General features: G+C 43.2%; 5 protein-coding genes across 15 annotated transcripts; 2 read left to right on the top strand and 3 right to left on the bottom strand.

Moving 5' to 3' along the window:
* Window positions 1-36,122: 36,122 nt before the first annotated feature.
* On the bottom strand, window positions 36,123-63,604 carry FBXW2 (F-box and WD repeat domain containing 2). Of its 4 annotated transcripts, XM_004423375.3 has the most exons (8): window positions 63,515-63,604; window positions 63,302-63,410; window positions 57,969-58,478; window positions 46,715-46,909; window positions 44,493-44,626; window positions 41,844-41,930; window positions 41,039-41,208; window positions 36,123-36,788 (listed from the first exon to the last, which is right to left on the bottom strand). In XM_004423375.3, the coding sequence occupies exons 3-8, from the start codon at window positions 58,456-58,458 to the stop codon at window positions 36,500-36,502; spliced, it is 1,365 nt and encodes a 454-aa protein (XP_004423432.1). In that variant the 5' UTR covers window positions 58,459-58,478; window positions 63,302-63,410; window positions 63,515-63,604; the 3' UTR covers window positions 36,123-36,499. The 4 variants fall into 4 exon arrangements, with proteins under 4 accessions (XP_004423432.1, XP_087275320.1, XP_087275318.1 ...); XM_087419194.1 differs by lacking the exon at window positions 63,515-63,604 and having other exon boundaries at window positions 63,302-63,491; XM_087419192.1 differs by lacking the exons at window positions 63,302-63,410; window positions 63,515-63,604 and adding an exon at window positions 63,026-63,290.
* A 2,765-nt stretch (window positions 63,605-66,369) lies between these two features.
* On the top strand, window positions 66,370-68,940 carry B3GALT9 (beta-1,3-galactosyltransferase 9). The gene is made up of 2 exons (XM_004423740.2): window positions 66,370-66,375; window positions 67,837-68,940. Exons 1-2 carry the CDS (start codon window positions 66,370-66,372, stop codon window positions 68,938-68,940), a joined length of 1,110 nt encoding a protein of 369 aa, XP_004423797.2.
* A 3,640-nt stretch (window positions 68,941-72,580) lies between these two features.
* Window positions 72,581-91,952, bottom strand: PSMD5 (proteasome 26S subunit, non-ATPase 5). Of its 3 annotated transcripts, none has more exons than XM_004423377.3 (10): window positions 91,752-91,945; window positions 85,840-85,984; window positions 84,681-84,794; window positions 84,135-84,263; window positions 82,209-82,318; window positions 80,497-80,639; window positions 79,302-79,493; window positions 77,282-77,391; window positions 76,506-76,646; window positions 72,581-73,390 (listed from the first exon to the last, which is right to left on the bottom strand). In XM_004423377.3, exons 1-10 carry the CDS (start codon window positions 91,925-91,927, stop codon window positions 73,133-73,135), a joined length of 1,518 nt encoding a protein of 505 aa, XP_004423434.1. In that variant the 5' UTR covers window positions 91,928-91,945; the 3' UTR covers window positions 72,581-73,132. The 3 variants fall into 3 exon arrangements, with proteins under 3 accessions (XP_004423434.1, XP_087275308.1, XP_087275306.1); XM_087419182.1 differs by having other exon boundaries at window positions 91,707-91,853; XM_087419180.1 differs by lacking the exon at window positions 72,581-73,390 and adding an exon at window positions 75,047-75,243 and having other exon boundaries at window positions 91,752-91,952.
* Window positions 91,953-92,087: 135 nt separating this feature from the next.
* LOC101403474 (protein CutA homolog) lies at window positions 92,088-126,955 on the top strand. 3 transcript variants are annotated; one of them, XM_087419190.1, is made up of 7 exons: window positions 92,088-94,722; window positions 96,203-96,423; window positions 100,130-100,278; window positions 103,055-103,114; window positions 104,753-104,798; window positions 105,054-105,103; window positions 126,483-126,955. In XM_087419190.1, the coding sequence occupies exons 2-7, from the start codon at window positions 96,355-96,357 to the stop codon at window positions 126,547-126,549; spliced, it is 441 nt and encodes a 146-aa protein (XP_087275316.1). In that variant the 5' UTR covers window positions 92,088-94,722; window positions 96,203-96,354; the 3' UTR covers window positions 126,550-126,955. The 3 variants fall into 3 exon arrangements, with proteins under 3 accessions (XP_087275316.1, XP_087275317.1, XP_004423436.1); XM_087419191.1 differs by lacking the exon at window positions 126,483-126,955 and adding an exon at window positions 115,174-118,312; XM_004423379.3 differs by lacking the exon at window positions 126,483-126,955 and adding an exon at window positions 108,026-109,794 and having other exon boundaries at window positions 92,089-94,722.
* Window positions 112,760-133,770, bottom strand: PHF19 (PHD finger protein 19). Of its 4 annotated transcripts, none has more exons than XM_004423380.3 (15): window positions 133,594-133,770; window positions 130,995-131,195; window positions 130,407-130,488; window positions 127,523-127,618; window positions 126,949-127,049; window positions 126,004-126,152; window positions 124,081-124,176; window positions 123,279-123,347; window positions 122,956-123,076; window positions 121,344-121,411; window positions 119,875-120,036; window positions 119,185-119,272; window positions 118,297-118,382; window positions 116,715-116,810; window positions 112,760-115,422 (listed from the first exon to the last, which is right to left on the bottom strand). In XM_004423380.3, the coding sequence occupies exons 2-15, from the start codon at window positions 131,178-131,180 to the stop codon at window positions 115,080-115,082; spliced, it is 1,743 nt and encodes a 580-aa protein (XP_004423437.1). In that variant the 5' UTR covers window positions 131,181-131,195; window positions 133,594-133,770; the 3' UTR covers window positions 112,760-115,079. The 4 variants fall into 4 exon arrangements, with proteins under 4 accessions (XP_004423437.1, XP_087275305.1, XP_087275303.1 ...); XM_087419179.1 differs by lacking the exon at window positions 133,594-133,770 and adding an exon at window positions 132,488-132,810 and having other exon boundaries at window positions 130,995-131,200; XM_087419177.1 differs by lacking the exon at window positions 133,594-133,770 and adding an exon at window positions 131,694-132,138.
* Between the last annotated feature and the right edge of the window lie 9,352 nt (window positions 133,771-143,122).

Raw genomic sequence — 143,122 nt, 5'->3', positions numbered from 1 at the left:
ATTCACACCAGCAGAGCCACGAAGCCGGCTTTCCCAGCAGCTCCCATGAACTGGCAAGAAGCAAAAATGCTCTCATGGCCTCAGGAAACATCTGGAAGTCCTCAAGGAGGCAAGACCTGCCCCTTTATCTCCTTTCCAGGAGAGATAGCGGGCCTGTCCCCCGTGCAGGGAGAAGACAAACATACCTCTTTTACTTTCCAGGCTGGGTCCCTGCAAATGGAATAATTCACTCCTGTTACACTTTTAGAATTGGGCATTTCGGGGCAGACCCTGTACTGGGCAGTGGGGTCGCAGTCCTGAAATCAGAGCCACCACTCGCCTTGCAGGGCTCACAGGCAATGCGGAAGACAGTGACAAGCAGCATTTGCAATTCACGGTGATTGGTGCAGGAGAAGGGATGTGGTGTAAGAGGAAAAGTATGAACTTTGGAGTCAGAAAGACCAGTTTCTTCACATCCTGGTTGTGTGACTTTGGACAAATTTCCTAACCTTGCTAGGTTGTTTCTTCATCTGAAAGAAATGTAAATAATTATACTTTTATTGCATAATTCCCATGAGAATTAAAAAGAACGAGTACGTCAATATTTAAAATTGCCTAGCACATAGTGGGGGCTCACTAAATGAAAACTACTAGTATTATTATAAAGAGGCTAGTAGGGGCATCTATAAATGGTGTTGTTAAGGAGAAAACAACATATAAGGGACAAATAAGCTGGGTTTTGACACGTAAGTAGGAGTTTGTTGAGTGGTTGGTGGGCAGGAAGAGTTTTCTAATTAGAAACAACAGCAAAGGCAGCTTTGTGAAGGAGCATGGAATGTTCAGGCAGCATGCGTAGACCAATTAGGAAATATTGCAAGATTCTCATCAAGTGGTAAGGGACTAGCCTGGGGCAAAGTGACTCTCTGAAAGCCCCTTTCTACTGTCCTCAAATAAAGGACCATAAAGGACCTCTCTGTAAATTCATAAACCAGCATTCTTGTAAGCTATATTCCCTGAAGCGAAGCAGCCTCCATGCCCCTGGCCGGCCTGTCCACAAGGAACAAATGAACTGAGGACTAGCCTCCAAGCACCCAAGTCTCTGATTCACCTTCTCTGGGTTGCACAGGCTTGGTGTGATTCGTGGTGGAGCCACTTTCCTTGCTGTATAATGTTGGCGAGCCATTTCTCTCTCTGATCTCTCAGTTTTGTTATCTGAAACAATGGGAATAATTACACACTACGTAGAAGTCATTATACACTTTGTCAGTGCCCAACACAGCAGGTGCCTCTGCTATGCAGAGAAAGGGGCTGCTCTCAGGCCTGAACTTATTGCAGAGTGAGGCCAGGACCAACATATGTCTGGGGAAGCCTCACAACCTCAACCACTAAAGGTAGAAAAAAAGACTTTCACCAAAATGATATATTTTAGATATTGCTCTGTACTTGGCTTTTTTCAATGAATAATAGATCATGTCAATACAGATCTTTCTCATTCTTTTTTTTTTAAATTATTTTATTGCGGTCATATTGGCTTATAACATCGTGTAAATTTCAGGTGTACATCACTATATTTCAGTTTCTGTGTAGACTGCATTGTGTTCGCTGCCAATTGTCTAGTTTTTATCCATCACCATACATTATGTGCCCCTTTATTCCCTTTTTTATTGAGATATAATTCACATACCATAAAGGTCAGTCTTTTAAAGCATACCGTTCAGCGTCTTTTAGTATATTCATGGGGTTGTGCAACCATCACTACTATCTAATTCCAAAACAATTTCATCATCCCAAAAAGAAACCTCATACCCATTAGCAATCATTCCCCATTCTCTCCTCCCACCAACCCCTGGTAACTACTTATTTTCTGTCTCTACAGATTTGCTTCTTCTAGACATTTCATATTATATGAGGCCTTCTGTGCCTGACTTCTTTCACTTAGCGTAATGTTTTCAAGGTTCATCCATGTTGTAGCATGTATCAGAACTTCATTCCTTTTTATAGGTGAATGATGTTCCATTGAATGGATATTGTACCACATTTTGCTTATCCATTCATTAGTTGATGGACATTTGGGATTGTCTACTTTTTGACTATTATGAACAATCCTCATTGTTTTTAATGGCAGCAGAATGTTCCATTTGTTGGATGGAGCAGTGCAGTTTATTTAAGCACTTCCTACTGAAGGATGATTCTGGTCTTTCTCATTTTTTGCTAATGCAAAGTGCTAATGCAAAAAAATGTTGCCACAGCATCCTTCTAGTCTTCCACAAGAGGTAGTCAAAACTTACCTAGTTTCCTGAGGAAATTAGCTAACCAAAGCAAAAAATTATATTGACCAAGATATTAATTGCAGCAACTTTTACAGTAACACAAAATTGGAACAGCTTAAAGAGTCCACAATAAGGACCTATTTCGATAAATTCTATTATTCGACGAGATAGTGTACAGTCAGTAAAAATGATAATTATGAAGGCAATGTAGGAACAAGTGAATTGCTAATATGATCTTAAATGAAAAAATACAACAGAAGCAAAACAGCATCACTTGCGTGTGCTGGTTCTCACAATGGTAAGAAGTGGGGCTGGGAAGCCCACCAGGCCCTCTGGCCTTGAGTGTCCCATCACTGTCACATCACCCTGATGGACAGAAGCTGGGCTTCCTCCCTAAGGAGCATGCTGGGGATGACTGCCGCCTTGCACTGCTGAGGGTGCCATGGGAGGACCCACTCAGAGGAGGAGGGAGGGCTCTCCTCCCAAGTGACAAGGGGGAGCAGCTGTCACATTGCAACTCCTTGGGTCATCAGAGGGTGGGTCATAGCTGGGCTGTGTAACCGTGATGAGAATCACGGACCAAGGTCATCTTGGGGCTGTGGAACCAGTCATTCATGAAGGTTTGGGTGACTTGTTGTGATGGGTCCCCTACAAACATCCTGTGTGCTGTGCTGCAGTCTCTCGCCAACATTCAGCATCTGGGACAAAGGCTGACTTCTTAGAGTGCTGCCTGATACTGTGCTTTCCAGAGGAGTGATTGCAAATACACCCAACTGCAGCAATTGTGAATGCATTCAATTGAACGCGTCATGTGAACCTCTTTTCTTGTTTGTTTGTTTATTGCGCTAACATTGGTTTATAACATTGTATAAATTTCAGGTGTACTACATTATACTTCTATTTCTGCATGGATTACATCATGTTCTTATGTTCACCACCCAGATACTAACTACAATCCATCACCACACACGTGTGCCTAACTATCCCTTTTGCCCTCCTCCCCCCAACCTTCCCCTCTGGTAACCGCCAATCCAATCTCTGTCTCTATGTGTTTGTTTATTGTTGTTATTATCTACTACTTAATGAGTGAGATCATACAGTATTTGGCCTTCTCCCTCTGACTTATTTCACTTTGCATAATACCCTCAATGTCCATCTATGTTGTCACAAATGGCTGGATTTCATCGTTTCTTATGGCTGAGTAGTATTCCATTGTGTATATATACCACATCTTCTTTATCCATTCTTCCCTTGATGGGCACTTAGGTTGCTTCCAAGTCTTGGCTATTGTGAATAACGCTGCAATGAACACAGGGGTGCATGTATCTTTATGCATTGGTGTTTTCAGGTTCTTGGGATAAATACCCAGCAGTGGAATAGCTGGATCGTATGGTAGTTCTATCCTTGATTTTTTGAGGAATTTCCATACTGTTGTCCATAGTGGCTGCACCAGTTTGCACTCCCACCAGCAGTGTATGAGAGTTCCCTTCTCTCCACAACTTCTCCAACACTTGTTGTTTCCTGTCTTGTTAATTATAGCCATTCTGACGGGCGTGAGGTGATATCTCATTGTAGTTTTGATTTGCGTTTCCCTGATAGTTAATGATGTTGAACATCTTTTCATGTGTCCATTGGCCATCTGCATATCTTCTTTGGAGAAATGTCTGTTCAGGTCTTTTGCCCATTTTTTTAATTGGGTTGTTAGTTTTTTTGTTGTTAAGATGCATGATAGTTTTTTTGTTGTTAAGATGCATGATTCTTTATATATTTTGGAGATTAAGCCCTTATCAGATGTATGGTTTGCAAATATCTTCTCCCAATTGTTAGGTTGTCTTTTCGTTTTGTTGATGGTTTCCTTTGCTGTGCAGAAGCTTTTTAGTTTGATGTAGTCCCATCTGTTTATTTTTTCTATTGTTTCTCTTGCCCGGTCAGACATGGTACTTGAAAATATGTTGCTAAGACCAATGTCAAAGAGCATACTGCCTATGTTTTCTTCTAGAAGTTTAATGGTTTCAGGTCCTACATTCAAGTTTTTAATCTATTTGCAGTTAATTTTTGTGTATGGTGTAAGGTAAGGGTCTACTTTCATTCTTTTGCGTGTGGCTGTCCAGTTTTCCCAACACCATTTGTTCAAAAGACTTTACTTTCTCCATTGTATGTTCTTTTCTCCTTTGTCGAAGTTTAGCTGTCCATAGATGTGTGGGTTTATTTCTGGGCTTTCGATTCTATTCCATTGATCTGTGTGTCTGTTTTTGTGCCAGTACCATGCTGTTTTGGTTACTATAGCTTTGTAGTATATTTTGAAATCAGGGAATGTGATACCTCCAGCTTTGTTCTTTTTTCTCAGGATTCCTTTAGCTATTTGGGGTCTTTTGTTGTTCCATATAAATTTTAGGATTCTTTGTTCTATTTCTGTGAAAAATGTTGTTGGAACTTTGATAGGGATTGCATTGAATCTATAGATTGCTTTAGGAAGTATGGACATCTTAACTATGTTTATTCTTCCAATCCAAGAGCATGGAATATCTTTCCATTCCTTTGTGTCTTCTTCAATTTCTTTCAGCAATGTTTTATAGTTTTTGGTGTACAGATCTTTCACCTCTTTGGTTAAGTTTATTCCTAGGTATTTTATTCTTCTTGTTGCAATCATTAATGGGATTGTATTCTTAATTTCTCTTTCTGCTACTTCGTTGTTAGTGTATAGAAATGCAACTGATTTTTGTATGTTGATTTCGTATCCTGCAACTTTACCATATTCATTTATTACTTCTAAAAGTTTTTTGGTGGATTCTTTAGGGTTTTCTATATATAAAATCATGTCATCTGCAAGTAGTGACAGTTTCACTTCTTCCTTTCCAATTTGGATCCCTTTTATTTCTTTTTCTTGCCTGATTGCTCTGGCTAGGACTTCCAATACTATGTTAAATAGGAGTGGTGAATGTGGGCATCCTTGTCTGTTCCTGTTCTTAGAGGGATAGCTTTCAGTTTTTCGCCATTGAGGATGATATTAGCTGTGGGTTTGTCATATATGGCCTTTATTATGTTGAGGTACTTTCCTTCTATACCCATTTTATTCAGAGTTTTTATCAGAAATGGATGCTGTATCTTGTCAAATGCTTTCTCTGCATCTATTGAGATGATCATGTGATTCTTATTCTTCATTTTAATAATGTGGTGTATCACATTGATTGGTTTGCAAATGTTGAACCATCCCTGCACCCCTGGAATAAATCCCACCTGATCATGGTGTATAATCTTTTTAATGTATTGTTGTATGCGATTTGCTAGTATTTTGTTGAGGATTTTTGCATCGATGTTCATCAGTGATATTGGCCTATAATTTTCTTTTTTTGTGTTGTCCTTGTCTGGTTTCGGTATCAGGGTAATGTCGGCTTCGTAGAATGAGTTAGGGAGCTTCCTCCCCTCCTCAATTTTCTGGAACAGTTTGAGAAGGATAGGTATTAAGTATTCTTTGAATGTTTGGTAGAATTCACCAGGGAAGCCGTCTAGTCCTGGACTTTTATTTTTGGGGAGGTTTTTGATTACTGTTTCCATCTCCTTACTGGTGATTGGTCTATTCAAATTCTCTATTTCTTCTTGATCCAGTTTTGGAAGGTTGTATGATTCTAAGAATTTATCCATTTCTTTCAGATTGTCCAATTTGTTGGCATATCGCTTTTTCTCTGATTATTTTCTCTGATTATCAGAGATTATTCTCTGATAATCTTTTGTATTTCTGAGGTGTCTGTTGTAATTTCTCCTCTTTCATTTCTGATTTTACTTATTTGAGCCTTCTCTCTTCTTTTCTTGGTGAGTCTAGCTAAAGGTTTGTCAATTTTGTTGATCTTTTCAAAGAACCAGCTCTTGATTTGATTAATTTTTTCTATTGTTTTTCAGTCTCTATTTCATTTATTTCTGCTCTGATTTTTATTATTTCCATTCTTCTACTGATTTGGGGGTTTGTTTGTTCTTCTTTTTCCAGTTCTTTTAGGTGCATCATTAGATTGTTTATTTGAGATTTTTCTTGTTTGTTGAGATAGGCCTGTATTGCTATAAACTTCCCTCTTAGAACCACTTTTGCTGATCCCATAAATTCTGGCATGTCATATTTTCATTTTCATTTGTCTCCAGGTATTTTTTGATTTCTCCTTTGATTTCTTCACTGACCCAGTCGTTGTTCCGTAGCATTTTGTTTAATCTCCACATATTTGTGGCTTTTCTGATTTTCTTTTTTTGTTGTTGTGAGGAAGATTGGCCCTGAGCTAACATCTGCCAAGCCTCCTCTTTTTTTTTTTTCGATGAGGAAGACTGGCCCTGGGCTAATATCCATGCCCATTTTCCTCTACTTTATATGGGAGGCCATCACAGCATGGCTTGACAAGCCGTGCATCAATGTGCACCCAGGATCCGAACCGGTGAACCCCGGGCTGCCACAGCGGAACGTGCGTACTTAACCACTTGTGCCACCTGGCCGGCCCCTTATTTTCTTCCTATAGTTGATTCTAGTTTCACTGTTGTGGTCAGAAAAGATGCTTGGTATTATTTCAACCTTCTTAAATTTATGGAGACTTGTGTGGCCTAATATGTGATCAGTCCTGGAGAATGTTCCATGTGCATTTGAAAAGAATGTGTATTCTTCAGTTTTTGGATGGAATGTTCTGTATATATCTACTACGTCCATCTGTTTTAGTGTGTCATTTAAGGCCAATGTTTCCTTATTGATCTTCTGTTTAGATGATCTATCCGTTGGTGTAAGTGGAGTGTTCAAGTCCCCTACTATTATTGTGTTACTGTGTATTTCTGTTTTTATGTCTGCTAATAATTGCTTTATATATTTAGGTGCACCTACATTGGGTGCAGAGATATTTACAAGTGTTATATCCTCTTGTTGGATTGTTCCCTTGATCATTATGTAATGCCCTTCTTTGTCTCTTTTTACAGTTTTCGTTTTAAAGTCTATTTTGTCTGATATGAGTACTGCTACCCCAGCTTTCTTTTCCTTGCCATTTGCATGGAGTATCTCTTTCCATCCCTTCACTTTCAGTTTGTGAGTGTCTTTAGGTCTGAAATGTGTCTTTTCTATGCAGCATATATATGAGTCTTGTTTTTTAATCCAATCAGCCACCCTATGCCTTTTAATTGGAGTATTTAGTCCATTGACGTTTAAACTAGCTATTGATAAGTATGTATTTACTGCCATTTTTTAAGTTTTTTTCTCGGTGTTTTAGTAGTTCTTCTCTGTTCCTTTCTTTTTCTCTTGCTCTCTTCCCTTGTGGTTTGTTGGCTTTCTTTAGTATTATGTTTGGGTTCCTTTCTCTTAGTTTTTTGTGTATTTATTATAGTTTTCTGGTTTGTGATTACCATGGGGTTCATATACAGTAACCTACATATATAGCAATCTATACTAAATTGATGGTCTTTTTGTTTGACCTCTATCTGAAAGCTCTACTCTTTAACTGCCCTCCTCCCACATTTTATGTTTTTGATATCATAATTACCCTCTTATCATGGAAATAGATAATTTCTCCTATTTGTGATCTTCTCTTTCCCCTTAAATAATTCACTTTAGCATTTCTTGTAGTACTGGTTTCTTGGTGACAAACTCCTTTAATTTTTGCTTGTCTGGGAAACTTTTTATCTCTCCTTCCATTTTGAACGATAACCTTGCTGGGTAGAGTATTCTTGGCTGTAGGTTTTTTCCTTTTAGCACTTTAAATATATCATGCCACTCTCTTCTAGCCTGTAAGGTTTCTGCTGAGAAATCAGCTGATAGCCTTATGGGTGCATCTCTTTTTTTTTAATGTATGCTTTCTATTGTCATAATCATGTATACTGCAATCATTGCCATTAAGAATCCACAATGTAGCAAAACCAGTGATGAACATACTGCCTTCAAAATATTAGTGGAGGGGCTGGCCCCATGGCCTAGTGTTTAAGTTTGGCGTGCTCCACTTCAGCAGCCTGGGTTCGCTTCCCCGGCATAGACCTACACTACTCATCGGCGTGCCATGCTGTGGCAGCCACTCACATACAAAACAGAGGAAGATTGGCACAGATGTTAACTCAGGGCAAATCTTCTTCAACAAAAATTAAAAATTAATGGAAATAATTCAGCCCCAGGTGAGGATGTTTATTGGCAGATTATTTTTTTGTATGCTCATAGTTCTGATTTTTGTATTGGGTTCTATATACAGTTAGATTATATTGATTATTTATTATAACTTAAACTATAAGTTATAATAATCACTTAGATTATATGTATTGTTTCTAAACTTTAAATATACTAAATATATAATTTTTGTTAAATCATACTTCAAATGAAGGAATATAAAAGACCAATATTTTATGGTATTCTGTAAAATCCTCTGCTACCAGCCTCTTATCAGCTCCATGAACTGTGAAATGGTCTCCAAAATGTCCTCAGTCTTAGGGGAAAGTTTGAAGTTGTATTTGTTAGGGTCACAGCTAAGCTGCTGTAGCAAGAGACTCTCAAATATAGTGGCCCAACCTCATCATCAATTAATTTCTCTCTTAAAAAACAGAACAGGGGGCTGGCCCGGTGGCGTAGTGGTTAAATTCACATGCTCCACTTCAGCAGCCTGGGGTTTGCAGGTTCAGATCCTGGGCATGGACCTACGCACCACTCATCAAGCCATGCTGTGGCAGCATCCCACATACAAAATAGAGAAGGTGGGCACAGATGTTAGCTTGGGGCTAATCTTCCTCAGCAAAAAGAGGAAGATTGGCAATGGATGTTAGCTCAGGGCCGATATTCCTCACCAAAAAACAAAAAAACAGAACAGCCAGGCTAGGTGGGTGAGATGACTCTGCAGTATGGGGTTCCTTGTTGCTCTGTCATCCCCTAGGGTATAATCATTTGCTTAATTAAAGCTGGGTTGCTACTCCTGGGAAAGAAGAAAGAGCCAGCATCTAAGATAAAGAGCTTAAGTTAGAGGTGACACAGAAAGTGTGCGTATCACTTCCCTTTATATCCTATTAGTCCAGACTTAACCACATGGCCACATCAGGCTGCAAGGGAGACTAGGAAATGTAGTTTCCACTCTGCCCAGGAAGAGGAAGAGGAGGGGTTTGGGGGAACAAGTAGCCATTTCCTACAGAGATTTTTTTTAATTAAAAAACATTTAAGGGCCAGCCCAGTGGCACAGTGGTTAAGTTCACGTGCTCTACTTTGGCAGCCCGGGTTCACAGGTTCGTATCCCAGGCACAGACCTACACACTGCTCACCAAGCCATGTGTGGTGTGTCCCACTTATAAAATAGAGGAAAATGGGTACAGATGTTAGCTCAGGGCTAATCTTCCTCGGCAAAAAAAAGAGGAGGATTGGCAACAGATGTTAGATCAGAGCCAATCTTCCTCACATACACACACAAAAATTATAATAATAGAATTATATCACAATCCCATCATACAACTACTGACATTTCTCTGTGGTTCCTCCCTCGCTTGGTACATACATGTATTTTTACAAAGTGGTAAAAATATTGTCCATGCAATTTTACATTCTACTAGAATAAAATGATATGACAAAAATAACATTAGATGAAAACAATGATATACTATTTTTCATCTGTGACATTGGCAAAGATTGTTTTAAACCACAGTAGCCAATGACCCAGAGATAATGGGGAAATGGCCACTTTCAAATGTTGCTAATGAGGGTGTAAATTTGTGCAACTTTTCTGGAGGGCAATTTGGTGATACATCTCAAAAGCTTTACAAGTTTAACTTCAGGGGGAAAATTCAGAGATGCGGGTACAGATTTATATAAAAGCCTAGCCATAAAAGCCTTATTTGTAATGTTAAAAAATGGAACCAACCTGTTTATCCAACAACAGGGAGTTGTTTAAATGAATTATAACCCATTCATCCACACGATAGACTACTACATTAACAATATGAAAATTCTGATATTACATTTAGTGAGAAAAGCATACTGCAAAACAGTATATGCATCCCCATTCCAATATTTTTGCTTAAAATTATTCAGAGATATAAAAAGGACTAGAATATTCACCAAAATGTTAACAGTGGTTTTCTGGGTGATTGGTCTTAGCAGTGATTTTACATTTGTGCCAACCTTCCTCCACTTTTTATATGTGGGTTGCTGCCACAGCATGGCTGATGAGTAGTATAGGTCCGTGCCCGGGATCTGAACCTGTGAACCAGGCTATCGAAGGGGGACACACCAAACTTGACCACTATGCCTTGGGGTGGGCCCCCTTAGCAGTGATTTTTACTTTCTTATTTATTCTTTTTAGTATTTTTCAATTTTTTTGCAATGGATGTTTATTACTTATATAATAAAGGGCATATTTAAAACATTGGATTAGATGGACAGAATCCTAACACCTTACAGCAGGATGGATCCTCGGCAACAACTCCCTCATGCTCCAAGTGGGGAAAGTGAGGCTCAGCAAGAGCGATTGACTTGCCTAAAGCAACACTACTAGTCAAAACCGTGATTTGAACCAAGGTCTTCTGTCTTCAAGGCTGGTATCCTTTTCACTATGCCACACTAGAAAGAACGTTTCTAAAAACAACTTGACCCCTGGCAGATTAGTCAGTGTTGAGGTGTACACAAAACAAAATGTGTCTGGAAGTCCTTGGAAGACTTAAAATAAAAGACACACACACACACACACCCTAAACTTCTGCTATGATCAGTGCTGATAAGGGAATATATACTTGGAAAGCAAACATTCACATTGATAGAGATAGGATACGAGAACTTCATTCATTCATTAAAAAATTATTTGTCAAGCACCAACTATATGCCATTTTCAACACACTAGAGCCTGGTAATCAATAATGAACAGATATGATTCTTGCTCTTCTGGTGCTTATAGTATGTAAATTCTGCTAATGGTTGCTGAACATCTGTTAGACACTATACACTTTCACAGAACTTTGTCTGTTGTATCACACCAATAGTACTAACCCCCACTTACTGACTTAGGGCCTAATTGTTATGTGCCATAACTAGCCCCTCTTTCTAATCTCACAACAACCCTATGAGATAGCTATTATTAACCCCATTTTACAGATGAGAGAACTGAGACTCAAAGAGATAATGGGAATTTCCCAAAGTTGCATAGATAGAGGCAGAGCTGTTTTCCAATGCATGTCTCTGCCCTGAAACCTAGGGTCCTGTTCCCCACACGCAGCTTCACCCTCCAACACCCACGCATCACAAAACCTAAATAAAAGCCCAGGACTCAGTGAATTGGGACCTATTCAGGCTGACTGAGCTTACTGGGATGGGGCCCAGGATTCTTTTGTTCTTTTTTTTTTTAATCAGTTGTCAGATTTATTCTTAAAATGGTTGTCAGAATCTTCTGTTCTTGATAAGATCCCTATATACTTCGCCCTATGCTAAAGTTTAGGAACCACTGCCCTGATCTGTAACCTGGAATCCTACGGCTCAATCTTTCAAGAAAGGACCTATCCCCAAGCCCAGGCGAGAAGTATCATTTCTCAAATTCCACTAGGGGGCAGTATAGGCCAATGTGCCTAGAGAAGCAGTACCATGTGGAAGGGTGTGGAATCAGTGATGACATTCATTCATTCACTGGTGCCTGGCGCTGGGCTGGGCGATGGTGGATGATTCCTATAACTCTCTTGCTGTTTGCAAACTAGGAACTTTGGAGCAATGTGGTAGACGGAAAAGCAGGGTCATAATATTTTGCAGCTTCTCCCATCAAGAGATGGAGTCTATTTCCCCACCCTTTGATCCTGGGCTGGCCTCATGTCTTGCTTAGACCAAGAGAACATGGTGGAAGTGATTGAGGAGTTCCGGAACCTAGACCTCAAGACCTTGCAGCATCTACCTTTGCCCTCTTGGAAGGCTTCTGCATCCAGAACTGAAGCCCAGGTTGAAAGACCATGCGGAGAGGTCCAGCTGCCTCAGCTGAGGCCCCGGACATGTGGGCAAGGCCATCTTAGACCACGCCTCGCCAGACCAGCCGCCAGCTGGCTGCAGCTGCCTGGGTGATCCCAGGTGAGCCCGGCAGACCCAATCAATGCACTGAAGTGTGAGAAATAATAGATCGTCATTGTTGTAAGCCACCAAGTTTCATGGTAGAATATTACACAGCAATCGATAACTGATAGAAGCAGCAATGCACAGGGGATTATTCATCTATTTAACAATTATTTACGGAAGCCTACCCTGTACCAAGTATTATATTATCCCGGGTGTTGGGGATCTGTACCTTGTTAACAAGATGGGAGAAGCTCCCAGCTTTGTATGGGAAAAGACAGAAAATAAATAAGTAAGCTGATAGACAAACAATTTCATATGGAGATTAGTGTTGTGAAGAAAAACAAGGCACATGAGTTCAAAAGTGATTGGGGTTGGACATGGGGTTTTTGGGAATAGGGTGGTCATGGAGCTCCCTAGAAAGGTGAAATTTGAGGATAGTCCTAAGTACTGAGAAGGAGCAAGACCTGTGGCAATCTGGAAGAAGTGTGTTCCAGGCAAATGGAACAGTCAGTTCAAAGACCCCAAGGCAGGAAAAATCTTAGTACACTCAGAATACAGCCTGGAGGCCAGTGGGATTTGTTAAATGCAACCCGCACTAGATTAAGATACCGTTTTAACTTATGTAGAATTCTTTATAGTTCAGTTTTCCCGTCACTCAGAACACCGTAAGGTCAGTCACTCACATTCACGAGATGCTAACTCAGATGGATATAGTTCTAAAGTATTTATCAAAATGAATCTAAAAGTTCTTTATTTTTCTGGCAAAAATCAGCAGAACTTTTGAATCTGCAAATTATTTTTCACTTTTCTGTAGTTCTTATTGTCTTTAGTATTTTCTTACAATGTTCAGAACCTGATTTTCAGATCTAGACTACCTTTCAAAGAATATTAAATGGTTTTAAATCAGATCAAATAAATTATGGGGTGCCTATTAAGATGGTAAACCAACACTGGGTTTTCTCTCTCCCTCAAAATCCATTCTGGAGAAATTATTAAAGTGAAATGGAAGGATGGAGTTGAGGAACTTGGAAAACAAAATATAAGGAGAGGCCTCTGGGGAAACAGAAATCTGTCTGGAGCTGGTGTGTGCACCTGGGAGCAAGGAGGGGGGTGCCCGCAGCCTGGAGGGAAGCTGATGGAGGGAGCAGAGAGAGAAGAGGCTGGAGGAAAGGCCTTTAAGGTCGGCAATTGCATCACCCGGTGTTGTCTTGGGATTGTCTTGGGATAACCACAGCCTGCCCCTTCCCATCAGAAACCAGCAGCACAGGCAGGCCACATGGGTCAGCCTATCAGGAAAGCAAAAAGCCCTAATGAGAAGAAAATACAATGGAGCTAGAGATTATACCCTAGAGACTGCTGCCTCCCAGGGCTGCTGCTTACTATAAATTTAAGGACAAATCCCTGAGCAGAGGATTAATCCCACCTGGAAAGGTGGTATTAAACCAGAGGGATCAAGAGTGATTCTGTGGGTCCTGGGGTTCTCTGACCTGGGCCTTACTCCCTCCTCTCTCCTTACACCCAGCAGGAGAGACATAGACTAGCACCTGGTCCTCAAATCTTCCCCCAAAATACTACCATACAGAGGAGCTGATATCCCAGGGGAGACATGAGCTCATAGACCAAACTAATGAGACCCCTGAGGAGCGCAACCACAGTAAAAGGAGGACAAACATCTACCATCTGAAGCGAAATGACTGGACGAGACTGGCCAAGAATATGCATGGTAAACACACTTAGGAAAATAAGGCATTTGAAAATATAAAGCAAGAACAGGAAATCACTTTTTACAACTTTAACGATGTATAATTAACATACTACAAGCTGCACGTATTGAAAGTGTTTTGACGTAAGTACACATCTGTGAAACGATCCCTATAATCAAATAATGAAGATCTCCATCACCCGCAAAGGTTCTCCCTGTCCCTTGTAATCCACCCTTAACTCCTCCTCCATCCCCAGACCACCGTTGACCTGCTCTCTGTCTCTAGAGGTTAGTTTTATATATAGAATTTTGTATAAATAGAATCATATAGTTTGCATTCTTTTGTGTATGGCTTATTTCACTCAGCATAATAATTTTGAAGTTCATCCATGTTTTTATATGTGTTGATAGTTTTTCCTTTTTTATTGCTGAGTAGTATTTCATTGTATGGGCATACCTCAATTTATTTATCCATTTACCAGCAGGAAAATATATTGGTTAAGATACTCCTAAAACTTTTGCACATTCAGAGTCCAGTTATTCTAAATCACTTTTCATCAAGATTGTCACTGTCTGTGATTTTCCACATAAAATCTTCTTCTATGCTATCAAGAGCACTGGTTATACAGCATTTCTTTAAAAAAATTTTATAAAAGAATTAAGGGCCTTTATTGCCAGCTTTGCAATTATATGTGATGCCAACTTCTTTTTTTTTGTACTATTTTTTCTGTGGTAAAGTATGTATAAGATAAAATTTGCCATTTTAAAGTGTAAATTCAGTAGCATTAATCACATTCACAATGTTATGTAACCATCACCATACTCTATTTCCAAAATTTTCATCACTCCAAACAGAAACTCTATATCCATTAAGCAATAACTCCCCATTCTCCCCTCCTCCCAAGCCCCTAGTAACCTCTAATCTACTTCCTGTCTCCATGGATTTTCCTATTCTGGATATTTCATATAAGAGGAATCATACAACATGTGCCCTTTTGTGTCTGGGTTATCTCATCTAGCATGTTTTTAAGGTTCATACATGTTGTAGCATGTGTCAGAACTTCATTCGTTTTTATGGCTGAATAACATTCCATTGTATGTATATACAACATTTTGTTACACATTCATCTGTTGATGGACCCTTGGGTTGTTTCCACCTTTTGGCTATTGTGAATAATACTGCTATGACCACTGGCATAAAAGTATCTGTGTGAGTTTCTGTTTTCACTTCTTTTGGGTATTTACCTAGGAGTGGAATTGCTGGCTTATCTGGTAATTCTATGTTTAACTTTCTGAGGAATCACCAAAGTGTTTTCCACAGAGGCTGTACCGTTTCACAGACCCACCAGCAATGTCTGAGGATTCCAATTTCTCCACAGGCTCGCCAACACTTGTTATTTCTTGTCTTTTTGTTTGTAGCCATCCTGTGAGTATGAGGTAGTATCTCATTGTGGTTTTGATTGGCATTTCCCTAATGATTAGTGATGCGGAGCATCTTTTCATGTGCTTATTGGCCATTTGTGTATCTTCTCTGGGGAAATGTCTATTCAGGTCCTTTGTCCATTTTTTAATTGGGTTGTTTGTCTTTTTGTTGTTGAGTTGTAGGAGTACTTTATATTCTGGATATTAAATTCTTATTAGATGTATGATTGCAAATACCTTCTCCATTCTGTGGGTCATCTTTTCACTCTTTTGATAGTGTCATTTGATACACAAAAGTTTTTAATTTTAATGAAGTCCAATTTGTCTATTTTTTCTTTTGTTGCCTTGTGCTTTTGGTGTCATATTTTTTAAGCAACAATTGCCAAATTTATCTTTCAATTATAGATAAATTTCCATTTATCTATATGTCTATCTTTATGCAGTGCTACACTGTTTTGTTTACTGTGGATGTGCAGTAAGTTTTGAAATCAGGAAGTGTGAGTCCAACTTTGTTCTTTTTTGGGTTTATTTTGACTATTCTGGGTCTCTTGAAATTACATATGAGTTTTAGGATGAGTTTTTCTATTTCTGCAGAAAATACCATTGGGATTTTAATAGAGATTGCATTGAATCTATAGATCACTTTGGGCAGTATTGTCAAGTTAACAATATTAAGTCTTCCAATCCATGAATGAAAATCTTTCCATTTATTTAGGTCTTTAATTTCTTTCAGTAATGTTTTGTAGTTATCAGTGTACAAGTCTTGTGCCTCTTTGGTTACGTTTATTCCTAAGTATTTTATTCTTTTTGATGCTATTGTAAATGGAGTTGTTTTCCTAATTTCCTTTGCAGATTGCCCATTGCTAGTGGTATAGAAATATAACTGATTTTTGTGTGTTGAATTTGTATCTTGCAACTTTGCTAAATTCATTTATTAGCTTTAACAGGTTTTTTTGGTGAATTCCTTAGGGTTTTCTAGATATAATTTCTAGATATCCTCTTCAATTCCAATTTTGATGGCTTTTCTTTCTTTTTCTTGCCAAATTTCTCTGGCTAGATCTTCCAGCTCTATGTTGAACAGAAGTGTCATGGCATCTTTGTCTTTTTCCTGATCTTAGGGGAAAAGCTTTCAGTCTTTCACCACTGAGTATGATGTTAGCTGTGGGTTTTTCATAAATGTCCTTTATCATGTTGCATAAATTTCCTTCTGTACCTAGTTTATTGAGCGGTTTTTTAAAAATTTTTAAATTTTTTTTGTAAGGAAGATTAGACCTGAGTGAATGTCTGTTGCCAATCCTCCTCTTTTTGCTGAGGAAGATTGGCCCTGGGCTAACATCTGTGCCCATCTTCCTCTACTTTATATGTGGGACGCCTGCCACAGCGTAGCTTGATAAGTGGTGCATAGGTCCGTGCCCGGGATCTGAACCTGCAAACCCTTGGCTGCCGAAGAGGAGCATGAGAACTTAACCACTATGCCACCAGGCTGGCCCAGAGTGTTTTTTTTTTTTAATCATGAAAGGGTGTTTAATTTTGTCAAATGCTTTTTCTGTATCAATTGAGATGGTCATGTGACTTTTTTCCTTCGTTGTATTAACACGATATATTGCATTTATTGATTTTTGTATGTTGAACCACACAAAAAGATAGGTTAAAGCTTGTATTGTTGGAAACTAATAAATTACTAGGTAACACTTGGGTTACAAAGGAAATTAAGAAATACTGAGAACTGAATGATAATGAAAACATAACAGGTTAAAATTGGACACAGCCAAAGCAATACTTAGACCAACAGAACGAACTCAAAGAAACAAGAAGGAATAAAAGACTAAGATGAAATAGAGAGCAACGACTTACAAAAGAGAATGTGAACAAAATCCAAAGCTGGTTTGTTGAAAAGATTACTATTAAGGTAGATAGACCATTACCAAAACAGACAGAAAAAAAGAGAGAAGCTACCAAAAAACTAAAACTAAAAAAGTACAAAAAAGGAGAAATCATTGTAGACACAATAGAGATTTAAAAGATTATAAAAGAATTAGAAGAGGTATATGCTGTTAAATTTGAAAATGCAGATGAAAATGACATAAAAATACAAAAAGTCAAAATTGACGTGGAACAAACATCTGATAAAGTACTGCACATACTGATGATGATATAAGCTCTTGGCAAACTAGGAATAGAAGGGAAATTCCTCAACTTACTAAGTCCAGTGGACACAGAAGGTCTTGGGAAGGCAGCTCCACTTCTTAAAGAACGGAGTATCAAATAGTTTATTGACATATTTTAAAACCATCACAGATAATTGTCTGAAAACAGGCAATTTACAGAAGAGGAAACCTCAAAGCCCAATGGAAGGTAATATATAAAGTATGTTCAATGTCATTGATCATTAGGAAAACAAAACAATGATATCACTTCATACCTGTTAAACAGGCAAAAAATAAATAAAAATAAACTGAATAATAAGTGTTGAGAGGATCGTGGGACTATGGAAACCTCATTCATTGCTGGTGGGAGAGTAGCCTGGTGCAGCCATTCTGATGTCATCTGGCAGTGTTTCATCATATTAGGCATCTTCCACCCTCCTCCTCCCGCCCCGGCCACTGCCGAGCAAACAGCTGGTAAAACCGTCTGGAGAAGCTGGAAGGATCCTGGGGAGGTACCCAAGAGACCCAGCCCCTGTGGAAAAGAGAGACTTAGGCCAGTGTTGTCCCCACCTTCTGCGACGGTGCTCCACGCAGGTGCGTCCTGTTCCCAAGGGCGCCTACACCTTTCACCTGAATCACACCACCTCCTGATCTCATCCAGGTGCTGGAGGAAAACGTCGTGGTGCACAAATGCCCGGGAAGGCTTGAGTGAATCTCTGCGATGGGGAGGCCTTATGATGGGTGGGAAAACCTCTGGCTCTAGGGTCAACAGACCTGTGTTTTCTACCAGCCACTTGGCCTCAGGCAAGTTTAACTCTCTAAGGCTCAGCTCTCCAAATGTTGATGGGGCAACACGTTAGATGACGTTTAGAGAGAGTGCCTGGCATACACTAGGTGCTCAAGATTAACTCTGCTCCTCCACGTTTTTGACAAGCCAATGCTGAATGTCTCTGGGGATACAGGGACTCCTTTCCTTGCCACCCTGTGGGGGAGCTCTAAGCAGTCTTCCCCAAAATCTACCTTCCTGTAACTGAAAAAAAAAAGTATTTAAATATTGCAAAATAAAATGATACAGAGCTTGAAAAGAAACATAGTTCTACACTCAGAATAAATACACTCAGAATGAAATAATACACTCAGAACAAACCCCAGTAGTTTCTGCCCTATCTTTCTCATCCCTGAGTCCTGCTCTACAGAGAGCCTCTTTCCACTGGCTTGGCTGACGCCCCCCCACATATTTAACTCCCTGTTTCTAAATGATATGCTTATGCTGTTAGTTCTTTCCTAGGGATTTATCTCGTACTGTGGCACAGGAGGATGTAACACCGTTGAGTGAACTGTCTTTTGAATGGGTCATCTGCTGAATTAGTGATCACTCCTCTGTACACATCTGCTTTTAACTTCAAGAATGTTCTTGTAGCCTCTTGTTCACTGATGTCTCCTCTTTGGGTCCCTTGGTCCTTGTGCATTTATATATTGTGGGTTTTTTTGTTTTTTTGCTGAGGAAGATTGGCCCTGGGCTAACATCCGTGCCCATCTTCCTCTACATTATATGTGGGACGCCTGCCACAGCATGGCTTGATAAGCGGTGTGTAGGTCCACACCTGGGATCTGAACCTGCGAACCCTGGGCTGCTGAAGCAGAACATGTGAACTTAACCACTACGCCACCAGGCCAGCCCCTTTATATTGTTTTTTATTCCTTTACTATCCTTTTAGTGGAGTCTAGAGAAGAGGAGACGATGAAGACAAGATTTACTTGCCATCTTTTTAACCAGAAGCCCTATCAGAGAGCTTCTCGGAATAAAACTTTTTTGGAAAAAAAGTCATTTACATCGTTTTTGGTTAGTAATTAATTCTCGGGCTCCAAGCCTGGAAATGGGCAAATGCCTTTTGTTCTTGCTGAATGTACACATGTGAGTTGAGATTCTCCAATCCAGTTAACATCAAAACTGAAAATTGGAATTGGGTTATTGAGGAAGAATTTATCTTCATCTTTTTAAAAAAAGCTAATATTGAAATGAATATTTCTTTTTTTTTTAAATTATTTATTTATTTATTTATTTTTTTCCTCCAAAGCCCCAGTAGATAGTTGTATGTCATAGTTGCACAGCCTTCTAGTTGCTGTATGTGGGACGCGGCCTCAGCATGGCCGAAGAAGCAGTGCGTCGGTGCACGCCCGGGATCCGAACCCGGGCCGCCAGCAGTGGAGCGCGTGCACTTAACCGCTAAGCCACGGGGCCGGCCCTGAATATTTCTTTAATATTGACTAATCATAAAACAGTTCCGGTCTGCTCTTAAGGCACTGATTTTCAGGTATGCATTTTTGTTAATTAATTTATCACTTGTATTTCATTGGAATTTAAAGTTTGTAGTTTAAGAAATTAGTACCCTATTTGGTTCTTACTATATTTCTTTTTAATGGTTTCTAACTTTGGCACTTGCCAAAGTCAGAGATAATTTTACTTTCTCTAGGCTAGACCTGCATTTTAACTCTTTTAAAATAAGCAATGAGGTGGAAATATCAGGACCCCAATAGATCTAGAGACCAGTTAAAGGGGTTTCTATTGCCCTTTAGTCTCCATCCAAAACAGTGTTTTACAAAAGTCAAGTATTACCTCATTGGTTTCAGCTCTTTCCTTGGAAGAGGGTTTGTTTTTGTTCTTTTGCCACACTGAACAGATCTAGACCTTTCACCGACTTGGAGGGGAAAGATAGTTTTGTCTGCAATCTGCTTCAAAATGCGGCGGAGGGGTCCTGGTTCTTTTTATAACATCTGAGGCATTAACAAACTTCCGGGCATTATTCCTTTATTTCATTTCAGACAGGTTAAATGGGCAGGTCTTTCTCTGCTATTTAGTAGCCACCTTAAACAGTAAGAAAGCACAGTTTTTGAGCTAAAATTTCTGACAGAAACTTTGCGAACACTACGTGGTTCATTTGTTGCAATGATGTAACATTTATCATTCTGAGAAAGGTACATATATATTTTAGTTTGACTTGAGAACCATCACAATTTATGCCCATCTTTTTCCTGAGAGACAGGAAAACATTATTAAATGTGTGCTGGGTGTTGGGAAGCTTTAGGTGTATAAAGGGACATTTGACTGAGGGATTCTTAGAAATCTTACTTTATTTATGGCAGGTGATAGATTTCTTTGAAAACAAATTCATATAAGAAAAAATAGTTGTTTCAAAGAAAAATATTAAGTCTGCAGAAGTGATAAAAATTGGTGGTGTTTGAAAAACAGAAGGTTTTGAAAACATTGTTCTAGTTCATTCATTTATTCCACAAATATTTATTGAGCAGCTTCTATCTTTCAGGCAATCTGCTAGGTGCAGAATTTTTCAGTGAGCAAAAGATTGTTAGAAAGCTCCCAATTATAGAGCTCATAGAATGTTATATCTGAACAGGCCCTTAGTAACCACCTAGTCCAGTGCCCCCTCTTCTTATGGATGGGTAACCAAGGCTGAGAAAGCAGATGAAGGAAAGCAAAATTTTGTGAAAGCAAAATGAAGGAAGCCTGCTGGTTCCCCATCCAGGGCATTGCTGTGTCTTTATCCCTCAGAATTCTGGTTCTCTGGAGTCTGTTCCTGGGACTGGCATCTCCAAGACTTGTGTCATGAAGGTTCTGCTCTGGCATCACCATCTTCGAGGCAGCACAGGATACACCTAGGGAAAATCACCATCAGGAGAACTGCTTTCTGTTCTTATCTCAGATTTCTACTCCCGTGATAAACATTAATTAGTGTCGACTGCCAGAAATGGCTGTCATACTTCATTTTGAAGAGGCTGCATCAGTGTTTGTTGGCAGGAGGAATGAATTTTTAACTACATTTATGGTGACCTCTTCTCTTCTCTTCTTTCTGTCTTGGATATGATATGTGTCCATGAAGTCAAGATGCCCCTAATTTTTTTGCTACAGATTTGGCTTGGGGTTACCTATTTTATTTTGATCTTGTGTATCATGTAGTTCTATACGATCAAACCAAAAAAGAATCACAGAAAATCAAAACTTGGGGCTGCAAAGGGGAGATTTCCAGAGACACAAGTACACCCTTTAGAGATCAAAGGACTTTTATGGTAGCCTCTGTTTTGATCATCGATCTCTACCAAACCTCATCCATGTTATTGCAGCTCACCATGGAGAAGTTCAAGAGCTGTATTGCTAGTTGTGCTGCCTGCCTGCTGGTAAGATCCATCGTAAGAGCAGAAATAGTGCTTCACAGTGATGGGAATGGGTTCCTTTCCTACACAGCTGATGTGCCATGGAAGATTCCTCAGAACTGTTGGCTCAGGGATGTGTCAATTTACTGGGCCAAGATGAGAGCCACATACCAAGGCTTGAAATCAGAAACCAGGTTCCCATGGATCCTTCTTCAGAGTTCACTGTGTGCATTTCACCTCTTTTTCTAGGAATTACGAGAGTATTCTACAACTCATAAGAGGCATAGAGATGTGTAAACTTCTGGGTGTTCAGACTTGAAGATTTACAAAACCAGCTGCGGCAAATTTCTGGGAAGAGTCTTGCAGAAGACATCACTGAAGGGGCAGTAGAGGTAATTCATAGCCCATTGCTACCTACTTGGTCACGACTCCTTCCTGGCACTTCTTCTTGAAGAAAGGTGACATTGCTTACTACGGCCAGGGGACAGCCCTCAATGAGCTATAGAAACATGCACAGGAGTTGGTTTGTGTTGCTAACCAACATCGATGAGATGGCGCTGAGGGTCAGGCACTGGGACTGGAAGGCCATGGCGGGGGAGCTCAGGCATTTACATCCCATGGTGGGCTTCTCCTCTTTAAAAACTTTGTCTTCCTCCATACTATTCACACCTAAGTCCCATGTTTTTCAGGTCTTCGTGGAAGCATCTCCCTGGGGTCAATGTGCTGCAGCCTACTTACAAGGAGCAAGGCCAGTTTAAGTCATTGAAATCAGAATACGTTGGTTGAGCCAAAGAAATTTGTTCAACTATCAGCTCCCACTGTTCTGGAGTGATCTGGTCCCTCCTTTGATGTGCCTCCAGGTCCAAATGTTGCTTTCCTTTACCACTGCAGAGAGTCCCTCCTGAAGGATGAAACAATAGGGCAGCAGTGTAAACCCTTAATTTAAAACGTGGACCTTGTCCTGAGTAAATTATATGCAACAAAAGGCTTCCCAGATTTCCTCTTAAAAGGAGAGAAAACTCAGAATTAAGTTTTGACGAGAGGCCCAAAGTCAGGTCCAGATGCTTCAAAGGCCAACTGGCTCAAAGTCATCTAATACAACCAAACCAACTCTAGTGGACCTTTTCAAATACAGTTACTATCGAGGGGAAAAAGCCCTAGAAGAGCAGAGAGAGTCAGCAATTTGAGCAGTCATCTGACAGAAACATCCACTGGCTTTAGAATATATGAGAAAGAGATGATCCTGGGCTTAATAGGTCCTCAGGACATACATATTTGTCCATAAATATTTTAAGGACATTCTTTTCCAAGGACATTTAATTAAAAGTATTTCATATTTTTCTTCTTTTTTCCTTCTTTTTTGCCTTTAGTATAATTTTATTGAAAACAGAAAAGAAAAACCTTATATTTGAGACTAAGATCATTAAATACTTCTCTAGAAAAGATTTGCTATGATCAAAGGTCTTCTCAAAACTACTTCTATCAAAATTCTTTGGTGCTTAAGACAGTAGACGTGTGTAAGCAAATGAGTGATACCTATTTGAACACTTGTTGGATTTTTGAAAGGATATTTTTTCTTTCATAAAGGTTTCCTGGTATTTCTTGAGAAAGGCACCATTGGCGTTCTGGGTTGGGAGTTTCTTTGTTGGGCTGGAATACCTTATGCATTTCAGGAAGTTGAGCATCACTACCCTTGAGGCACAGAATAGTCTAATAGGCTGGGTCCAAGGATAACCACCCCCAGATCCTGCCACTGGACAAAGTCAACAGTATTGAGTGCCTCTGATCCAAGCACTGTACCAGGCACTTGGGACACAGAAATGAAAGAAAGGAAGAGTCCCTTCCCTCAAGGAATTTACAGTCTAATGAGGAAAGCAGACATTACACAATCTCCATAAGGCGCTCCAGCACAGTGTGGCTGAACGGCTTCATCTAATCTAGAAGTTGGGAAGGCCATTTTGTGAAGCACTGTACAGCTGACACTGAAGGCTGGGTAGGCAGCGGCTACACAAGGCATGGGGAGAAAAGAACATTCCATATGAAAGGAAAGGTCCTGCTTTCTCACAAGGAAATAAAAGGAAAAAAAAAGTGGGATGTACTTTTTATTTCTAAAAAAATTATTTTTAAAAATCTAAAATGCTTTATCTTAAAAGTTCCATGATATATCATTTTGAAATATTATTTCGACCTGATGTTTCTGCAGGAGACTGGATGCTGGACAGATGTTGGCACAGAGGGCAGGGCTTTGGCTGGAGTGCATGATCCAGTCTGGGCTCAGCTTTGCAGGTTTAGAAACTTTATCAGTTAGTTCAGAGTTGATTCAATTCTAAGATAGATGATGATAAATCTAGATTTTCCCCTAAATCCAAATTCCCTACCAGAGGATTGGCTGGTGAGCAGAGAATTTGAGCGAAAGAAATTCCCAGCAATTTTATCCGGGCAGAACACTAGAGTCTCTGGTCATCCAGACAGTGCCTCTAATCCTTAGTGCTGGAGCAATGGGCAAATGTTTCCTGCCTGGATCCCTTTTGGGGGGGCTCCATTCAGACCCCTGGGGTAGCACGTCCCGTTTTTAGACGGATCCTCTGGTAGACCAGGTAAACTTTGGACAATCTAGATGGGCTCAAGATTTCCAAGTCTCCTTGGGCTGATGAATGGATCCTTCCAGAGATTTCTTGTTCCCATCTCTTCAGTTAAACAATTGGCACTCTTACACTACATAATTCAAAAGATAATTATCACTTCCATTTTATAAATAAGGAAACTGAAGCTGCAGTGACTTATCCTGCATTACACAATAAGTAACAAGCCAGGACTTGTACCCAGGTCCTCTGCACCAGCGCTTCTCACACTTGAATGTGCATGTGAATTACCTGGGGATATCGTTAAAATTTAAATTCTGACTCAGTAGGTTTGGGGTGGACCCAAGATCTGCATTTCTAACAGGTTTCCAAATGATGCTAAAGTTGCTGGTCTATAGGAACCACATGTTGAATAACAAGAATCTACACACCATGCTGCCTCTTTTAGGTTGATTTTTTAAAAACCTTTTTATGGTAAATGAAAACACAGATACAGAAAACCATGCAAATCAAGTATACGCTTAGTGAATTATTATAAGGTAAATACCACCCAGGCCAAGAAATAGAACTTTGCCAGCCACCCCAAAAGCCCCTTCCACGTGCACCAATCCCAGTCACAAGCCCCCCTCTCGTATCATAAATAACCACTATCCTGACTTACAGTAATCACATCTTCCCTTTTTTTCTTTTCATAATTTCATCACCCAACTATCCATCATTTAGCCTTGTCTATTTTTTAAAATCTTTAAATCTCTTTTAATCTATAGACTCCTCTTCTATCCCTTTCATTTCCTTACAATGCATCTGTTGAAGAACCCGTGCCATTTAACCTGGAGCTTCCCACAGTCTGGATTTTGCTGATTGCACACTCGCACTGCAGTTCAGCATACTCCTCTGTCCTTGGAATTTTCTGCAAATTGGCAGCAGTATTCAGACAGTGGTTCAGACTCAGGTTTGGTCCCTTTGGCAAGTCTATAGGAGACACATCTCCAGTTGTCTCTCTGTTAGTGATCTTGGTAGCTGTTGATGCTTAATGCCAGTCTATTGTTCAGTGGGGCTGCAAACTGGTGATATTCTAATTCTATCATTTTTTTTCCGCTTATACTTGGAATACTTTTATTAAGAGACACTTTTCCTCATCTATTATTTGGATGCCCAAATAATTTTTTCTTTGAAGTCCAATTAAGTTTACTAGAATGTTTTGGTGTTGATCCCTCTGGGTCTATAATCTCAGGCACACAGTATACTTCCAATACGTAGTTTCAATCTTTTTTTTTAATTTCAGAAATGTCCTTCTGGAATTACAATTTTTAGCATTTGTTCTGTTCCCTTGCTTTGGTTTTCTTCTTCAGGGACTCCCATTATCTGTATGTTTGATCTCCTTTGCCTGCCTTGAATATTTGTCACTTTCTCTCGAATTTTGTTTCTCCATTTTGTTTTTACTTAAACATTTCTTCTGTTCCTCTTAAGGTATTATGTTGTGTTTAGTTCTTATGTTGCTCCTAGTTGAGTCTTCATTTCTAAAATGATTTCGAATTCTCTTCTGAATTCTTCATTTCATTTTTGAGCTTTTCTAATTCTGATTGATGCAATTCTTTCATGTCTTATATCATTTGCTTAAGGTATTCTTGTTTCTTCATAAGTTACAGTTGTGATCCGTTTTTGACCACGTCTCCCTGGTGTGCTCTCATTGTCTATAGGGATGTTATCCTGCTCCCTCTTAGCTCTCTTTTTCTTGTAATAACTTTGTATGGAATTTGGCCTTGATACTTGTCTATTATTTATTTTTATGTAAAATTATTTTTTCCTGACTTTTTGGAATGGGACTATGTTCAGGAAAGATTTTCAGCCTTCACAGAGCCCCCTCTTCTGTTGTTTTTGTGTGAAGTTTAAAAATAAGGCAGCTTGCTTTCTAGGATTTCCTGCCTCTGCCCTTATCCTTTCTTGGGTCTGGGCCATCTCTTTCTTTTCTTGTCTTCAAATTCTGGTAGCACCTTAGGCGTTCCTATATTGACTATAAAGACCCCAATGAGTAATACAGTCTCTCTCTCTCTCTTATCTCTGTCCTGCTCAATTTTGATTTTAGTTCCTGGGAGTTTTCCCTAGTGTGGCACCCTGTCCTAGAAGACAGCAGGTCAGTCTCACGAGCTTATAAGGGCTGCCCTGCTCCAGCCCTTTCAGCTGTTCTTCCCTTGGGCCCTTGCACTCACCCACTGTTGGAGAGGACAAAAACCTCTCCCGGTTTCAGCTGACATTTTCAGATTGGCTGCCCAACTCTTCAGTGATCACGTGTTACCTCTTTCGGGTTCTCCTCTTCTCGGGTCTATCATATACCACCCCTGTTCCTTCATTCCTTTTCCTCTTACGCAAATGCTGTTCTTGGGGCAGTTTTTGGTTTGCCCCCGCCCACTTGTATTTTGGGGCTCACGAGGTTACCTTGTCACCTACTTTTGTTATAAATATTGCCTGGGTTTTCAGTTTTGCTATTTAGTTGCTGTTTTTATGTGGGGATTCAGAGAGATTGAAAAACTATGCTGCCACCACCACCAACTTGCTCCTTTTATGTTGAATTTTGGCTGTTTAATGATTTTGTCTCCAAATTCTGGTAGTGTCTTACATGTTCCTATATTGACTATAAAGACCCCCATGAGTAACAGTACAGCCAACCATGCGTATCCTAGAGCCAGCTAAAAAGGTTGGCAATTTACAGGATGTCTGCACCTAGGATCCTCCTCTTAGCTTGGGAAATTTATGGAGCGTTACTTCCTCTGAGAAACCTTGGCTATCACCCCTAAATAGAAATTCTCCCTTTTTTGTGCTTCCTTCATTACATCTCTTGGGTTCTGTGTGGGTAACTGCCCCAGAGAACTGTGAGCTCCCAGAAGCAGGGGCCACACACATGCATCTGTCTCCCCAGGCCCTAGGACAATGCCTGGTACAGAACAGAGACCTAATAATATTTCCTGAAAGAAGGAATTTGAGCTAAATGATGCCTGCTGCTGTACCACTTAACCAAAAAAAATTTTTAATTATTCTTAAAAATAATTCATGCTTATTGTTGAAAACTTAGAACAAGAAAGCATATAGAAAATATTTACCTATAATCTCATCCCCAAGAGAGAACTATTACCCTTTTGATGTATTTCATTTTGTTCCTATGCATATTAAACCATTTAATTTGAATCATGCTGTATGCCATTTTTAATCCTGTTTTTCCACTTAGGTTTTTGTATTTCATCATGTATTATTCTTTTTTTTTAAATTTTATTTATTTTTCCCCCAAAGCCCCAGTAGATAGTTGTAAGTCATAGTTGCACATCCTTCCAGTTGCTGTATGTGGGACGCAGCCTCAGCATGGCCGGAGAAGTGGTGTGTCGGTGTGCACCTGGGATCTGAACCCGGGCCGCCAGCAGCGGAACGCGCGCACCCAACCGCTAAGCCACGGGGCCGGCCCTTCATGTATTATTCTTCATAGCATTACTTCACAGCTGTGTATTATTCCAGTGTATGATAAAAACAATTTCAGTACAAAATTAAAGGCATTTCTAAAACAATAGGAACAAGTTTACACAGACTGCCTGCTGATGTCTTGACATGACATGCCCTATAATAACTGGAAATAAAATAGAAAGCAACTCCAGTTTTAGAACACCTTCAGAGTGGCCGTAACACTAAGTGCAAAACCATCCTTAGTATAATGAATGTGCTCTACTCACTGCCAGATGCTACTCCCAAAGATTCCACTAGGTGGCAGAACAGATAAGAGAACAGCAGCGGGTCTCACCCTTAGCGGGCATTGCCTGTCCCAGAGTTTCAGATTCGGTTGGTCTGGGGTGGGGCCCAATAATTTGCATTTCTAACAAGTTCCCAGGTGATGCAGATGTGCTGGAAGGAAACTACACTTTAAGACTGGATTACAGAAGTCCAATCTATAAAGCCCTATAAGACCAACCCAAGGCCCATTCACCCACACGCATCCACCCGCTCCTTCCAAGTTTACTTTGTACCAGTTCTAGGCGATTTGGGCACAGAGAAGAAAAACACACAGTGCCTGTTCTCAAGATACAGTCTCGTGAGGGAAATCAGGAGAAATGAAGAAAATAACTTTTAGTTGACTACTTCTACCTCTCCGTTTCTTCTTCCCGACACACAGGTTTCACAAGTGTTTTTTGTTTGTTTCTCTGAGTCCCTCTCAAATGGAGTTCAAGCTTCGTGCCCTTAAAGCTTGAAAGATCAATTCACTCAAGAGTCACCTTACATGGCTGACTCTGCTGAACTAACAAACTCAGGAACGTGTGCTCTCCTGTGTAACTCTCACGATGGAAAATCTCCTCTGAACTCAGAGGCCTGAGATATAAAAGCACGCCTGACAACCCCTCCTTGACTCTGTATTAATGAGTAAAAAGAATACACTAGGATGACTATGTTCTTGGAATCTGCACTTGGTTGCCTTCTGGATTCATTCCTCATTTTAAATTTCATCACATATTTTGGAAAAAATCCTTTTGATTCATGATTGCCCACATTTTCCTTTAAATATTATCGATCATCTGTGATACATCTTCATTAGGAAAAGTTTAAATTAAAAATACAGTTCTACTATGTATCCAGTACCGTTGACTAGCTCTCTTCTACTTTCTAATTTGTGACCTGTCCCATCAATTACTGGGATGTAAATAGCGATTGTTGAGAGGTTTGCTTGAAACCAATCCTTTTTATGTAATGAAAGAAAATTTCAATGCATGCCTTGGGTTATTATTTCTAAATTAGTGATGTCTAGATTAGAGAAATTTTATTTTTGACCACAATTCAATTCAAACAATGTTTCCCAAGTATTTGAAAATGTAATAAAAATGGGTAAAAAAAATGAAGACAGAATTCAAAAGAAATACAAATAAGCACACATAAAAATATCCGGCTTCACAGGTTCAAGAAATGGCAATTAACGCAACCTTGAGATAACTTCTTTATAGCTAGTAAATTGGCAAACATGTAAAATAACCACTCAAAAGTGATGTTGTGCCGAAACATGTACCCACAATCCAGCAAGGTGACAATATAAATCCACTTCGCCCATTTGGAAATCCACAAGATAAATGTGAAGCCAGAGCCGTGAAGTGTTCCTTCCTGGACACAGAGGTTTCTGGAGCCAGAAATGTTCTTTCTTGACTTGGACAGTGGTTAGGTGTTCGCTTTCTAACTATTCAGTCAACTGTGTGTTTTATGCACTCTTCTGTGTCTATAACAAAAAATGTTATGAAAAACATTTCCTTGGCTTTTACCAATAAGTATCTCTTGGGAACTCGTTTTAAGGAAATATGCACAACTAAGTTCTCTGTAGCATTATCTAAAAAGCAAAACGGGAAACTACCTAATTGTCCACCAAAACAGGAATGGTTGAGCAAATTATAGTAATAAAGGAATATTACAAAGTATTATGGTAATTGCAAACACTTAGAGCATACTTTTTTTTGGCAAGGAAGATTAGCCCTGAGCTAACATCTGTTGCCAATCCTCCTCTTTTTGCTGAGGAAGAGTGGCCCTGGCCTAACATCCGTGCCCATCTTCCTCTACTTTATATGTGGGACTCCTGGCACAGCATGGCTTGATAAGTGGTGCATAGGTCCGCACCCGGGATCTGAACCTGCAAACCTCAGGCCAGCAAAGCAGAGCACGCGAACTTAACCACTACTGCACCGGGCCAGTCTCCACTTAGAGCATATTTTTGAGAGCACAACACAAAACAATGATTTGCAATCATAAATCTATACATATGTGCATAAGGACTAGCAGAGAATATTAAAAATTGTTATGATAAAGGAGCTCTGGGTGATTTTCTCCATAAATTTGTATTATTGTTAGATTATCTTCACCACAAAGAGAACAGAACACATGGTTAAAACGCAAACAAGGGACACGAACACCCCACTGGCAAGGGCTACCCATGTCTAACCACAGAGTGATCACCAAATTCTGCCCAAATGTACTCGGAACACTGTAGATGTTTACAGGATATGGCAGGATGGGGAAGCCTAAGAGAGGAAGAGCTGTATGTAATTGGTCTTTCATGTGGCTTCAATGCTCTGATATTCTGAAGTTATTTTTCTTCCAGTTAACGTAGCCCCTAAGATAATCCATGGAATTTATTGCAATATCTTATCAAGAACTTATTGGGCCAGCTCTGATGGCCTAGAGGTTCAAGTTTACCACGTTCCACGTCAGCAGCCTGGGTTTGGTTCCTGGGTGTGGAACCACACCACTCGTCTGTCAGTGACCATGTTGTGGCGGTGGCTCACACACACACACACACACACACACACACACAAAAGAGGAAAACTGGCAAATCTTCCCCAGCAAAAAAATATAAGTAAAAATAAATAAAAGAACTTATTGAGCATCATGGAGTTCCTATCTCAATCTTACAATGTTGCTGGGGAGACAAGGTATTCACATGAATTTTAAAAAATTTATGGATCAAGGGTGAAAGTTAATGGTTTGCCAGTTGCAAAAGGTCACACATAATGAATTGCACAACCAACTACCCTAGATAAAAACGCTGAGTCAGGCTGGGGATGGGGATGATGGTCAGCAGAGGCTCTCAAGATAGTAGTGGGAGGTCAACGGGCTCCTAAAGGCTGGCCCTAGGACAGGTGGAAAAGAACACGAAGGGCTTTTCCACGAGGATGGGAGGTGAACCACAGTGCAAAGGCAGGAAAAGAGCAAGAATTTTTTGAAGAGATGAGTTGGGACGCATTATATGTTAATAAATCTAGACATTCCCTGCTGGTAACAGGGAGTCATTAAGGGCTTTTGAACAGAGGAGGCTCGTGCTCAAAGGAGTGGTTGGGAGATGTCCTGGAAGCAGAACGTAAGACGGCTTGACGGGTGCCCAAGAGCAGTGAAGAGGAAGGGCGTCAGTCCAAGTCTGGATTGAAGAGACTTGAAATAGGAAGAGAATGGGAAGGGTAAGAAGGAATGGTAGGAATAACCCAGGACTGGAGGCTAACAATTAGGTCCCAGCCTCATCCTCATCACTTACTATTCCTCTAAGCGGTCAGTCACTTTTCCAAGCCTCAACTTCCTCAACTGTACAACAGGAATGACAATCTGCCCTATACTAGGGATCAAAAGTACAGGACCTTGTGTGGTGAAATGACAAGGCGCCCTACAAATTTAAATTAAGAAAGGACTAACCACTCCGAGATGTGCTGAATAGAGGAAGGCAAAAGAGAGGAAGTCAATTCCAAGGTCCAGACCCTGCATAATGGTACCTTTCCCTCCATTTGCATCTACTCATGAAGGTCCCCAAAATTCCTTCCTTGCATTTTACTTTTAAATTTGTTTTGCTTCTTGGATCTCATTCAGAAATTGTTATATTGCTGGGCTTACATTCTAGAATATGCAGAAACAGTAAAAGAGCAGAGCCACTTTAGATCACCCGAGGGGCAGTTCCATTTCTACAAACACATTCTAAAACATTCTCACTTTTGAAAAGTCCCCTCTGAATTAGATGGGGAAAAAAAACCAAGAAAATAGTCTTAACTACAGAATGTATTTTTAAGGAAATGCAGCTTTATTACTTTCAAGTTCAAACGATAACGGGCTTGGCTAGCCAAATGTTGCCTAACTGAAGGAACCTGCTTTAATGTATAGATATATATGATTTATAGTTAGCATAATCACGCATGGGTGAAAGAATGCTTCTATGACGCACAAAAATAATTTCTCATCTTGTAGAGACATCTTGTTCCACAATCACTCCACTATTTGCTTAAGCAATCCCTTCTCCCCCCACCCCACAGAGAGTTCAAATATACACTTCACCTCATTCCTCCTGGATCACAACATACATCAAGTTAGTGAAACATGAGTTGATGGATTTTACCACGTTGCCACAGATGTTGGATTGGTGAGACCAGCCTTTTTCGACCTGAGCATTCTCATCAAGAGTACTAAGTCTAAATTAGTGAAATATGTCTGTTCACAATGTGACTATAAGGACACCAAAAAACTGTGAGCTTGTATCATCCGAATTAATAATTTGCCAGGTTTAAATATGCAAAAATTTTTATTTCAGTACATTCATGAAGAGTAGAAGTAGCTGAATTCTTTAAGCTGCAATAATTAAGTGGGTTTACACTGGTCAGGATAGTAATACTAACTTTAAGCAACTAAACCATTCTAGGGAAGACTGGAAACACGCTGAAGCAACTTGGCAGCAAAACACCTTTTTGCACTGAGCATGGTCACTCAGCCGGATTAGGCTGATGGGGGTGGTACAAAGACTATCCAGGAATCCACTTGAGGATTTAGTCTGAAAAAAATTCACTTCCCTAGAGTAGGCACAGGGAACTTCTGATTGGAGACACTGCCAAAGATGGCTAGCGAGCATTTCTGTCAAGAATGCTAACCTGTTCTTTTCATCAGACACTCTATCTGCTGACTGCGTGATTCTCAAGTGTCCTGGTTGTCTTAAATATCTTGGCAAGTGCCAGCATAACCAGGTAGGAAGGCTGAGTCAAGGCGATAGAGCTCAAGATAGTCCCCTACCCTGACACGTCTGTCCCTAAAGGCTAAGGTGACAGTGAGCCCTGCCCCAGACTGCATCCTAGAGCAGTGGTCTGACTCTGCACACTTCCTAGAGAGAAAGGCAAGTGGTTCAGACACCTACCGAGGCCCACCAGAGGCCCAGAGGAGGAGGCCCAGAAAGCTAGAATGATGGTGGGATGGTTCACCTCTAGGCTCCCAGAAAACAGGGCACACAATCTCAGCTTCAAGGAGCTGCTGGGTTTGGCCAAAGCAACGTGTAAAGGCAGACACCACCACCCTCAGCTACTTCTGTTAGGTCAAAACGCCTAAGCCACCAGAATCAATTTTCTTCATGTCTGAAATAACACTGCTTCAAAACTTTATTCCTGAAGGTGTTTTACAGATGTAGAGCAGTTATCATTCTCCTGAGAGAAAACACTAGAATGATGACATCATAATCCTCATTCACACCTTACTATGCATTTTCAGTGGCCAGAACAATTTTCAAAAAATAAAAAATGAAGCACAAACTTAAAAATTTAACAGCAATATTCCCCACCTTCCAGTTATGAAAAGCTATCCAACCACATGTGGCTCCTGTGGGACTTCTCAAAGTCGAGCCCCTCCCCTGGAGGAAGACTTTCTTCCTATTTCTCTGATAGGTCTAAAGGTCAGTGCTGGGCCAGTTTTCACAACACATCACCTCAAAAAACGGGGCTGGAGGAAACTGGCTTCCTTTGGAATGGGAACGACCTCCTAAAGACCTCACACCCACTCGGCTCTCTCGGATCCCCGGCCCTGGAGCCTGACGTTGTCATGGTGCCTTTATGAACCTGAGAGGAGGGAAACCCTTCGCTTCCACCACACCACACTGTCCTCAAGAAACCCAATGCTCATAAAGAAGGATGTAGTCCATTTGCTCATGACTTAAGAATTTTTCAGAAATGAGAATATTCACACAAAGAAGAGGCAAAGGCAATTCCCTCGCCTCTGAGCTAAGGGAGCAGAAGTCAGTGCCTGAGGAAGACAGCCCCTAATCAATGAACCAAGACTAAGGACGACAGCTTTAGCTAGGCCTACCCACTTCTCTCTCTCACGCCCCACTTTGCTTTATTTGTTTAGAAGGATGAGTTAGGTTTCCATTTTCATAAAAGCTGGCAATAGTAGGAATAATCCAGCACCTAAAAAGCGATGAAATAAAATGCTCAGGTGAAATGAAGGCTCTGGGAGCAGGAATCCAAGTTAGGACTCCAACCGCTGCCTAGAGTCCTGCTGTCAAAATCCGCTGTACCAAGTACCACCTCACTGACCTAACTTCGATATTCAGCACTGAAAACTGAAATAAGACATCCTATACACGTTTCAGGTTTGTCATCTAAAAAAAACTTTTTCCCACAAATAACTCTAACTTCTTGCCCTGTGAAGCTACTGCATAGACCTGAAAGTGAGGTGGGAGTAGGGACGGTCGTGAGGTCAGTAACCTCAGTTATTTGTTCAGGCTGGATGAAAAGGAGAGAGTCCTTCGCCCTCATCACCGCCCAAATCTCCTGAGGCTCCTACAAAACAGATTCCAGTTACAATTCTCGTTCCATTTCTTGGAGGATCAAGCAGAGCTCACGCACAGAACTCACTGTGAGATGGATTAAACCCAGATTTGAGGGAAGAAGGAAAATTTTGTCTATTTAATTCCCTTAGAGTCTCGACATGTGTCCTTGAAACCAACCATTACTGTTCAAAATATTAACTTTGCAGCATTCAGAGGTCCACTGTCCGACTCTATGCTAACGCGGACTCGGGGAGAGCTGTGTCCCCACTGTAGGGTCTGCATCGTTCTCAGCTCTGCCAGCAACCTTTTCCCACCTGTAAGATGGATACGCTTCACATTAGGGTCGGCAAGAAGAACGAATAACTCATACTCCCAGGCAGAGGCTCTCACTGAGGTTCAGTTCTTATGTTCACCTTCAAACTACTTTCCTATTGGTCTACGAATGGAATATGCCCTCCTCACTCCCCTGCAACACAGTGGTAAACAGCTGGAGTACGTGATCTTTTCCTACTGCCTGCTCCCACTACTTTCTCTCTGATGTTTGCGACAATTATGTTAAAACATCTCCACTGCTGAATCACAGAATTACCTAACTTGACAGGAATGAGAGGGTGGAGATTACAAACTGGCAGCCTGTAGACATGCTTTGTTTAGCCTACTGTATTTTAAATTATCTTCAATTAGTTGTCAACATTTTGAAAATCAAGGAATTTCAAATAAAAATCTGGATTTCTGCTTCCTCCTGAAAAATCAGAAGGCCTGCCAACATTGGGATCATTTCTGCCTAACACTTAGAGATGATTAACTGCCCCATGAGATAAGCTTTCCATGGCTCAGCACAATCTTACCCTGCATGCTTCGCTCATGTGAGTTATCTGCACGGCTCCCTGGGCATTCGAGCTTGTGAACCCTCATCTAGGGCAATTCCTTCATTTTAAAGACGAAGAAAATGACAGCCCAGGGACAGAAAGTTAACTTGCCTGAGGCCACACATCAAGTTAGAGGCAAAAGAGGAAGAAAAGTCAGGTTCAGGTCACTGCTTCTCTAGAGAACCAAGCCTCCTACCAGCATTTCTTCCACCAATTATTTATATTTGCTAAGCGGAATCCGTTATATTGTCTACATTCCCCTTTTCATATATTTGATTTCCTTAAAGATAACAACTTTGTATCAGTGATTTCATTTAAATATTACCTCCAACCCCAAAGAAACAATGAATCAGGAATCAGACAAAACTAAAATATCAACTTTTGCAGACCTCAGCAGAACAGGACCAGAAAGAACCTTAGAAATCACTTAGCTTAACACCTGGCTATACAGACAGAGAAAATGGGGCCCAGAGAAGTGTCACGCCTGAGGTCACAGGGTTCCTAGGTAACAGAGCCGGTCTTCCATCTCCCAGCTCAGTGCTCTTTCTACTCTACCACGGCACTTCAGCGCAGGCACTCAGGCTGTGGGGGACCGAGGACCAGCTTGCTCCACATGGAAACAAAAACTACAGAACTCCCTCACATCTCAGACATGGTCAACTTTGACTCTGCCAAGAACTAGGTAGGGTTTAGAATGAGTTCCAAACCATCAATTTACAGAACTGGATCTGCACTGAAAGGCAGTGCAACTGTCTTTAGAACTGATATTTGGTGAAGAGTGCATGAACGTCACGGGACTTAGTGGTCTGTGTGACACTGGTCATTGTAAAAGCTAAGCCCCATGTGAGAGAAGTTGCTGTAACAACATCATAGCACCTTTGCTTCAACTTTAAGAGAAAAAAAGGCAATGGTGAAAAAGCTTTAATAGTAGATTGAATGTGTTTTTATAGGCAACCAATTAGCAGATTAATGAACCATTTGTTTACTTAAAACCAATATTCAAGAAAGATGAACCCAAAATGCATCCTCATACTGATCAACATAACTAAGTACAAATGAAGTCAATGGTGTACCCCATTAGCATGCTGCGTTGTATGTCAATAAAACAAGCCCTCCCCCGCCCCGAGCCCTGGCCCCCTGGCAAACATAGATAAATGATTGTGCACTGCGCGATGATACCATTAGGTGAGAACTTTGGTTCATGCAGTCGGCTGCCACAGAGGTTGCACTCAAAACCCGCAGCCCCGGGACCCAAAGTCAGTCAGCGGTGGCAGCTCGTGGTGTCAGCCGTGCTCCTTCCACAACACCAGGTGAATACTGTGGTCAGGCATGCTGGTGGCAAAGACCAAGCCCGTATCATTGTGCCCATCTAGTCCATTCAGCCAGGACGCTTCGCCTGCCAGGAAGCTTGAGCCTCTCTTCGATTTCCTGTACTCTGGCAGAGGCCAGCGGCTAATCAGGCTCTCTGTCCGCAAGTCCATGATATACAGGTAGCGGTTGTCAAACAGCAGGGCAAAGATATCTCCAAAGCCAAGCAAGGCCAAGTTTGCTATCTCAGGAGTCTTGATGACCCTACAAGGACGAGAGTTAGGAAACATGAACAGAAAGCAACTTTGCTTCTGTTTAGGCTATTGCAGTCTTTCCCAGAGACATTTAAAACCAATACAAAATTCAAGCAAATTAGAGAGTTAAATAAAGGTTTTTGATAAGAAGGAAAATATGAAGACAAAAAGCTCAGCCTACCTAAAAAGGGGGGAGGGGAAGGAGTCCTTCATAACGATATGATAACACAGGCACATAAGGAGAAAGGTGGTGTCTGACAAACATTTATAAAAGCACACGTGCCCACCCAGGCTGGAAAGGATATTGCAGATTATCTCATTTAACATTCTCATTTCTAAGACATGAAAATTGAAGTCCAGCCAGGGTAAATACTTTGGCTAAGGATTCACAACTAGTCAGTCAGAACTACAATACAAGACTCAACTCTCACCACTACATCAAATCCTAGAATACTGGCCTCGGGGAACACCCTGGAGCCGGCAACAAAGACTGAAAACCAAGTGACTCAGGTGTTACTGTATTCAGCAGGGAGCAAACACACAGGCTCCACTCTAAAAACAGTAGAGGCTGAAAATATTAAAAGTTTCCTAAATAATTCAGAAACATTAATAGATCCATAAGAAGGTGTTAGGGAAAACTGGGGGAGTTGGGAGAACAGCCTTAACCTTCTCAGGTTGGCAGTTCCCAAACATCGATGACAAAGGCACAAAATGGAAGAGATCTAGCTACACAGCAGCACAAATGGAAAAAAAAAAAAACCCACCATAGTCTCTGTTGTCTGCACACTTTGTGAGGCAAAAGGTTGACAAGAAAAGGTGATGTCTTCTTTGGAGGCACTAGGAAAAGAACTACGAGACTCTGCTCTGTGACAATACGGTCGGCCCTGTGAGAGGCGAGTTTCGCCTGTTTTAACAAGGACACTACCAACTAGTGTCTGTCCAGGAGGTCAACCAGAATGAGCAGGGCCTGGTAAGAGGACAAGTAAGCAACAGCTAAGGGAGATCAGCTCAGAGGGGAGGAAAAGACTTGGTAGGGACAGGGAAACTAGACATGACCATCACCTTGAAATAGTGAAGGATGCGTGAGAGATTATGCCAGACACTACGAGCTCCAGCAGAGAGAACAAGGGTCTAGGAAAAAGAGAGCTACACAGAAGCAGATTTCAGTTTGATATCAGGAAGGGAGGCGATTTAGTAGTGAAGACCTGTTTCTCACACTCAACCTGTCCAAAACTGAACTTACTGGCCAAACCTGTTTCTCTATTTCCTAGCTTGCTCATTCACCCAGTTGCTCAAGCTAGGAAACATGGCATCCATCCAACTCTCCTCCTTACTCAAACCATAAATTCAATCACCACGATCTACTGATTTTACCTCCAAAATTTTCCTCTAATTTATTCACTACTGTCTGAATTGCCACAACTGTAATCTGAGACATCATCTTTTGCCTGTACTACTGCCAACAGTTTTCAACTGGTCTCCCATACCTACTCTTAGACTCTTTCAACCAGTTAACCTCACACTAAAATCTAATCCTATTGCCACCTCATTTGAACTTTTAAACCCTTCGAGGGCTCTCTACTGCACTCACATCTCCGGCCTTCTTTCAGTTCCTCGTATGTACCAGGCTCCTTTGTCTCAGGGTCTTTGAACCAACTGGTCTCTCAGTCTACAATGCTCCTCACCGTACACCCACTCCTGGCGTTTAGTTAATGCATATACTCATCTTTTAGAGCTCAGCCCGAATCTCTTCCTCAAAGAAGCTTTCCCTTACTCCTCAAACTAGGAGGGGTCTCAAAGTCCCCCATACTATTTTGCTCTTAGCCCAACCATTGAAACACGTGTATGTAATTAGTTGTTTAATGACAGTCCTCCCTCCTGCCAGTTAGTAACTTCCACGAGTTTGGTAAGTATTTCTGCTGGTTGCCAGTGTACATCACAATGCCTAACACACAGGTAGGTGGCTCAATAAATGTCTGCTAATGAATACAGCAGTGGTGCAACGAACACAGGCAAATAAAATTTCCTACAAGAGAGATCCAAAGGAAACTGGGAAAAACAGCAAGAAAGTCTCTAAGTCCCACATCATCAATGCAAAGCAGGAAATAACCAGAAACTTAGAAAACTGGGTGGCTAGGGGATAGGACTTAAGCCTGGTGAAGATGAGCTGACTCCAAAGCCTGAAGGGCAAAAATGTTGCAGAACAGAATACAGGTCTGGACAGGCTCACAGCCCCTTTTACTTGGACTACTTTAGAATTGTAAACAGACACTCCCGCTGTGCAGCCTGGGCCCTTAAACCTGAGTAACTCTGCCTGCCGTTCTGAGATAACTAGCTCAAAAGATAGCATCATATCTTAGTTTTATTGAGCAAAATGCTGCCATTTGTGCTTTGCTTCTTTTCAATTAGCTTCCAAGCGTAAGCAACCCTACCTGGTCCCAGCAACCGACGCCACAGGATTTGTACTAAGATTTCAAAAGAGGTTAGTTTATTTGTATTTGGAGGGGAGAAAAGCAAGAGATAAAACAGTCCCTTTTCAAAGAAAAAATGTGAACCTAGCACTTCCTAGCGGCAAACAATCTTACAGGTTTATTGCTTAAAGCTAGTGTATGCAAAGAGCAAAAACGAATAGAATTTTCATCTGGGACTCGGGACTCTCCATATGCCATTCTGAGTAAGAAGCATATATGAGAAAGGTAAACGCAGGGTCCAATTAAAACCTTTAGAGACTCCTAAGCATTACAAAGATTATGATACCTCTAGTACACCTTGCCTTTGCACGCCTCCCTCCCAAATTTTAATTAAAAACAAAAGCAATACTAAACTGTAAAGGAGCTGATTTTCCCATGGTGACTACTTTGATTTTTTCTTTGCAAAGTATCAAGTTCTTTCAAAAGTTCTTTCTCTCTGGCTTGCTGGTATCTTAAGCATATGCCTGTTGGACGATCTAGCCATGGATGGACGGATGGATGGACGGATGGACGGACGGACGGATGGACGCTGGACTAGGGTGATCTGTGGGATGTTGATCCCTACTCTCTCTCGGCTTCAGTTTCCTCATCTATAAAATGAAGAGCTTGGAATGATGTTTTCTAGGATCCGTTCTGGTCTTTTCTTCTCAAAGTATAATTATCAATCAGTTCTAGAAATGATCCTGACTGCTTGGAAATCTAATTGGTTAGAAATGAAGGTCTGAATCCTGGGAGACATAAGTGGGGTTGTAACTTTATGACCAGAGAGACAGGGCCTGCCAAAGTCCTGTTGGCTAGTATGATCAATCCCACACAAGCTGACCTCAAACAGTCATGCATAAAAACAGCAAAAAGAACATTCAATTTTCTGTACTCTCCAAAGTCAGCATGTCCTGAAACCATGCTGTGGAACACTAATTCTGTGAGCTACTAATAGGTGTTCTTCAAAAAAAGGGTTTCGTGCACAATAAGTGGGAGGTACAGTAGGTTAAACAAATTAAAACAAGTTTCTTTATGCAGGGCTTCTCAGAGCTATTAGTAATAAAGATCTGTCAGGTCCTGTGCTAGGCCCTCATTACAGGCATTTCATTTAATCGTCACTTCATAGGTGAGGAAATTGAGACACAGAGAGGTTAAGAAACTTACATAAAATCACACAGCTCATAAGAGATGGCACCAAGTCTTACACCAAGTTTTGCTTATCACCAAATTAAGTTCTCTTAATCACCATATGGCACTGGCTTCCATCAGCCTCCACTGTGCTAAGGGACACGCCTATCTCTAAGAGGGGTCTACGGCATGCAGTGAATCCCCAAGTTATTTGTCCATGGACCTCTTATTTATTTCTTTGGAGAGAAACTCCGCAAGTTGTGTTTTTCCCTAAATACCTCTGTCTTTCTGCTAGTCAACAGAAGGCCAGTCGATTCCTCAATGCAAAATTTCAACTGACCAGGAAACAGAACTTAAAATGTTAGAACTAGAAATCTGAAAGATCCTTTCATCCAAGCCCCTCATTTTCCAGAAAAGCATGTTAAATTCCAAAAGGGGGAATGACTCAGAGTTAGGCGAGGGATTAGAACCTAGATCTTCTAGGTTCTAGCACATAACCCTTTCTAATTACTGCTATGTGTGAGATTTTCAGCATATAACCCTGTTTACAACTGAGTAGTAAACATTTCCCAAAAGCAAGTTATTGACTAGTTTATCCAAATATTTAGTCTTGTCTTTACTACTGAACTGCAACAAAATAAAGAAATAGACTGCAACAGACTGTCAAAGGAAACATTACCTGAGAATATCATAACTGGCAAAGTCCCACTGGTAGAGACCCAGTGCCGAACTACAGACGATGTATTTGCCATCAAAGTGAAGTCTTGGCTGCAGGCAGATACTTCTATCCTCAGAGACAGACAACGTTTTCAAGCACTTGCAGTTGATTTCTCTCCCAATTGGCCAAATCTACAGATAAAAGTCAATTAGGAAAGATGACAGATCACATCACCAAAGAAAAGCTTGTCCTTCAACAACATGGCTTGTGTTGCTGACGTCAGATACAAAGTGAAGTAAACTGGAAAGACTGCAGGTTTTACAGTCAAGAGGCATAGGTTCAAGCTCTGACTCTGCATGTATGTGCTGTGTAATCTGGGTAAAACACTTAACCTCACTGAACCTCAGTTCCCACAATGAACATAATGCCTACCACATGGAGCAGTTTAAAAGATGCAGTAAGAATGTATGTAAAGTGCTAAATTTTTGTAAATTGTTTTTATTATTATACAAGTAAATGTCTATGTTTTCATAGTTTAGATCTAAGAATTGAGGAGAGTAGGAGATATGTGTCTTAAGAAAACAGAATGCACTGAAGATAAATTTCTGCGGATTTTTTTTCTTCATTTACAAATCAGGGTTAGAAACTGCCTAGAACATAGAAATAATGAATAATTCTCTTTCCAATGGTTTAAGATGGCTTGGACTAAGACATTTCTGCCTCCCTTGAAACATTCCCCCTTTGCCACATCATTTAAATTTTTAAATTTTTAAATTTTGCCAGTTTTTCTTTGATGAGACAAATTAATGGAGAAAAAAACCCTCACCTTGATCTCATATTTGTCTGCACTTAAGAGGATGTAGTCTCCAGGGCTGTGCAAGAGAGACTTGACTTTGCACTTCTGCAAAACCACCTAGAAATATAAACATCCATGTTACAGAAACATTCTTTTAATGCTATTCCTGTATCGCTTTTTTAAAAAATTAAAATATGAGATGATATGGTATGCTAGAATAGCTAAGCTAAAACTCTATGACCAAGTTAACCTTTACTAGGAGTTTTAGTATAACCAGATTCTCTGAATTATCAGCAGGATCTAAACATGTCTAATGTTGGCAGCATTTAATTTTAGCTTTAGTCTGGAAGCAAACATTAGGAATGATTTTAAAAATTATAAAACATGACTTTAAAGAAATTGTGAGGAAGAGGTAAGAAAAAAGTCCACAGACATAGTAGACACACATGATGTGTTTTCACAGGCATGTACGTTATAAAGGAAAAAGCACTGGGCTTGGGACCAAAATCTGCCATCTTTTGACTTTGGAACCTGAGGCAGGACCATCTAACCTCTTTTTTTCTCAGTTTCCTCATCTTTCAAGTAGGGGTTGAGGCACTTATTATCTCACATAACTGCAGGGAAAATGAAATACAGTAATATGAATAATAGTAATAATAATGTAGTAAAACCTAACATTCATTCCATTAGCACTTGGAATAATCTATAAACACTAGGTTCTACTTATTTTTGTAATAAATCAGCACACAGTGACAGGGGAGGCCAGGCTCACTCATTCAGAAGCCCAGGCTGCAGATTTAACTGAAACTGACAGACATGCTACTGGGTGCCAGGCACCTTGCTGGGTACTGTCCCACCACCTCATTTAATATTCACAGGAACATTTAGCAGATGATGAAACTCAGGCCCTGGGGCGAGGAGTAACTTGTCTAAGACATCAGTGTCCTGGCCCCAAGTCCACTGTTTTTAACACAACACCAAATTGTCTTATATAACTTTTCTATTTAAATATTCAATGTGCCCAATAAAGAATTATTTTTTTCCCCCATTTGTTTATTGTGGTAAAAGACACATAACATAAAATGTACCATCTTAACCATTTTTAAGTGTACAGTTCAGTGGTGTTATTGATCTTCTCACAAACTGCTCTGCTTATAGCTCCCCCTATTTCAGACAGACACAATTACCCATCCAATCTAAAACCCACTAGTCATCTCTGATTCTTTCTTTTTCTTTGTTCCCCATGAGTCAGTAAGCTCAGTTGGCTTTATGTTGAAGACACATCCTTCATGGGTGCCCTTCTCTCTGCTGACACTCAAGTCCAAGCCATGGGTATCTTTCGCTTAGACTACTACAAAAGCCTAACTGGCCACCCTGTATCCTCTTGTACCCCACTCTAATGGACTTTTCACTCAGCAATTATCTTTTTTTTTTTTTTTTAAAGATTTTATTTATTTATTTTTCCCCCCAAAGCCCCAGTAGATAGTTGTATGTCATAGCTGCACATCCTTCTAGTTGCTGTATGTGGGACTCGGCCTCAGGATGGACGGAGAAGTGGTGCCTCGGTGCGCGCCCGGGATCTGAACCCAGGCCACCAGCATCGGAGCGCGCGCACTCAACCACCAAGCCACGGGGCCGGCCCAGCAATTATCTTCTTAAAACATATATCACACCAGACCCTTGCTGAGAACTCGTTAATTGCTTCCTACTACACTTAGGATATCTAAAATCCTTAATAAGGCCAAGTAAGGCATACATGATGGCCACCTCTCCCCTAGGAGAGGCGGCCGTCCAGGTCATCAAGTGTTCTTTTCTTTCCCACCCCAGGGGAAAGACTCCACTAGTCTTTACACAGCTACCTCCAATTTATTATTCATGTTTTGTCCCTTCTCAAAAAGCTTTCCCTGAATGAATTAAATTAGATACCTTCCTAGACTTTCTCACAGAACACTGCATTTCTCCTTCATAGCACTGAACACAATTTGTAACTACACATTCATTTGTGAAATCACTGTTTAATAACTATTTCTCCTACTAAACTAACATTCCTGTCAGACTTGGGTCTGTTTCGCTCACTCCTGTATCCTCTGCCCCTCACAGAATGGCACGGTAAGCTGAAGAAGTGTTTCTGCGTGGCATTTCCATTATTAATACTGCATTTAATCCTCACAGCAATCTTTTTTTGAAAACTAGAAAACATCACAACATTCTTTTAAAGATCGTGTACATTTTTCTTTGTCCCATTTCTTGCAATTATATATTTTTTTCAAAACAAAAACTGCTTTTCTGATTAAAAAAGAAAAATGCTTACCCTAAAGGGAAAAAAGCAACCACAATTCCAAAGAAATAATCATCTTCAACATTTTGGTGCATAAACACACTCAGAAACTGGTATCATATACAGTTTTTTGTATGTAACCTGTTTTATTTGCTCTGTCTACCCACCTAATATATTGCGGGCATCTTTCCACGCCCAAAGTCATTCATTTGTTAAACTATTTACCGAGCGTTTTTTACACGTTGGTCACGTTATACATAATCATGCCTTGTGGTTGCATCTATTCCATCTTATGGCTCACCTACCACTTATAAGGCAGCGTCTACCATCCTCCACTCCACCCAAGTTCCCCACCCCCAGGAAACCTGACATCAAGGAGATCTCTTCTGTAATCTTCCTACCTTGGTGACCCATTCCGTGTGCCCGGTGAGTGTGTTCAGGCATGTCCCAGCAGATAAAGCCCATACTTTCACAGTGAAGTCTGCAGAGCCACTCACCAAGATATCCAGTTCATCATTGTAATCGACGCTAAACACTAGTACATATAACATACACAAAGTTAAAACGTGCCTGTCTGAGGGTCTTTATATAATAGAGTTCAATAACATTTCTTCTCCCTAGCTGTCCAACTGTATAATTTCTCAACCAGAGCTACTATAAGGATGGTGCTACTCAACTACCAATTTTATAATAAGAAATATAGCCATTTCAAAATTCTTATTATTATAGTTTATTATTCTAAGGATGGAAAGTGTCTAGAATAATACAATCTCTTATACATGTGCTAGCTGCAAAGTGAGAGGCAAAACCAGTGTTGGAGATAATGGCCTTTCTTCTCAGGACTGCCAGCCTGATACTACACAAAACTTATCTAGCTTATGCAAGGAAAACAGAATACCGGTGGCCCTACTCAGATTTGCACCATTTACTGCAGTGAGACAAAATGTCAAGAATATAAGCTGCAAAATAACACCCATATTCAAGAAAAGCCAGTGTAATGAGAAAAACAAAACACAAACAAGGATCTCAAAGGTCAGACTAAGCCATTCTCTCAAAACGGTCTGAATTTCTTCACAGCTGTACCCCCAGCACCTAAAACAGTGCCTGAGTATAGCAAATACTCAAGTATTTGTTTTCAAATGTCTGCCAAGCTCTAAAGGAACACTGGGAACCCAGAGATGAAGACATTGGTCTTTTCTTTAAGGAAGTCAGTCTAAGTGAGGGGTGGAGGAGGAAGTCCAAAAAAAATAAATGTTTACCTCTTGCTAGGGAAACACCAAGGAGAATGACTAACTCTGCCCAGGGATATCAGGGAGGACTTCAGGGAAGAGGCGATATTGGAGATGGGCCCTGAAGGATGAGTAGAGTTTATCAAGAAAAGAAAGAGAATACTGAAGGTAGAGGGAACAGCAAAGGCATGGAGTTAGGAAAAGCCACAGCAATGTCCAGGGAACAGCAAGGAGGAAGTTTTTTAGAGCAGGGCTCTCAAAGTTGATCAGGTATAAAATCACCTGGAAGTCAATGTACTTCTTGACACTGTGGAATAGTACACTCAGTTTAATATACAAGTTCCATGCTAATGTAGTTAGCTAATACATGCTAATGTATCTTCAAATATTGATTTCTACAACAAACCAGTGGCAACATAGCAGACTGAGGAAAAATGTAGAAGATGACAAACAAAATGGGAAAAAAAAATTATTTTTAGTAATCAAACAGCTAGGTTTACTTCAAAGAATTACTGAGTAACAGGTACGGTGCAAGGAACTCAGGTCCTGAGGGTGAACAAGACAGGCAGGCTCCCTGTCCTTTGGAGCTCAGAAATGCAGGTTATTGGGAAACCTACAGCAGAGGGACTCAACCTGCTTAGGGAGCCCAGGAAGGCCGCTCATAAAACATGATGCTTCAGAGTACAGACTAGGACTCTCTGGGGCTAATGCAGTGGGTAATGGGGGAAAGGAAGAAGGGAGCTGCTGCGCAACAGGCTGGGAAACAGCTCAACATGATTTCTGCACAAAGTCCCAAAGTACAATGCAGCAGAGGGAGAGCTCAGGGCTCAAGGCCATGTTAAAATGACCAGTTTTTGTAAACCAAGGCTGCTGTAAAATTATTAGGAAATACTCAGGATCTGTTTCTTCCATTTTACCTCTAGGCAGTAGCTTGTTTTAATCAACTGTCAACCAAGCTCCAATTTGATATATGTGTAGATCACACAATCTGGAAACCAATGTCACTCCAAAGGATTTTCAGCCTTAATGCTACAAATAAAGTAGACTGAATTTACAAGTGTAGGACTTACTCAATTTGGAAGTATGGAATCTGATAAAAGCAAAGGGGACTGACTGTGCAACAGCATATAAATGAAACAGGAGAGAACTGCCCCCTCCCAGCATAAGGGTATATAGAAGAGTTTTTAAATGGGCCAAGGAAAAGCAAAATTAGGGGGAAAATCCCAAATAAGAACAACTTGAATAAAGGGATTAACTGCTGTGACTGAAAAAGAATAGGTGGGAAAGGCAGGTTAAATTAAAAAATAAAACAAAAAAGGATCACATTCTTGACTCCTGGCTTCAAGGCAAGAAGTTAAAGTAACCGTAGCAATCCTTGAAAAAGGGCAACCCACCCGCCCCTGTGTGCCCCCGGAAGTGCTGGGTCCTGCTTCCAGAACTCCATTCCCAGCAGGCCACAGTGTTGTCAAAGGAGCCTGTCACAAGCTTCTGCTCATCAAACTTCACGGCCGCACAAGTGTGGGTCTGGATGCCATAAACGCACTGCCCTGTGCTCACATCCCACAGTTTTGCAGACAAGTCATCTGACCCTTCAAGAGAAAAACAGGGAGGTTAGTAGGAAAACAAATACTAGTGAAGGAAAATCAATCCCAAAACCATAGTATTCTTAAAAAAGAACCTTTATGGTCACTCTTCTCACACCCTCACTTTATAGCTGAGAAAACCAAAGCATGGAGAGGGTAACACAATTTGCTTAGGGTCACCAAAATGGTGTTAACAGCACAGGGACTGAATGCAAGCTTCCTGGTTTAGTCCTTTTCCCTTACCTTTCCAGGCTACAGAGGAGTCTTAGCCTGAAGCATCCCTTGGGGCTTCCACTTGTAAAATTTCATAAATCTTTGACTCGCATGAGCTCTCTGATTTGAGCTCCAAATGATGGGTATTACTATGACTGCATGTGTACACTTGCATGCCTGCCCATTACCCAACAACCCTGAACAAATAAAGAATGTTGAATAGTAAAGCTCTCTGCCAGAACATGTTCTACTCTAAGGCAAGACAAAGATAAGCTTCAGATCACGAGTTAACTTCTACAGAGGCTAACTGCAATTTCTTGAGCCACGTTGAAATGTGTAAAGGAACCCCTAAGAAAACTAGGGATGAATTATTCCCGGACAGTCACAACAACTCAACAATGAGCTTGTACAAGTCTCTTCAGATTCTGTAGAAAAAAGTAGATTTTATTTCTGCCTCTGATAAAAATGTTATAATGATCATGGTGACAATTCAGGACTTTGCTTTAATTACGTTTAAAGTCCTAACGATTAACTCACATCTCATACCTTTAGAATAGAAAAGTAATAATAAGAATTCACAAAGACATTTTGAGGACATAATAAACACAGTCACTATGACAAGAACAAGTGACCAGTTTTCAAAAAGCTGAAATGACTAAATAAAGCCAGCCACAATTCTACCTTTAAGGGTTGGTCAAGAGCCACTGCTTCAGACAATGGAAAAACAGCGATCACTTCTGGAAGAGGTAGAGCATGAATTTCAACCTGGGCAAATCCTATGAGAACATATTGAAATGAAGACTGTTTTCACTTTACTATTTAGGGACTCAGTTCCTCTCTACAAAATGAGAGTTGGGACTGGTTGGCAGTTCTCAACAGGCATATGAGACATCGGAATCATCTGGGGAACTTTATCAAAAGATATACGCAGGGCAAGCCCCGGCAGCCTAGTGATCAAGTTCAGTGCGCTCCGCTTCGGCAGCCCGGGTTCAGTTCCCAGGCGCAGAGCTATGTAACTTTTCTGCCAGTGGCCATGCTGTGGCGGCAGCTCACATACGAAAAGAGGAAGATTGACAAAAGATGTTAGCTCAGGGAGAATCTTCCTCAGCAAAAAAAAAAAAAAAAAAAACACAGGGCCCTACCTTCAGAGGTTCTAATTTACATTCTCTGAGGTGGGGTCCAATAATCTTAAAAGATTGCCCGGTGATTCTAATGCATCAGCAATACTTTTGAGAGCCAATGATGTAGAACAGTGTTGTCCGACAGAAATGTAATGTAAGCCACATACATAATTTAAAATTTTCTAGTAGTTACTTTAAAAGGTAAAGAAAATAAGAAAATAATATAGTTTAATTCAACACGTCAAAAATTTACCATTTCAATATGTAATCAACATAAAAATATATTAATGAAATAGTTTATCTTCTAAGTCTTTGAAATCCAGTGAGTAGTTCACATTTCACATCTCACTTTGGACTAGCCACATCTGAAGTGCTCAAAAGCCATATGTGGCTAGTGGCTACTATACTGGGCAGTGCGGGTCTAGATAATCTTTAAGCTTGAGCATTTGTGACTGTATCTCTAGGGAGCTAACGCAGGAAAAAAAATCATTTTAGGTCCTATCTGAGCTCGGTTCTGATTTATTGCCAGTGTTCAACTGGGGTCTCATTCATTCATTCATTCAACCTTTATTTAAATTTCTGTGTCAGGCAGGGCTCCTGCTCACATGGCACTTAGTCTACTTGGGAAGACAAAAAGGCTAAACAAGCAGATATAATTCAGTATAGTAAGTGGCGGGCAGTACAAAAGCCCACAACAAATGCAAGGAGGGGATGAAAGGAGAAAACGCCTCAGATGAAACTTGACTGGTTCACACTTGTGCTCCCCAATATCTAGATGTCCCACAAATATGCTTTAGGAGATGGTGTAATTGGCTCCTCAATTATACCCTTATTTGTTTTTAAGCTGGGCTTTGGCTTAGGATTATTTGAAGAAGGGATTTCATGGCTTAAAAAAACTTTCAAGTTTTAACTAGCTGAAACCTAAAGGTTTAGTTAACCGACCCTCCCAAAGGAACAGTATATGCCAAAGGTCAGCCAAACTTTTTCAGTAAAAGATCAGATAGCAAATATTTTAGGCTTTTTAAGCCATACATATCTGTTGGAATTACTCTACACTGCTGGATTTGGCCCTGAGTTCGTGGTTTGCCAATCCCTGGTACATACCTATTAAATATCTCTCCATACTACATAAATATACGTGAACAGATACTGGGGTCAATTCATAAAGAACTACTTGGTACCATTCTAAAAACTGTCTAGGAATTATTTACAATAGTTGTCAAAATGCACTGTCTAAAACATGGACACTGATATAAAAGCAGTTCAGTATGACTGGGAAATAGTGACAAGGTCAGGCTGGAGAGCTGGCTCAGGAAGACGTTTATGACCATTTTTGCATTTCTGAAAGATCACTATGGCTGCATCATGGAGAATGGTTTGAAGTGGGGCAAAACTGGAGGCTGGAAGGCTAGTTAAAAACTAGAAGAGAAGATAAAATGTGGTATATACATACAACGGAACAGTATTCAGCCTTAAAAAGGAAGGAAATTCTGACATATGCTACGACATGGAGGAAACTTGAAAACATTACGCTAAGTGAAATAAGAAATAAGTCAGTCACAAAAGGACAAATACTGTAGGATTCCACCCATATGAGGTACATAAAGTAGTCAAATTCAGAGACAGAAAGTAGAATGGTAGTTGCCAGGGCCTAGGGGGAAAAGGGGATAGGGAGTCAGTGTTTAATGCCTACAGTTTCAGTTTGGTAAGATGCAAAAAGTTCTGGAGATGGATGGTGGTGATGTTTGCACAACAATGTGAATGTACTTAACGGCACTGAACTGGACACTTAAAAATAGCTAAAATGATATTTTGTGTGTGTGTGTGAGGAAGATCAGCCCTGAGCTAACATCCATGCCAATCCTCCTCTTTTTGCTGAGGAAGACTGGCCCTGGGCTAACATATGTGCCTATCTTCCTCCACTTTATATGGGACGCCACCACAGCATGTCTGACAAGTGGTGCATCGGTGCGCACCCGGGATCCGAACCCAGGCCGCCAGCAGCGGAGCACGCGCACTTAACCGCTATGCCACAGGGCCAGCCCCCAAAAATGATAAATTTTATGTTATGTATATTCTACCACAATTTGATTTTAAAAAAAAAGGGAGAGATTATCCAAACTAATTATTTATCTGAACTAATTATTCTCTACAGAAAAATACTGAGCCATTCAGTTTTACACCCTAAAGAAACATGGCAAAACAATCAGGTTGAGTTGAGTTCCATTCTATAGTACAAGTCTACTTTTAACTGCTAAGCCTTTAGGAGCAATTATTCTCTGCTCCTTTTGGCTTTATGTCAACCTTCCTCATTTGCTGCATTGACTACCCCAACCTGTTTTCGAAGAGGTCATCAATGATGCAACCAAGAGATGAAAGGGGACCAAATAAATGCAGACTATTTTTCACTATATGAAAGAACAAAAAAGCCCTCTGAATTCAGACAATAGGATGAAAACAATACTTTGATAGAAAAAATTACACGGATGGGTATGTAACAAAGGCAAGCAGAAAAATGAGCTGTAACCCAAATGGAGTAAACCATCGTAGCAAGCTAAGTTTAAATATTTAACTGGTGGAGTCAGATCTCAGCTCTCAACGGCCTCTCTCAGGCATTTGACTCTGCTGACCAACTGCATAAACATTTACCAGTGCCTCTTTAAGACAGGCAATTTTCATTCTCCTTGAAACTCTCTTTACCACCATTCTGTTTCCGTATCTTTCCCCTTTCTCTAAGTACGCTCTTCAAGGATCCACCCTAGGCTCTATTCCTTTTCCTCTCTACATCTCCTTTTTAAATTTCACTGTTACAGCTATAGCTGGGATGTGACTAACTCCTCAATCTCTCTCTAGACCTGAGCACTCCCCTAAGTTCTAATCCTGCACTTCTAGATATCTGTGTGAATCTCCACTTACACATCCAACTGCATTTTAAGTTCAACCCAAATTGAACTCCACCTACTCTCCTGAATTTATTTCATCTTCTATTCCTTTTTTTTTTTTTTTTGGTGAGGAAGCTTGTCCCTGAGCTAACATCTGCTGCCAATCTTCCTCTTGCTGCTTGAGGAAGATTGTCCCTGAACTAACATCTGTGCCCATCTTCCTCTATTTTGTACATGGGATGCTGCCACAGCGTGGCTTAATGAACCGTGTGTAGGTCTGTGCCCAGGATCCAAATCCGAGAACCCTGGGCCATCGAAGCGGAGCACATGAACTTAGCCACTACACCACCAGGCCAGCCCCTTCATCTTCTATTCTTGTTACTAGTACTATCTTCCCGGGTATACACACAGCCAGAAACCTCAGCCCTTTCTGAAATCCCCCTTTTCCTCGCCACACACCCAATCCGTTGCCAAATCCTATTCATTCTGTTTCAATGGCTGCTCTTCCATTCCATTGCTCCTTTTCAAAATCTCTACCCTTACTATCCTAAATCTAGACCTATTTACCCTTATCTAAACTGCAACAGGCTATTTGGATGCTCCAGATTTGTCTATGTCAGAGGGTCTCAATACAAGTAGTATCTCCTAAGGGAACATTTTAGAAATTTGTATAGGTGGTTTCAATTTCGCAACGATTGGAGGTGTGGGGCATTACCGGCATCTACTGGGCAGAGGCCAGGAATGCTAGACAAACTGCAACATTTGGGAGTGCACAAAAAGAACTGTCTTGTATTTTGCATGATATTCTCGAAGGTTCTGCCAGATATTCATAAGTGAAAAGCTTATTCTTAGTTATCTGAGCCTAAAACCTGTTTTACAAAGCATATTTACAGTTTATTTTGAATTTTCTATGCATGTAACTACCAGGTACATTGAGAAAAAACGTACTTTGCTTTGTTGGGAACTTTACTAAGAGTTTTTCATCATTTGAGAAGATCACACCATTGATGGTATCTGTGGCACAAATACAACGTTCTGCATTTACAGCTGTCGTGATCACGATGACAGTACATGATGGGCACAAACATGACTACAGTACTGTCTTCCAGCATAGCTGTGCTTGAGCACCACATGTTGAATGTGTATTATTTTAAATTACAGTCCTTGTAATTCTCCTCTGGATCAGAGTTTAGGCATTGTATTCATTTTTAAAATATGTGTATGTACAGATAAGTTATTTCTATGAATTTTACTTCAAGATAATACTGTAAAATATGTTATAAAAAGAGAACTTGGCTTTGAGAGAAATAAAAAACACCGGTCTACTTGAAGCAGAAAGTTCTGATGCAGGCCCTTTTTCTGCTCAGAAAACCTTTCACAGTTTTTTCTTACTGCTTATAGAAAACTGCCCAAACTCATCTTTCCAGCATTCAAGGCTTTCACAACACAGCCTAAGCCTACTTCTTTGGATTTTATTCTAAGAGTCTCTTATAGAGTCCCTACTTACACCCTAAAAATCCAGCTAAAATGAATTTTCTTTATTTTCCTCCTACATGCTCCACGCTGAGCCCTTACCATACCTTTGCTAATGCTGATCTTCCTACTGGAAAGCCTGTACTCTCATCTCTCCAAAATCTATTCATTCTTTAAGACTCAACATAAATACTGCTCAAGTTCCCCAAATGGAAGAAATCACTCCTTCCTCTGAACAACTATATGACTTTTTTCTTATACCTCTTTTATAGCTCCTGTTTTTCTGTCTTTTTTTTTTTTTTTGTGAGGAAGATCAGCCCTAAGCTAACACCCATGCCAATCCTCCTCTTTCTTGCTGAGGAAGACTGGCCCTGAGCTAACATCCATTGCCAATCCTCCTCCTTTTTTTTGCCCCAAAGCTCCAGTAGATAGTTGTATGTCATAGTTGCACATCCTTCCAGTCGCTGCACGTGGGACGCGGCCTCAGCATGGCCGGACAAGCGGTGCGTCGGTGCTGTGCCCGGGATCCGAACCCGGGCCGCCAGTAGCGGAGCGTGCGCACCCAACTGCCAAGCCACTGGGCGGGCCCAGCTCCTGTTTTTACCTTATTCGACTATAAGCCAGAGGTCGCAATACGGCAGCTTGCAGGTTGAATATGACCTAATAACAATATTTTAAAGATCTGAATAATACTTAAAAATCAGTATTTAAAAAATCAGGATATTTCACAAAAATCTAGACTTGAGTCTTCTCTTAAAAAGTCAGATCTGACAACTCTGAGCCTGAATCCCCCATGGCAATAACGCACTACACTGGAAGAGCAGCTACCCCCCACAGAAGGGCAAGTGCTCTTTAATTAGCCATAGTCCACATGGAGACTTTTACTTACTCAGTTTACCTTCCTGATCCCAGTGTGTATGTTTTCTGAGCCAGGAACTGCTCTAATTCATCTACGTATGCCCTCACATCGTCTTTCACATAGTAGGCATTTTATAAATAAATATTTATTGAACAGCACAAGGCACAAGAGGTTCGGTTCTTACCATTTCATAAATAAGCAGAAGGATAACTACCTCATTCAGTCTATACCATATTAATTTTTAGCATTAGCCATCAATCTTTTTGGCAATACTATTTCATTGTTCAAGGGGCTAATCTGAGACTCACTGTAAGTTTATTGCCAAATTCAGAATTTCCCAATTCAACCACAGTGAAAATACAAGCTCTTAAGTAACAAGATGACACAAACACATGTATAATTCTATAACAAATACCTCTCTCTTAGTAACAGTCCCAGGGATGTTGTCATTAGAAAAATTAAACTAATGCTTTGGATCATTTTTAATAGACAGAGTGTAATTTTCAATATGCATAACGGATGAATTTAATCAGAATAAAAATAAAACAACATATAGACCCACCTAGAGAATAACCTTAAAATGCAGGACTGGGTCTACAGTTATTGTAGATATTAACCTTTCAGTTAGTTAAAGAATTCAGTGAATATGTTCCATTCACTTCCGCTCCAAGTAATTGAGGTTTTATTGCATTTCAAAAGTAAAGTTTGATGAGAAATTAAGGGGAAAAAAAAAAAGCTAGAGGTGGTTCTGAAAATGAGTCAACTGCCAGTATTTACCTAAGTGCTAACGAGAACCAAGCTCAAGGGCAATATTGCATCTTAATATTAAAAAAATCCATGCCACTGATCATGAGGTCAAAGGACCTGGAAAAGTCATCGCCACAACTGCTAAAGTACATCAAAGTATGGAAGAACAGACGATGCTGTTCCAATAATCAGGCTTACAGTATAGGACAGGAAAAATATGTAAGCATGGAGTAACTTCGGGATGACAAACAAAACAATGAAATGCTTTAAATTTAATGTTTATTTTATAAAACTGGCAAAGTGTCTAGCATTTCAGAGAATTTACCACCACATGAGAAAATGTACATCCTTAACGAATAAAGAAACGAATTTTAAAACAATCTAGAGAAATCATACATCTCATCTATTAAAATTGAGCCTGGTGGGACTCTGAGGGAGAAGCAGGTTATTTAAGAATTTACTGTGGGCATGGCATCAATTCAATCTATCTGGAAAGGACACTAAGGTGCTATAAAATCATTCATATTTCTGGATCTGGTGATTCCACTTTGAGGCTTCTGCCTCAAATAAATAATTCCAGGAAAAAAATGCAAACAAAAATATTCATAAAAATAGAAACAATCTGAATATGCACTAATATGGAAATGGTTAAAATGATGATATATTTACACAAAGGAACAGTATACACTATTAAAAATGGCAACCATGCAGTTTAGGTAATACTCAAATGTTTACTAGAAATTATCTTGAACAATGAATTTTCTGAAAAAGAAAGAAAGAAATCAATCCCATTTACAATAGCATTAAAAACAATAAAATACTTAGGAATAAATTTAAGGAGGTAAAAGATCTCTACTCTGAAAGCTACAAGACATTGATGAAAGAAAGCAAAGACATAAATAAATGGACTGGTATCCTATGTTCATGGATTGGAAGAAGCAATATTGTTAAAATCTCAATACTACCAAAAGCCATCTACAGATTCAATGCAATCTCTCTTAACATTCCAATGGCATTTTTTACAGAAGTAGAAAAAACACTCCCAAAGTGTATATGGCACCACATAAGACCCTGAATAGCCAAAGAAATCCTGAGAAAGAAGAACAAAGCAGGAGGCATCACACTTCCTGATTTCAAGCTGTACTATGAAGCTAGAGTCATCACAACAGTATGGTACTGGCATAAAGAGAGACAAATAGACCAATGGAACAGGATTAAGAGGCCAGAAATAAACCAAAGCATATACAGTCAACTAATACTGGACAAGAGAGCCAAAAATAATCAACAGAGAAAAGACAGTCTCTTCAATAAACGGTGCTGGGATAACTGGATATTCACACGTAAAATAATGAAACCGGACCCATATCTTACACCATTCACAAAAATTAACTCAAAACAAATTAAAGACTTAAATGTAAGACCTAAGACTATGAAACTCCTAGAAGAAAACATAGGAATAAAGCTCCCTGACATGGGTCTTGGTAATGATTTTTTGAATATGACACCTAAAGCACAAGCAACAAAATCAAAAATAAACAAGTGAGACTATATCAAACTAAAAAGCTTCTGGGGCCGGCCCCGTGGCTTAGCGGTTAAGTGCGCGCACTCCGCTGCTGGCGGCCCGGGTTCGGATCCCGGGCACGCACCAACGCACCACTTCTCCGGCCATGCTGAGGCCGCGTCCCACATACAGCAACTAGAAGGATGTGCAGCTATGACATACAACTATCTACTAGGGCTTTGGGGGAAATAAATAAATAAAATTATAAAAAAATAAATAAATAAAATAAAAAGCTTCTGCACAGCAAAAGAAAACATCAACAAAGTGAAAAGAAAATCTATGGAATGGGAAAAAACACTTGCAAACTATATATCTGATAAGGGGTTAATATCTAAAATATATAAAGATTCACACAACTCAATAGCAAAAACCCAAATAATCCAATTAAAAAATGGGCCAAGGACCTGAATAGACATTTCTCCAAAAAAGATGTATGAAAGGGCAACAGGTACATGAAAAGGTGCTCAACATCACTAATCATCATAGAAAGCAAATTAAAACCACTATGAGATATCACTTCACACCTGTTAGAACAGCCATTATCAAACAGACAAGAGATAACAAATGCCGGCACAGATGTGCAGAAGAGAGAACTCTTGTGTACTATTGATGGGACTGTAAATTGGTATAGCCACTATGAAAAACAGTATGAAGGGTCATCAAAAAATTAAAAATAGAACTACCATATGATCCAGCAATTCCACTTCTGGGTATATATACAAAGGAAATGAGAAACTAACTAACTCAAAAAGATATCTGCACCCCCACGTTCACAGCAGCATTATTTACAATAGCCAAGACATGGAAACAACCTAAGTGTCCAAAAATGGATGAATGGATAAAGAAGTTGTGGTATATACATACAATGGAATATTACTGAGCCATAACAAATGAGGAAATCCTACCATTTGTGACAACATGGATAGACCTTGAAGGCACTATGCTAAGTGAAATATGTCAGACAGAGAAAGACAAATACTACACAATCTCACCTATACGTGGAATCAAAAAAAAAAAACTAAACTCATAGAAAAAGAGATAAGACTTGTGGTTACCAGGGGCAGAGGGTGGGGGGAGAGAGAACTGGAGGAAAGTGGTCAAAACGTACAAACTTCCAGTTATAACACAAATAAGTAGTAAGGATGTAATGTACAACATGATGACTATAGCTAACACTGCTGTATGATCTAGAGGAAAGTTGTTAAGAGAGTAAATCCTAAGAGTTCAGATCACAATAAAAAAATTTGTTTCCTTTTTTTCTTTCTTTTCTTTTTATTGTATCTAAATAAGAAGACAGGTGTTAGCTAAACCTATTGTGGTCATCATTTCACAATATATGTAAATCAAACCATCATGCTGTATGCCTTAAACTTATACAGTGATGTATGTCAATTATTTCTCAATAGAACTGGGGGAAAAAAAGGAAATTATCTTGGATGAAGAAAGAACCCCAAGTATCCCTATATATTACATATGATGGAAGTGAACAGGCATTGGGATCATTGACAAGAACTGCCTAGAGCCATTCCAAACATTGCCTAACAATTATTTGTCTATCAAAATACATTGCCTAAAATGTGGGTACTGATTACACACGCCCATTATAACTGGAAGATATACATAATTCTAAATTTTAAAGATTATGTTTGTTATAGAAAGTTACTTAATTGCCTAGTTTTAAAATATTCAATTGTCTTTGTTCTCATATCCGAACTCTTAACTTCTAATTCTTCTTAGAACCACAGGACTTTAAAACAAGAAACACCTCCCTTCCCATATTTTATAGACAAGGAAACAAACAAAGGTTAAGTAATTCTTGCCAGATGATCTAACTACTTGCTAGGACTAACACCAACTTTTCCACTGGTTTTTCCCAAAATCACTGCTAATAGAAAAAAAAGTTAACATGGAGGACTGTACATGGAAGAAAAGCACCAAAAAAAGAAGTTACAGCTTTCTGATTCACATCATGTTTAAAAGAACATCTGGAACCTTCTTCTCTCATCATTTATAAAATCTTCTCTCAATCATTTATAAAAATGATTGTCTTCTCTAGTGGGAAAGAGGACCGGGGTGGGGGGGGTGCCATTATAGATATCTCATATAATTAATACTTGCCATTCTCAAGCCTGAGGAACAGTTTGTTCTGTTTGTAAAATTACACCCTATGAAATGCAAAAATCAAAAAAACAATTCCAGGGTCTCTTACCTGTACAGAGAAGTCCATCTTTGTAGTAAAGTGCATACACTCTGGCACTGTGTCCAATTAATGATGAGGTCTCAAAGGCTTCATGGTCCTCCAGTTGCTTCATTCTCAAAATAGCCTTCAAATAAACCTTCTTCCAGTGCAAAGCGTCCTGAACAGAATCATCTATCTGCCAACCCAAATTCCTACACGCAGTCTGCCACACCTCTGTACAGGCACTTATCACCTTATTCCACTGTTTAGAGACGAGGCAACACGTGAGTAAAGTCTGAGGATCGAGCCATTTTAACAAATAAAAACTGAGCTCCAGGGGAAGGAGTTTGAGGAAGTCCCGCTTGAGGAGAGTCTCCAGGTTATTGGAGAGATGCCTGAGCTGGACTGCCCCACTCAGACTAATCAGGTGATCCAGAGTTTCATTTTTCTGCAAGTCCGTCAGAGAAAGAAACGTAACAGAAATGTTATCAAGCCATGTCTCAAAGTCCTTTCTCTCCATAAGGTTATGGAAAAATTTACCTGTGGCACATCAAAATATTGTATTAGTTCTGCTCAAAAACACCGTTCAAGCAAGACTGCTAATAAATGAAGTATTAAAAATTAGTGTAAAAAACTTGGCATTACAATTTTATGCTTAGTTAACTACAACACAACTTTACAGTTGACACACTATATTTATCTGAAAATTTTCCATGCACACAAAAGAAAATACATTTGAGAAAACATACTTTAACAAATTATGATCTCCAAAAACATAAGTCAGTAAAACTTATGTTGGTGTGTATGAACTGCTCCTTTTGAAGTCTAGCACATGCTACATGCATCTTCACAGTAAAAGATTTACAAAGTATTCATTCATTATGAAACAGTGTATTTTATATAATATACCTCCCCATCAAAACTATGGTAACATGATTTCCTTAATACACTCTATCTGGACAATAAATCACAAAAATAAGCACCAGGATGTGACAATCAGAAAGTAGGTTCCCAAGCAGTAACCTGAGACATTAGTTGTCATGCTAGGAACAACCTGACCTGTTACCAAAATCACGGAACTGACTACTTGCTTTTGCGATAGATGTTTAGGCAAAAGGGCTTAGGGAAGAAAAATCAGCAGATGCAATAAACTATGTGGCTCAGGTATTCCGGTTCTTCCACTTCCTTTATGGTACTGCCTGTTAGAACATGAATTATCAAAGCCTTATTTGGCTTTACAAAGTCTGTTTTTATAAGCCTCATATGAGCTGGTGACAACTCTTAACCACGTGCCCCAGAGAGCAATGAGGGTCCTGGAAGCCTGCACAAATAAGTCAAACTAGTAATCCTGATGCTTACAAAACACCAAAAACCAGGTATCATCATCTCCACTTTGCAGATGAGGAAGTTACAGGTCAGAGAGGGTAAAGTGATTTGCCTATATTCAACAGAGCTATTAAAATAGCAGAACAGACTGGAAGCCAGTGCTCTCAAGATCAGTCCTCTTCCGACCACACCAAGCTGTCTCTCTCTGAAGCCAGTTACAACCAGGAGGATCACAACCTGGTGATCAAGTCTGGGAGCACGGTGCCTATCTGTTTATACCACCTTCCCTTTTAGGAGAATAACAAAGTGCTCCAGGGCTAACTGGAACAACAAAAAAACTTACAAGTACCCACCATTACACACTGTGGGAAGGGGTCAACTCACTCTTAACAATGGGGACTAAACTAACAGAAAGAAGCAAAAAACAAAGCAAATCAATAAAAATCATCTTTCCCAAGATTGGCCATATGTTAGTAGATATTAATGCTGGGTAATGAGTACATGGAGGTTTTTTATTCTCTTTATTTTCACATGTTTAAACATTTCCATGATTAAAAAAAGAAAAAAACTTTCCTTCTAATCTGATCTCTTAGCTTCCCACCAGACTGTCATAGTAATTTTAAAAATTTATGTCCAAATTAATGTGGACAAGGAAAATAAATTCCTTCCCCTATGTGTCACCTAGATCAGGTCTACACAAAAAGCCAGATCTCATCTTGCAACTTTGCTAATGTAAGGTGAGTAAAAATCATGTTCATTAATTTCCTAATACCAAATTTGGCAAGAGTGTTATCAGACAAAAAGCAGTAGAAGCAACCAAATCTTTCTAATCACATCATCTGCTGTCTAATAGTTTTTGTTTTTGGAACAGCGAATGGACTTTAAAATAACACCCTGAAGCCTCAGGGTTTGGGCTAGTAGGATTTACATCAACTTAAGGATTTACTTGGCTGCCAAAAAATAACCAGGTCACCAAAAGTTTTATCGATTTAACACAAGATAACAAGCCACCTCCTTCCTCTGAATCCAAACAACCTTCCATCTGTAACACTTCTAGAAAATTTTTACTTTAACAAAAAATCATTCACAGCCAGACAAAACAACCCTCTTCTGTGGACGTTCATACAACATCAGAGCAGCTAACTAATTAATACTGGCCAATTAAAAACCACACCAAAACATCTGCCCAGTAATCATTTTTTACAGTGAAGAAGTGTCGGGGACTTCCTCTCTCACACCTACACCTCCACACACAAAGTATGCCACACCATCACAGAAATGCTTACATTTATGTATGCTGAATTATTATTTAAATGGCCAGAAGGCAAATTTAAAATACCCATGAAAACATTATCAGGTTCCCATCATTCACAAATAACTAAGAGATATCCTACAGCTTGCCAAATTAATGTGCTCAAGACACCACAGATGATTATGGACAAGCTTTCCAGTGAGCATCTTTAAAACCTTAGCGATTTCTGAGATTCATATATTCTCCTAATACGAAATTTTTTTTCCAACTCTTAGATTAGAGATTGCCCTTTAAGCTATTGAACTCCTTATGAGAGGCTGTTTTCCAGTTCTTCATCTCTGATTGTCACGATAAAGGCATCTTTTTTTTTTTTTTTTTAAATAAAGCAGGCCCCATTAACTCTGCAGAATGCACTTTTTACTTCTCTAAAAAATGAAGTGACTTTGGAGGGAACTTTCTTAAGGTCACAGGTCTAAATTGAACTCTTTTAAAGAGCCTCTAGGAATATCATGTACTGGCAGCACAAGGCCCCAAGGGGAAAACTTCAGGAAGCGGGATTTCAATTCAACATAAGGAGGAGCTTTTAAATCATCAGAGCGTTCCAATAATGGAACAGCTGCCTCCCATTACTGGGAACAGTCAAGGACAGTTGGATAGACAGGCAAAATGGGATAAATACAAATGCTTTGGAGTCAGTCAAATCTTTTACTGATTCAGCCACTTCCTACGTGATCGTGGGCATGTTCAACTAACTACTAAGCTTCAATTTCATCATCTGTAAAATGGAAGCTATCACTCAACCTTGAGGGTTCTGAGAATCTGAAATAGAGCAAGGACATGCTTAGCACAGAGACCAGTCTAGGGTAACTCAAATGGTACTTTTTGTTAGTTTTATTACCATGAATACATGGCAGGGAAGCTCTTAGTGGCCCTGAGGCTGGAACAGACATGACCACTAATACCTCTTTCAACCCTATGATCTTATCATAGTTTCTCTTAAAATGGCTTAAAATACATAGAAGAAAATGTCAAGGGCTCAAATTTACTGGGAGTTTAATTTTATAATTAAGCTCAGTTATTGACTTGAGGCTATAATTTCCCACTAGGTGCATTTTTCTCTCCACTCTACCCACACTCCATGCTGTCTTCCTCCTTTTTTCCCCATTTGAGACTAAACATTAAACTTGCCCTTCTAACCCTCAATATTAACAATCACAAAGCTGTGAAATGGGTAGTGTGATAAAAAGAGTCCTAAATTGGAAGATGGGAGACCTGGATTTGGTCTCTCGTTCTGCCATTAACTCCAAGTTCCCTTAGGCAACTTGCATATTTGTATTAGTTTAAAAGACTAAAGTAGGGGCCAGCCCACTGGCGTAATGGTTAAGTGCCCCTGCTTGGCCGGTGGCTTCAGCGGCTGGGGTTCCCAGATCTGGATCCCAGGCGTGGACCTATATGCGCTGCTCATCAAGCCATGCTGTGGCAGGTGTCTCACATATAAAAAAAAAAAAAAGTAGAGGGAGATGGGCATGGATGTTAGCCCAGGGCCAATCTTCCTCAGCAAAAAGAGGACTGGCAACAACTGTTAGCTCAGGGCTCATCTTCCTCACAACAAAAACAAAAACAAAACAAAGACTAAAGTACTACTCACAGATATTAGCTCATTTGATTTTCACAACCTCATGGAAAGTATCAGTACTATTGCCCTTAACTCATAAATGAGGAAATTGACGGCCCAAGAAGTGGAGTGACTTTCCCAGGGTCCCATAGGAAGCAGCAGTCTTAACATCTTGCCCAGCCCCCACCTTCCCAAAACAAAACAAAACCTTTACCCCTAGGTCTTATTAGAGATACGACATTCTAAATAAAACATCATGAATGCATCTTCCTCTCCTCCACCAAGACGCAGCCTAGTCAAGAGTGAAAGCAAAACACCTGTTGTTGGGGAGGAGCCTTCATCTTCCCTCTCTTTTCTTATCAAGCATAATTAGTAGAGTACAGAGGTTTTGAAAACGTTTATATACATAAACTTCCATATGCATAAAATATCTTTTGGATATTCAAGAAGCTGCCAACTCTGGTTGCCTCCAGAAAAAACTGCAGAGCTGAGGAATAGGGGTGAGGGGCCCTTTTTGAATTTAAAACCATGTGAATATATTATCTATTTAAAAACAGCCTTTAGCTTTAAGACGACTAAAAAACAGCTTTGAAAGAATACAAATAGTGTTTATAAAATAGTGTTTATAAAATAAGGGCTCTGCAACTCCACTAGTTGCCGGGGACCCTGAACAAATCACTTCACCTATCTCAAGCCCAGTCTCCTCACTTGTAAAATGTAACCACGAACAGCATTACCTACAAGGATTTTTCTGAGGATTAAACAGGATAAGGCACGTAAAGCCTTTAGCACAGTACCCGACACAATGGAAGCCAACAAGAAATGCCAGTTACCACTATTACTTAGCACTCATATTGTTATCTTTATTTCAAGCGGCACCCCTCACACACACACCTGTTTCCGTGGCATACCCACAACTATGGCGCAGTCCCTCACGTCAGCCCCGCGCTCTGTAGTTCAGAAACCACCTCTCCACGCTTCATTATCTTTCAAACTCACGGCAGCCCTGGGACATGACTGTTTACTCATTTTGCAGCTAAAGAAACTGAGGCACTAGAAAGCAGTCACTCCGAGACTCAATTCTCCCAGCTCTAAATCGCTCCAGATCCCTTCACCCCGCTCGTCGCTCCAGGTCCCCCGCCCCGGAGCCGTGTTCCGCGCGGCACTGACCTGAGCGAGCGCCCCGGGGCCCGGGACCTCGCGCCGGGCTCACACCGACTAGGCGCGCTCGGGCCGCCAGAGCCTCGCAGCGGCCGGGTCCGCTCCGCAGCCATGGCGCCTGCAGGGAGAAAGACAAACAGCCCGAGGCGCCGCGGGTCAGCAGAGGCGGAGGCGCCAGAGAACTCCCCCGCTCCCCGACCCGGCCCCGCCTCATATACAGACCTGGACCTGCGGCCGCGGCTCCCGGTCCGCAACCTCACCGGGGAGCGGCTTCCGGTGGTGTCTGCGTCATCTCCGCGCGCCCCTCCGCCCGGGGTGCCCAGCGGATGCGGACGCACTTCCGGCCCCCGCCTGGTGGGGTAGTGGGGGCGGTGGGAAGCGTAGAGGGAGGCGGAGCATGCGCAGTACACCTTAAACCTGTGGCGCCTGGACCAAAGCCCAGTTGCGTGCTGTACGTTCGAGTTTGTCCCGCGCGTTTCTGTCTGTCATCCAATCTGATCTTGAACCAACTGTGCGGCACTTTTTCTTATTATCCTCATTTACGGAGGAGAAGTGAAGAGACGTGTCCAAAGTCAAACAACCCATTGAGCACCTATGATGTCCCAAACGCTGTTCTAGAGGATAGGGTTAGTGGACAAAAAGCAGAAAAATCCCTGACAGCCTGGGGCTTACATCCTAGTGGGGGAGGCAGACAGATAAACAAAAATAACTAAGCAAGGTTGGTGCAAGCCTTAGCAAGTGCTAAGCAGAAAAATAAAGCAAAGTAAGGGAGTTGGTGAGCGAGAGTCAGATGATCTAGATTTGAATCCCAGCTCTTACACTCTGGCTGTGCCTATGGTTACTTCACCTCTCTGGCTTTATTTTCCTCATCTGCATAGCAATTATAGTACCCTCGTCATCTGATCGTTCTGAGTACTTAAGGAGATGAAGAATCTTTCAGAACTAAAACTGTGTGCTTCCTATGTGCCAGGCACTCTTCTAATCACTTCGTGTTATTGCACTAGTTCCCACAATAACTCTACACGGTTGTTACTATTATTAGCTCCATTTTTAGAGATGGGGAAACCGAGATCAAAAGAGGTTTAAGCATCTGGACTAAGGTCTTAGTAACTGGCTATCATGGGATTTCAACTCAGGTTCCCTTCAGAGCGTGTTGTTCTTGTTTTTCTGTATGGGCTCATAAACGGCATGCACGTACACACATATGCTCACATGCATCTTGTACCAGCACTGCCCAATAGAAATTTCGGCAATGATGTTCTCTATCTGCACTGTCCTATATGGCAGCCACCAGCATCCTGTGGCTGTTGAACACTTGAAAAGTGCCTAATGTGACTGAGGAAATAAAATTTTAATTTTATTTAATTAATTTTAATTTAAATAGCCACATATGGCTAATGGCTACCATATTGGACAGCCCTGTCCAATAATATAGACATAACACATAATATAGACAATAAGACAGTCACATATCCAGTTAGTGGGAGAGCAGAGCCAAGGCTCCAGTCATCCTGAGTACATCTAGGGTACTTGAAACATGGGAAATAAAAAGTTGACTTTTATGTTGGAAGCCAAGTATGGTGTCCTGAAAGATCTCAAGAGAGAAAATTTGATTTGGTAGGCAATAGGAAGCCTCTGTAGACTTCTCAGTCAGACAGTGACTGATGACAATATTATAAGAAATTCAGGAAGATACGGGTACGCAGATTGGAAAACCTCTATGAAAGAGAAGGCAGTACCAAAGTAATCAAGAAAACCAAGCACCTCTGTCTATTTGTGGCAAACAGTCTCAACTCTAGTATGATAGGAGTTTGATGAATCAAACTGAAAATTCCATTTGGAGCTGCCCCAGAGACAATATTGTTTGAACCTCTCAAGGACAAAGATCTCAAACTGTCTAAGTTTAAGCGCAGAGGAGATTCAGGAGCAAAATTTATGGCTCTAAAAAATGAAATTGCCAAATAGAATTTATGTTTAATTAAATACAAGACCTTGTTAAATAATTGTTAAATTTAGTACAGGTAAAAACTCCCTTTTACTTGAAATTTTTTAGATCAGATTTTTCCCACTTTGTAAAAATCTCCAAGATTGCACAACGATTGTTGAGAAAACACAGCCAACTTTAAACATAATGAGTTATTCATAGCCAAATAATTACAAAAGTTGCTATGAATAGCAGGTAGGAAGATCAACATATGAAAAGAAAAACATAAAATACAGCCTGGCATGAGATCAGAATGTTCAGTACAACTGCTTGTGTGACAAGAACATGAAAATATGCTCGATGTTGTTTCTTTTCTTAAAATAAACTTGCTGATATAAACGGTGTTTGAGATAATTCCTATACATGCATGCACTAGGAAAATGGCAAACATCAAATGCTTAGTTTCTTCAATTCAGGCTAAAACAGACTACGTCTTATTTTCTATTTTGAGATAAAGTTGCCTGGGAGAGGTAGTTTAGACAACATCTGATTGATTTAGTAAAGTTCTTGTGTAGCTTATATTAGGAATTCAAAATCCTTCCTAACGGGACACACGCCAAATCGCACCATATGATGTTTCTGTGGGTAGAAAAAATGCACCCACTAGAGATGACAAGTATTCCTTGATGTTTAGTACATTTCTTGTGTGTGCATGTACCAGGGAACAGGAACTACTCCAACTATGTGGTTTCTTGCGATGTACTCCTTGTGTGATGATGCTGTGGAGAGGTGATGTGGGTGAACTGTCCTTTCAACTCCCAAGCATACTTCACCAAGAAGTCAGCATAAAGACAAAGGGTCAGTTTCAAGAGGTACACAAGGTTGGAAGCATTTGAAGAAGTTTGCTTTTTCTATTCTTTGTTCTGGATTCGCTCTAGCTGTAACATCATCAGCACTTGCTCTCCTATGGAGCCAGCAGGTATTCTGGGACAAAAGCTCAGGTTGACTGGCAAGAAACCTTATCCTTAAAGTCTCAGGCACAAAGTACTCTGCTTCAATTGCCGTTAGACTGAGTGATACTGAGATACGTTTGGGCATAATTTGGCATCCAGTGTCAATGATTTCCAAAGCCCTGAAATTGTTCACAGACAACATGCAGGTAAGTTTCTTATAATCTTTGAAGCATTTGATATCTATTAAAATAGGCTTTGGGGAGGCTGAAGTTTCTTGTATGTACAAATCATCAGCACTGAGGAAATGGAGAGGAGTTCAGATTATAATTTAGGAGTTTGTTTTGCTTTGTTGTAATAGACATAGAAAAGTAAAAGATGGGAATCAGGATTCTCTAGTGGTTAAGAGTGAGCTTTGGAATCCTGTAGACTTGAGTTGACATCATGGCCTTACCCCACTTCCCTACCCACTGAGTGATCCTGGGAAAATTACTAAACCTCTTGGATGCTCAGCTTAATTTTGAAGATAACCTATCTGAAAGGGTTATTACCAGGGCGAAATGGGTTAAGGCATGTAAAGTGCTTAGCACAGCGCCTGGCCGACTACAAGTGCTCAGTAAGAAGTAACTGTTATTCTGAGAGGATTTGTTGATTGAAGCTCCAATGAATAGAGATTTAATTCCGTTAATGTCCCCTGGCTCTGTTATATTACAATACTGCATACGCTCTTCCGGATGGAAAGTTTCCATCTCCTTTGAGGAGGTGGAGTGAGCTTGGCACAGGTCCGTGCTAGATTTCTGAAGGGGTGCTAAGCAGATAGCAGGAATATGCCCATATTGACAGACATGTCAGATGGATTAGGCGACATTGTCGAAACAGACAATGTCAGATTTCAGTATTAGATTAAATTGAAAAGTCATACTAGAAGAATGTAAATGTTTTTTTTTTTTTTTTAAAGATTTTATTTATTCATTTTTTTTCCCCCCAAAGCCCCAGTAGATAGTTGTATGTCATAGGTTCGCACCCTTCTAGTTGCTGTACGTGGGACTCGGCCCCGGGTTGGACGGAGAAGTGGTGCCTTTGGGCGCGCCCGGGATCCGAACCCGGGCCGCCAGCATCAGAGCGCGCACACTTAACCACTAAGCCACGGAGCCAGCCCAAGAATGTAAATGTTTGATAGCGGCTATTGTGCAGTGGCCAATAAAAGCAACCATGTCATTGAAAAATAGCCCTTGACCTTTATAATTAGAGAAGAAACTGATTCAAGTGCTTCAATTCCAGAAAGAACATCATATATTTTCCTGTAGGCTTTTAGCGCAATGATGCTACTTGTTACTTTATATTCACGTGTCTGTGTTTGGTTCCTCTTTGCTTCCTTAGTGTCTAACACAGTGCCTTGGATATAATAAATAGGCTTTTATCCAAACAAGCTAGAAAACAACCAACTAACATTTCATTCAGTTTCTACTTTGTGCCGAACACTGGATTCAGCAGCACTGGAGAAGAGAGAGGCAGGAGGCCATGATCTAGTGGGAGAGACAGATAACAAAAATAATGATAAACACTTAAAACAGTGTACTGCTAAGTGCTGTAAGTACATAGTGTTTAGTAGGGGCAAAACCAGAAATGAAGATGAAGCTTGAAGGAACACGTGTTCTTTTTTCATTTAGGTGACATTCTGCAGACTTTGGACTCACCAGTGGTGTTTCATTCTGTTTAATGTCATCCTATTTCACGCCTTACTTTTTGGGGCTGATTTTGTGGAAGAATACTTTCTGCATGCTTTGCCTTATGTAGATATGAAGGTTCTTGAAATTAAGGATAAGGCAAGAAAATTGAACATGGTGCCTCTAAGAAGTAATCTTTCCAAATATTATATCCTGAGCCCATCAGAGGTGTGTAAAGGGAAGAACATATTTTTGCTCTCTCTCATCTTCAGTAGCCCAGGAAATGGAACAAGGCGGGACCTCATCAGGAAAACCTGGGGTAATGTGACCAGTGTCCGAGGGCACCCCATTCTTACACTGTTTGCTTTGGGAATGCCTGTTTTGGTAACTACTCAGCAAGAGATAGACAAAGAGTCACATAAGAATAGTGATATAATTGAAGGAATCTTCTTGGATAGTGCTGAGAATCAAACCCTGAAGATCATCACAATGACGCAGTGGGCTGTGACTTTCTGCCCTAATGCCCTGTTCATTCTCAAGGTTGATGAGAAGATGTTTGTTAATTTACCAAGCTTGATAGACTATCTTCTCAATCTGAAAGAACACCTTGAAGATGTCTATGTAGGAAGAGTTATCCATCAGGCTACACCCAACAGAGACCCTGATAGTGAAGAATTTGTCCCTCTTAGCGAGTACCCAGGAAAGTATTACCCAGATTATTGCAGTGGTGAGGCCTTTATTATGTCCCAAGATGTGGCTCGGATGATGTATGTGGTGTTTGAAGAAGTACCAATTATGGTGCCTGCTGATGTGTTTGTAGGAATTTGTGCCAAGTCCATTGGCCTTATACCCATCCACAGTTCAAGGTTTTCTGGGAAAAAGCACGTCAGATACAACAGATGTTGCTATAAGTTCATTTTCACATCCTCAGAAACTACAGATGCCGAAATGCCTCTGGCATGGAAGGAAACTAACAATGGGAAAGAATGCACACCTTTTGAGACTTACTATGGGCTCATTTCCTGCAAACTTCTGACATACCTTGACAGCTTTAAACGTTTTCACATGGGTACCACAAAAAACAATGCCGTGTATTTTAGTGATTAGGATTTCTTTATTTTTCTTATGTGTGTTCTATTAAATTACCTCCTACCTCGTTACAGAAAGCATCCCTCCTTCCTTGTGTTTTATGTGGTTTCTCTGAATCTTTAATTGTACTCAGCAAGTTCCAAAGTATTCTTAGTGCTGTGATGTATTACATCATATTGAGATCTCATTTTAAGAAATTTAAGTTGGTGTAACATGATTCTTGTCAAAATAAAGCCTTTCATCCAGAAAAGAGAGAATATTAAATTCAATTCTAGCCAAAAGTTTTGTTTCTCTTTACAATTAATGAATTTTAAAAGTGACATTCTATGGAACTGTCATGACTGTGATAGCAGCGGTGACTGATTTGAGAAAGCCCAGAATTAAAGGAAAACACGAAATAAGGAATTTAACAAAATGTTCATCTTGTCTGCAAGCAGGAACCATTTTAGTTATCTTGGCGGTGGAATTATATTTAATTTAAAAGTATTAGCTACCTAGGGCCGGCCCTGTGGCTTGGTGGTTAAGTGCGCGCGCTGCGATGCTGGCGGCCCGGGTTCGGATCCCGGGTGCGCATCGAGGCGCCACTTCTCCGTTCATCCTGGGGCCGAGTCCCACATACAGCAACTAGAAGGAGGTGCAGCTACGACACACAACTGTCCACTGGGGCTTTGGGGGGAAAAATAAAATAAATAAAATCTTTAAAAAAAAAAAAAAAAAAGTATTAGCTACCTAGTATATATTAACTTAAACCTCACTAGTATCAAGCTTGGATCTCTTTTTGTGAAACAATTTTCACAAAGTCCTAATTAGGCAGTGCTTTACAGATGGGATGCAACAAATTCACATTTCATGTTATATGTACAATCTGTATTAGTTTCTCAGGGATGCCATAAAAAAGTACCACAAATTAGGTGACTTAAAACAACAGAAATTTATTTGCTTGAAGTTCTAGAGACTAGAAGTCTAAAATCGATAAGATGTCGACAGGGCCCTGCTCTTTCTGAAGCCTATAGGGGAGACTCCTTCCTCTTCTTGCTTCTGGTGGTTGCCAGCAATTCTTGGCATTCTTTGGCTTATAGACGCATCACTTTCTCTCTGCCTTCACGTTCACGTGGCCTTCTCTTGTGTCTGTGACTTCATATAATCTTTCCTCTGTGCTGTGCCTGTGTCCAAATTTCCCTCTTCTTCTAAGGACACCAGTCATTGGATTTGTGCCCACCATCATGACCTCATCTTAACTTAATTACATCAGCAATCAAGCAAATCAATGACCTATTTCAAAATAAGGTCCTCTGTACAGGTACTGGGAGTTAGCATCTCAATACACCTTTTTGGGGGATGCAATTCAACCTACAACACATATTTTCTTTTTTTTGTGTGTGAGGAAGATTGACCCTGAGCTAACATCCATTGCCAATCTTCCTCTTTTTTTGCTCGAGGAAGATTAGCCCTGAGCTAACATCCATGCCAATCTTCTTCTATTTTGTATGTGGGTCGCCGCCACAACATGGCTGACGAGTGGTGTAGGTCTGTGCCAGGGATCCGAACCTGCGAACTCTGGGTCACTGAAGCGGAGTGCACCAAACTTAACCACTACGATGCCAGGCCAGCCCCTACAACACATACTTTCTGATTTCTCTTGTACAAGGACTAGGCACTAGATTGTAGTCCCTATCCTGAGGTTCTCGGGATTTTAGGTATCCCCAAAGTAATATACTTGAAAATCTCTGCCATGACACTTATTAGATCATATTTTTTGCATGTTACTAAACCGTACTGAGCCTCAATTTATATACAAAATCAACCTTGTAGGGTTTATGGACTACAGAGATATGTCAAATGTTTAGCATTGGATTTGGTCCATAGTAAGCGTTCAAGAAGAAGAAAAGGCAGCATTGAAGAACATATGTTCTGAGTTAAACAGTGTAGGTTCAAATCTTGGCTCCACTTACTTGCTGTGTGACCTTGTGCAAGTTCCTTAACTTTGCTGTGTCTTGGTCTCATGTGTAAATAGGGTAATAACGGTACCTAACTCCTGGGAGTGAGAGGACAGCAACATGAGTGAATACATGAAAAGCTTTTAGAACAATGCCTGACACACAGTAACTGCTATTATCTCCAAAATATAACCAAGTAACAAAAAAGGAACACATCTGACTAACCCTCAGAAAGCCAAGTTAATATTCTGGCTTTGGGCTGTGTGACCTGTACAAGGTACTTAACTTCTCAGGCTTAGTGTCTCTGTCTGCAAATTGATACTTAACTTGTACAGCTGTTATGAGGATAAAATGAGAAAATACACACCAAGTGCCTAAAATACAGTAAATGCTAAGAAATGGTGGCTATTATTAGTAATAAGGATAAAGAATTTTGTAATTTTCCCCTTTAAATCCTAGGCTTGGTCATATTGAATGACTTGTAGTTCCCTAAATGTGATCTTGTTTTCATATCTGTACCTCTGCTTGCTCTGCTACTCCCCTCTATTCTTCACTTGACTCTCTCCAACTGGTGCTTCAGAGGCAGGTGTTTCCTTCTCTGGAAAACCTTCCCTTGAGTCTAGGGTAGGTGTTTTCTGCTTTCTTCTACTTTTGTATTTATTATATACTAATTTTATATTGATCTATTTTCCTCCACTATTAGCCACTTGCTACCTGTGTGATTTTGGGATAAGCAACTTAACTTCTCTGAGCCTCAGTTTCTTCATCTATGAAATAGAGATGTAAAAATTAAATGAGATGAACTTAGCACTTAGGACAATGTCGAATACTTTCCCCCATGCCAAGCACATAATGAGCAGTCGAAAAGAGTTTATTCATTAAATGCAAAATAAAATAATTTGCAAATTTTATTTAATCTTTAAAAAGTCACAGGTGCAAAATCAGAATCAGTGTGTAGGCCATACATAGGAGGGAGGAGAATCCTCTGAACTCGGACGTTAAATGAATAAAATCAACATCATGAATGAGATTTAAACAAAAGTCACCTTAAAGAGAAAGAACGTTTCTCAGGCCAGGAAAGAGCTGGCTGTAGACTATTTAGTGGTATTAGCAGTAGGGAAATGGTTGGTATGGAAACAGGGAAAAAGGAGACTCAGGGACACAAGAGATGGCGGAAGAGAGATGATCAATCTGGGGACAAGAGAATTCTAGTCACTTGAGAACCATTTTGTTACAGAGCAGGGATGGTTTATCAATGCCATCATGGCCTAAAAGAAACCTCTCTCTCTAGATTCTGAACTGTCACACTCTGATAACACGTTCACGCACAAACCTCTGCATTGGTGATTGGCGTGCAGAGTGCTTTGGTGTTTAGAGAGCAGGGCACTGGAAAACAGGTGGGAACACTTTTTTGTCAATGAAAAAGAAAAAGTGCATCCTTTGTTAATCAACGAGATGGTATCCTGGTTTATACATAGCGTCCCTTTTGTTCTGACTCTGGTTATTAGGAGTAAGTTTCCTTCTCTCCAATCAACTCAATATTGACTTGACGGCTCTGAAAAATCAAAAGCAAAACCTTGAAGAATTATGACCCACCAGGAAATAAAATGACAGTTTGGGGACCTATCTGGTTTAGCATATTATCACTCCTCCTCCCCCAAAACCACAACAGAGTAAAATGCATAGATAAACAGCAAAAAAGCATCAAAGAATGCTAGAAACATTTTTAAAAGGTTTATTTACTATTTTTCAAAGGAATAATAGCAACAAAAAATCAAGAGACCTTATTAAAAATATTTTTTCTTAGTATAGAGAACATAATTTTAAGATTCCATATTACTTGTTTTTCAAAGAATATTTATATCCAAGACTTTGAAGGTGGAATCAGAAGGGGGAAAGGGACCAAAAAAGAAAAAGAAAAGTGATGAAGAGAATTCAGAAACAATTTGGTTCCATTTCAGTTGAAGCAGATTTTAAAACAGGACAGTAAGTCCATGGAAATTTTCTGGGAGGAGAACAAAATTTCCATCTTCTTGCAAAGATTAAGGCAGTCAAAGGAATCTGAAAAACATCTGGTTCAATTAAGACCAAGCTTGCCTGCTTTCCTGGTTTCAGATTGTATTTCAATGTAGAAACACAACAAATGTTGGTGATTAAAATTACATTAGACACTCCACGATAATTCTGGGGGGCAGGAAGTCTCTGTTTTGTAAATTACAGATGGAGTCTTAGGAGAAGTTTTGGTCAAAAAATGGTCTAGACTCTAGAAGAAATCAGTCAGCACCTTCCACTGCTGTGGTGGAAATAGGTTTCACATAGTATGGACCTTCATTCAGGTAAGTTCTGAGCCTCAAATAATTTGGGTTCCCAAAGATTTCTGCAATTGTCTTGGAATTGGCAAGTGCTTTCACCAGTTCGTATTTGGCATCCTTCGAAGCTTTGTCACGCTCCACCGACCGGTCCACCACATATTCTACAAAGCCTGGACTATTAAACATAAGCTTCTGAGCCCAGGGTTGGTCTGCAATGGCCTGAAATGGAAGGCAGAAAGAACACAATTCCTCTGAGCCTTAAGAAGTTAAGTTTGTTAGTGGGATGAAACAGTCCCTAGAAAGAAATCTGGCAACATGAAGCTTCAAAATGTTACTTTTTGCCTAAGTAAATTCCCTCCTGGGAATCTAATTTAATAACCTAAATATTAAAAAAAAATCTTTGTAGGGCCGGCCCAGTGGCATAGTGGTTAAGTGAGCACACTCTGCTTCAGCGGCCCAGGGTTCACGGGTTTGGATCCCAGGCATGCACCAATGCACTGCTTGTCAAGCCATGTTGTGGCAGTATCCCATATAAAGTAGAGGAAGATGGGCACAGATGTTAGGCCAGGGCCAGTCTTCCTCAGCAAAAAGAGGAGGATTGGCATGGGATGTTAGCTCGGGGCTAATCTTCCTTACAAAAAAAAAAAAAAAAAAACAACAACTTTGTAGGGGCTGGCCCCATGGCGTAGTGGTTAAGTTTGGTGCGTTCTGCTTCAGTGGTTCAGGTTCGTGGGTTCAGATCCTGGGTGCAGACCTACACCACTCATCAGCCATGCTGTGGCGGTGACCCACATATAAAGTGGAGGAAGACTGGCAACAGATGTTAGCTCAAGGCTAATCTTCCTCAGCAAAAAAAAAAAAAAAAAAAGGTATATAAAGATGTTCAATACAATGTGAAAGTTACAATATAAATGTCTAATGGTGGGGGGATGGGTAAGTAAATTATGGTATATAGCAATAAAAAATTAAATAAACATTAAGAATGATGTCTATGAAGAACAGGTAAACCTGTTATATGAAAAAGTAGATCTAAATTATGTACATGGTAGAATTGAAACAGTGGAAAAATAAAAACAAAATTTATAAAAGAAAAGACTAAAGAAATTCTCATACATGTGCTCAAGATGATATTTTTGAGAATGTTCACTACAGCACCATTTGTAATAGAAATTATCTAAATCTTCACCAACAGGAGGATGATACACTGTGGCTATACAATGAAATACTAACAACTTTATAATTGCTTCTTTTAGTACAGATAAATCTTAAAAACATAATGTTGAAGAGAAAAAGCAAATTGCAGAATGATATGAACAGCATGATACCATTTGCAAAGTTTAAGAATACATAAAATACTGTAATTTGTTTAAGGGTATATATGTATGTAGTAAAAGTATAAAATCATAGGTGGGCTTTTAAACCCTGAATTCATAACAGTAATTATATCCAGAGAGTGAGGAAGGGGAATGGGATTGGGAAGAGGAAGCAGGGTATGTTTGTATGACTGTATGTTTGAAATATTTCACCAATAAATAAATAAATTAATAAATACTAACACTAATATTAAAAGGAAATACACCAAACAGGTATGACTTTATGCAATTTTAAAAATTTCTACTTCTCAATCTTCCACATTTTAAAATAACGAATTTTTTTTTTAACAGTTTTAAAAACCTCACTACTACATTTTAACGAACAAGGAACAATCAGGTTTAGAGCCTAGTGTCTTCCCCTCAAAATGTGTTCTGCAGACCAGCAGCATCAGCATCACCTGGAAGCTTGTTAGAAATTCAGGATTTCAGGCTCCACCCCAGAACCACTGAATCAGAATCTACATTTTTTTTTTTTTTATAATTTTATTTATTTATTTTTCCCCCAAAGCCCCAGTAGATAGTTGTATGTCATAGCTGCACATCCTTCTAGTTGCTGTACGTGGGACGCGGCCTCAGCATGGCCGGAGAAGCGGTGCATCGGTGCGAGCCCGAGATCTGAACCCGGGCCGCCAGTAGCGGAGGGCGCACACTTAACCGATAAGCCACGGGGCCGGCCCAGAATCTACATTTTAACAAGATCTTAAAATTTGAGAAACATCAGCTTAGTTAACAATAGTCAAGGATGAAAGATGGACTGAAATAAAAATAGCCATCCCAACCAGTAAATCAAAAATTATCTCTAAAACTGTGGCCAAGTGAAGCATAAGATAGAATAGTGGGAAAAAAATAAAGTAATAATGGGACTACCAATGTAGGAGCTAAAATGACCACCACAGTGACTAACTGACAAGGGTGAAGCAATCTAAAAACAACATTCTTGAAGCTGATGGGAACACTGTATCCTTCAAAACCTAGGTCATGTATCACATCCTGCAGGAAGCATCCCCTCTCTTGTCGCCTCCACTCTCCTTGTTCCCTCCCTCTCTAGGCCAAGCATGCTGCCTGAGATCCCATTATTAGGATTACTAAAGTGATTACTACATTTCTATCAGCCCAGGCACCAGGTAAATGTGGGGGCTGCAAAGATAAATCAGATATGGTTCCTATTCTCAACAAACTCTGTTTAATAGGTCAATAAATTAACATTTTCAACGTAATGTAATAAATAGAACACAGAGGTATAATTCTTACCACAACTGTAATTATACAATTTAACTCTACAATTATATTTATTCCCTGGGTCCCTCATTAGACAGACATGAAAGGAAGGTCTTTGTATGTTTTGTTCACTATTGTATCCCCAGTACCTAGCAAAAAAAAGGAACTCAATCAACATTTGCTGAATGAATGAATAAATGCAAAGTATGAGAGCTGAAACTACTTAACTCAGCCTTGTGGGTTTGCTCAAAGCTTGCTGAAGAGATACCTGAGCTAGTCCTTGAAGAAGGAATAAGAGGTTAACAAGCAAAGTTGGGGAAGAGTGTTGACTGCAGAGGGCATACAGGGTCCAGAGATATGAAGCAATCAGTTTGGTATCACTAGAGCATTAAGTCCCAGAAGGGCGATGGCAGGAAGTAAGGCTCAGGAAGAAGACCAGGGCTGGGTCAATAAGGGCTTGCCAGATGGCAGATAGGGGATCCGGAATTAATTCTGTGATCCCATAGCACCCTGCTCAAACCTCTGCCACAGCACCTAATGCCTTTTACTACTACCGTTTATAATACCTAATACTTTTTACACATCTGTCTCCCCCATTCGTCTATACTAATAGCAGAGGGCAGAAACTGTACTATGCACTTGTGTATCCCGGGGCATGGCAGAGAGACTGGCTCATTGTAAGTACTCATGTGTTGAACTGGCAGAGTCCCAGAAGGACCTGGGGAAAAGAAGAGGATGCCTACCGTGAACACTTTTAAGGCAGCACAGCGTAGTTCAGGGAAGGGTTGAATACTGATGCCACGCAAGAGCTCTAGTGGGTCCCGAGATAAAGAAGAAAACCAGGATTCTGTCATCCTCAGGAGGTCATCAGTCTGCTGCTCAGGCTGCAGGACAGAAAAGGAAAATCTCAAGACATTTGGAAGTCAGGAAACCTGGGTTCTGATGGCACTCTGTCATTAACTCGCTGCGTGATCTCTACCAAGTCTGGAGCACTATTCCTCAAATCCAGCCTAACTTGCCCATTTTTTTTTTTTCTGGTGAGCAAGATTGGCCCTGAGCTAACATCTGTCAATGCTCCTCTTTTTTGCTGAGGAAGACTGGTCCTGAGCTAACACCCGTGCCCATCTTCCTCCACTTTATATGGGACGTCTCCACAGCATGGCTTGACAAGCGGTGTGTCGGTGCGCGCCCGGGATCTGAACCGGCGAACCCCAGGCCGCCACAGCGGAGCGCACGCACTTAACCACTTCTGCCACCGGGCTGGACCCCCAGTTTTTTTTTGATGGAGTTGATTAAGCAATCTCTAGGATCATCTCCAGTTCTAATACTCTGATTCCACTTTAACTTAAAAAAATGTCACTAGTTATTTAACGAGGGTGATCGTCTTTCACTAAGAGTAAGAAAAATGGCATTTATCTGGTCAATATTTATATTACGTTAACCATTATTCTGTTGATTCATACAGATTTATTCTCCCAAACATATCCCACCGTCCTTCACTATTTCCCAGTTAACTTACTGGTAAATAAAGAAGTGATGAAATTGCATCCAAACACCTAATTTTGAGCTCTGTTGAGGCATTTTTTGCTTGATATCCTATTTTCATGAGCAAGCGTTCAAAGCGAGTTCCTTTGAAGGATAATGAGATATTTTTTATTGTGGTAAAATACACAACATAAAACTTATCATTTTAACGATTTTTAAGCATACAGTTCAGTGGTATTAAGTACATTCATATTGTTGTGCAACCATCACCATCATCCATCTCTAGAACTTTTTCATCCTCTCAAACTAAACAATAACTCTCCATTCCCCCTGTCTCCATCCCCTGGTAACCACTATTCTACTTTCTGTCTCCGTGTATTTGAATACTCTAGGTACCTCAGATAGGTGGAATCATACAATATTTGTCCTTTTGTGTCTGGCGTATTTAACTTAACATAATGTCTTCAAGGTTCCTCCATGTTGTGCCATGTATGAGAATTTCATTCCTTTTTAATGCGGGATAATATTCCATTGTATGTATATGCCACATTTTGCTTATCCATTCATCCATCCAATGAACACTTGGGTTGTTTCTACCCTTTTTGGCTATTGTGAATGATGCTATTAATGAACACAGGTATAGAATTATCTGTTTGAGTCTCTGCTTTCAATTCTTTTGGGTATGTACTTAGAAGTGGAATTGCTGGATCATATGGTAATTCTATGTTTAATTTTCTGAGGAACCATCATACTGTTTTCCATAGCAGCTGCACCATTTTACACTCCCATCAGATATGCACAAGGGTCTCAATTTCTCACATCCTTGTCAACACTTGTTATTTTCTGTTTTTTAAAAAAATAATAGCCATCCTAAGTGAACAATGAGATTTTTTAAAGTATGTTTTCATATACTATGACCCCTATCAACCTAAGCCAACATAAAAATAAACAGGTAGCCAGAGACCAAGTGACAGGCCTAAAACACACATTCATGTGCGATACAGTATATATAAGTCAAAGTATAGAGGATTTGGAATCAAAGGACCTGGATTTGAGTAGCAGCTGCCTCATAGTCTGCATGATCTTAGAAAACTTTCTTAACTTCTCTGAGTTTCAGCTACCTTATCTATAAAATGAGAATGACAATAGTATGTTCTTTGCAGGATCGTAGAAGGATATGTCATAGGTAAAAGCACTTAGAAAAGAACGGGTAACGAGGATACTAGCTGTGATACACAACAGCATGCTTATTTTCACCATACACCTCACAGGGTTTTAACAGTGCTGCATATTATTTTTTGTGTAGAATTCATAGTGCTTTCAAGATACTTAGGATGATAAAAGTATCATTCTTAATACAAAATCTTATAACAAATTTTTGTTTCTTTTCCTGTCTTGATATTACAAATAAAAAACAAATGTGTCTTTTCCTTAAATATTCACGACAACTCTGAGTAGTTGTTATACTCTTTTTTTTTTTTTTAAAGATTTATTTATTTATTTTCGCCCCAAAGCCCCAGTAGATAGTTGTATGTCATAGTTGCACAGCTTTCTAGTTGCTGTATGTGGGACGCGGCCTCAGCATGGCCGGAGAAGCGGTGCGTCGGTGTGCGCCCGGGATCCGAACCCGGGCCGCCAGCATCAGAGAGCACGCACTTAACCACTAAGCCACAGGGCCGGCCCTTTATACTCTTTTTATAAATGAGGAAAATGAGGCCTAGAGTAGAGAAATGAGTAAATGAAGTTCAAAAAGCTAAGTCAGTGTTAGAACTAGGACATGAACCCAGGTCTTTCTGACTCCAGCCCACGGTCTTTGTACCATGAACACTATGTAAGGAAGATACAGAGGAGAAAGAGTGCTTGGACCAGACAAGTCAAAACAAAAGTTTCAGTAATAATTATGAAACTTTTAGGGATGAGTCCAAGGTCATGGTAAAAAGACTGCCATGTGTGAAAGTAGTTTTTATGATACAGTTAACATACCAGCAAATGAACTTCAATCTCTGTCAAAAATGAAGATATCCCTAAAGAAAGCCAAAACAAATCATACCAACCTGTTTTCTGTAAAACCTGTTTTCCTTCAACACTGGATCCCAGGATTCCAATTGTGTCCACTGCTACACCAATCATGGTGGGGTCCTGACTTTCTGTCATTTCAAAGACTTTCTCCACAAAGACAGGATAACGCTCACAGATCTGTTGAGGACTATCCATAATAGCCAGGTTTCCGAAAAACTTCACAAATCCTAAAGATGTTTACAAAAATATATTTTAATAGAGGAGGAAAATTGTGGGCCAGAAAGAGGAAAACAGTTATGGTACTGTGTTGCCCAGAAATCAGACAGACCTCATAAGGAGATACTGAAGGACCTGTGATGAGTGGTCCTGAGAGAACAGAAACCCCAGGGTGTTAACGGAGCTGGGTCCAAACGCTGAAGCACTGTCATATGCAAGGGGGAGAACAGAGAACAAGGACTTGTGGACATCAATTACAGGAAGGCAACTTTGGAGTCATTATTAGGAGGAAATTTTTAAACAGAGATGTTTATCAATGAGATAGGCGAGGCTACCTAAGGAAGGAATAAATCTCCAATCTCCAGAAGTGCTCAAGAAAAACGAATCAACCATGTCCTAGAACAGAATGGCTGGAGTAGATCTTATAGTAGATAAAAATTCCAACTCAGAAGTTTGATGAACCAGTGAAATGTACTGTAAATGTCATTACTAGTATTTTTTTTTTTTTTTTTTTGCTGGGAAAGATTCGCCCTGAGCTAACATCTGTTGCCAATCTTCCTCTCTCTTTGTTTTTTTTTCTCCCCAAATCCCCAGTACATAGATGTATGTTCTAGTTGTAGGTCGTTCTAGTTCTTCTGTGAGTTGCCACCACAGCATGGCTACTGACAGACGAGTGGTATGGTTCCGCACCCAGGACCCGAACCTGGGCCGCCGAAGTGGAGCGTGCTGAACTTTAACCACTAGGCCGTCAGGGCTGGCTCATGAGTATTTTTATTTGTTTCTTTTGGCTGAAGTTCAAAGGAAACTATCCTAATGCTCTAAACAGCAATACTTCCAGAAAATCACAATCAACAATTCATGGCTCCCAGGGCAACAGATTCCATCTCATTAAGGGGCTATAGGTATTATCTCAGGGAATCAGCTCTAAAGAAAACAATCCCTGGCCACTCCTGTCAGAGATAACTCAGAAACAAAGCACGTACCATCATTTCCACAGGCATCGATATTTCTTACCTGGCAAATAGAAGCTAGAGAAAGGGTCTGAATCTGCCCCAACAATTATGTTTGAAATCTGATCAATCACTCCTTCTTGAGCAAGGTACTGTCGTCCGTGATGAGTACTTGCTAGCGATGTCACTGTTTCTATACAGGTGGCTCTGAAATGCCAAGATTTTGCCTGTGATTAGCATACTTTATAAACTGCTTTCATATAGGTTATCTTATTTAATTCTTCCCACCAAATCTGAAAGGTCAATAATCCTGGCTCCACTTTTCAGATGAGGACACAAGGATGAGAAAATTGCAGTGACTTGTCCAGAATCACATTGTTATTAATAGGCAGAGTTTAGACTTAAATCTCACCTTCTGACTTGAGGCTCACTATTGCTTCTACTATAACATAGTTACTTCCTAAGAGATCTAAGCCTTTGTTTTATTTTGAAATGCCAAACATATACAGGAGTAAAAAGGACAGTACAGTAAGCCCCCACGTACCCATAATCCTGATTGTATAGTTATCAAGATTTTGCTTTACTTATTTCATCTCTTTTTCTTTCCATTTTTTGCTGAATTGTTTTAAAGCAAATTCTAGTCACCTTGCCGTTTACCCCCGCATACTTCAGTATGCATCTCTAAAAAACACGAATATTTTCTCACACAATTATAATGCCTTTGCCACCTATTAAAAAATTAATAATAATTCTTTGGTATCATCTAATATCTAACCATGATCAAATTCCCCCAATTAACTAAAAAAAATATTTTTATAGTTGATTCTAAGGTATTTTAACTGACTATTTGCAGGTTTGTTTTTTTTTCTGTCACAAACTCTGATACAAAACTAAAAAAAATCAACACAATTAATTTCCTTATTAGGAATGCTTTGAAACAGTGTAACTGGTGACTGATTTATGCATCTGAGTTTAACAAATTCAGTCACATTTAAAGAACATAGAACAATCAGAAAATCATTTAAGATAAGGAAAACAAAATCTGTGTACAGAAAGATGATAACAATAATGCTATCATAACAGCAACATACTTGAAGCAAACCAAGTATCCAACAGTGAGGACGTATTAGTAAATTGTGGAACATCAACAAGGAAACATGTGGCAGATATTAAAGAGGACTTAGGGAGTAGGGGGCTGGGAGTGAGGAGACTGGAATTAACATTTCTTTGAGGACCTATGCCAGCCAGTGTATTGGTCTCTATGGTCAATCACTTAATCCTCATATTATCTTCTTTACAGAGTTGTCATTGTTCCCTTTAGGAGATGAGGAAAGTTAGATGCAGAAAGGTTACAATAATTTTTCCAAGGTCAAACAAATAATAAGTAGTAGAGACACAGGCAAGCCCATGTCTTCCTCATTTTCAAAAGTCACGTTTTTACTATCGTGCCATAGTGCTATTATTTAACAACAAACCAACACCAAACAATGCGTATATTAACATGTTAACTAATACAAAATGGCAGTTACCACGTGACTATAACTTTTTAAGAGCACACATACCTAAGGATACGTAATACAGTTATTCAAAAGTACCTGAGTGGTTATGCGGGGCTTTGGTAAATTCTAGTATGTTGTCATGATGTAACATACATCGGCCATGAGATTGCAACCTGGGCACAGGCTCTACTAGGGAAGATCACACTGAGTCCAAAGGTTGTTTCCCGGCCCTCCAAAAGAGGACTTTTTGTTTTAAGAACTCTCTCAGCAAACATACCTGACCAGCACATCCTCACCAGTCAGCTCTCTGAGGAGCTGGGTTACCAACCCACTGGTGGTACAGTAGTTTAAAGATTCTGGTGACACAGAAGAAATTTCCACAATTAGCTGAAAGAAAAGAACAGAAAAAGCAGAAAGGTCGAAACAGCCCCAAACTTGTTCGATCTCATTTTAGTTAAATGCAGGATTAGGCACTTTATATAACTGAATTTTTAAACATCCATTATTTATCTCCACAAGTAAGAAAACTTCATTGAACACATAAGAAATTACTTTGACACAGAAATACTCCATTATATCTCGGTGTATCTGCACTTAAAAAAAAAACACAAATCCTCAATTAGAGTACAAAAGGCTGAATCAGCAATAACAAAAAGATTGTAAAAATCATTCATTCATGCACGCATTCTATCACTCACTCACTCACTCATTCACAAGTATGCCCTAAGGGTTTACTGAAATATATAGGACACGGAAGGATTTTAAGCACAAGAATGACAGAATCAGATTTGGATTTTTAAAAGATTATTCTGACTGCATGTGAAGATAGACTAGTGGTGATAAAAATGGATGAGAGGATACCAGTTTGGATGCAAATACAATAACAGCCTGAGTGAGAGATACTGGCAACTTAGACTAGCATGGTAGTGGCTATACCAAGGAAGAGAAATGCATAGGTTTAAGTAAAACCAACATGATGTGATGACTGTGGTAGGGAGAACAAGGCCTTACAGAGAATGAGCTCAAGTCTAGTATTCAACAATGTAGACTGTGGGATAGGGCCAGTTTGTTGCTGCTGTTTATTAGGGGCATGAGGTGGGTAGAGGAGATCAGGGGCTAGGTTTGAAACGAGTGTGAGGGGCCTACAATATGTCCAAGGGGGAGAGAGTGAATAAGCAGTTGGACACGAGGGTCTGAGTTCAGAAGAGAGGTCTGGGTTGAAGGTTTACATTTGAGACTAATCACCATTTTAGGTGGGAACTGAAATCAGAGGATGAATAAAACTGCCTAGGAATGAACATAGAGTACAGTGAGAACGGGGCTTGCAACTTCACCTTCACAAACTCTAACAATTAAAAGTTCAATAGATGGGGGGTCGGCCCGGTGGTGCAAGCGGTTAAGTGTGCACGCTCTGCTGCGGCGGCCCGGGGTTCGCCGGTTCGGATCCCGGGCGTGCACCGACACACCACTTGTTAAGCCATGCTGTGGCGGCGTCCCATATAAAGTAGAGGAAGATGGGCACGGGTGTTAGCCCAGGGCCAGTCTTCCTCAGCAAAAAAAAAAAAAAAAAAGGACGATTGGCATCGGATGTTAGCTGAGGGCTGGTCTTCCTCACCAAAAAAAAAAAAAAAGTTCAATAGAGGATAATGGGCCAAGAGACTGAGAAGAAACAGCTAGAGAGGCAGAAAGAGAACCAGGATAGTGTGGTATCAAGACATGCAAAGAAAGGAAGTGTTTTGAAGAGAGTTACTGGACAGGGTTCCATTCTGAATATGTAGCCTATTAATTGTGTGGCCTTGGGTCAATTACTCCATCAACAGTGAGGTTAACAATAGTAATGTATAGGGTTTACTGTGAGAACTGAAGACAATATATGTGAGGATTTAGCTCAGTGCTCAGCATAAAGCTGGTACAAATGAAAGCCATTTCTTCTTCTTCTTCTTACTACTACTACAACTAATTTTTTCAAAGTCCAGCTTCAATGGTATCTCCTTTATTATAGTACTTATAGTGCAATGTAAATACTTTTTATCTGACCGTCTCACCCTAGGCTGGGAGTTCATCCCTATAGTCCCAGCACCTAGTAGGGCCTAACACAGACTATATACTCAATAAATGCATGTTAAATGAGCCATCTTCCTTCCAATGTAAGCCTGACTGCACTCTGAATTGTAGGCATCAAAAAGTGTGCTTTTAGTCTTACCTCATACACTCTGTATCGAACAATGTCATTTGTTTTCATTACATTTTTCAAATCATCCAGCAGATTGCTTTCAAATAAAACCTCCAGTCCAGCCTGGGTCAGTGATATTCTTGACAGGGATTTAATGGCCTTATAAGGAAAGAAAATATCTCTAAGTCATAAAAATATAGAATATTAATATCTACTTCATAAGATTGATATGAAAATTAGTGTATGGAACGCACCTTGCCCAATAAGCATTTACATTTTAGCAATTATTATTTATGATTGGAAAAGATACATATTATTCCCAACAGAAAACAAATTATGTAAGTTTTGCTTCCTATCAAGCAACACATTGTAAGCCCTATGATGGATAATTTAGGTATGTGTATTCTAGAAAATAGAAGGGACTAGTATTTATTTGATACCATATATTTGCTGTTGCAAATTCAATGACACAGATCATCCATTTAAACCTTCACCTCTCAATCCAGAAGGCCTTCCTTCACCTTTTAGGACACTAATGTCTCTGCACGTTTAAGCTGATGGTTCTAGCTGACTTACCGCTTTAGCTACAGATAGATTCTCTCCAGCGATACAATAAACGACTTGTTTTAGTAATTCACCATTATTTAGAATCTCAGTAACAGCATCAGAATTTTCAACAATTCTTCCAACCTGCAAGAAAAAAACAATCAGAAATACTCTTCCAAGGTAGGGCGACATGTGAACACACAATGGTCAAATTTCCTTAGTATGCAGTTATTTTAGGAATTACAGATTACAGCTTTAAGACAAATCAATAAAAATTCCAAGTGACCCAAATTCATTAAAGCCAAACACATATACGGTATAGTCACATCTTTGAAAGGAAAGGAAAAAAAAATAATAAAAGGTGGGTAAAGAGTTGAGACACCTTAGGGAGTAAAAACAATACAAATCCTAGTTCTATCAATTTTTAGCTGCATTGACCTGAGGCAAATTAAATAACTTCTTTGAACCTAATTTCTTGTCTATAAAATGGGAATACAATACTTAATTGCAGGATAGTAATGAAGATTCAATAAGACTAAATAGGTAAAGCACCTACTACAGTGTCGGGCACATAAATGGTCAATGAATAAATCGATGCTTTCCCCTTTTTGTTGAATAAACCCTTTAGGGGAGAAAAGGAAAAACAGTAGTTGAATACCTACTGGATAACTAACTGCTCAGCTTCTAATGTTTCAACAAGATTAATCCTCAGTAGTAGCTCTTCACCCAAATAGTAGTAGGATGTTTTAGTTACCAGGGTGATAAGAGTTACTGTCTTAATTTGTTGGTTTAGTGACCTTTACAATAGTACTTTGTTCATGCCACTATAATAAGACTTAACATGGCAATCTTTTTCTCTAGACTTGGGGCTCCTTGAAGGAAAGAAATAGGTTTTATTTATCTTGGTGGCTCTAACAGCATATGGTACAACACCTGCCATGTAAAAGGAACTCAGTCAGTATTTGATGAATGAATGATTCAGATGGTAGTGAGCGGAACTTCTTACTTTAGCTTGTATCCCCCGGTCATAGTTAGCTATGCACACTAGAATAGACTGTACGCTCCCTAGGACAGAGAGAGGGCGTATTTTCTTCATCTCGCTGTCTTTGGCACCCAGCATAGAGCCTGGCCCAGAGCAAGTGGTCATTAAATGTCAGTTCCTTTATTACGTGCTGGTAAAATTTCATACCTGGGACAGAGTGAGGATTTTTACAGAATCATTGGGGTGAGTCAGTCCCCTCTGCAGGTCAACCTTGAGGTTCCGGGCCACGTGAACTGGCTCCATAGCTTGAAGCAATCTCTCCAGAATGGACACACACAAAGTAGTCTGTTCCCTAAAGGAGGCACCATAGATCTTATTAGTTCATGTCCTGCCAGGCAGAAAGTAAGAACCTAATAATATCTGTCGCCTGGCTCAATGAGGATCTCCTCCACACAGACTTCCCTTGGAAACACCAGCTCCTACTAATTTATTAAACATTTACTAAGTACCTATTATGTGCCATGCCTGTGCTGAGGCTACAAAGAAGGATAAGATATATTCTTTAGCCTCAAGGAGCTCAGCCTAATGGAAGACACAGAAAAACAGAAAGGCAACTATAATCCAGGTAGATAAATGCTATAGGTTACGGCTGGAAGCTTTGGGAGCTCAAAAAAGAACACAGGGTATAGAGAAGGTCTCTCAGAGGGGTAACACCTGAGCTAAATTTTAAGAAAAAGTGCAAGTTATCTGGGAGAAGCAAGTATCTGTTCAGGTAGAGGTAGTAGCACACGAAAAGGCAAAGAGGACTGAGACAGTGTTTTGCAATCAAGGAACCACAAGTAGCTTGGTATGACTGCAGTCAGAAGGGGAGAGAAGTGGGGAGAAGGTAAAAGGCGGGAGATGAAGGGCAAGAAATAAAACAGGAAAGATGCACAGAAGCCACATTCTGATAGGTCTTTTATGTTCTGCAATGGAATTTAGCCTTTTTCCAGAAGGCAATGGCAAGCCATGAAGTGGTTTTAAAGTAGAGAAGTAACACGATGAGACATGACTCATAGAAAAAACTCTGTATCAGTGTTACAGAAAGAATTTTCGGTTAGAAGGCAGTTGATGATGATAAGCGATGAAGGAGTGAAACAGGGGAGTCGCAGTGGGAATGGAGAAGAGGGAAAAGATTTGAAGAGCTGTTAAAGAGGGATATAATCAGAACTTGATGACTACCAGATGTAGACACAGAAAGTATTTCAAGAATCTCTTCCTTGTCTCTTAATAGCCAGTACAAGTAAATGGGCACTCACATACTGGTAATAAGAGTATACAATTAAATTGGCACAACATTTCTAAAAGGTGATTAAGCAATACACAACAAAAGCCTTAAAATGAACATATCCTTTTAACTTAGGGATTGCACTTGGCATAACTGAGCCTAAAGGAGTAATCCAGAATGTTTTTATACCCAAGATAATTGAGAACATACACCCACACAAAAATTTGTACACAAATGTTCACAGCAGTGGAAACAACCCAAATGTCTATCAATTAATAAATGTACAAATACGGCATATCCATACAATTGAATATTATTCAACCATAAGAAGAAATGAAGTACTGATTCATGCTACAACATGGATGAACCTTGAAAATATGTTAAGTGCAAGAAGCCAGATATGAAAGGCTTCCTTTTGATGATGATTCCATTTGTATGAAATATCCAGAATAGACAAATCCATAGAGACAGAAAGCAAATTCCTGACTGCCAGGGGCTGGGGCAGAGGATAAGAGGGAGAATGGGGAGGGACTGTTAATAGGTGTGTGTTTCTTTTCCTTTTTTTAAAAAACTGCAATTGTACATATCATAAAATTTACCATTTTAACCATTTTTAAGCATATAGCTCAGTGGCATTAAGTATATTCACACAGTTGTGCAACCATTGCCACCATCCATCTCCAGAACTTTTTCATTTTCCCAAACAGAAACACTGTATCCACTAAACACTAATTCCCCATTCTCCCCTTCCTTTAGCCCCTAGCCTCTCCTTTCTATCTCTATGAATCTGACTACTCTATGTACCTCATATAAGTGGAATCATACAATATTTGTCCTTCTGTGTCTAGCTTATTTCACTTAGCATGTCTTCAAAGTTCATCCATGTTGTAGCATGTGTCAGAATTCCCTTCCTTTTTAAGGCTGAATAATATTCCATTGCATGTATATACCACATTTTGTTTATCTATTCATCCACTCATGGACACCTGGGTTGTTTTGGTGTTTTTTGTTCGTATGTTTTAGCCATTTTAATAGGTATGTAGTAGAATCTCAATGTAATTTTAATTTGTATTTCCCTAATGACTAATGATGTTGAGTATCTTTTCATGTGCTTATTTGCCAGCCATATATCTTCTTGTTCAAATAATTCGCTGATTTTTAAGTTGGGTTATTTTCTTGTTATTGAGTTTTTTTTTTTTTTTTTAAAGATTTTATTTATTCAGTTTTTTCCCCCCAAAGCCCCAGTAGATAGTTGTATGTCATAGATTCACATCCTTCTAGTTGCTGTACGTGGGACTCGGCCTCGCGTTGGACGGAGAAGCGGTGCCTCGGGGCGCTCCCGGGATCCGAACCCGGATCGCCAGCATCAGAGCGCGCGCACTTAACCGCTAAGCCACAGAGCCGGCCCTTGTTATTGAGTTTTGAGAGTTCTTTATCTATTCCGAATACAAGTCCTTTATCAAATATGTCCTTTACAAAGATTTTTCTCCATTTGTGACTTGCCTTTTCATTCTCTTAACTGCGACCTTTGAAGAGGAGAATGTTTAATTTTGATGAAGTCCAATTTATTGATTTGTTCTTCTATGGATCATGCTTTTGGTGTCACATCAAAGAAATCTTTGTTTAACCCAAGGCACAAAAATTTTTTTCTAAGTTTTCTTTGAGAAGTTTTATAGTTTTAGGTTTTATATTTAGGTTTATAATCCACTCTCATACACTGCTGGTAGGAATGTATAATGGTTCAATCACTTTGGAAAACAGTTTGGCAGTTTCTTAAAAGTTAAACGTACACCTACCATGTGACCCAGCCATTTTACTCCTAGGTATTCACTCAAAGAGAGAAGAAAAAATATGTCTATGTAAAGACTTGTACACAAATGTTCACAGCAGTGAGCATTTATTTGTAATATACACAAATTGGAGACAACTCAAATGTCCATCAACAGGTGAATTAATAAACAAATCGTGGTACATCCATATAATAGACTATTACTCAGCAATAAAAAGGAATAAAGTATTTGTTCATACCACATGGATAAATCTTAAAATAATTATGCTGAGTGAAAGAAACCAAACAAAAGAGTACATACTATATGACTATTTATATAAAACTCTAAAAAAAAAAAGGCAAACATCTATAGTGATAGAAAGCAGATCAGTGGTTGCCTGGCTGAGGCAGGGAGGGATTACTGAGGGGCACGAGGAAACTTCTGGGGGTGAGAGATATCTTTGCTATCTTGATTGTGGTAATGGTTTCACGGGTATATACATGTCAAAACTTGTCAAACTGTACGTTTTATTATGTACATTTTATGTAAATTATATCTCAATAAAGCTGTTTTTAAAAAAAGCAATAGTAGGCTAAACCACATAGTACACACATTTCAGGTCTCATGTGGCCCTTAGGAACCAGGAAGCCAAAGAGTTAATAACTTATAATCAGTCTTGTTTGACCTCCATGTTGCAAAGCAGTAACCTTAGGACTTACTTTCTCTCACAAAAACTCCTATCAAGATTCTAGATTTAGGGGCTGTCTCCATGGTGTAGCGGTTAATTGCGTGTGCTCTGCTGCTGGCGGCCTGGATTCGGATCCTGGGTGTGCACCGACACACCGCTTGTCAGGCCATGCTGTGGTGGCGTCCCATATAAAGTGGAGGAAGATGGGCACAGATGTTAGCACAGGGCAAGTCTTCCTCAGCAAAAAGAGGAGGATTGGCATGGATGTTAGCTCAGGGCTGATCTTCCTCACAAAAAAAAAAAAAAAAAGATTCTAGATTTACATCTATCAGATCAGATCTTGAACTAATATATAGCAACCTATGTGGTTTAACCAGGATAATAGCAATACATCTGGAGAATGCCAATCTACCATCCAGAGAATTATTATTTCCACAAATTGCAATTGCTATCTACTACGTACCCAGTTCTGAATTACTCTGCCTTTAAATTTTCATTAAGACTGTTTGCTAGAGCACTGCTCCTTCAGTCAGCAAACCATCCCCCCCATAGAACTTATTCTTAAAACTCCTCTTCATTTCAGTTCCTATTGCATCTCTGGTGTTAACTTATAGTATGAGCCTTGAAAGTCTCTTCACCTATAATATAAAGTGGTTGGACTAGGCCTCTCTAAAATTTATGAGTCTAACCTTTTATTTGGCATATATTGCATTATGTGCTGCGCCCTAGGAGAGATGCAGAGATGAACAAAATATGGCCCCTGCCTTCAAAGAATTTAGAAACTAGAAACAAACACATACAGAACTATAACATAAAGCAATAGTGTCAACTATCAACAGAAGTAATGATAACGTCCTTCAGGAGATCTGAGGACCAGTCACTTGCAACTGGAGTGACCAAGAAAGACTTTTTGCAGTGGATGGCACTTCACCTGGGCCTTAAAGGATCTGGAGAGAGGGGAGGGCATTTCAGTTAGAAGGAATGGCATGAACAAAGTTAGGAAAGTGCCAAGTCATGATCAAGGGAAAGTTAGTGGTGCCACATGGTAGCTGGAGCAGATGAAATATGTTTACAGGAGTGGAGGAAAAAGATGAGGCTGGAAAATAGGATGGAAATATACTGTAAGGGTCCAAACACCAGACTAAGAAGTCATGATTTTACACTGTAGGCAATGGGAAACCATGGAAAAGACGTGAGCCAAATGACCTGAGAAGTTCACTGTGGTTGTAGTGTGGCAAGGACACACTAAAAAAGGAAGCTTTGAGGTAATGAGAAGTCAGACTAATGTAATAGACCTAGCAAGAGGGAGAAAATGAGGGCCTGAATTAAAATGGGCAAACAAAGACACATTTCAGAAACAGACCTCAATAATGTTAACTAACGGATTTAATGAAGGGAGAACAAATAGGAAAAAGGGAGGAATCTTAGGTCAGGGCCAAGAAAGTCTTCCGAAATCATCCAGTGTTGATTCAGTGACTCATTCCTTTCAAGCAGAAAGGTCACTTTTAAATTTCTGGATCACAAACATTTTAAACCTTTTAAAATTATTGGAGGATCAAATACAAAGTGTTTTTTAATCAAATACAACAAATGAGCATAAAATGAAAAGCAAAAGTTGGCATCCTACCATTCTAAGTCCCACTTCCATATTAATAGTTTCTGCTGTACCTTTCAGATATTCCCAATGTTATACCAGCCCTGTGTGTTTGTGCGGGAAAATTGTAATCCTTTGTAAAAATGACACATAATGGGGCTCATAAACTCCTACAATTTTCTTTTTCCATTCAACAACATATATTAGAGATCTTTCCATGTCCACATGTATAGATCTACCTCAATTTTTCTAGCAGCTGCATAGTGTTACATAGTAATGTGTCATAATTTATTTAGAATCCTCTTTTAATGGATATTTAGGTTGTTTCTAGGTTTTTGCTGTAACCTTCTGCTACGAATATTCCCGTATATACAGTACACTTTGTGTCGGAGTATACTTGCATGTTAAGGTTCTATAACAGGAATTACTGGATCAAAAGGCATGTGAATTAAAAATGCTGACGGATCTTGCCAAATTGCCAGGATAGCACCCCTTCTTAAGAGGAGGGAAAAAGCCAAGGACCTGTACACAGGATTGTGGAGTCCTCCCTGCAGATGGGCAACCTTGCTTTCCTCCCCCAAATCCTATTTCAAGGATGAAGGCGGAGAGGCCAGGGGCACACCTGAGAACCTGGACTTGACCCCCGTCTCTTGACTCTCAGCCCAGGGTCCTCCCCCTCTACATTTCAGCTATATTCTACCTTCACTGCGACTGGAAAAGCCTTCCCCTTCACCCCACCCACCCTGGTTTCCATACTTGGGGCTGTCACTCTCCCCCATTGAAGCCGCAGCGTCCTCTCACCGATGGTTCTCGTTGAGCAGGGAGAAAAGCGGGCCAAGGCGCAGTTCCGCCGCTTGCTCGCGGAGCTCGCTAAGTGGCACTGACTGCAGCACCGACTGAAGCGCGCGCAGCTCCTCCATCGGCGCTTCCAGCCGCGACACCTCCCTCAGCAGCGCCAGCACCTGGGCCGCCATCATGCCCCCTCCCGCAGGGGCTCGCGGATCCGCCCGCCCGGCCCTGTTCGCGGCGCGCTTCCCCGAGCCTCGCGAGATCTGCCGGGCGCAGCCTCCCTCTCCCGAGTTTCGGCTCTGACGGCGAACCGCCGGGCCGCACCAATAGCATGCGGAGCTGGCCGGCCGCGCGCGCTGCGGGCTGTCAAGCCTCGCGAGACCGGGGCTGTTAAGGTCGAGCCGGCCATCGCTGGTGGTTGCGGGGTCGCGCGTCATCTTGGGCGCCGCTCAGTTGGTCAAGCGGGCCGGCTTTCCGGTCGGCATGTGTGTTTCCCACAGGGAGCGAAGGCTCGTCCAATGTCCGGCAAGCGGAGTGGTGCGAATGAGGGCCCACTGGAGGTTAAACGGCCTCGCGGGCGTCCTTCTGGCTCTCAAACCAGGCTCTGGGCCGCGGCGAGAGCCGCAGCGGTGGAGGCCACCCCGGGCGCAGCGGCGGCGATGGGCATCCTGCTCTCGGGCAAGACACGTATCTAGAGGAGGCGGAGGGTCATGCCTTTGGAAGACAAGATGAAAATTCCCCAGAAGCTGGAAGGAGGCGTGAGTAACACCGACGGGGGGCGCCTTTTTTGGCGTCAGTGAGTCCACTGTGCGCACCATTAAGAAAAACGAGAGGGCCATCAGGGCCAGCATGGGGAGGTTCCCCCGTCTGCTCCAGGGTGCTGTGCATTCCCCGTGATGTAAACATAGAGAGGATGGAGACTGAGTTAACCTGGGTCGAGGACCAGACCGTAGCGGGGCGGCCTCTGACGCTGAAGGCCACCTGCAACCAGGCCAAACGCGTTTACGAGCAACTGATGGAAGTCATTGGGAAGGGCAACCCAGATCAGTTTCATGCGAGCAAAGGATGGTTTGAGAAGTTTAGAGATGGCTGCAGTCTGCGAAATTCGAGGTTGATGGGGGAGGAGGAACCCTTAAATGCCCAGTCGGCACCCAAGTATCCCAAGCAATTCCAACTCTGATCCAGAAACTGATCAGAGCTAGCGGCTGTGTGCCTCAACAGGTCTTCAACGCCGAGGAGATGAGCTTGTTTTGGAAATGCATGCCTTCTCATACTTTTAGGGAGGAAGACAAAAAGCCAGAAAGCTTAGAGGAAGCTAAGGACAGGATTTCCCTCATTTTTTTGTACCAGTGCCACAGGTGACAAAATGATAAAACCATTGCTGCTTTATAAAGACCCTAATCCCACTTGTCTTTTGGAAAAAGATAAAAAACGTCTTCCTGTTTTCTGGCAGTCACACCCCAGAGTGTCATTAACCACCGCCTTCTTTTCGCATTGGTTTCATAATTGGTTTTCTCAATTAATCAAGCCTGGAGTTATTTAACAGAAAAAAATCTTTTTTTATTTTGCTTGAGGAAGATTAGCCCTGAGCTAACATCTGTGCTGATGTTTCTCTATTTTGTTTGTGGGTTGCTGCCACAGCATGGCTGACAAGTGGTGTAAGTCCGTGCCTGAGATCCGAACCTGCAAACTGGAGCTGCCGAAACACAGCACACTGAACTTAATCACTATGCCACAGGGCCAGCACCAGAAAACAATCTTGAATTCAGAGTGTTGCTAATTTTGGACAGAGGTCCCAATCACCCAGACTCATTATTATTTGCTCATCCTAAAATTGATAGTGTGTTCCTCCCCCTGGAAGGTACTGGCTGTCTTCAGCCCTTGGATCAGGGTATAATTGAAGCATTCAGGAGGTATTACACCAAGCATATGGTTGACCACTTTGTTGACTATATTGAAAAAAACTCTTGCTTTACTGCGAAAGAAGCATGGCAACAGTACGACACTGCCGATGCTTTGGTAGTGATAGAAGAGGTGATGAGTGATATAAAACCGGCTACTCTTAAAGCCTGGTTGAAACTTTGGGAGGGTGTTGTGAATGATTATGCATATTTCCTTAGAGCTAATGAAGAAGTTAAAAAAATCATACAGTCTGCAAAACAGATGGGCTTTAAATTCATCAGTATTGATGAAAGGGAAATTAATGAGCTACTCAAGTTTGAAGCTTTAGTGATAACTGAGAAAGAGTATCTATAGATGAGGAAGAAGACAAGTCCCTGGAACCAGAGGTAAAGATGAATCTAAGGAAACTGTCTGCTGTCTTACACCAGGCCTCAGACCTCTTTGATGCTGCAATTGATATGGATCCTTTCCTGGATCAAAGTTTGACCTTTTAAAAAGATTTCAGTAAATTGTCGTATACCCATAAAGAGATTCAAAAGAACGTTCAAAATAAAGCAAATGAGTTTAAGAAAGAGAAGGAAAATACAAACAACAAAGAGGAAGTAGTGTGGGTGAAGGAGATGGTTACAGAATGAGTCTGAAGGAGAGTCTGAGTCTGATTCTGAATCCGATAAGGAGGGGGAGAAGGTAGAGAGAGAGAAAAAGGATAAGAAGCCTTCAGAAGAAGAGCGTGGACCCTCAGGCAGTGGCACTAAGAATCTTACTATATCTGAAGAATCTGCCAAAGCCATAAATGCAGAATTGGACTTTTGGAATCTAACCTTGGAATTGAATCTGGAGAGAGTAAGGTGCCTGAGTTGAAGGAAGAAAAGAATCCAGAGGCAGTTTCTTCCAAATAACAGTTCATCTCTTGCTGAACTTCCCTTGTTGCCCTAACATCACCTTCATCGTGATCATCCTTATAATCATCAGCCACACACCTGTATCATTTAGTCATTCAACAAACATTTATTGAGCATAAACTATATGGGGTGTGCTAAACTTGGGGACATCATCTCAGGAAATCATCTCAGGATCTAAGGTAAATGGTCATTAACAGTGGATTTTCTTATTAATGTAATAGGTATAAAAGATCACAGTCTTGATTTATTTTAATGGACTTCGAATATAAAGATTTTCTTAGGACCACTCAGCCTCATTTTCTCTAACCTTAGTTTTTGCACAGATACTAAATTCTTTAATCAGAAATGGAGATTTTCTACCATTTCCAATGGTAGTTGGCATGAGACTACTTGCTCTTGAAATGCTGACGTGGTCTTACATTTTATAAAGCACTCTACGTTAATCTTCTCTGTTAATCCTCACTTTAGACCTATGAAGAAAGTGTTAGCCCTTCCTTTACCAAAAAACCCTCAAAAGCTCAGAGAGGTTAAGTAACTGGCTTGAGTCTGCACAGCCAACAATGTAAATGATAGGACTACGGCTACAGTTGATTTATTAACTTTGTCAGACACTTTGCTAGGAAATGTATCAGGCCTTTAAGAATTTATAGTCCTAAAGAATGAGACAGACAGGTAAACAGGTAATTAAAATAAACACAGAAGCTGTGAACCAGCAGCCTGCAGGCTAGATTTGGCTAACAGATATGTTTGGTCTACCCAGTTGAACGCAATTTTGGACTGGTTTCTAGCATCCCCCTCCTCCTTTGTTTAAGGTACTATTTACATACAATACACTTCATCAATTTAAGTGTACAGTTTGTTGATTTTTTTAACACTTGTGTACCCACTACCACAATCAAGCTATAGAACTGTTTCTTTAACTTAAAAAAGTTTGCTTGTGCCCTTGTGCACTCAATCCCTTGCCCCACCCCAGAAATGTCATATTTTAAAAATTAAGATATTTCACATTAAAAAACTGGATTAAGAAATTGGAAACTCTGGCAACAGTGGCCTCTGCATTCCCAAAGGGCAACGGTGAATCATTAGCTTGCTGCTTTACTTGTTTGTTTGTAATTCCCCATAGTTGATGTTAAATGTGGCAACAGAAGTGTGTGCAAAGTTTCCTGAGGGGAAACCGAGGACTGTGGGATTAACTCGGGGAAAGGCTGCACCGAGCAGCTGGCCTGGAAAGATGAATGAGTTCATAGGGAGAGCAGTTAGAGCTAGAGTGTTCTAAGCCAAGGAGGATTAGAAGGGAGACCCTGGGAGGAGGGGGTGGTGTGGGGGACCGGAAGGCAGCTGAGTGTGCTTCACTTGTTTTTGTTGGCGGGATGGGCCTCTGTAAAGTGGATGAGTTTTGTGTGTGTATATTAGTGTTTGTGGTTTCTGTGGCTGTGGTTTCTGAAGGTTTTATGTATTTAAGAAACTTAGATCTTTTTATCTGTACATCTCTGGGGAGTTTGTGATTTTTTTGTTGTTGGTAAAGTGGGAAGGAAAAATTAGTATTTTTATTTTTGCAGGGGTTATAGGTCTGCGTATGGTGCTTGGGTTTTGTTTCTAGAGAGTTGCCCAATGAAAATGACTCCCTCTTTCCCCGCCCCCTGCACTGTCTCCTTCCAGCCTTCCTGATTGGGGCGTGGCTGGGCAGTGGGGCCGGCAGCAGGTGGTGAGAGGAGCGGGCAGTTTAGGCCCTCAGTGCCCGCCCACCAGCCGGCAACTCAGCCTGAGGCCGCCCTTCCCTAGGGCTGTGCCGCTCGATTACCAGCGACGCCATGGACAAGCTGGGCTCGAGGTGCCCTCTGCCAGGCCTCCTGCGGCCCTCGGTCCTTATATGCCTCCTGGTGAGTGCCCCATGCTACGACGCTAGGAACCCCTCACCCCTAAACCTCCAGCCTGGGGACTGAGGGAAGAAGGCGCCTTTCTCTTTAGTGCCCCTGGGATTTTGAGCTGGGGGCAGGCAGGTAGCGGGTGGACGGTAAGATCCCTGGAGACAGCCCCGGTGTGTTGGAGATTGTGGCGTGGTTCTGAAGATTACCAGCACCCCTTCACTCCTGCCTTGTGAGGAGGAGTGACTGGACTGTGTTTCACTGCCAGGGAGGTCTGAGAGGTGAAGGGGTGTCTGCTGGTGAGTTCTCATCTAAGGGTCACATGATAGATTCCTTTTCTGTTTCTATTGCAGTTACCGTCTTCTTTTTCTGTATTTTTCTGGGGGCTTTGTTTTCTCATCTCTGAAATATCTTAAAATGTTAAAGTTGGAGATGGCTACAGAGTACCACCAGTGGTGGTGGTGGTGGTAAGGAGAACTGTAGGGCAGGGTCAGAAGCCCAGGGGTCTAGCCTAGCTCTGCTGCTCCCTTTTTGGGTGATTTTCGTTCCCTCTTTGACCCTTACTTTCCCCATCTGTAAAAATTGGTACAAATCAGTAGCCCTTAACCTTTTTGGGATTTTAATTTTTCTTGAATTTTTTTTTTGTTAAAGTTCTGGATTTGTACCCAAGGAAAGTATATAGGTAAAGACAATGTTGCATTCAAGTTCAGAGTATTCGCAGATTTCTTAAAACTAGGTGGATTGCAAGTGTAGAACCACTGGGTGGTTTCTGAGGCCCCTTCTGCCTTAACAGACTGTCAAGTCAGTCATAACCTCCTAAAGGCTATGCAGATACTGCAGGACAAAAAAAGGGAAAAGGCAGAATGAAATATGAAATAACTGAAAGGATACATAAAATATTTTAGAATATAAAATTAGAAAAGTTATACAGTAAAACACATAAATATGAAAATGTTATAAAAGCTTTTCTTTAAAAATTATAGTAAATCTTTTCCTATTATAATGTTTCTATTAGGGAATATTGTGATGTGTGTATTTTCCATCAGTTTTGCATTCACATCATGTCACTTTCTCATATATTGTGGTCCACCCTTGGTTCCAAACTGACCTTTCATATTGCTGCTTTGTTGGTATGGTGCACAAATGTTTCTCAAGCCCATTCGCCCTGTCAGGGGTGGTAAAGTGCCGGCAATACCGAAATAAATGAGGCTGAAGAGCTCCTGTCCGATGGGGAAGACATATGTAAACAACTGTATTTCAATGTGGTCAGTGGTACAACAGAAGGATGTTTAGCAGCAATACTGGCCTCTACCCACTAGATGCCAATGGCATCTCCTCCCCAGTCATGACAATCAGAATTCTCTCTAGATAGTGCCTCATGTCCCCTGGGGGGCAAAATTGCTCTGAGTTGAGAGCCACTGCATTGAGTGAAGGTGAAATGACCCCACTAGATCAATTCCTAGTCAGTGTTCCTTGCAGTTCAAAGAGCTCAGAATGGGAGGCAGAAGTCTTGGATTCGAGTCTTGGTTCTGTCACAGAGTTTCTCTGTGTTCTGTCTCAGTTACCTTATCTGTTAAATTAAGGGTTATCTTAGATAATACCCGAGGGCCCGTTTACCTCTTAGTATTTTGACTATGAGTTCATACAAGAGTTTCGATACATTTTAGGTGAGTTTATATTTAATCCTATTAGCTCTGTTTTCCACTGATAACCTGCTGGCTGAAATGCCCCAGAGGTTCCCTAGAAATGGCTTTTTTGGTTGGAGGACAGCCCAGTGCTCCTTTCATTTAGAGTCTTTGCTGGAAGCCACCTTAGAGTCATGTAGTTGACGACTGACAATGTTCCAGTATGTCTAGTTCTCTGCTAAAAGCACTGTTAACAGTGGGTGACCCAAGAGCCCCACTTACTTCACTACTTGTTGAGACTTACTTAGTCTCAATAACATCTTGCTTGTGTATTAATTCATTAGTCTACAAGTATTTATTGAGAACCTACTGTGTGCCATGGACTGTGCTGGGGATACAGTGATGAGCAAAGCACGGTCCCTTCCTTTATTGAATTAGTGATTACAAATTGTTTTTCCTATCTTGTTTGAACCCATGGCAACTCTGAGGTAGGCAGCACAAGTGACATCATCTCCAATTTCTAGATAACGTTTGTAGAAGCGAGAGGAAGTGACTTGTTGAAGGCCACGGGCAGTTAGCAGTACTGACACTAGCATTTAAATCCTGCTCTCTAGCGCTTTTATTTTTTTCCTATAGTCTGAGTTGTCATTAAAAAATACACACAATAAAAGCTTCATTGGTTTAGTTCCGAGAACTCGTGTGTTGAATTGGAGCTGTTGGTGGAGGTAGTGGGAGGGAATGAGAAACCCAACCCAGACAGGCCTCTAGTCAAACTAAAGCTACAGACATAAAAACGCTACTCAGGCCCTGCCAAGAAGTAGGAGCCAGGGCCCAGGCGATGATGTAAAAGCAGTGGGAGGACAGAGGTTTATTTGAGCAAGACATGAGCCCTGGGCTGGGAGGCAGAAGCATGCTCTGGTGCAGTCTTGCCCAAGTCACAGTGGGACTCCTTGCAACTTGCTTCTCTCCCTGTTAATGACTCCATTATATCCTCCAAGCAGAGAACCCTGGAGTGGAAGATGTTCTCCAGTTCTTTTCATTTCCTCTTATTTTAAATGTTTATTATTAAAAGAGTAAGAAAAATTATATCTTGAATGTCTTTTCCTCTCACCTTGTCACTGCCATTTTCTTAGCTCAGGATCTTAATGTCTTTTTCTTGGGTCATCGTAATAGCCTTTTAAGTAGACTGCCTTCTGGTCACTCCCCACCCTCCCTCCCATTACTCTACTCAGCTTGACCATATTATTACTCTCCTACTTAAAAACCTCCAAAAGTACCCTATCACTTGAGTATACACTCCAGACTCCTTAGCCTGGCCCTTTTCTTTATAATTCTAGCCATTCTCATCTCCTCCTGATTAACCCACAGATTAAGACCCATGCAGACTAGATGTCTCATCTGTCCCTAAGTATCTCTTGAGTTTGTACGCATCATTTGCTTAGAGTGCCTCCCTCTCCTTTTGTAATCCTACTTATTATTTCAGATCCAACTTAGATGGTACCTGCTCTTTGAAGCCTTTTCCTGCTGCCTCAAGTAGAGCCTTCCTCTTGGTCCCCCCAGCTCTCAGTTACAGTAGCACAGGGCACATTGCTTTAGAATTAGGCTACCTTTTCCACTAGACTACCCACAGCGCCTGGCACATATACAAATGAATGAAGGTGAAATTAACTCCCTGAAACATCAATTGATGTCAGAGCTTATCATTCATAATAATCTCCACAGGGTGATAGTTCAGTGGGTGCCGGTTGGCGTTACCGCCAGTAGCACTTTTGTACAATAAGAATGGGGATTTCAAGGCATCCAGACTTGAGTTCTAATCCTGGCTTTGCTGATTAAAAGCTGTGTGATTTTGAGCAAGTTTCTAGATTTCTGAACCTCCATTTCTTTGTCAGCTACAAAATGCGGGAAATGCATGAAATATCTAGGTGCGAAAACTTTAAGAACTAAAGCTCAATACAGATCCCAGGAATTATTTTGTGGATGGGGAATGGGGATGAAAAAATGATGCCCAGCCTTGGTTCCAACCTCTATGAGCTGGCAAATAGTGAATTGGCTGTGTCACTGCTGACCTGTGCTTTTCTTTTCCTACCATGTAGATCCTGACAGCTTCTTTCCTGACATACCCTATGCTCAGGACCCTTAGCCTGCAGCTCCATTCAACTGTCACCGGCAGCTATGTCTCCGGCACTTACTCCATCGTCTTTGTCAACTGTCCCAATGAGCAAATTGCCAGAGATATTGCCAGGTATGGTGAAGGGGCTTAGGTGCTGCCCCAGGAGGCCCAGGGAGCTACTAGGATGCTCTAGAGGGGCCACTTTTGGGCCCTTCTTTTGCTTTTGACAGCCCCGTCTGGCCAGTGATGAACTACACAGCTGTGTGCTTGGGGTGATGTAAGGAGCATGGCTGCATTATCCCCCGGCACATCTTGCTGCTGGCTCTGAAAATGTTGAGTGGTGCATGGGGGCATATTAGGGATATGAGACCCAGAGAGATAGGTGGCTCGCCCAAGGTGTTAAGGTAAGAGAACAGTGGAACCCTGCAGGCTGCGAATTTAAGTCTAATTCCTGGCCCAGCTCTCTTTCTTCTTGGAGATAATCTCTTTGCTCAGTCCCAGAGGTACTCACTATGACAAGTGAGGAGGAGGAGGCCATTCCAAGTATTTGGCAAATTTCTAAAAGCAGCTGTGGTGTGGTAGAAAGAGCACTGGACTTGTAATCAGAGCTTGAACCTTGGCTCTGCCACTTACTGTGTGACTTTGGGCAAGTTGCTTCCCTTTTGTAAGCATTAGTTTTCTGAATTATAAAATGGGATAATGCCACCTACTCACAGGGTTGTTGTGAGGATTAAATGATATGAAATATGTACAATCCTTACCCCAGTAACTTGAACGTAGTATTTGCTCAGTGAATGTGTGTTGTATCTGAATTTCCCTTCTTTACTCCTCTTTAGGAGCTGTAGCTTTGAAGATGGTTAGTGGGGCTGGAGGGTAATGAATGGGGTTCCTTGCTCCCTTTCTTCTTGCTCCACAATTCAGCATTCTTGAAGTTTGATGATAAGACTAAGTTATAGTATTATGTTGAATCTGGTCTTTGGAGGCACACAGCCTCCAAATTGTTGGTCACAGGTTAACCTTGCCCTTGCATTTGATTCTGTCTTTTCTTCCCCCAAGCAGAATGTTTATTTTTCCTTCATTAATATGTTACCTTGGAGAATAGCTCTTGTCTAAAAGAACCTGTGATTACTCCAGAAATATGACTATAGTATTTAGCAGCTAGGAATTGAAATACCCTGGGTATACTAAGGGTCTGTGCTGAACTATCTGGAGCCCTGGATCAGCCACTCTGAGACCTGTCAGGGAACAACTTCACCTGACCATGTATCTGGTCTGTGAGCTACTAGTCTATGAACTTTGTGATTTCTAGAGGCCCTTGCAGCTCTACACGTCTATCTTCTGCGTTCCTCAGATGAGCATGAAGGGCTGAGCTCCCCGTCTGTGACTCACTGCTGGTCTTAGTGTGTGTGTGTGCTTTATCTGTCAGCTTGCATGTTCTCTCTCTCTCTCTTTGGCCATAGGGGCTTTTTGCATAGCATAGTCCACCACAGTTCTACAGTCTTTTACCCAAGGACAGGTTGCTGTGATCAGTTTACACTCCCATAGAGATTGGAAAGGGCCTGGGAGGCAGTGGGTTATTTTTCCTGGAGGTTTAACTCACTCGCTGTATTTGCGTGCCACCTTCAGAACCAATTAAATGTAATCCCTCAGCAGATGATTGAGTGATCAAGACTTGCAGCAGTTGCTTAACAGATTTGTGCCATGTGCCTCTCCTTATGGTCAGGGATTTATTTAGTTCCTGGAACTTTCCAAGGCAATGAGGGTGGTGGTAATGCCACATTAATGTGGAGCCATAAATAGAGCACTGTTCAGCCTGGAACTCAAAGAAAGAGAAAGTAGGTCAGTTCTCTTGGCAGCAGCTGAGGAAAGGAGGGATCAGTGAGCAGGGCTCAGATGAGGTTTATTTGGCAGGGTTCAAGCACTTCAGAGAACAGAGACCGGGCCCCCGAGGCTGGCTGAGACCTGAGAAAGGTTTGTCAGGTTCTGCCTGATTCTGAGGGCTTGAGTTTTTGATGCTTGGGAACACTTCTTTGTGTCGATGACTTGGTGGTGCTCCTGGTTCTGTGACACCTGTACTGGTTTAAGAACATTTTATTGTGTTCACCAGGGCTTTGCAGGGGAATCAGAGACTATCAGACTAGGAATTCCAACCTGTGGTCTGTCAAAAAACTAACTTAGAGGTCTGCAAAGGTGATGATTGTGCTCTTAGGGCTATGGTAGAAACCTTCACAAAAAGAAAAGATGAAAAGGGCCTGTATTTGCCAAAGGCAAACACAGGATATGATGCTTTTTTTGCTTTTAGCTGGAGTTGTGTCAGTTCTGTGTGGTCACATGGGTATCTACAGATCTGAAGCACTGAGTGTCAGCCTGGTACATATCTAATAGATAAAAGCAGAAGAAGGTGGTGTAATAAAAGGAGTTCTTCGTGGCGAAAAGGCTGACTGAACTGCCCCTCTCATTGTACAGCAGGAGAGTCAGATTGAGTGAGGGGGACATGCCTGTCTTGGATAGGTGCTCAAATACTTATTCCTGGAATGAAAGAAAAACTTGCATAAGGTCACACAGCCATCCTACTGCAGGGCCAGGAATGGAATCCAGGTCTTCTTGTTCTCCATCCAGTGTTAATTCCTATTCCTTAAGCAGACTGGGCCTGTCTTTAAAACTGCCTCTCCAGAGCTGCTTCCTTACTTCTCTCCCCACCCAGGGAAAGACTTAGAAACAGCTCTTGAGAGGTTCTGTGCATAGCAGTTATGGAATGTGTTGATTTGAGGGGAGAGGGGCATTCTAAATGGTTATCTACTGAGACTCAGGTTTCCTGGGTAATTCCTAGGAACTCCTGTCCCCTGTCCCTTCTCTTAAGATCCTGGACATTTGCCCCAGTGACTGTCACTCTCTCTCTTTGCTTTAGGGCTATACTGGATAAGAAGCTGGCTGCCTCTGTGAACATCCTGCCCAAGGCATCCTCACTGTGAGTTTTGCTAGTGGAGCAGGGTGGGTGTGCTCGGTCAGGTCCTGGCTGGTTGGAAGAGCACTGAACTAAGGGGAAATTGTCCGAGAATAACTCAAAGGCATTTAATTGATCAACAGTTCACTGTTGATTTGTATTCAAAGGAAATCAACCAGTGGGTTTATGTCATCCAACAAAAGCAAAAATAGGTTATGTATCCAGAAGACAGAAAAAAACCTACACTTTAGGAACAGTGAATCTTGTCTGCACATTCTTTGTTTAAATCAGTTTGCTTGCTGTTAGCAAAGAAGTCAGACTGAGTATTCCATCCTTGAGTACGCCAACTAGGGATATCAAAGAAAATCATTTCCGTTGCTTTTAGATTACCTGGAAAAATTTGAGAGTTTAGCATATGTGACAGGCTGTTTCAGTGGACTGTCTGTCTTTCATTTCATTGACACCTTCACTTTAGTTAAGCCTGGTCTGCACCATTTCCCTCATCAAAATATTTCAGCATCCCAGTACTACCTGTGCAGGATTTGTCTTATGCCTTAATCTCTGATCAGCCTGTTTCTCATCTTCTTCCTCCCCTGGTGGTGTTGGGGGTGGTGGTGGAATAATATCTACTCTAAAAATCAAAACAGAAAAGTGCTGTATAATGAAAGCCTGTCCCCCTCCCCCCCAAACGTTGTCATTCCCTCAGTGGCTCACAATACCTATAGCTATGGCTCCCAGATTTGGCTGTGCTTTAGATTGCTGAGCTCCATCCTAGATCCACCCAATCAGTCTCACTGAGGGTGAGGCTTGGGCCTCTGAATTTTTAAAAATCGTATAGGTGATTCACATAAAGCCAGTCGGAGAACCAATACTTGAGAACTAGAATAGAATTTCAGCTTATCATTCCCTTCATTTGTCTATCCTTCCTTATAATTGATCCTTTTACCACAGCTCTCTGAGGCAGGGCCAATGGCCTGGGTCATCTTATGCTTGCCATGGGTCAGTGTAGATTTTCTCAGGCCAAATTTCTTTCCTTTTCCATGATGCTGTGCTGTTCTCATTCTCTTTTCTAAATATCGTCACTGACTTTGTTTTTAACTATTGGACCTGTTTCCATATTTTATAAGGCTCACTGCTTCCTAAAGCCACCTGTGCTTTTTTATTTATCCATTTGTGGGCACTCAGCTTTGAGAGTCAGTGATAAAAGTAGCACTAGTCCAAAGGATGGGGAGGGCCCTGGAGGCCATGAGTATAAGATGAGTGTTGAAAGAGCTGGAGAGGCCCAGTCTGGAGGAGAGAAAACATAGGAGTTTCTGCAGGGCTGTCCTGAGTGTGCTTCATGTGGAAGCTGGGGAAACAACTGGGAGGCAGATGTTGGCACACCGTAAGAAAAACCACCTTGAGGAAACCTTTAAGGTAGATGGACTTCCTCAAGAGATGGTGAACCTGTCACCTCCAGGAATGTTCAGGCACATGCTAGAAGCATACATTAGAATGGTTGGACTAGATGACCTGTGGGGCCTTAACCAACTCTAGACTTTTTTATATGGGCTCGGAAAGATTTTAGTTTCCACCTCAGTAAGTCACCTAATTGGGCCCGGTTTGATGTTTCACTGGGCTCATCTTGTGAGCAGCATAATGTGTTTTTGTTCTCCTCTTCAGATACTTTTGGAATGGAGAAATAGAAGAAGCCACTGAGATCCTGTTGGTGAGTGAGGATGGGGGGATGGGGCCTTGATAGGGGAAGAGTGAGACTAAGGCCTTATTCCTTGGTTTCAGTTAAAAATGAGCAAAGATCAGCTGATTGAGGTTCTTGCCCCACATAAGATGCCCTAGGTTCATTTGTGAGCCAGTGACAGGGCGTGGTGACCTGGGAGGAATGCTGTCTCCTGAATGGCCAGATGAGTGAGCAGCTGCAAAGCTGGGGCTGATGTCCTAAGGCAGTGATTTTTTTTTTTTACAGTTAATAAAGACAAAGACTTCCAAGGTACACGTGCTGTCCAGCTACATCAGGTAATGCCGGCATCTCTTCTCAGCCAGGGACGTGCTGGGGGCTAAGTGAATGAAAAGAGTATGAAAAGCAGGAGACCTAGAGCCTAGTCGCCAGCCTCCGATATGACCTTGAGCATGTCCCTGTCCCTCAGATTCTCCATCTATAAAATGAGAAGCTGGAATGAGTTAGTTTAAATGAACAGTTCTCAAAATTTTGGTCTCAGGATCCCTTTAAACCTTTAAAACTTATGGGGGACCCAAAAGAGCTTTGTTTATGTGGGTTATATCGTTTACTGTATTAGAAATTGAACTGAGAAATTAAAAAAATATTTTTAGTTCATTCAAAATAACAGTAATACAGCCATTACATATTAACATAAATAATGCATTTTTATGGAAAGTAACCATATTTTCCAAAAAACAAAAAAGTGAGAAGAATGGCATCATTTTTGCAAAATCTGGCTTAATAAAAGCTGGATCTCCTCAGAAGCATCTTTAAGTATTGGGACAGTTTTAATCTAATGGTGATAAATTCAAACTTTCCCAACTTCTAATTTTTGCTTGAAAACATGAGTTTTTTCATTGGCAACAAATGATGTAAATTGTCTTCATTTGAATGATGGGCTCACTTTGTTCATATTTGAGAAAATGTCTACCTAATACTCAAACCTGAGAAACCATGATTTGCAAAAGTGACAGATAAATGATGGTTGCTCAGGCTTGGAAGTAAAATGGTGTTCAAGCCTAGTTTAGCTTGTGACTCAAACCATCAGACAAGTTTAAGACAACATGAAACTTAAGAATATAGCAGAAGTGCTCTGCGTATGCTTCCCATTTTGCCACACAGAACATTAAAAAGACATGTACTCAAGGGTTGAAATTTAATAAAGATAGTAACTTTTACCTCTTGATCACGGATGTTCTTAAGTGAATTTGACTTGTTTTAAATGCACGTGGGTGGTGGTGGAGAATACAATGACAGCTAGTACAGTTTGGTGCTGTCGTCTTGATGCATGCTAAGGTGCCAGCAGTTTTACTTACCATAGCTTTTGCACCATCAGTGCAAATGTCAACATAGTGAAAAGATAAATGAAACATTAGTATTATGATGACAATAGTTTGGCTTCATGGACCTCCTGAAAGAGCCTTGGAGTTCCCCAGCAGACAGAAGATCCCACTTTGAGAACCACTGGTCTAAGTTCTAATCATTCCAAGTGTGGTTTTTGGAATAACTGGCATCACCTGAAAGCTTGCTAGAAATGCAGAATCTCATGCTCAACCCAAACCTACTGAATCAAACCACAGTTTAACAAGACCTCCAGATGATTCCTGTGCACATTAAAAACTTAAGAAGCACTAGTCTAAACCAGTGATTCTTGATGCTCACTACTGCAGTCACTTGGAGACATTTTTTAAATTACCGATTTAGGCTCCAAGGCTCAGATTCTGACTTAATTCATGTGGAATGGGGATCAAGTATGGTGTTCTTCAGAAGTACCCAGACTGACTCTCATCTGCAGGGATGCAGGTCACCTATCTGATGATAAAACCCTTTTCCCCTTCACTTATTAGGGAGGCAGCATTCTGTGAATATATGGCTATACCTGGATCTCAAGTCTAGTGGTAGAGAAGGCCCTCAGAGGTGTGGGAATAAGGCACCCTTGGTAGAACCAGCACTGTTGAGAAATTACAGCTTAACTGGGAGGGACAGCTTCAGGGTTAAAAGAGCGAACCCCAGAGCTTGACCTCCAGAGACAAATTCTGGCTCCTCCACTTGCTAGTTGTAGCAGAAGTGCACGCAAATTACTGAGACTTTCTGTGCCTCAGTTGCCCTGTCTATAAAATGGAGATCATACTAGTACCTTGGGTTATGCATATTGGAATGAATCTATGTGAAGTGTACACATGAAGTGCTGTATCAGTGTCAGCTCTTACTACTAAAGTGTTAAAAGTGTCTTATTCTGTATGTCTGAATACTGTATTCAGACATATACTAAACTCATTTGTCTGCTTATAAAAACGCATATAGTGGTCTAGGTGTCCATGAAATAAGTTACGAAAATTCATTATCCTCGGGCAAAGGATAGAATTACCCAGCTCACTCCAAATGTTTAAGCACCTATATGCATGTTGTGATTTATTAAGCATGCTATCTCATGAGAATTTTATAGTGCCTCATTCAGCAGAAAGGAAGAAGAGGATTATTATCCCCACTTGACAGATGGGAAACTGAGGCCCAAGGTCTCTTGTTTCTTCAGTCTGGAAAGTGAAGAGAACTTGCATTGTGTGCCTAGGGCCAGGTGAAAGAAATGGGGCGGGGGGGCCGTGCAGAAGGGAGAGATTCCTGTGGGTTTGGATGGTCAAGGAAGATCCCTTGGGAAAGGTCAATGGTTGAGTTGGGTCTTGAGGGATAGAGAGGCTTTTGATTGATCAACAGGAGCAGAGACAACTTTCTAGGAGGGGAAAAGAATACAGAGGTATAGAGGTGGAGTTGTTTGGAGAAGGCACAGTGATGAGTGTGGGATAGTAATAAAGACAGTAGTTTAACATTTAATGAGTGTATACAGTACCAGTCAGTGTACCAGATAAATGCTCTGTATACCTTGTCTCATTTAATCCTCAGCAATCCAGTCATGCTGGTACTATTTTTATATCCCCTCTTTTGTAGGGCCTTTAGAGAAATTAAGTGATTTGTCCATGGTTACATAGCTAGTAAGGGGCAGACTTAGAATTGGAACCTGTGTCTGTGAGACTCTAAAGCCAGCTGGCCCAACTCTCTGCTTGTTGACAGATGGGAAACGTAGGCTCAGGACTGGTAGGCCACGGGGCTGGTTGGGCTGCAGCAGATTGCAGAAGGCCTCGAGTGAGGCTGGCCAGTTGGGTTTTATTGCATGGCTTGATTCTAATCATAGTCACTTACAGGGCTCTGCTTTCTTTCTAAAGGTTGGTGCATCCTTTTGAAATCCCAGAGGTCTTCAGTCTTCCCATGGACCAAGGAGATGTGCACTATTTAAAGTGGCTGGAGGAGGGCATGGAGGAGGACTGAGTGGGGGAGGCTTTTTGTGCATCCTGCTGGCTGCCTCTAGCCTTCATCATCTGCACTCTGGGGAAGGGGAGGCCTCTTTCTGCCTCCTAGCATCTCTGGATTCCATGTTTTTGTCAGCACAGAGGAGCTAAGTAACTTGTGGAGGCTGACAGTCCGAGGCTCCTGAGGCTGGAAGAGGAGGCTGGGCCAGTTGGGCCAAGCGAGAACCCAGTGGAACTTTTCTCTGAGTACTTCATGCTTAAAGGTGGCCAGAGCGAGGATGGCTGTGTATAGGGGTCCAGGGGAAGTGGCAGTGAGGGTGAGGTTTGTCATCTTCTCCTGCAGTCACTGGGCCTACCTCGAGTGCCTAGGATGTAATTACTCTCCTCATGAGGAGGAATGGACCTGATGACTTCTTCACTCAGAAGCGTGTGGGATGAATGCCACCTTTTGGGGAACTGGCAAGCGCTTTATGCAGAAGGATGAATTCCTAATAGTGGAATTTCAGGGACAAGCAGGATTATTTCTCCAGGCTAAAGATGGTGTTTGTTATTCCTGAGTCCTGAGGAGGGGGGCACTGGGAATGGGCTTCAAGAGTGTGTGTAGGACAAGGGGAATATTAGGGCTTAGACACAGCCTCATGGGTTAGGAGTAGGTCTTGACTCTTCCTAGCCTGAATGTGACGGACGTCAGAAAGTTCTGGTGCCTTGCTCAGTGGAAACAGGTTTTGAGCCCACCATACTAACCTTTTCATTTGAGCGTTGAAACTGAACATCCTAAAGTAGGAAAGAACTCTGGGGAACTGCTGGACTGGTGTTTTTCAGACTTACTCCACAGAGCCCCAGGGGTTGACAAAAGGTACTCCGGGGCTGCCTGGGTGTGGGGGTAAGGATATGAGGTCCCCCACCGATAATGCAACCAGTGCAACTGTGCTTTTATGATGTTTATGTATTGAGCTCCCTTGTAAGATTTGGATTTTTTAAAAAAGTTTTCTGTTAAAAGTTTATAAACCAGTAGTCTAAGCCAGTCTCCATTTTATAGATTACTAAACGAAACTGAACTGCACTGAGGTCCAGAAAGGGGTGGCATGTTGAGTTACGAATGGTACAGCCAAGGCTGCTCACCCTGTGTCTGGTGTCCGCCTTTACCTGCTCCACGTGTCTCAGGTGCAAGAGGGCAGAGAAGGCAGAGCCCTGTGGGGTGAGAAGAGAGCCCCCTCTGTGCCTTTGTCACAAGGTAACTCCACTCTGGGGAGACCATGGGCAGTTTGGGTAGGACCCACAGATTTCTGTGCTATCCTGGGCCTTTCTTCCCAGACAGAAGGCTGTGGGAGGGGTACTGCCAGGCTCTAGCTCTGACATCTGCTGTGCTGCTTGGACCTTAGTTCCTCCAAATATGAAATGTGGGAGGATCTCCAAGGGCCTTTCGATGAAGACCTTCTAGGGACTTTAGGCTGAGGCCCTTCCTAAGGTCCAGGGGATCCTATTTTGATAGGCAGTGGGGATTTTGGAGGGCTGCCTCAGGAGAAGAACAAAGAAAATGATAATGGTGATGTCCTTTTTACAACGGATGTTTCTGATACATATAAAAATCTTGTGTAAACTAAACCCTACTGAAAATGTTCTGGGGACCCCAAATGGACTTGCCCATTATTGCTTTCAGGATAAAGTCCAATTTCTTGGTCTGGCTTTTTTTTTTGGTTTATAACATCGTGTGATTTCAGGTGTACGTTGTTATATGTTAGTTTCTATATAGACTACATTGTGCTCACCACCAGTAGTCTAGTTTTTATCCATCTTGGTCTGGCTTTCAAGGCCCTTCACAAGCTTGCCTCAACTTACTTTTTCTCGCATCATCTTCACGTCTCCTCTCCAACTCTGGCAAGTGGATAGCTCCAATATGCTGTGTGATGTTACTCCTGTGTTCAGGCCATCCCCTCTGCCTGGACTGCCCTTCTGCATGAATGCTTGTGAAATCTGGCTGTGCCTTTGCAAGGCCTGGCTCCCTCGGTTGGAAGGAATCTCTCCTGCCTTGGTGTCCTTGTTATCCTTGTGCAACACAGTTAGCCTCCAAAAATATTTCTGTATTGTGAGCTGCTCGAGGACAGGGGCCTGTCTGAATCTATGTGATCTCTTGCACAGGGTTTGGCAAATATTTCCCAAATTGATGTTTCAAGGATTTGAATAACTAAAGCTTTCTCTACAGTCCCTAGTTACTTTGTAACTTATGGAATTGGCAGACTCCAACATTTTTTCCTGGAACTTTCTTAAAGTGGGACTAATTCCAAAGGAGATTTTTCTTTCTATGTATGGCCTTCACTGGATCATTTTCTATGCTGACTGTGTATAGAAAACTGTTTCTTGGTGGCCATCCTTTGCCTCAGTGTCAGTTGACTATAGGAATGGGAGAGAAGAGGGACAAAACACGAGCTGTCTCTGCTAGGTACTATCTTAGGTTCTTAATTATTTTATCTTATAACTCAGTGTTCTCATTTTGCAGATGAAACCTGAGCGCAGAGAGCATAAGACACTTAAAATAAGTGGCAGAGCTAGGCTCTGAACCCAAATTTGATTCTAAACCTGATGCTCTTACTGCCTCTTTCAGAGAGATTGGATATGTCACTTTGTAGGCCAAAGACCCGGAGAGCCTGCTGTAGCCAACTCTAAAGGAAGAGGTATTCGTTCTTAAAACATCTATGTGCTAAGTTGGTCTGGCACTTAAAAATATATTACTTTGGTTACTTTTCCCCACAGATCTGGAGGTTGGTGATAGTATCTTCATTCTACAGATGAGGGGATATATTTAGAGGAGTTCAATGATTTTTAGGCTCTGCTTAACTCCAACTGACATGGTTTGGCCACTAGACCTCACTGTCCTCCCAGAATGATGCTGTGGGAGCTGGGGCTAGGACCTACACCAGTGTTTCCATGTGGGAGTTCCTTCCCAGCATTACACAGGAAGTATATGTTTTTTGTATCTAGAATCCCCAGAAAAATCAGTTGAGGAAATGAGAAAAGGCATTATAATTATTCATGAATGCTAGAGCTTAAAAGCATAGAGACATTACTGGTTTGAAGGGATCCACCTTCATCAAATAAAAAACAAGAGCAAGAAACACTAACATGTGGAGTTGAAGCTTAAGAGAACCAGGACAGGAGCACGCAGGAGAGAAATGGGTACTATCTCAGTCTTGCTTGTGATTGCTGCCATGTGATAGGTGTGTGTGTGTGTCGGTAGCCCTGTCTGCTGCAAACTGTGAGTGATTCTTGCAAATAAAGTAAGTTTATACACATGATATACTTTATACAAATCCTTTGAGTGGTATTCCAAGAAATAATCTTTGGAAGCAAAATAAATTCTTAATTTGGCAATTTTGACATGTGACTCTGTGTATTGTTAACGTTGCTAGGATATTTGAATGTTATCTAAATATATCTGAATACTACCCAGTAATGTTCCTTGGCGTTTTCTAGTGTTCAAATATCCCCTGTAGGCTACAGTTCTTTGTAAATACTACTAAGCTTAATATTCCTATTTGTTAAGCAAAAATTTTTCAGATATCTATCATAATGAGGAAAGCATATGAAGAACATTTGAAGTATTTTAAGAGTAACTTATGATTTAGGGAATTTCTGAAAATTCTAATTTCTTGTTCCTAAATTCCAAAGATAAATATTTGTTGTAAGTTTGTAAACACTAACCTAGACTACAAAGAACCAGGCACTCTCCAGCCTGGGGAGGACCCCTGCTCACTGCAGAACTTGGGCTAGACCCCAGGTCTCTTGACACCTGTGCCATTCACTTTTCATTCCAGTCCATTGGTTTCAGCCCAGAGAAGACCGTCCCATCCCCCTTCCCCACCACTACCATTTGTGGTTTTGTTCCAAGGGCAGTTATAAGGTTGAAGTGGAAAAAAGTAGGAGCCATAGTTAAGATTTTTAAGGGCAGGCATTAACACTCGGGGATTAACAGGCTACATTTTCCCCCTGAAACTACATAATTCAGTTGTACCCATGGCCTTCACCTCACTACAGCTGACTTTCTCCTATCCCTTCACATCTCATATTCTCCTCTTTCCAAACTGCCCCAAGTTTAGAGAAGTTTACTGAGAGTAATAATCCATCACGTTTACATGTGAAGGGTTCCCTCTCAACACCTGGCGATTCTCTGGCATCTGAAGGGTGAGGAAACTGAAGCAAAGGAACCTGACCAGGTGGCACAGGTTGTAACTATCAGAGCCAGGCCTAGAACCCATTTCAGATTTCTAGAATGGTGTGCTTGTGTGTACTGGGTAAAGTTTTATAGTGCCTGTACTTAAATATGTTAATAGGGTCAATTTCTAAGTTCATTCCCCACTTTTTACTTCTCCGTGGTCCTCAGCTAATGTTTTTTGCCCCCATGGGTCACGTACTCACAGTAGAAAAAAGGTTCCACGTCCTCTGGGCCGCAGGGGTGAGAATATTGCTGAGAGAATGTGGTAGGCAGCGGCAGGAGTGGCACGTAGCCTAAGAGAGGGTGGGGTCCTGCCATTCCTCCTCAGCCTCCAGGGAACCAAGACCAGAACCAGAAAGCAGGGCCAATTCCTCCTGCTACCCAACAGCTGATAGTTCATTAGGAGCATGACGGGCAGTTTTTCATAGGGAGCTTTTAAATTGTAAGTCAGACACATTAATTATAACTTTAATATAACAAATGTTATTAAAAGCAGCAATTCAAAACCATAAATCTTTCTGAAGGTGCACAGGGTTATAAGGTCAGTTGGCAGTAATGCAGCTATTATCTGGTATGAATGGAATGCTGGGGTGTGGAGTCAGGGTGACCTTGCTAGGCCTTATGCTGACTTCCCAAGTGGGGAAGATACCCTTTCTCTCCTCCCTCTTCAAGTCCAGAGCCTCTCTGGAGCCAGAGTAGAGGAGGTGCAGATGCACTGTGACAGGCCTTGCTCATCCTGTGCTTTTTAGAAGCCTAGAAAACAGGCCTGGGAGGTTGCTGAGCTCTCTGAAGCCAGGCAGGAAGCCACAGATTGGATCCCAGGTCCCACACCCCTGCTAAGCTGGAGGCTGGCTTCTCAGCTCCTCTTCCACCTGGCCCAAGTAGGGGGCTTCAGTGGCAGCAGCTGTGGGGCTGAGAAGGGGGAGAACTAGGCCCAAGTCCAGCTTGTCCCTGCCTGGGCCATGCCAGGGAAGCAGAGGGAGGTGGGTAGGTTGTGCACAGGAGATGAGGTCCCATTTGAAAGGCACTGTAGGAGCTAAGACTTGAGGCAAGGGGCATCTGAACTATCTGACCCCTGAAGGCGCACAGATAGGGAGGGGGATCAGCCCAATAATGGGAAAAGCCTGCTCCACAGGCCTGCTGCCCCTGCTGCCCACCCCCCTTTACTGTTCATCCACCTTCGCCTTGCAGCTGGCAGCCTACAAAACTCAGCCAAGCTGGAGGCTACAGCAGCCGCTGGCAAGGCTGGTCCCCGTCTGGTGCACCCACCCCCCATTCAAGGCACTTCTTTCCATTTCCAATCAAGTGAGTCAGTTTCTAATATCTCTGGAAGCAGCAAAAATGAGGGGTCGCCTCCCCCTTCCATTTTTGGTTTCCCTCCAGATGGGTACGGGTTTAAATGTCGGTTCTAAGAATTATATTTTCACTGACAAAGGCTTCCCTTTGAGGAGACTAAATGACGCAGGCCCTTGAAAAATCCTAACCTGTCCCAAAAAAGTGATTGTCAATTTCAGGGCATGGCAGGGGATAAGAGGGAATGAGTCCCCTGGGCTTCCCTATGGGGTCAAAGCTGTGTCATGGGCTGAAAGAAGGGGGCAGGAGCTGGACTTTCACATTTAGTTGCAGCACATGGCCCCTGGAAGAGGGCCAAGAGAAAGCCAAGGGGAGGAACCAGGCTGGCACCAGAGAGAATGTGTGGTTGTATGTGTGTCTGTACACCTAGAGGCCAGGGGCCACATGCATCTGCCTGGAAAGTGAAGGCACACCTGTGGATGGAAGCTTATATGAGAGTGAGTGTGTATTGTTCGGCTGTGTGTGTGGTGGGTCTGGGGTGGGAGGCCTAGGAAACAGTTTGAGGTTAAGCATGACATGGCTTCCTTCTCTCCCACTTTCTTTCCCTGTGCCTCAGGTTTTCAAGGCTGTCTCCATTCCAGCAAGGCCAGGCCCAGCTCCATGGCAACTAAGAGGCAGTGCGGCCAGGGAAAGGAAAACTTCTGGGACCTCAGAAGCTGACATTAGCAGCCATCACTCTTAACCTTAATAATTGGGCTCTGGTGCTGGTACCTTCTGAGGCAGAGATGTAGCCCTTTCACTGCTCACATCCTGAGAGTCCCAGGGTCTCTGCCGCACAGGCTTTCACGGAGGCGCTGGCATTCTCCCGCCCTCACCACCTCTTTCCAAGGGCAGGGGGAGTGGCAGGAAAGTGGGAGAGAAAAGCTCCGAGGGCATCCTCGTATCCACCTTCCCCCATTCTCTCTCGGAGGTTCCTGTTCTTATAACGTGGTCCCTGGGAGGACAGGCTGCCCATGGGTCTGGTGTGAAGGACATCCAGTGGAGGGACGGCCATGCACACGTAGGGTGTGTAAACACACCCAAAAGGGGTGAGAGTAAAGGGACACAGAATTGGGAACAAAGAGAAAGATTCAGGCCTCAGGAAAAAGGGTCACAGAGCCAGGGGGACACAAATTCAGAGGAACACGTGAACAGTCTGAGGGAGTGTGGGGTGTGTGGAGACACTGAGAAATAGCCAGCGGACCTTAGAGGCACAGGCAAAGGGATGATGAGCCTGAGGCGGCCCAAGAGCAGGGTGGGCACAGCAGAGAGGCACAGGCCCTGGCCTGGCTGGCAGGCAGGAAGGGCCTTCTGCCAGGCACTGTCTTGCTTCCCTCTCCCACCCCTGCCTGGAGAGAACCGGGGAGCCTGTGGCTTCCACTGTCTCTCCTTTGGTTTCCAGGGCTCCTGGCATCCTCTGAGGGCTCGTCAGTAAGGGGTGGTCCCTTCCCACTCCACCAGGTACTGAACCTTGCCCTCGGGCGTGACCCTCCGAGCCAACACCTGGTACTTCTCCCCACAGGCTAACCGCCCAGCTGCGCCAAAGTAGTTGGTGATGGATGACTTGAGGTGGGACAAGGATGAGTCATCTTCACTGATGCTCTCGAATGTGTGGCTGTCGATGCCTTCGTCTGGCCGCTCGGGGCCTGAAGCCCCCTCTGCACTGCTGTCCGAGGGGCAGCGTCCACCCAGCTCAGCTGCCCGCCGCTTTGCCCGCAGTGGCATGTACGCTTTGGCTGCCAGCTTCCTCTTGCGGCTGCCCACTGTCCGTCTATATCAGGAGGGGAAGAGGAAGATGATGGGAATGAGATGGGATAATCCTAACAAGTGCCTCTCTCCAGGCACTCTCCTGGGCACCAGGCACTGGGCTCTGGGCATGGATTATCTCACTGGATCCTCACAACAGCCCTGAGGAGGGAGGCTCCAGAGAAACCTCCAGCTGGGGAGTGGTGGAGACAGGATACCAACCTGGGTATGTCCCGCTCTAAGGCACGTGTTCCTCATACTGAGGATCTCAGCATTGCACAAGTCCAGGGGCAGCATTCTCTGTGCCTCCTGAAGTCGTGCAGTGCGGAGGTCCTGCTTATACTGGCTTGTCTCTCACCTGGGACTCATCTGTAGCTGGTGAGTCAAATAGGGGTAGGAGTGGGGTTACAGACTAAAGTACCTTGTACTCCAGAGCCTGGATTGGAGACAGACGTCTCTGTGCAACACACACGGACAAAGAGGCAGAGGTGGTAGAGAAACAGACACAGGAAGAGGTACACATTCACAGACGCTTAGAAACCAAGACCTGAAGAGCTAGTGAGAACACAGAAACAGGAAGAAACAAATGAAAGTACAGAGGCAACAGCAGAGAAAGACACTGAGACAGATGTTTGGAGACAGAAAGAGTCCCAAGACACACTTCTGTGGGCATTGCACTTTTAATTCTACTTTTGCAAGGGCCTCAAATATCCTAAAATACAGTTAAAGGAGCCTCAGAGTTCAGAAGAATTTGTGTATATGCTTTTAAGCCCCACCCTCCCTTTGCTGCTGAAGACCAGCTCTTGCCAAACAGGCTGTACCCTCAGCTAGGCCCCAGGGTTTTCCATCCCCTCTCCCAGATTCTACACCCTGCAGGATGTCATTTTCCCCTCATCAGGCTTCCAAATCAATGGTTCTTTAGAAACCTGGAAGACAGACACCAGATTCAGACAGGCAAGAACCATGCTCAGGGAACCCTGCAGTCAGAGGTGCAGACATGCAAAATTATGGTGTGCAGAGGCCAAGGACCCCAGAATGAAAGAACCTCTGGTCAAACAACCCCAGAACTGGAAATACCCAGCAAGAAGTGTCACACAACCTTGTGCAGCAGGTGAAGAGGAGTGACCTGAATGTCCATACTCAGCCCCTGTCTGAACCCCTGTGACTCAGAACCAGAGGGTCCCAGACCCAGACTCACAGTTGCAGAAGGCCAGGTCCCTGAGCCCCAGACTCAGAATGAACCACACGTCACAGAAATGGAAGGTGGAGGGGCTGGGGGAATGACGGAACTTGAGCCCAGACCGGCAGGAAGCTTACCTGGAGTCATAGGAGAGGCTGGTGGAAGCAGAGCCAGAGGTGCTGGCGGCGTCAGTGGAGTCCACGTCTGAGAAGAAGGTCTGGCCTGAGCTGGCGCTGAGGGGGAGGAGAGGGTGAGCCTGCTGTTGGCCCTCAGCACCCCTTGAGACCTCTCCAGTTGTCTCTCGGCCCCTCTGACACGCATCCTTTGTCCCAGCATAGGCCCGCCTTCCCACTGCTGAGCTTCCTGTCACACCTCAGCTGCTGCCTCCTCTCTGCCTGTCCATTTTCTACCCACCCAGCCTTCAAAGTCCAAGGAGTCAAGAAAGCCTTCCCTGACGACCCTCCCCTGGTGGTGATATAAGCACTGGTGACAATAATTAAAGATGATCATTAATGAGCAAGATCCCAGGGGGCCGGCCGTAGTGGTTAAGTGTGCGCGTGCTCCGTTTGGGTGGCCTGGGATTCGCCGGTTTGGATCCTGGGTGCGGACCTACTCACTGCTCATCAAGCCATGCTGAGGCGGCATCCCACACAGAGCAACTAGAAGGATGTACAACTATGACATACAACTATCTACTGGGGCTTTGGGGAGAAAAAAGGAGGAAGATTGGCAACAGATGTTAGCTCAGGGCCAGTCTTCCTCAAAACAGAACAAAAACAAAAACTCACTCTTGTAGTGATTAATGTTAAAAAAAAAAAAAAGAGTGAGATCCCAGACACCAGTGCAACACTTTACAGGCCCAAAATGCTTTCCTTTACAGTATCTTGTTTGAATCTCATAACAACCATGCAAAAACAGGTGAGGAGGTAATTGTGGAAATAAAACGATGGAATACACAGTCCTTTCCCTTAGGCGTATCAAGCATGAGGTGTGGTGGGAATACACAGGAAGCCTGGCAAGGGTTAGCTAGGGCTTCCTGGAGAAATGTGAATGTGGGACAATCACAGCAATTCTGGTATCAGGAGTGAGGCAGGGTGAAGGGTTGGAGAGGCAGGGAGAGCCCAGGCCAGGCAGGCCTTGAAGCCTGCTCTGGGGAGCCCTGGAGACTACAGTAGGGCGATGTTAGGCTGAAAGCTCTAACGTATAAAGACCCTTCAGGCAGCCTTACGCAATATGGACTTTTTGAACTGGGATAACCCCAAGGGAGCTCCCACTCCCTCACATGGCTTTCTGCTTCCCCCACTCCAGAGCCTGCCTTCACTGCTGGGGAATGGAGGTGCTCTTCCCCACTGGATTTCCACCCTAGTCTCCAGGCAGACCTCTGCTGGGTCTCTCCCTGTTACCCTTTTTTTTTTTTTTTTTTTTTTGTGAGGAAGATCAGCCCTGAGCTAACATCCATGCTAATCCTCCTCTTTTTGCTGAGGAAGACTGGCTCTGAGCTAACATCTATTGCCAATCCTCCTCCATTTTTTTCCCCCAAAGCCCCAGTAGATAGTTGTATGTCATAGTTGCACATCCTTCTAGTTGCTGTATGTGGGACGCGGCCTCAGCATGGCTGGAGAAGCGGTGCGTCGGTGCGCGCCCAGGATCCGAACCCGGGCCGCCAGTAGTGGAGCGCGCGCACTTAACCGCTAAGCCATGGGGCTGGCCCCCTGTTACCTTTTTAAACTCTGAATCTCATCCAGCGTGAAATCGAATATGCTGGCCAGGTGGTGGTTGGTGCTCCAGGCGGAGGTAAAGTCGCTCTGTGGACACAGAGGAAGGAGGGGGGAGGGTGGGTCAGTGAGCATCAAATCAGCCTCCCACAAACACCCTTCTCCCTGCTGAGGGCCACCCAGGCTGCCTGCTGGTCCAGCCAGGTCTTCTGAGGGCTGGACCCTCCTGAGGGTAAGACTTGTCACGTCCTCTTTATTTCCAGCCCTGACCAGGGAGCCAAGTCACACCGGTTCTAGTCTTGGCTCTGTTTCTAGCGGACTGTATGACCTTCCCATCTCTGGGCCTCAGTTACCTCGACTGCAAACTTTGGACGGTACCCCCTGCCATGCTTCACTCTTAGAGGTGTCAGGAAGCACAGTAGAATGAAGTGATGGTTGTAAAAGGGCCTTGTAAATTGCCAAGTGCTGCGGAGATTTGAGGCAGTGCTAATACTGCTGCCCACAGGGTGGGCTTCAGTGAGGATGCAGGGCTACTGAAGGAGGAGAGAGAGAGATCTGGACTCCTGGTCCTAGGCTGGGCTCTGCCACCGCCTGAGGTGACCTCAGGAAAGTCATTGCCCCTCCCTGGCCCTCCATTTCCCCACCTGGACAGTGGGGGCAAGGATATTACCTACGCCTGCCCCATTTGGGTTCTTGGGGGAACTTGGGGGGATAAAAGAGTGGTCATGCAGTGCCTGGCTTTTCCTTGTTTAGCTGTGGTAGGAACTGGCTTCTCCTTTAAGGGACATGGGAGAGTCCCCTGGGCCTGGGGGACTTAGGTTTCTGCACAGGAATCCCTATTATGTGCTGACCCTGCATGTGAAAGTGGAGAGGAAGAAAACAAGAAACTAACACTGGGAATAGCATCTTCCAGCAAAAACTTTGATCTTTTTCTTCTATAAACTCGCCTTTTCTGCTGCTGGAATTCGTGAGGCAACAAACTGTGGAGACAGAAAAGGGAGAGGGTGGCTCAGTCAGAGCCTGAAGGCCCAGAGGTGGCCCAGAGGGAGGAGAGGCAGGGCTGGGGTCACAGCAGTGGGGTGGTCTTCACAAGGAGACCTGGGGAAGAAGGGGAATCCTCTGGGGCAGTAGGTGCAGGAGGGTGTGGAGGGGGGCATGGTGGGCAGAAAAGAGAAGGTGCCTCTCCAGGCACATGCATCCAGATGCTCTGCTCCCCGACGCCCAGGATGAGGGGGCTCAGCTCAGCCAGGAGAGCTAGGGACCCCCTCCACTCTGACTTCCCCTTCAGCTCTCTGCCTAAGCCCTCATCTGGCAAGACTGGGTCCTGTGATCTGGCTTTCCTTCCAAGCAAGGCCATAAGGGGCTGTGGTGGAAGGAGTCAGGGATGTGGGATCAAGGCTCGGCTCAGTCACTGACTGGCCCTTTCAGGGTGCCTCCAGCTATGACTAGCTGGGTGTCAGTCCTCCTTGCTCACTTGGATGCCACCGTACTCTGGGCCCACCACAGAGCCCATCAGCTGGGGCTGGGAGCAGAGAACCCGAGGTCAGCTGCAGCCCTAGCCCCTGTGTCCCCGGGCACTGACCCAGGCTTGCTCTTTCCTCTCTTACGCAGCTCAGAGGAGGCGCCATTCTCAGTGGGCACCAGGCCCTTGTCAGGCAGCAGCTTCCCTGGAGGGTTGGGTGGGACGCGGATGCGCAGGCGGAAGATGCACTTCTTCTTCTTGATCTCCTTGCCACAGAGGAACCTGGGGGGTAGCAGGGGGAGGAGAAAGCTCTGGAGTCTGTCGGTCCATCCTCCTGGGGAGGAGAGTCAAGTGTTAAAACTACCCTCTCCGCCTCCCTGGACCCAGAGCTAAAATCCTGAGTGGCCCCTGGACACACTGATTCCTCAAAGCCTATGGGATCAGGGGTCCCGGCTGGTGGCTGAGAATGTGGCTTATGGCTCCTCCCTGTCCTTACTCCTGCATATGTGTGGTTCTTGCTGCTCCTCTCCCTTTCCTTCTCTGCCTCAATCAGCCCCAAGGCCACGTCCTACAGGAAGGCCTCCTCCAGCTCCCAGTGGAACTCCTATGGTTGAGACACTGGATTCTACACCATTCTATTCTCTGGTCTCCCCAAGGAGACAAGCACGTCCAGGCACTTCCCTTATCCTTCCAACACTGGCTGAGCTGCCATGAGGCTGCAGAGGTGACTCAGACACAGCCCTACCCTCCAGAGACTGTCCAGGGGACGGCAGGAGGCCCCATGTACTCAAGAGTAGGGCTGTGTCTGGGCCCCAAACCATGAGAAGATGGAAGAGAGAGTGGATAATCCTGTCTAGAGATGTCTGGAGAGGTTTCACAGAAGCAGGGACCATGTCTTAGTTCTCACTGTGTCCTCAGCACCTACAAAGGGCTGACACAGAACAGCAGTTCAACAAATAGTTGTTGATGGAACCAATGAATGAAAGGGATTGAAGAGCATCCTGGGCAAAGGGAAGAGTGTGAGCAGAAGCGCCGAGTAGGAGGACAAAGGGTTCAGTATGGCTGACAGCCAAGGTACATTAAGCAAAGGGGCAGTGGCAGAAGGCATGGGCTGGGTCTGATCAGAAGAGGCCTTGAATGCCGTGCTAAGGAGCCCAGGCATTCCCTGTGGTGCTAGCCAGGGACATGTCAGCTGTGTGTTCTGAGAGGAACTCAGAAGTCTGGACGGGAAGACATGGGCTGGGGTCAAGTTAGAAGGCTACAGCCTGCCTGAGAGATGGTGTATCGATCCCTCAGTGCCCAGAACCAGATGGCTAGAGCAGGACGGGCCCTCAGAGATCAGGGGTGCAGCCCCATGTGGAGCTGAGCCCAGTCCCAAAATGTGTCAGTCTGCTGGAGTGATCAGGAGAGGCATCACAAAGATGCTCCCTGGATCTTGAAGGATGGGTAGGATTTATCTAGTCAAAGAGAAAGGGAGGGAGACCCAGGCAGGAGCACAGCTTGAGGAAAGGCTATAAGGTAGGAGGACACTTTAAACTGAAATCCCACCTGTCGGGGGGCCCCAGGGCACCCCGCTTCCCTGCACGCACCGGCTTTTGTAACTGTTCAGAGCGTTGAGGAGATGTGGTCCTCGGTCCGTCACGGGGGTACTGGTGAGCTAAGGGGGAGCAGGCCAGCAAGACAGTCAGACCCAGGCACATGGTGTCTAAGGAAGCCTCAGGCCCTGTCCCCTCGCTCCCCGCAATCTCCTGATGCTTCCGAGTCCTCCAGGTGAGGACCACCAACTTATTCCATGATCTCAGACAAGTCTTTTCATCTCTCTGAGCTCACTTCCCCATCTGTAAATGGGGAGAATAACTCCTGTCCTAAATGTAACAAGAGCTTTAAAAACGTCCCTGCCCTTGACCTGGTAATGCTACCCCATGGAATCTATCATATAGACATAAAGTGAAACATGAACAAAACTTTATGTACAAAAATGTTCATGCAGTGCTGTTCCTAATGATGGCCAAGGATGAAAAATGGGAAAGAAGCTACATGCCCATCAGGAAGGAAACAGTGAGTGAGCTTTGGTGGAAACCAATGCAGCCATTAAAAATCCTGACAAAATTTTCTTCTTTCATAATATGGAAAAGTATTTATGGTATAATGTAAACTGGAAAAGAGATGATTTAAAATTGTATATACTGTATAATCTAAGCCATGTAAAAAGAAAAAATGGACATAGAAGAGAGGATGGTGGGATATGCACCTGTGCATTAATAGCAGTTGTTTCTGGGGGGTGTGATGTGAGAGTATGGATGACTTCTTTTTAAGTATACTTCCTTATACTTTTTGGTACTTTAAAAATTTTCTACCAGGAACATGTATGATTTTTTTATAAATCAGAAAAAAAGGTTATTTAAAAATATACCACCTCTGCCTATCTTTTAGGGCTTTATAATATGTATGTCTTTTATAAATTATTAAACACCGTAAATGAAGACGTTATATGAAAAGCTTTTGCCAAGCATAAGGGTTACTTTTTTTTTTTCTTTTAAATTCCTGTCTCATCAAAGAAGGATTTGGGGCAGTCAGTAGAGAAGACGCCTCACTCTGGATGTGGTGGAGAGGATTCTAAGGGTGTCGTTAGGGAAAAGGGGGTATGGCCCCACCATGGAAGTGGTGGGGGAGGCCCTGGCTCAGCTCCAAAGCTGTGCTCACCACCAGCAAGTCACTCTCCACCTCTGACATCCTGCAAGTCTCTGGTTTGTTACTTCACTCCATGCATCTCAGGCTCCCAGGACCCCCGGTGACCACTCTGCTATTCAGAGTAGGACCAGCAGGGGGCAGGCCCACTTCACTTTCCATTCTAGCTAGGTAATCTGGAGTGAGTCAGACATCTCTGGAGAGAGCCCAGCTCCCTGCAGCTGAGTTGGTGAGGCCCTGACCTGCCCACTGCCAAAACCTGGGTCAAGAAGCCCCTTGGAGGGCACAGGCTCAGAGGCCTGGACTCAAGGATGCAGCAGCTAAAAGGCTTGGGTCTTTGTTCCAGCCAGCAGCCCTCCCAGACAGGCAGTGTTGCTGAAGAGTGAGCACTCAGAGACCTAGATCCTAGTCCTGCACCGTGTGACCCTGGGCAAACCTCTCGCCTCCGTGGGCCTTGGTAACCCCACCGTGGAATGGACTCCTGCCACTCTGGCGTCCCATGGTCCTGCATACCTTGCCAAGCTGCAGGAGTTCCCAGTGGTGGTTGACAAAGGCCAGAATCTCCTCAAAGTCAAAGTACTTCTTCTTGCTCTGCACTCCCAGGTTGTAGAGGGCCAGGTGAACCACATCCACCCTGGGCAAGGGGGCAGGGAGGTGGGGCTAAGGTGAGGTGGCAGCCTGCCCAGCCAGGGGTGGAGCCTCCTGGGTCAGGGCTGAAGGGCTGGGGCCAGGCTGGGACCTGGTGGCTGGAAATGGAATTGTTCCTGGAGGGAGGAGGGAGGGGAGGGGTGGGGGAGGGGACAGCGGTGGGCCTGGGCCAAGCCCCACCCTCTCACCATCGCAGGGGCAGCCTCTCGATGTATTCTGGGCCCTGGTTACACACAGAGCAGAAGAACAGGTAGAACCTGTGTGGGGGTGGAGAGGGGGCCTGTGGTGGGAGGGGCTCTGACACCCCACTCTAGTCCAGCTCCTCACCCCCTCACTCCCCACCCAGTCAGCATTGTTCTCATTCCTAGGACTGGTGGCTTCTAAGGGGGTAAGGATGGGGACAGGACAGGGACCAAGAAATACTCCCCTACCCCTCTAACCCGCACCTCAACCCCCTTCCCCAGTGTTGTTGCCCTGGAGGGTGGCTGAGTTCAGAGAGTGAGATGAGCTGCAGTGGTCACCCTCTTCCCTCTGAGACACACACACACACACACAATCACAAACAACATGAATCACCAACCCAGACACGTGATATCTGGTGTGACACACATAAGCCTTCCATTAGCTTAGTCCCATTGGTTGGAAGCCAGATCAAGTCATCCATTTCCCCAGGGGCTCCCACAACAATCCTAGGCAGGGATGGGGCAGGGCCTATGTCACTCCTCTTTCCCCAGACACTTGAAGAGACCAGGGCTTAGGGAAAGTAGGGCTTCGTCTAAGGTCCCCCACAAGTCAATGGCAACTGGGGATGTGGTCCAGAATCTTCCTCTACTGAGAAGGCCTTCCCCCTGAGCTGCCTCCCGTAGACAGGTTCACACTATCATAGACCCCACTTGTCTAGGGCCTGGCAGGTAATCTGAAGGAGTTGCTGCTGCTGTCCCGTCCCCCCACCTCAACCTCAGGGCTGAGCCAGACCAGATTAGTACCTACCGGTCTCCGAACATCATGGGCTCATTGAGGCACTGGGTGCAGGCCTCGTGGAACCACTGCCTGCACCGGTAACACTGCAGCATCCGCAGGTACCACCTGGAGAGCCAGAGGAGCCAGGGTCAGCCAGGCCCGCACTCCCAGCCAAGCATGAGCCTCAGCAACGTTTCCCAGCACAAACTTGCCCTCCACCAGGGGAAAGGGGAGAGAACTCACAGCTTCTGAGCACTTAGGGTGTGCCAGGGGAGGTCCTGGAAGCAGGGCAAATGTTACCTCATTTGATCTCACCAGGTGATATAAGACAGGCCACTGCTCCCATTTTACAGCTGAGTCAGAAGTTAAATGGCTTGCTCAAGGTCACTCAGGAAGCAAGTGGTGGATGGTGATTCAGATCCTGCCCTCCTACTTCAAAGCCTGTGCTCTTGTGCCATGTCACACTGGAGCCCCCATCTCTGGACTGCACCCCACATACTGCTTCCCAAACACCACTGACAGGGCAAGGTTTGTCCAGAGACCTCCTGGGAGGATAATGGCTCCTGGGAGGATAATGGCTCCTGTAAGCTCCATGGGCAGCACTACATCTGGTTTTTTCTCACCTGGTATCGTATCTGCTCTATCATGGGCATTTAACAACTATCCACTGAATATGAATGAAGAGCCAAAACTATTATTGCCTTAATAACACTCAGGTGTGGTCCGTGGACTACCTGCATGAGAATCACCTGGCAGGGGGGGGTGTGTGTCTAGGTTAAAATGCAGATTTCTTGGCCCACTCCAGACCAACTCAATCTTTGGGGGAGCCCCTGGGAGATGCATTTTTAACAGTTGCCTTGGGCAACTCTGCTCAGTAAGCATTGAGAACCACTGCCTTAATGCTGGAAGGTCTGTATAAGCACTTCTCCATCTGTTATCCCACAGGCTTCTCAACACCACGGGAAGCTGATGGGGCCGAGGTTATTAATTCCACTTGAGAGATGCAGTAGTTCGAGCGATTTGTCCAAATTACCCGGCAAGGCTGTAAGCACAGCTTTCAACCCCTAGTGCTCGTCAGCAGAGCTTGGGGTTGAGATTCAGGACTTCCAGGGCTCCTGTAGGCTGAGCTTCCTGAGGGCAGAGATCCCCATCTCTTACTTCAATGGTTTCCTCCCAGAGTGTCTGGTGCAGTCAGCCCAAGGAAGCCGGCTCAATTGCCCATGGCTACATGGAGGCCCAGACCAGCAGGGAAGAATCAAAGACTCCTGCCCCATAGCCAGGGCAAGAATCTCCTTCACAGCCTCCCCAACATACGACCGCAGCCCCTGCCTACACACCGCCAGGGAAACGATCTCACCAGTAGCCTGTTTTCATTGACTCTGACAACAGAAAGGTTTATCTTAACTTTGGTGCACCACCAGTAACAGCTCACATTTATTAAGTGCTTACCAAGTACCAGGCACTTTGTGAGCCTTTCTGTGAATTATGTAATTCAGGCTCTGCTCACAAACCCCGTATCACGGGAAAACTGTTATGAGAACTGAGGCTCAGGGATTGCACAGCTGTAAGGGGCTGGGAGGATTTGGACACCTGGGGCCAGGCTCTTTAACCGCTCTTCAACACTGCCTTCTTTTCCACGGTGCCCCAAGCAGACACTTGCACTCTCGATGCCCCACTGCCGCGGAGCGCTAGACTCGCCATCTCGAGCCCCGCCCTCGGGCTTCATCGCCGCGGCCCGAGTACTCGGGCTTTCCGTTTGAGGTTCCGCTCCCTCGGGCCCCACGCCACAGCCTTCCTTACCTTCAGGCCCCGCCCCTCGAGCTCCGCCTGACTCTCCAGGCCCGCCCCCGTCGGGCCTGCCCGCACCGCCCTTGCGCCCGGACCTGCCCCGCCTCCTTGGGGGCCCCGCCCCGTGCTCCGACCCTCGGGGAGGCCCCGCCCCCGCGGCCTTACTCTCCCGGGCCGCCGCAGTAGCAGTAGCACTGCTGCTGGTTGGTGCGGTGGGGTGAGTCCCACTCGAGCTCCTCGGGCTGGTAGGACAGCACCATCTTCACGGCCTGCAGCGTCCTGGCGATGGCGCCCTTCTTCAGCGCGCCGCCTTTCTGCGGGGAGATGAGGACCCGAGTCACCCGCGGGGGCGGGGGCGGGGGCGGGGGCGGGGGCGGGGGGGGGGGGCCCGGTTGGGCCACAGGTGTCAGCACAGGGCTATCAAGGGAAATGCCGAGCAGGGGAACCCACAGATACTCCAGCGTAGCCAGAAACGCAAGGAGCTTTTTCTCATCAATTCCAAATCCCTCCTCTCTATCCCAGAAGGGTCTCCATTAATAACAGTATTAAGAGTAATAAGCACAACAATAAAGTCAACAATAATAACCAATATGTAGCGGGTGTGGGCACTTACATGGATTTTCTTTTTTCTGTTTGTTTGTGAGGAGGATCACCCCTGAGCCAACATCCGATGCCTATCCTCCTCTTTTTGCTGAGGAAGACTGGCCCTGAGCTAACATCTGTGCTGATCTTCCTCCACTTTATATGGGACACCGCCACAGCATGGCCGACAAGCGGTGCGTCAGTGCGCGCCCGGGATCCGAACCCGGGCTGCCAGCAGCAGAGCGCACAAGCTTAGCCACTACGCCAGCGGGTCGGTCCTGGATTTTCTCTTTTAATAGCAAAGCACCACTCATTGGGGGGGGAGGGGTCTCCTCCTGACACCACACCTGTATCCGTTTGACAGCTGAGAAAACAGGCCAAGGACATACAGCTGGTAAGTGGCAGCGGCACTGTCTGCCGCCAAAGCCCAGGCTCTGTGACAGGGAGTCAGGCCTGAGCCCAGGGAGTCTCTGGACTTCCGGACTGGAGGAGGGGGAGAGGCAGGGATTGGAAGGATGGAGGGCTCACCCGCACAGCCAGCGCGAAGATGCAGCGTCGGCAGAACCAAGGTGTGAGCAGGGGCCGGTCGGCACTGCCTGCTATGGGGATGTGGCACTGCTGATGGTAACCTATGGCAGAGGAGGGGTGGTGAGTGCTCACGAGGAAGCAGTGGCCCGAGGCCAGTCAGCCCAAAGGCGGCAGGGAGTTGTGTGCCTGCCAGCTGCCAGGGGACTGGCTGGCGACACTCACCAAGGCAGCCAAAGTTGGTATCCAAGCAGGCGACTAAGACAGCCTGGGCCCCAGTGGGGGAGGGACAAGGTCTGGCTTCAGCCTCTGCACTCCATCTCTCCCACCCATCCTCTCCACCCAGGGGGGCTCCGAAGTGCATAACTTGTCTCACTTTCCAGAAGCCCCAGCACTCCTCAAGGGTCACCTCTGTGGGCCCTCATTCCCAGACACTGGCCCCCTGTCACTCTGGAGCTCCAAGAGAAACAGGAAGCCAGCTGAGGCCCCAAGAGTCTGCAGCAGTGCCCGTCCGGGGCCAGTGTGGGGATGGGGACCCACAGGTCGGGGCCTTCTCAGGGCTGCTCATCTCACTCACCCAGGCCACACTTCCCGCAGATGAGGATCTCATTCAGTGGCCCCGATGTCTTCCCCAGGCAGATGTTGCACTTGGGCTCCTCCCCTGGAACACCAGCTGAAAGAGAGAGAGGCCCTCCAGGGTCAGGTCAGGTCCAGGACTTAGAAGAGTTCTGACATCACATTCCAGGTGCTGAGCCTCTACTGGATGCTAGGCCTAGTGCTGGGCCCCTGTGCCAACTCACTGAATCTCCCCACCACTCTTGAGGTGCCTGTTATCATTACCTCATTCTAAAGATGGGGAAATTGAGGCTCAGAGAGGTGAAGTCCCTTGCTCAGCTAGTAAGTAGGAGAGGTGGGATTCAAACCCATGGCTGTTTGATATAAATCCTTTGTTCTTTTGACCATATCACACTGCCTCTCCTGCCTAATTTAACTTGATTTGTTAAAGAATTTTTCATGTTAAATAATTTTTTTAGATTTTGTTAAGGGATAATAATAGGCAGAATGTTATAATGAAACTCCATGTTCTCACCAACAGTTAACGAACTCATAGCCAATCTTGTTTCTTTTTTTTTAAATTTTTTTCTTTTTTTTTTGTGAGGAAGATCGGCCCTGAGCTAACATCCATGCCAATCCTCCTCTTTTTGTTTGCTGAGCAAGACTGGCCCTGAGCTAACATCCGTGCCCATCTTCCTCTACTTTATGTGGGACCCTGCCACAGCATGGCTTGACAAGTGGTGTGTCAATGCGCGCCCGGGATCCGAACCCAGGCCGCTAGCAGCAGAGCGCATGCACTTAACCACTAAGCCACGGGGCCGGCCCCATCCAATCTTGTTTCAAATATATTCCCACCCACTTCCCCTCCTGTATTATTTTGAATCAAGTTCCAGATACTCATTTTCCATAAATATTTCAGTGTGTATCTCTGAAAGATTAGGAGTCTCTCTCTCTTTTTTAAACATAACTATAGAGCCTTTATTGCACCTAAAAATTAAAAATAATTTCTTAATATCATCAACAAATTCAGTTAGTGTTCACATTTCCAATTGTCTCAAATAAAAACGTCATAACAATTTTAAGTGTGCTCAATAGCTTTTAAACTACAGGTTCCTTCTCCATCTCTTTTTTTTCTTTGCATTTTTTTGGGGGTTGAAAAATAAATACAGATTTATGTGTGAAAGGTTTGAGTGAATAAATTAAATACATTTTGATGTGTGTTTCTGTCTAATTTCCCCCTGCAGACTGAAAGTTCTGTAAGGGCAGAAATGGTATCTCTTCATCCATGTGTCCCTGGGACCTCCTTCAGAATGTGGCACATGACACGTGTTCAAGACATGTTTGTTGAATAAATGGTCTCTTGCCTCCTATTCCTGAATATGCCTCCAGGAAGGGGGTGCCCACAAGGGTCTCAGTATGTCCTCATTGGCTTAATGAGGTGATGGATCAATAACTACAGCGTGTCCAGCCTTATGCTCTCATCTTGGGAGATGCCAGAGAGGCCGCCGTCCTGCCCGTGAGGAGCAGTTATCTGGCTGAGGAGCCACGCCATTCCCCAGGTGAGCACTGCAGCACCGCCTCGTGCCTGGTACAGTGGGCCTTCTACTCAAGGTCTGCTCAGGTGAACTCTCTCCTCACCAGCTGGCTCCCTATGCTTTCAATAAGAGGGGTCACCCAGGAGAGGAGGCCTGGGTTTCCTTATATAAACTTATATAATGAATTTAGAGTGAGACGGGTTTGGAGAAGAATCAGTCTGCATCAGCCACAACATCTCGGACAAAGGGGCAGTTTGGACGCTCTACTAACTGGCTGGGTTCTGTGGCCTCTGCTTGGCAGGCTCCTTGAAAGCATCTCTTACGGTAACAAATTCTTTAGAAACTGCCCCCTGTAACAATAGCACTGGGCTAGGCCTTTTACCTGGATTATCTCACTTAACCACCCTGTGAGGCCAGTACTTTCATTATCTCCTTTTTTCAGATGAGACTGAGGCTAGAAGTTACATTGCTTGCCCAAGTATGTGCAGCTAGTCAGTGGCAGAGCTAGAAGGTGGTCCAAGGTCTATCTGACCCTAAACTCTGCCTCTTCCTCCCATACCACCATGTCTGTTCTCCTGTTAGAGCATAAATGGCAGACAGGTTTCTTCTCTCATGGCAACTCTGATTGACTGGTACTGGCTGCTTGGAGCTCCATGTTGAAACTACATGAGTGTTGAGAACGATATATATCGTTACATATATCAAATATGATTGATTAGTGATGTCTGCCATATCCATGGGAAAGGAGAATGGTGGCAAGAATGGCCCCGATTTGACATCTCTGTAAGACAGTGTCAGCTCTCGGAGGGCAGGGATGGGACCCAACCCAGCTCCCTTTCAACCCGGAAAGCTGGTCCAGCTCCATCCAGGCATGTCCATCTTCACCCTGCCTGGCCCATCTCTGCTTACTTGGTCTTTCCCCCATGGAGAGAGCTATCTCCACTAGTTTTCTTCACATGTTGATAAGGGACACTGTACTCACATCTAGAGGTGACAATTCTGATTGCCTGGACCCCTCCTCATTCCTAGCCCCAGACTGACCCAGAGCATTGTGCAGCAGAAGTACAGCAAGGAAGCAAACAAAGGCCTGAGACTCATCCCAGCTGTCCCGGCACCTCCCCGAGCCACTCTCTCCATCTGCCCACCTCCCTCATGAGGTTTGAGTACTCAAGGGGATGACAGATGTCGTAAGTGCCTTTCCATGTAAATGCACCACTGGTAGTCTGATCATCATCTCAGGTGGCCTTGGGGGTCCATGGACAAGGCCAGATGCCAGGGGTAAGAGATAGAAAGAGAGAAGGAAAAAAATGGAGGTGGAGGAGAGAGGACTGGGGGTGGGGCAGGAGTGCCTGAAATCTTCCAAATACTCACCATGCTGTATGTCCTTCCACAGGACCCAGTATTTGGAATTATCTTCAAAAGTCACAAGGCAGCTCTGCTTAGAACTGCTGACCTGGGGCACGGAGAGGGAGGAGCAACGTGAGAAAGTGGCAGGGGGCAAGCCACTGGAACAGCGTCTTCCTCTCCCATTTTTGTCCCTGCAGGGCAGAGGGACCAGGACCCACTCCTGGTGCTCCAGAAAGGAGCTAGGCTAGAAGGGGAAGGAGTGTGTGCCCAGTCACTGGAGCTGGACAGTCCGGGACTGCGAGACAACTTGGTGGGAATGCTGAGGACAGAACAGGCCAGATGGTCATCTGTGATCCTCTCCAACCTGACTTTGTTTTGTTTTGTAGGCTCGCAGAGCACTTTTCTAAAGAACTGGTAGGGTGATGTTGGTCCTAAGGATGGCGCCTGCAGAAGCAGACTCCAGCTCCTTCCACTGTCAGCTTTTGAGCCTGAGGGACAAGAAGGGAATTTCCCAGCAATCCCACATCCTCCATCACTGGTCTGAGGCCTAGGCCAGAGGATGAGCCGAGAGATGCTGAGCCTGGGAACTGGGGCCGGGGAGGAAAGGTTTACCCTCTTGATTTTCCCGAGGTAATACAGTCCGTCTGTCCACCGGCACAGCACATATTGGCCCTCCGTCAGCTTGGACATCAGGTCTTTGAAGTTGTTCTTGGCTTTTGCCAGGGCCCCCTTGTTGGGGAGGTGGCTGGTGGCACCATAGGAGTCCCTAGTCCCTGGGTCCAGAGCTCGATTCTCCATCAGCTTCCACTGACACTGGAAAAGAAAGAGAACAGGGTTTTTACTCCTGGCTTCCCAGCTTCAAAAGTCCACCAGGAGAAGGAAGAAAACTACCATTTATGTAACCCGTGCTACGTGCCAGACACTTTTATCATCTCACCAGATCCTCATGAGAAGCCTCCAAGGGAGACATTATTATTCCCATTCTACAAGTAGGGAAACTGAGGTTTGGCAAGGGGAAGTGGCTAGTAGGTCAGAGGCAGAGCCATGGTTCATAATCAGGGGAGCTGATTCTAAATTCTGCCTCTCTTCCCACCCATACCATGCTGTCTTCTCATGAGAACGCATCTCTCAACCAACAGCAAAGTCTCCCTGCCCAGGGGCCTGAACCACACTCCCCAGCTGAGGAGCCTGAGGCTTCACCCCGAAAGCAAACATTCTCCATGTTGTCTGAGTCGAGGACCTTCTCCAGGGGATCAACGGGAAGTTTTTATCCCCTACCCCTACCCTGAGAGCTGGCCACAGAAAACTCACCTAGAAAGGAAAACTCCTGGGTGGCTGGTGAATTGGTATAGACTTGGCCATCTGTGTCTTCTGTAATCCCCTTTTCTGTTCTCAATTATGGGATGATTTAATGGAAACCAATTCTGGGGCATTTAAACTCACTTATGCTTTCACTCAGATGCAAATTTGCTCCAAGCAGTTAAATCATCCCCATGCCACCCTCTCCATGCCTGTCTCTCACCATCCCATAAAATGTGCTGCTCCCCATGGCTTTCTCTCTGCCTACTAATGGTACTTCTCTGGTCCCCAGAACCCTCAAGCATCTGAGACTCCTCCAACCAATGAGTTGCCACAGTCAGCCAACTTCAAGCACAGTGACTTCTGGCCTCGGCCCCTCTCTTCCACTCCCTGTCCTGGTCTGAGTTCAGGCCTCTCTTCTGCATGGGCCATTCATTCATTCATTCAATAACTGTTTCCTGAACCTTGTGCTCACCTATGCTGGGCACCTGGGATGGGAATGGTACCACCAGCGCCCAATGCCAAACAGGCCACTCCCTGTTTTCCTGCTTCCCCACCAGACTCTTCCACAAATTCCCATCTTCTTATTCTCCCTTCCAGAAACCTTCTGGGGCACCCCAGTGCCTTCACTGGCATTCCAAGCCTTCCCCAAAGCCTCCTCTTCCCCTCTCTGGGCTCACCTGGCTCCATGCCCCTCCACACACTCTGCACTACGCCAAACACAGCCTTGTTCTGTTCCCTGTACCCGCTACTCTGGTCCCCTCCCTCTCTGCCAGGGCGCTGGGCACCTGGTGTTATGATGGTGCGCAGACAGGGAGAGAGTCCTGTGTATTTTCCGTGTGAGTGGTGTGTACTCCTGTGAGACTGTGTCTGATGATGTCTACAGCAGTACGTCAGTGAGTATAAGAAACTAAATATGTGTGTGTGCATGTCAGGGGCCCTGGGGCAGGCCGGGCACTGCTAAGGTCTTGGCTCCCCAGGGGGCAGTGCGGCCACGTCCCCCTCCTCCCCACCGCCCCATTCCTCTTTCTCCAGGGCAGAGCGCACAAGCATTGGGCAGGGTATGCAGTCCGAATCCCTGCTTTCTCCCTGCCACCTGGCTCCCGGGCGCTGCGAGGTCCCCGCCCGCCAGGCCTGGGGCCCAGGCCGCGGCAGGTTCACAAACTGACACTTCCTCCCCCGCCGCGCCGTTGGGAGCGGGCCCGGTCGCCGCGCCCCCCCTGGCCCGGCGAGGGGCCCCCGGGTGGCGGCCCCCCAACCCGCGCCTCCATCCTCCCGGAGCGGGCCCCGGCGGGCTGTGATTGGCTGATTCAAACCCATCTGCAAAGAAATGCCTGTTTGCGGGTTCCCGTCGGCGTCCAGTTCAAATCCGCGGCACCCGGAGCGCGGGGCCGGGCGGGGGCAGGAAGCGAGGATGATTCATGCGCCGGGGCCTCTCCCAGGGCGGCCGTTGGCTTTTTAAAAAGGGTGTTCAGGAGGGGAAAAAAAAGCTTGCAGAAGAACCCCCTTCGGGTTCAAGCGCTCCTCTCTTCAGTCGCTCCGACGCCAAGCCTCCCCCATCCCACTCCTGCCGCAGCCTGACTTCGGACGTGAGCAAAATCCCAAACGCCCCTGTCGGTTTCCAACCCCCCCCACCGAAAAAGTAAAGATTTGGGGCAAGGGAATAGCGACCTGTCACCCACGCCCCCCAAAAGGCTCGGGGACCCGGGCGTGGCTCCCGCCGCCCCGCGGACTCCGTTCACCCCCCTTCATCCTCCAGGCGCGCGGCTCCCCAGGACTCCAACACCCCCCCCGGGGGCGTTCAAGCCGCCAAAGTTCGGGGAGATTTCGAAAAGACGGATGCGTACAGGGAGAGAAGAGTGTGGCGGGGAGTCCCCCAGCCCGGGCCGGCAGCCTGCGGCGCTGAACTTACCGCCCGGCTGCGTGTCCGCCGGTCCCACTTGGAGTCTGGCCACCAGGCGCATCGGCGGCGGAGGCGGCTGCGCTCGGCCCGCGGCTGCCCGGCCGAGTGTCCGCCCGTGGGGCCGGGGTCGGGGTCTCGGCGGGGGCGGGGCGGGGCGGGGGCGCCGCGGGGAGGAGGGGGGGAGGAGGAGGAGGGAGGGGCCGGGGCGCTCAGGAAGGGGCCCCCCGGGCGCGGGGCGCCATCTTTTTCGCGTTTTCCCGCGAATTATTGACGTCCCGCTTATGTAATTAGCGGGGGCCGCGCCGGCCTCGCCATTGGAGCCCGCGGCCGCGGGGCCCCGCAGCGCCGCCCGCCCCCGCGCCGCGCCCCGGCCCCCGCCCCCGGGCGCGCATCCTCCGCCGCCACCGCGCGCTGGGCGCAGACACGCGGCGCGAGTGCACGGGGACGCGGAGCCCGCGGCGCGACACGGCCACCCGCGGAGGCGCAGGCACAACGCGGGCACACACAGAAGCACCCGCCCGCGCGCACGGCACTCAGGGCAGGCACACGCTTGTCCAGGAAGCACACAACTCTGTGCACATGGCACAGACCTACAGCTGGCGCAGACACACGGCAGGGAGGTGCAGACACACACAGACTCAGCGTAGACACAGATTCAGGACAACCCAAACGGGGTTCAACACAACATGAAAACACAACACCCTGAACTTGCAGCGCAGACAGCACAGAGACACACCACAAGCATAACACAGATACACAGCGCACACAGCACAGATACAAGTTCACAACACGATATACACGACATGAACACACAAAGAGGCAGTTACAGAGCATAGACACAGACACAAGGAGAGACACACAATGTACACAGGGTGGACCCACAACAGAACATACACATAAGGTAGACAAACAAAAGGCATAGAGCCACAACACAGTAGACACACAAAAGAAACAGTACATACACCAACAACACACAGACACACATTGCCCAGAAACAATACAAAGATACAATCGCAAATACCACATGCACAAACACAACATATAAATAAATAGCACACAGCGAAAGACAACATACAGAGTCACAGGAATGGCAGATTGAGGCAAGGGCATGGCTCTAGTCATATGGGGTCCTTGCCCTGGGGAGAAAGGACAGACATGTCCCCATCCAGACTCACTCTTTGCTGGGGTGGGATGGAGAACACTTGCCAACAACGCCCACATCCCTCTGCCCTCCTCTCACCTGCTACCATCACACTCTGCAGACACCCCTCTGAGCCTGGGGAGTGTGTACCTCATGGGTGTGGCCAGTGGACAGGACCCTCCCATCCCCCAGCCTTCCCTGTTCAAGTTGCCCATCCTTGGCTCTCTGCCTCCAGCCTTAGGGTGTGATCTCTCCAGCTGGCTGGGTCTGCCTTTAGGATGCTCGCTGCAGAGATAACGGAAGGAAGCACTTATCTGTGGGTGTCATAGGCCAGCTCCTCTGATTACTGGTCATGGGACCTTGAGTTATCACTTCAACTCTTAAGCCTCAGTTTCCTCATCTAAATAGAGTTGTTGGGAAAGTTAGAGTTAATACATGCAAAGCCCCTGCAACCAGTGGGTGTGCAGTAAGTGCTTATTGTAGTTTGTCAAGAAATTATGTATTCCCTGAGTGCCCCCTGGGGTGGGACTCGAACTGGGAGCTGTGGGGCCCACCGTCTCATGGGGGAGTCAGGTGTTGGCACAAGCAGCAACAACACACATATATGAATATGAGGGGCCTGGTGAGGTGAACTGGCCAGGGAACGGGAGGAGTCCTGGCTTTGAGTCCAGCTCTGCCTTGGGGCTGGCGTGGGATCTTCGGTGACCTAGTCCCCCTTTAGGCCATGTTTCCTCATCTCCTCAAAGCAGGTACCCTGTCTCACAGGGCCATTGCATAGATGTGGTTAAAATCAGATTATGAATGAGGGTTAAAATAGCATAACAAAGGAGCAGGTGCTTTTGTAAACAAAAAAGGGGTATGCGAAATGGGGAGCTGCTAAAACACTACAAAATGCCACTAGAAAAGTTTGGTGTCACCAGTGATTGTTTAGAGGCCACTCTAATTTTGAATTGAGAAGAGAGGATAAATATCCTGGAAAAGGTGGCATTTAGATAGAATGCAGAAAAGGGAGGTGAGCCTTCCCGGTGGAGGGGTGGGCGTGTGCAGGAGGCTGGAGTTCAGGTGTGTGGAGGAAGCCGTGGAAGGTAAGGTTGGAAGAGAGGGTGGAGCTGAGTGTAATGGGCTAAGCTCGATTGTCAGCCCACGGGCAACAGGGCCACTGAGCAAGGTTACAAGCTGTGCATGTTCTAGAGAGAGCCGTGGGGAATCTAGAGCAGAAAAGTGCCATGATCTGAATTTGCTTCAGGATCTGGCAGTAGCAGGTTAAAGTGTGGACAAATAAGAGAAGGATGAACAACCCAATTTTCTAAAAAATGTGTTAAGGCAATTCACAAAAAAGGAAACCTAAATGGCCCAAAATATGAAAAGATGTTCAACCTCACTGGTCATGTGAGAGATGCAAATGGAAAGAGCCGTGCTACACCATTTCGCACCCACCAGACTGGCGAAGAGTAAGAAGTCTGTCAATATGGGGAGCGGGGGCGGGGTGGTGAGGATGTGGGCCGGTTGGAACCTCATACACCATTGATGGGGATGTAAATTGGTACAATACTTTGGAGAAGAGTTTGGCAACATCTAATCAAGTTGAAGCTGCTCATATCTGCAATTCAATGACTCTGCTCCACTCACTCAGCATAGAATTGTGAAAAATGAGAAATTGGTTAATTGTCCATCGACAGCAGTCCAGGTAGATCAATTGTGATGTATTCATACAATGGAATAACATACTAGGAGTAAAAATAAACTAAGATTATTAGCCTCGACATAGATACAGTTGAGAAAAAAAAATCAAGTTGTAGAATAGGTACAGTGTGATACAAAAAGTTTTTTTTCTAAAACATTCAAAACTATGCTACTGTATATTTTTAGGGATACAATTAGATAGTGGAAGTGTTAAAACATGCATGGGAACTCGAAGACACCAAGTTTAGAATAGTGGTTACCTATGGGAAGGGAGGGATGGGGATGAGAGAGGAAAGAGGTACGGAAGAGCTTTAATTATATCTGTAATGTTTTATTTCTTTGAAAAAAATATCTGAAGCAAATATGGCAAGGTGTCAAGATTTGACAAAGCTGCGTGGCTGGTCCATAGTTGTTCTCTCTGATCCTTCTCCTTCTCAAGTCTAAAACTTTTTCTCTATTTTCTGTATGTTTGAAATATTCAGTAATTTTAAAGATGGGAAGGGCAGGGAGATTATGAGGAGATTGCAGCAGAGAAGGTTGGTAATCATGCCATCTGCCACGTGTGCAGGGCCATCATTGCGCACAGTGTCCCAACGTGTCTGTTTCTGAGACGTGCCGCAGCTTGGTGCACCTGGCATGTCAGGCGACAGGTCCGGTTACAGGGAGAGAACAAGGTTTGGAGAGCTGGAGTGATTTCCCCAAGGTCACACCCAGTGGGGAGTTAGGACAAGTCTCCTTACTCTCAGCTGTGTCTCAGCACAAAGGCCAAAGAACCTCAAGAGGAGGTCTCCTGCCTTCCGTCCTCCTCCATCTGCTGCACTCTTCTTTTTTCTTTCAATTAATGACAACTTGGAAAGTATAGAAAAGCACAAGGAAGACAATAAAAGTCACTTGTGATTTTCACTATTTTACTTTTTAAGTCAGCTTAATTGAGGTCTATATACAAAAGGTCCCTGACTTATTATGTTTCGACTTAACGATTTTTTGGCTTTATGATGGTGCGAAAGCCATATGCATTCATTAGAAACTGTATTTGGAATTTTGAATTATTGATCTTTTCCTGGGCTAGCGGTATGATGCTCATGGTACTGGGCAGCGGCCTTGAGCCGCAGCTCCCAGTCAGCCACTCGATCCTAAGGGTCAACAATGAACACACTTACAACCATTCTGTACCCATCCAACCATTCTGTTTACACTTTCAGTACAGCATTCAAAACATTACGTGAGCTATTCAACACTTTATTATAAAATAGACTTTGTGTTAGATGATTCCGCCCAGCTATAGGCTAATATAAGTGTGCTGAGCACAATTAAGGTAGGTTGGGCTAAGATAGGATGTTCAGTAGGTTAGGTGTATTGAATGCGTTTTGACTTATGATATTTTCACATTATGATGGGTTTATTGGGAGGTAACCCCATCGTAAGTAGAGCAAGATCTGTAATTCACATACAATAAATTCACCTATTTTAAACGTACAGCACTAGCTTATTTTGAGAGAACATAATGTCGTTTGGAAATATTTGTTCGGGTACTAGACAAGTTACCATGTATGAAAGTGCTCTACGAAAAGAAAATGCTTTTTACAATGTGAGTAATTGTTATTGTAATAAAAGTTTGAGAAATAGTTAAGATAAAGGTACTTTATCCCTAAAAGCCGCTGACCAGCTAGGTGGGCCTGTGATTCATTGCCTGAATTTGGGGAGCAGTTCATAATGGCCTCAGCATGGAGGTGCTGAGACTTTTCAAATTGTAGAAGAAAGCATGATTTCTAACACCATTAAAAAAAAAAAAAAACCAAAAACTAGTTGACAGGGTCAGACCGTGACCTATTAAAATGCTTGTGGCCTTGGTTAGCTGCCAAGCCATAAACACCTTTACCTGTGGCTTTTGTGGGGAAATGAGAGAAGTCAAGTGTCTGGCCTCTCTGTGACCCCAGGAGAGCCTTCACGAGATGCTGTGGGAGATCCCTTCAGCCCTCCTTGATCCCCAAGCTTGCTGTGGACCCATGGGTTGGGTCCCTTCTCTTCTCTGAAATGTAGTCTCCTCATCTGTTAAAAGTAAACTGGCGCTTTGTCCATGCCTTCAACATTCCGCAGCCATTTAGGGAAATGTGCTGTGGCAGCCTCTGTGCTAGGAATGAGAGTGGGGGCAGAGGGAGATGTGCCGTAAAGAGGAATAAGACACAGCCTCTGGCCTCAAGAAGCTCCCAGTCTAGAGCTGGTCGGGTTGGGGAGACAGAGACGTCAACAGGTAACTGTGACGGTGTGTCAAGGGATGGGATCATGACAATGAGTGGTGGCTCTGAGCAAATACCAATGATTGATACGGTGCCTCTGACTACGAAATTATTTGATTCTAGGAACTTAGAATCTAAGCTTTGTGTCTCTCTCACTGGGTAACCTTGAATAAGTCACTTCTCTAATCTGGGCTTCAGATTTTTTTTTTTTAATTGTGTTAAAATACATGTAACATAACATTTACCATCTTAACTATTTTTTTTTTTTTTGGTGAGAAAGATTAGCCTTGAGCTAACATCTGATGCCAATCCTCCTCTTTTAGCTGAGGAAGATTGGCCCTGGGCTAACATCCATGCCCATCTTCCTTTACTTTATATGGGACGCCGCCGCAGCATGGCTTGATAAGCAGTGCATCAGTGCACACCTGGGATCCGAACCTGCAAACCCCGGGCTGCCGAAGCTGAGTGCTCGAACTTAACCGCTACGCAACCGGGCCAGCCCTATCTTAACCATTAAGTGTACGGTTCGGCGGTATTAAATGCATTCATATTGTTGTGCAGCCATCACCACCATCCATCCCCGTAACTCTTTTCCTCTTGGAAGACTGCAAATCTCTACCTATTAAAATAATAACTCCCCATTTTCCCCTCCCCCAGCCCCTGGCAACCTCCTTTCCATCTCTATGAATTGACTGCACTAAGTACCTCATATAAGTGGAATCCTATAGTATTTGTCTTTTTGTGACTGGATTATTTCACTTTGGGCTTTAGATTTACTCACTCGTCAAAGCATAATGTTTAGAACAAACGAGTGGTTCCCAATCTTTCTCCACAAAGGATCTTGTATAAATATTTCACGCACCAAATGCCACATTTATTATTTGATAGTTACTTTGTCTTCTCTTTTTTTATGAATTAGGTACACATATTATATTCAATCAGAGCTTTTGATTGCTGTGATACAAATAGTTTGATGATAAAAGATAGAGTTACAAAAACAAAAAAACTAAGCTCATAGTTGCAGAGAACAGATTGGTGGATGCCAGAGGCGGAGGATGGGGGGTGGGAGAAATGGGTGAAGGGGGTCGAAAGGTACAAACTTCCAGACGTAAAATGAATAAGTCATGGGGTTGTAATGTACGGCATGTGGACTATAGTTAATAATACTGTGTTCCATCTTTGAAAGTTGCTAAAAGGGTAGATCTTAAAAGTTCTCATGAAAAGAAAAAAAAATTTTTTGTAACCATGTCAGGTGATGGATGTTAACTAGATTTATTGTGGTGATCATTTTGCAGTATATACAAATATTGAGTCATTATATTGTACACTTGAAACTAATATAATGTTATATGTCAGTTATACCTCAATAAAAAAAGATAGAATTAGATAGATGATAGATAGATAGATAGATAGATAGATAGATAGGTAGATAGATAGATAGATATACAAATAGAATTCTAGCCCCAAACAAGGGCACTGGGTATTTTGTTAATCTATGCCATTTTATACCAGATACTTCCAGAGAGGGTTAAAGATATCTTTCAAGTTGTCCCCACATTAAAATACAAAGGAGCCACTTTATTAGTAAATTACAATATTTACAAGGCATCTTTTCTGGGATCATGCAATCCATAAATCTATCAGCTTGGGGCGGTTGAGCACCCAGCCCCAAGATGGGCATCCGGGAGAGAGAAGAAGTGGGCCAGAACTAGTCCCTGGGAGCCAGGCCTCTAGCTGGGCATTTCATGAAGGAGACAAGACATAACTTCTCAAGAAATAATCAGAGGAGAGCAAAAAAGAAGATAATGGATACAATATGATCATTCATATAATTCAGTTGGTAACAGGAGAACTGAGGTTTGGACCTGGTTAGGTCTGGTGTATTCAAAAGCCAACGCCTGTCCCACTGCCCCGCTCTGCCTCCTGTGCATCATGACAGGAGGATAATCTTGCTAATCGCCAACATGGATGGAAAGCATGTCACGTGCCAGGCACCGCCCTGGGTTTCACATGTGCTATTATTATGCTATTATTATCCCATTTTACTCTAAGGAAATGGGTAAATGTGGCAGAGTGGAGCCACGAACCCAGGCAGTCTGGCTCCAAACTGCAAGAGCCTTTAACCACCATGCCCTTCTGCCCCGTGAATACTGCTGTTTGGTTTTGTAGATTCTTATGCAGCTTAAGACATCCTAGATACATCAGACAATGATATTTCATCTTACAATGATACTTCATATATGAATAGCTCCTTGGAGTTTATATAGGGTACTTCCACATCTCTCATTCCATCCCCACAGCAACTCTACAAGATGAGCAAGGCAGGGATTATAATTCCCCCATTTGGTAGATGATGAAACTGAGGTTAAAAGGGATGTGCCCAACGTCGTGCAGCTAGAAAGCGTTAGACACAAGACTCAGGGTCACGTAGTCATAACAACTGGAGAGGACCTTCCAAGTCAAGTCGCCCAACTCCAACTTTTCAGGTGGGGAAACTGGTACCTGGAGAGCAGGTGAGGCTTGCTCAAGGTCGTCCAGGAAAGACTTGTTCACAGTCAAGTGGTAAATCAGCAGATGAGCCATAACTTGAGCAAGGTTTCTGCCTCCTTGCCCAGAGATTTACGTCAGATCTTGTTGCTTTTGTCAGATCTCCAGCAGTCCTCTTGAGATTTTCTACTGCCAAAATTTATTTAAAAACTCTTCTGGTTGAGTGTTTTGTGATATGTGACGTTCTCATGAATTTCAGAGGGAGTCCCTGCCTGGGTGGGGGGACATCTAAGTCGCCTTTACGGCCTCTTGCAGCTTGGAGAGGCTGTGGTTCTGCCACTGGTCTCTCTCTGTGGTCTGTTCTGCTTTTTGATCTTTGGACCTAAATTGGGGCAATAGGTCCAAGAGGTTTAGCTGGGACCACTTAGATCTGCGTGTTATAGCCGCTTCTTCCAGGATGACAGTTCAAGGTCCCATACGTCTCCTGCCACAGAGGAGAAGAAACATCTGGGCCAGAGCTGTGTGGAGGGAGCCCAGCCTGTGTGGGAGATGCCCCGGGGAGGAGCCTGTGAGCCAAGAGCTCTTCATTCCAGATACGGTTCAGACCATTGGGGTCTAGGTCCCACCTTCAAGGCTTCGACAGGCCCCCGGTGTGTGTGTGGTGGCTGGGCTGTGGGGGTCAGTTGAAACAGAAGCAGGGAGGGAATCGGGAGCAGTCAGCATTCAGGAAGGAGGCCCTGGGACTTAGCTAGGGTCGGGGGACAGCAGGCGTAGTTTGTATGGACATCCGGCCAAAACAGAGAGATGCTAAGGCACAGCTGGGCAGAAAAAGCCAACTCCGGCATTTGGCAACATACCCCTGGTGTGACCGAGGAGCCATGTCCTCTTCTGCAGCCAGGAGATCACTCAACGTCAGCTTGAATATTTCCCACTCCCATTGCTGGTCCATCCTGCCCGCAGTCACCCCTCTGACCATCACAGGAGGCACCACTCTGGGCTGACCCTTCTGTGATGGTTAATTTTCCGTGTCAACTTGGCTGGGCTCTAGCACCCACCTCTTTAGTCAAACACTAATCTAGCTGTGGCTCTGAAGGTATTTTGCAGACGTTGTTAACATCTACAGTCAGTTGATTTAAGTAAAGGTTACCCTCGATAGTGTGGGTGGGCCTCATCCAATCAGTTGAAGGACTTAAGAACAAAAACTGAGGTTTCCCAGAGAAGAAGAAATGCTGCCTCAAGACTGAAGCATTAACTCCTGCCCAAGTTTCCCATCTGTCACCTGCCCTACAGATTTCAGACTTGGCAGTCCCACAATCACATGAGCCAATTCTTTAAAATAAAGGTATCTATAAATAAATAAACATACACGTATATCTGATTGGTTCTGTTTTTCTCAAGGACCCCGACCGATGAACCCTCTTTCACAGTCCCAGAGAACAGATCACTGATCTGGCCCTTCATAGCCCATCTTCTGAGCACCCATTGACACATATGCAGGTCCCCGTATTCTTTTCCCTCCTGCCCCTCCGTCCATATACCCAGCACATCTCTCCTTCAACAGACCACACCCATGGGTTTTACATCAGTCTGCTTCTCCACACTCGTGATCCTTAAGAGGCCAGAAAGGCTCAGATGGGAATGGAATCATAGGAAAGCAAGCTTCATGGCAGCTTGAAGAGCTGAGAGTTCTGGAACCCGGAAGCGAGACATGGAACAGGAGACTATGCCCGGCTTTTCAGGATGCAGGCAGCAGCCTGGACAATTGGGTCTGTGTGCTGTGATATTTTTCAGGCTTTGGCAAGAGTGCCAAGATTTTCACAGCATTCAAAAATGGTTTTCCTGGTAAGAATCTCCTTGGTCAGTGCCCACAGCACCATGGGAGGTGGCTATTTCCGGCTAGCTCTGTAAACAGGATGGAGACCTATGACCTTGTATTCAGTTGGGATTCTTGGTTATAAGTAACCAGGACCATCTCTTGCTATCTTCAACA

This window comes from Ceratotherium simum, chromosome 29 (assembly GCF_057802395.1).
Source record: "Ceratotherium simum simum isolate JZ-2026a chromosome 29, ASM5780239v1, whole genome shotgun sequence".
NCBI lineage: Eukaryota > Metazoa > Chordata > Mammalia > Perissodactyla > Rhinocerotidae > Ceratotherium > Ceratotherium simum.
The sequence above is the reverse complement of the archived record's forward strand: the minus strand, read 5'-3'. Positions and strand labels throughout refer to the sequence as shown.

Coding starts and splice junctions, on each gene's coding strand:
- PSMD5 (XM_004423377.3), bottom strand. CDS start 91,927: ATGATGGCGGCCCAGGTGCTGGCGCTGCTGAGGGAGGTGTCGCGGCTG. Junction 77,392..79,301: donor ACAGGTTTTACAGAAAACAG/GTTGGTATGATT, acceptor TATCCTTCAAAG/GAACTCGCTTTGAACGCTTG. Junction 76,647..77,281: donor CATCACTTCTTTATTTACCA/GTAAGTTAACTG, acceptor TCTGTCCTGCAG/CCTGAGCAGCAGACTGATGA.
- LOC101403474 (XM_004423379.3), top strand. CDS start 96,355: ATGGACAAGCTGGGCTCGAGGTGCCCTCTGCCAGGCCTCCTGCGGCCC. Junction 96,424..100,129: donor CGGTCCTTATATGCCTCCTG/GTGAGTGCCCCA, acceptor CCTACCATGTAG/ATCCTGACAGCTTCTTTCCT. Junction 103,115..104,752: donor CTGCCCAAGGCATCCTCACT/GTGAGTTTTGCT, acceptor TCTCCTCTTCAG/ATACTTTTGGAATGGAGAAA.
- PHF19 (XM_087419179.1), bottom strand. CDS start 132,611: ATGCACACACACATATTTAGTTTCTTATACTCACTGACGTACTGCTGT. Junction 127,050..127,522: donor CTGCGGGAAGTGTGGCCTGG/GTGAGTGAGATG, acceptor CCTCTGCCATAG/GTTACCATCAGCAGTGCCAC. Junction 126,153..126,948: donor TCTTCGCGCTGGCTGTGCGG/GTGAGCCCTCCA, acceptor ATCTCCCCGCAG/AAAGGCGGCGCGCTGAAGAA.
- FBXW2 (XM_004423375.3), bottom strand. CDS start 58,458: ATGGAGAGAAAGGACTTTGAGACATGGCTTGATAACATTTCTGTTACG. Junction 46,910..57,968: donor AGATGGACTTCTCTGTACAG/GTAAGAGACCCT, acceptor TTTCTCTTGAAG/GGTCAGATGACTTGTCTGCA. Junction 41,931..44,492: donor ACACGGAATGGGTCACCAAG/GTAGGAAGATTA, acceptor TTATATTTCTAG/GTGGTTTTGCAGAAGTGCAA.